The following is a 144,179-nucleotide window of genomic DNA, read 5'->3' as shown; positions in this document are numbered from 1 at the left end:
GACATACATGGCATGGCCGCCGCCTCACTCCTGAATCCAAACAACATATTCCTACATGAACTAGACGTAACGTTAAGAATAACACTGTAAGCTTCACATTTTACTACTTAATGATGATGGCCTGTGTCGAGCCACAAATAAAAACAATCGAATTAATATCTGACCTGAATCCTTATTTCGTTGCTCCAGTCCATAAGATTTCAAAGGTTAATGCACCCTGCGCAATCCCTTAATGCCGTATCACAATTTATTACTCTAAATTGCACGAGCTACAGTCACAATACCTATAACCTGTATATTGACTTACAGGTGACAGTGAAATATTTTATTAATAACTGTAATACTTTGTGTTACTCATAATGCATCGCAAACTACAGTAAAAACTTGTAAAATGTTTAAACAGTAAATTTTACTAGAATATTGTTGTAGCAATTTGTTAAAATATATGAATCCCCATCAAATTGCATTGACATATATTTATGCATGTGAAAGATATTACATATTTAAATACCTTAAATTGAAAGTCAAGTTGTGCTGACCGACATGAAAAAAAGGGGGAAATTCGTGTCCATGAACACGAATGAATAGACTACAGTTTGTGACAATGTCACAGATTCCTTTGAAACTGTAGTTTATTGTTATACACATCAGTTGTAGTATATAGAATTCTCACATAGTCCAGAGCCCTTAAGGCACATTTCTGAATGAGGTGGTCATCGTTCTAAGCCCCTGCCCAGTGAACATTGCTCTACAGCTTTTTGACACTGATTTCAGTATACAGGCTCCAAGCTGTTCTTCAACATCAAATGTCCATCATGCTCTCTTCAACACCCATGTAACTCCAAAGGTAATAAAAAAATTCAATGTTTACAACAGCCTGTCCCACACCAACAGCATCGGTTAACTTTGTTTGTTTGTTTGTTTGATTGCTTCATCTTCATCATTCCCATGTTCATTTTTTTAAGACAAGCAAAACATCTGTAGTGACATGATAAGCTTTTATAAAATAGAAAAGCAAAATAATCAAGGCCCAAGGAAAAGCCTTTGGGAATGATGGTGCACTTGCCTAGTGACATTTCTTTATTTCAGTCTGGACACGGACCTCAAAGACAACTGGTGCATGTCATGAGCCTGCAGGCCAGTTACATCAGAGCCATGATTTGAAGGGGGATAGATCATCCATCAACTTCCACACCACTTCCACCTACAGTACTCATTCAAGGCCACATTATAGAGAAACCCTTTGGAGTTTGTCCATTTTCTGCAGCGCTACCACCATTTTCATATCTCTCTTCTGCTGTGGTTTATTTTTTACCATCTTGTCAGATATCAACAAATCTTTCCTTGATTTCACCCTCACAATAGCATTCCGGCCTTTAGCCTGAAGATTCTTTACATCCTGTGAAACAATGTGGTCAATTTGTAATGTAACTTGTAGAGTTCTTGATATCACACACCCCACCTAGACAGAACCATCTTCACAGCTTACTTAATCTGAATTGAGAAAATGCTATTTTCTCAGCCCTATGTGTCCCCTCTCATCGATATTTCCCATAATCCTATTAGATATTATGGACCAGATTTACTAAACAGTGCAAATTAATGTGAGAGCACCATTTCAAAGCATAAAAACCAACTCACTGCCTTGAGGTTGTAAGGTTGTAAATCAAGAAATAAAATCACATAATTTAAATCAATTGTCACAAAATATGTTTTTACACAATAGAATTGAATCTTATAATTTCAAGGTGACAAATTGTGTGCACACATTTTCACTGCATGTCTTCAGTAAATCTTGAAAGTGGTTATTTTAACACTCAAAGAGGCATTTGCTCAGGTAAACTTCTGTCAATCTGGCCCTTGGACTTCAAGACCAAGACTGTTCAAACTACCAAATTTGTACCCCTTTGTGGATAGTAGCTACAAATTCTTCTTGTTTCTTCAGACGTTAAGCCATAGTTTTTTTCTGTTTTTGACAATAACACCCTGCTTAAACAAGATTAGTCAGACTTCTTGCTGTCGGCCAAAAGATATTAGTTTTACTGCATGTTGGCCTGTAGAGATTTGTGAATCTGCACATGATTTATATCATGGACAGCAGTCATCCGCGGACTGAAAATAAAGGTCTTAAACCCAAACACCATAAATTGAGGTTTCATAGGGCTCAGTGGTAATAAAATTCTAAATGTTCTGTCATGTTACATTCATGACACTGTATTGTGTAGTGTACTGTTCTGTATGTCAGAGACATAGACTAGGTAAGGCAATGTTTCTGGCCTCTAATGCTGCCCATGGCCTGAAAATGTACTACCCTTAACCCATCATTATAGTGTGGCCTTTTGCAAAGTGCCTATTCTTGTTTAGCTCCTCTGCATTGTTCTATATGTAACCCAGTGTTAAATTTCCATTTTGGATATCCTTTTAAAAGAAGTATTTATTTTCGGTATCTGTTTTGTTTTCACATATAAGTGGTTTATTATAGGAGTATTGTTTTTGAGAACATGCAATGTTAGATATATATATAGTTGTTTGTATCTTTAACGTGGCATGTAGCTATTGGGGTAAAGGTGTGATAAGCCCCGCCTTGGGGGGGTAAAAAAAAGAAGAAGGAAGTGATGGCGGAGGAGATCAGAAGTGTGAAGGCAGTTGAGACGAATCCAATTTAGAATTTGTTTCTTTGTTTTTCTGATTCCGCGGTTTAAATGTGTATATGTGTTTAGTGTTGTCAACTCGACTGCATATATAAAGTCATCCCTGCGTAAATTGGACGAACTGTTATACTGCGCGTGAGCGTTACTGTGCAGTATTTAGGTCGTTCGTCCGGGTTGCAGTAGCGAGGTGGACGATATCGACGGGAATTAAATCGATTGCCGTTGACTGTTTGATCGGCCAGTTCGCGTGAGACGGAGCAGGAAAGGGATTTTCTAGCTAGCAAAGCTAGGAAGCTAAAGTCTCTCCGACGGCGGGATAGCGGCTGACTGATCGGCGCCGCACGTGTCTGGTTGCTAGTGGATACGAAAGCCTCTGGAACCGTCAGGATCTGAGGTACTGTTTGTGTATTTCATTTTGTGCTTAAAAGGAAATAAGCGAAGTGGCCAGTTGTGTTTTATTTGGCCTCCACGTACCCGAGCAACGTTCCAGGCCTGCAACGGGGGGAGGGGTTCGTGAACTGAGTGAGAGTGTGTGTGTGAGTGGGCCCACAATCCGTTTGTGTAAGACAAATCATATTGAAAAGCTAAATGTTCACATGCTATGTTGATGTGTAATGGGAAACTGTAGTCTGTGTGCATAACAGTCCGAGTTAGAATACGGACTATTTTTTTTGTTGTTGAACGGTCATACTAAGCGTTAACACGTTTAAGCTAATGTGAAAGCTTCTTTGGCACATTTGTTTGCTTGTTGTAAAAATAAAAGGTGTCCAAAGCTCAGTTAAAGGGGCCTGCACAGAATTTATTTTCCAGGGTGAAATTTGTTATCCCTTCATTGGTACAATCTATTTTCTTGTTTGCTATTTTGTTAATCAATATTGTATTATTTTACCTTTTATAAAACCTGTTTCATATGATTTAGTCGAACAACTCAATTCAAATATTAATGCTTAGTTTCTAAAGTTTCGCAGCACTAAAATATAAAGGTAAGGAGTCATCCTATTCAATTGTAATATAACGTCGAGAGACACCGGGAAAGAACCAGGGATCTTGTCCCTTTTTGTTCTGTAGGTTTGGTACACCTGAGACCAGAGGGGGCGCTACATAAAGTGGGGGCTCGTCCGGGATCGATTCTTTGCTGTTGCACTGTTAAGAAGAGAATATCATCTGTGTTGAAAGCTAAGCTTCAGACAGAACAATGGATGTGGAGGATTCTTTCTTTCAAGCTGAACTCAGCAGCTGGTGCCAAAAAGAAGCAATTGATCCAAAACATGCATTATTACTTGTGGGTGTGTCTACAGATATGGGCGTGGCTCGTATCGAAGAAATCATCCAAACAGTCAAAGTTCTGGGAAGAGTGAGAGTGCGAGATCAAAAGGAAGGGATCGCTCCAGGTTTCCTGTCTGTGTTCTGTGAGTTCAAAGAAGAGGTTAATCCATCTCTCTTACCTGTCGAACATAGACCCGAGGTGAGTGCAAAGCCTTGGAAGATCATTGTAGCCTGTAGTGATGAGGCCCGGCAAACAGGATTTGAAGGGAAACTAGCAGATTTGTTGGTACAAGAAGGAAAGTCTCTCCTTGATCTTCGAGCTATGTTCTCATCGTCTAGCTCAGAGTCAGGGACTCCAGAATCCATAATCCGTGCTGTGAGCGATTTGCTGGAAAAGACCTCTAAACCAGTAAGTGATGGCAGTGCATACCGACGTTTAAGAACCTTTTCAGGAGCTGTTCCTACTCCTGGGGGAGAAGAAGCTTTGGAGAGCTGGATGGATCAAGCCAGGATGATGGTTATGGAGTGCGACTGCTCAGACAGGGAAAAACGCAGACGTATCATTGAAAGTTTCCGGGTCCGCATTGGAGGTAGTGAAGGCTGTTAGGTTCTCCAACGCTGATGCAACTTCCTTAAAGTACTTTGAGGCCTTGGAGGGTGCTTTTGGAACTTCAGAGTCAGCTGAAGATTTGTACTTCGTGTTTAGGTTACTGAGGCAGGATCTTGGGGAAACTCTCTCTGATTTTCTGATGCGACTAGAGAAAGCACTTACCAAAGTGGTGAAGAAAGGCGGGTTATCGTCAAGAGGAAGTGCAGACAAGGCAAGAGTGGAGCAGTTGATCAGAGGAGCTGTAGAATCAGACCTGCTATTGCTTCAGCTGAGACTGAGGGAGAGACGAGAAGATCCACCTGATTTCCTTGCTCTTTTAAATGAAATAAGGGAAGAAGAAGAGACTGAAGCCGCCCGACATAGTTTGGGGGTGACTGCAAAACCTGTCCCCAGGCCACGGCAGAAGATGACTAACATTGCTGTGAGAGAGTTACAGGCTGAGATCCAGGAATTGCGGATGCAAGTAGCTGAAAGCCCTTCAAAAATGCCAGTTGCTGAAAGAGCGTCAAGAGAAGTGATGAGCAAGAGGGAGACTGACCTTTCACCGGAAGTGCTCGCCTTAAAGAAACAGGTTCAGAGGCTAGAGGAGCAGCTAACATCACTAAGTTTCAGACAATCACCCCAAGGCACAAGACACACCCAATAACAAGATCCTCAGGAATCTTATCTGAAACCCAGAGTAGGAAAAGTTAAGGAGGACTACTTCTGTTACAGATGTGGAGAGGATGGACACATCGCACCAAGGTGCAAAGCTCCTGAAAACTATTGTCTAGTAATACAGAAACTTGTGCTGTCACTTTTAAAGGCAAAAGCTGAGAAAACCGATCAGGATGGTTGAAAGCCCGCTGGTGACAGGATCAGTTTCTCCCGAGAAAGTCAGGCAACTGTGCAGGAGAAGAGTAAAATGCCAAGTGGGTTAGTGGGTCCATCTCTGACCATCCCTGTGAAAGTCAATGGACAATCGAGTAAAGCCTTGCTAGATAGTGGATCTCAGGTCACTATAATTTTTGAGTCATGGTATTCCAAAAACCTGTCCTTTGTGCCAATTCAGCCACTTTCAGGTTTATCTTTTTGGGGCCTTAGCCATGGCAGTTACCCTTACACAGGATATGTGCTTATAGACGTGTCTTTTCCTGCTTCGGTGATAGGAATGGAAGAGACTGTGCAAATCCTTGCTTTGGTGTGTCCTGAACCTGAAGGTCCCGAACAAGTGCCTGTGATCATAGCGACCAATGCAAGATTTTTCCAGCGGCTGCTTCAACATTGTATGTCTGGTCATGAGACAGAGATTGCACGCACGTTGAGAATTCAGTCTCACAATCTTGAGTTTGAGATGCCTTGGAAAACTACCGATGGAAAGACCATTGACATACCTAGTGGAGATGTAAAGTGGATGGGTCCAGGTCCGTGCAAAGATTCCATCAAAAGGTGAAATGTGTACGGTCTGTGATGTGGAGTCAGAAACACCACTGGAGAAAGACATCTTTGTTTAAGAAACCGTTACATATGACGTGCTGCCAGTGGGATTGTTAATTCCTCCTGTTGTGTTTCCCTTTTCAGCCATGAATGAGAACAAGTGCAAAGTGCTAATTAAGAATGAAACCGCCAGAGAGATAACCATACCTGCTGGAACAGTTATAGCTCATGTGTTCCCCACAGATATGGTTACAGCAGTGGCTGATCCACACAAAGAACCAAAGAGAATTGACCCAAAGTTTTTTGATTTCACAAAGTCATCTATTCCCTCGGAGTGGGAAGAACGTTTTCGCCAAAAGCTTTCTGAGAGAGGAAATGTGTTCTCCCTTGAAGAATGGGATGTGGGATTAACCAAGGACACGAAGCATCAAATCCGTCTGAGTGACTCTAGACCGTTTTGAGAGAGGTCGCGACGTATTGCTCCCGCAGACATTGATGATGTTCGTCATCACCTTAAAGATCTGCTAGCTGCAGGAATTATTAAGGAGTCTCACAGTCCCTACGCTTCTCCAATTGTGATTGTGCGGAAAAGAAGTGGAGCCGTACGTATGTGCATTGATTATCGTACACTCAACAGTCGAACTTATCCAGACCAGTACACTACCCCTCGTATAGATGATGCTTTGGATTGTTTGGCTGGAAGTAAGTGGTTTTCCGTCCTTGATCTTAGAAGCGGCTACTACCAAATTGCTATGGCTGATGAGGATAAGGAGAAGACTGCGTTCATATGCCCATTGGGGTTTTACGAGTTTGAAAGGATGCCACAAGGAGTCAGTGGAGCACCTGCTACATTCCAAAGGCTCATGGAGCGTGCCATGGGAGACATGCATTTGCTAGAGGTGATCGTGTACCTGGATGATATCATTGTCTTTGGTTCTACACTTGCAGAACATGAACGAAGGCTTTTGAAAGTCCTGGATCGGCTGGAGGAGTATGGATTGAAAGTCTCTGTGGACAAGTGCCAGCTTTGTATGACCCAGGTCAAGTATGTGGGGCATATTGTCTCTGCCGATGGCGTTGCCCCTGATCCTGAGAAGATCAAAGCTGTTACTGAGTGGAAGATGCCTACAGATGTGAAATCCTTAAGATCATTCCTGGGTTTCTGCGGATTCTACAGGAGGTTTGTCAAAAACTACTCTGCAATAGTACGACCTCTGACAGAACTCACTAAAGGGTATCCACCAGCCAGAAGAGATCTAAAGAGTAAACCAGAAAGAGGGTACTTCAAGGTGTCAGAGCCGTTTGGTGAGCGATGGAGTAAGGATTGCACCAACGCTTTCGAGTCTATTATCCAGTGTCTTACTCAAGCCCCTGTTCTTGTGTTCGCAGATCCCAATAAGGCTTATGTTCTACACATTGATACAAGTGGAAATGGTTTGGGAGCGGTCTTGAATCAAGAGTATCCTGAAGGGCTCCGACCAGTAGCATACGCAAGTAGAAGACTGAGCAAAACAGAGGAAAGATACCCTACTCATCAACTTGAATTCTTGGCATTGAAGTGGGCGGTGGTAGATAAATTTCATGACTATCTCTATGGTTTGAAATTCGTCGTGAGAACTGACAACAACCCACTCACCTATGTCCTCACAACAGCCAAGTTAAATGCGACTGGACATCGTTGGTTGGCGGCATTGGCCACTTATGACTTTAGTTTGCAGTACAAGCCAGGACGTCATAATGTAGATGCTGATGTGTTATCTCGTTACCCACTTGATGAGGAGCCTAGGTATGAGTGGACAGAAATACCTCAGCCTGGAGTAAAAGCTATCTGTCAGATGGTAGCGAGTCACCAGACTACAGAAACATCTACAAGATTGATTGATCAGTTAGGCCCTGAGTCAGTAAGTGTTCCACCTGCTTACACTTGTCTTGCACAGCTTGACTTGGGACAATTAAAGCAACTTATACAGGCTGAGCTGAAGACTGCCCAAGATAGGGATCCAGTCGTGGGACCAGTAAAGTTTGCATTGGAACATGGAAAGATGCATATGTTGAGTCACTCTTCCAATACTCAGCTGGGTCTACTGCAAAGACAAGGATCAATGCTGGTCATTCAGAATAAGTTGCTGTACAGGGTATCCAATAGTCCTGGTGGTGAGCAGAAAAAACAACTTGTTTTACCTGAACAGTTCCACCAACAAGTACTGCAGTCTTTACATGATGAAAATGGACACCTGGGCATTGAGCAGACCACAGAGTTGCTGAAGGATAGATTCTACTGGCCTCGGATAACGTCAGTTATTGAAACATATGTGAAAGCCTGTGGTAGATGCATTGCTAGAAAGACATCACCTCAGAAGTGTGCGCCGTTAAACAATATCACTAGTAGTGGACCATTGGAATTGGTGTGCATTGATTTTTTATCGATAGAGCCAGATTCCAGAGGGGTTGCTAATGTCTTGGTTGTCACTGATCATTTCACCCACTATGCTCAAGCCTACGCGACTAAAGATCAAAAAGCTTCAACTGTTGCAAAGGTCCTGTGGGAGAAGTTCTTTGTGTATTATGGATTGCCAGCCAGTATACACTCAGATCAGGGGAGAGACTTCGAGAGCAAGCTGATTAAAGAACTGTTGGGCATGCTTGGGATTGAGAAATCAAGAACGACACCTTACCACCCGCAAGGAGATCCGCAGCCCGAACGTTTCAACCGGACACTGCTCTCCATCCTAGGAACTCTGGAAGCTGCAGGAAAGAACAAGTGGAGTCAGCACATCAGCAGGTTGGTGCATGCGTACAATTGCACTAAAAATGAGGCCACTGGATACTCGCCCTGCTTTCTCTTGTTTGGGAGAGAAGCACGTCTGCCAATCGATGTGTGCTTTGGGACCGTTTCTGGAGGAGAAGAAACTCAGACATACCAAAAATATGTCGAAACCCTGAAAAACGACCTTCAGAATGCCTACCAACTTGCTTCTGAGTCTGCACTGAAGAATCACCAGAGGAACAAACGTCGCTACGACAAGAAGGTAATATGTCAAGGCATAGAGCCGGGAGACCACCGGGTTTTGATTCGAAATCTTGCTTTCTCTGTAAAACACAGGTTAGAAAACAGATGGAATTCGTCCCCATTCATTGTGTTAGAGAAGCTTACTAATCTACCTGTGTACAAGCTCATACCTGAGGATAGGAAAGGAAAAATCAAAACAATGCACCGGGATCATCTCTTGCCGATTGGAGAACTGGTGCGGATGTCTAAACCAGACAAGAGACAAAACGTCCAGCAAAGTCCATTGGCCAACTTTGCAGAGGGCAGAAAGCAAGAGTTGTCAAGAGATCTTAGATTGTGGGATGCCAAGGACACAGCTGAACATTTCTCAAAGAGTGATGAAGAGAGCTATGGAAGTTGTTATTCAAACTGGCCAAAAAGATGGACTCCGTTAATTCCTGATCTCCAAAGCGCATCCGGGGCTGAAAAGAGTGAAGTAGCTGTTCACATGGACAGTGAAACTCAACATGCTGGAGAATATGAAAGGGAATCTTTTGGACAAGAGGATTTTAGAGAGGCGTGGAACCAGAGGGAGGACTTGGCAGAGGTGTCTGAGAGGGAAACGAATAGCTCAAAAAGTGTGTCAGACTCTGAGGTGGAGGCCGAGGAACCTCGTCCTAAGAGGCAGCCAAAACCTGTGTCTAAGCTAAGCTATGATGCGCTTGGTCAGCCCAGTGAAAGACCCATTACTGTGGTGCATAAAGGAATAGTCATCCACCTACCCAACTCCTCAAAGATTGAACTTTGCCCTTCTAGTTCGGATTCCCCTTTTGGTGTCAGGTGTACTAAAATATGTGTAGACTCCGAAAATAGAGTTGTTATCCATATTTAACTTATACTCATGGGGGCATGAGTATTTAAGAAGGGGAAGAATGTAACCCAGTGTTAAATTTCCATTTTGGATATCCTTTTAAAAGAAGTATTTATTTTCGGTATCTGTTTTGTTTTCACATATAAGTGGTTTATTATATGAGTATTGTTTTTGAGAACATGCAATGTTAGATATATATATAGTTGTTTGTATCTTCAACGTGGCATGTAGCTATTGGGGTAAAGGTGTGATAAGCCCCGCCTTTGGGGGAAAAAAAAAAGAAGGAAGTGATGTTGGAGGAGATCAGAAGTGTGAAGGCAGTTGAGACGAATCCAATTTAGAATGCGTTTCTTTGTTTTTCTGATTCCGCGGTTTAAATGTGTATATGTGTTTAGTGTAGTCAACTCGACTGCATATATAAAGTCATCCCTGCGTAAATTGGACGAACTGTTATACTGCGCGTGAGCGTTACTGTGCAGTATTTAGGTCGTTCGACCGGGTTGCAGTAGCGAGGTGGACGATATCGACGGGAATTAAATCGATTGCCGTTGACTGTTTGATCCGCCAGTTCGCGTGAGATGGAGCAGGAAAGGGATTTTCTAGCTAGCAGATCTAGGAAGCTAAAGTCTCTCCGACGGCGGGATAGCGGCTGACTGATCGGCGCCGCACGTGTCTGGTTGCTAGCGGATACGAAAGCCTCTGGAACTGTCAGGATCTGAGGTACTGTTTGTGTATTTCATTATGTGCTTAAAAGGAAATAAGCGAAGTGGCCAGTTGTGTTTTATTTGGCCTCCACGTACCCGAGCAACGTTCCAGGCCTGCAACGGGGGGAGGGGTGTGTGTGTGTGTGTGTGTGTGTGTGTGTGTGTGTGTGTGGGCCCACAATCCGTTTGTGTAAGACAAATCATATTGAAATGCTAAATGTTTACATGCTATGTTGATGTGTAATGGGAAACTGTAGTCCGTGTGCATAACAGTCCGAGTTAGAATATGGACTATTTTTTGTTGTTGAACGGTCATACTAAGCGTTAACACGTTTAAGTTAATGTGAAAGCTTCTTTGACACATTTGTTTGCTTGTTGTAAAAATAAAAGGTGTCCAAAGCTCAGTAAAAGGGGCCTGCACAGAATTTATTTTCCAGGGTGAAATTTGTTTTCCCTTCATTGGTACAATCTATTTTCTTGTTTGCTATTTTGTTAATCAATATTGTATTATTTTACCTTTTATAAAACCTGTTTCATATGATTTAGTCGAACAACTCAATTCAAATATTAATGCTTAGTTTCTAAAGTTTCGCAGCACTAAAATATAAAGGTAAGGAGAAAAGCAGTGTACAGTTAAGGAGTCATCCTATTCAATTGTAATATAACGTCGAGAGACACCTGGAAAGAACCAGGGATCTTGTCCCTTTTTGTTCTGTAGGTTTGGTACACCTGAGACCAGAGGGGCCGCTACATATATATTTAAAACTTTAAACAGTTTTGGCTGTTCTTTTGAGGACCTGAAAACGCAATCTTTTGAAAATGGCTTTTAAGTGTTTGTTTTTCAAAGTGATAATGTTATAATTTCTGTGTAAACCACTAAAAAAGTGAATCTGTGAAAACGCTGATGTTGGCTATTGGCATGAACGGATATATAAAGAAAACAATGGTGGCCTACAGGACTGTGTGTTTGTGCTACTCAACATACTTATTAACGTATACTAACGTTTACAAGCCAGTCTAAAACAAATTGAGGTCAACTCCAATTTTGAGTGATAGGTAACATCTAAATTTTGTTGAGTTGTGGTTTTCACATCAGTCACCTGTGGTCTTTTTTAACATGCATTCGTGAAATGTAAACAACTTTAAGCCAACTGAAAAATGTAGGTGCAATTAAGTCACTAAAATGTCACTAATAAAAAAATAGAAAATATGTTATCTATCTTGTGTTGTGTGTATTTGAAATGTAAAATGACCCCAATAATTACTATAAAATAATAGTGATTTCGGCCCTAATTAAGCTACAGTTTTAGCATTACATCACTTACATGGCTTGTACTGTGGAGAGCTGTATGACCTACCTATAAAACAAATAAACAAAAAAATCTTTTCAGGTTGAGAATGCACCACTGTGTATGATGAATAATTTAACAAAGGTTGAAATGGCCCCTTTAGAGAAAATAAGCAAATCCAATACTTTTTATGACTTTGAAAAAGACATTAATAGAAAGAGTTTACCCTTTCATCATATATCGACGGCTCTCCTTGATATTTTCTCCATTGCGCACAACAGGTATTGATGATCTCCTCAATGTCACAATAAAAATCCATTTCCCTCTGTGTGTTGTTTGAAATGGTGACTGCCTTGTTGTTGTCTCCCCGTGAGTGCTGTTGATGCTGTGTTTCTGTTGTTGAAGCTGGCAGGGGTTCTGTCACTATGAAAAGGCTTCACACTGCCTCTCAGTCTGACCTGCACACAGCACCAGTCCTCTCACAGTCTCAGCCATTGATCTTCTCTGTACCCCTGCTCACCATGACCAGAACTTAGAAACAAAAGACGTTCCCCGTCTGACAGACAGACCTTAGCCACAAAATGACTATGACCTCTAAAGACGTGTGAGACTGACATTAGCCTGGTAAGTGAGATCTTGTTTGTATTTAAATTATATTCAAAATACAAAGCTGATAAAGGTAAAATAAAGGTAAAAAAAGACAACAGTGACAAATATCTACAATTAAAAAATTGAAAGTAATGAAAATTAAATGGTATTTTCTGGAGAATTAACTCAAAGATATAAAAACATTCTTAGCATTATTACATTAATTCTGATGCCAATTAGCCTGCTATCTTAGCACATACAGTACAAAAGTGATTGGTAACACTTTATAATAACTGCACGCTATGAATCATTAGTTAAGCATCAGTACATAGTTAATTAATCGTTTATGAAGCATTAGCCCCATATTAATAGACATTAGTAAGCAGTTTATAAATACAGCTATAAATGCTTTGTTCTTGATTTATAAGCCAGTATATAATATGCTTAACAATCAAATTTTCATACTTTATTAAGGATGAATTCATCATTTCTAAATTAAGGATTACATTACTTACAAACAAGTTAGTTAGGAGTTGTCACTGGTTCATGAGATCATTTAAAAAAGTGTAAGTAAATGATTAATAAACTCTCTGAATGCACATTTATACATCTTATTATTCTGACATATAGTAACAGTTACTTAATGTGTTAATAAATGCTTTTTAACACACATTCCTGCTGTAATTCATGATTAAGATAGTTATAAAACATTTACTAGTTGTCAGTTAACTATTTTTGTGAGCTCATCTAAAGTGAGTACTATGTATGCCTTGTAAAGCATTTACAAATGAGAGTTAAAGGCTGAGTTATCTTCTAAACAGAAATAGGAAAAACACAACACAGAGGGATACAGAACATAGAAATATTTACTTCAAGATGCCAAAGAAATTAAACTGTACAGCTGTACATATTAATGAATATAAGATGATTTAATATAAAATAAAAAATAAACCTCTGCAAAATTAAAATTGTACAACCGAACGTATAAATTAACATTAAATGAATTGATATAAAATGAAAAATAAACTGTGAAGTGATATGCAACTCTCATTTGTAAATGCTTTACAAGGCATACATAGTCCTCACTTTAGATGAGCTCACAAAAATAGTTCTCTAACAACTAGTAAATGTTTTATAACTACCTTAATCAATCATGAATTACATCTGGAATGTGTGTTAAAAAAGATTTATTAACAAATTAAGTAACTGTTACTATATGTCAGAATAATAAGATGTATAAATGTGCATTCAAAGAGTTTATTTATCATTTACTTACACTTTCTAAATGATCTCATGAACCACTGACAACTCCAAACTAACTGGTTTGTAAGTAATGTAATTTTTTATTTAGAAATGATGAATTCATCCTTAATAAAGTATGAAACTTTGATTATTAAGCATATTTTATACATGCTTATAAATCAAGAACAAAGCATTTATAGCTGTGTTTATAAACTGCTTACGAATGTCTATTAATGTGGGGCCAATGCTTCATAAATGATTAATTAACTATGTACTGATGCTTAACTAATGATTCATAGCGTGCAGTTATTATAAAGTGTTACCAAGTGATTTACTAAATGCGCATTCACAGCATTTCTTAAAAAGCGGATTTACTGAAATACTGAAATCTGAGGGTGCAAAAAATCTAAATATTGAGACACTCGCCTTTAAAGTTGTCCATCAGAGGCAGCTGTAGCGGTCCGTTGCTTAGAGGACACAGGTTTATTTTAAGTCATGTTGTGTTCGGGTCATTTTGACCCAAAAGTTTTTTTATTTTACCCAAATATTCTGGATAATATTATTGTACTGGACTGAAACATACTTTTTTGTTGCTCTTTGTGTTTGTTTTCCCACTTCTTCATTTAGGACTAGTTTTGTGTTACTTTTTCAAATGGATTAATCATATTCCCAGTTAATCTGAGTTTAGGCACCTCAGTTTCTGACAGATATTTTTCTTTTTTTAATAATTTTGGCAATTTTGAATAAAATTTGTCAAAAATTTGCATTGCTGAGTAAGCTATGGACTGTGTCAACACCAATCCGGATACATTTGAAAGCCTCTATTTTAATAGTTCAAACTACAATGCAAAAATGATGTCTTCAAATTGATCCACTGTGGAGAGCGTTTTAAAAAAGTTTTGTTTAAAAAAAGCTTTGTTTTCAAAAATGCCTTTTTTGGGCTGCCACAGACATATAGCAAATTATCAAATTACCTTCTAATATGATGATTATCTTTAATGATAACGAATATTTATTGATTAGACTGATATATTATTACAGTTGTGTTCAAAATTATTCAACCCCCACTGAAATTTATTGTTTTGGTCAGTTTGACATTGATTATGATCATTCAGTCATCCTGCTTACAATTAAGTCAAAGAGGCACGTGTAGGTCAGACAGATATAACATAACATTTATAATGAAATAACCACAAATGTCTTTTCTGAGCTCACATCATTATCAGTTTTAATCAACCCCCAAGTGACATTCAATCTTAGTACTTAGTACAACATCCTTTTACAGTTATAACAGCTTTTAAACGTGAAGCATAACTTGACACAAGTGTCTTGCAGTGATCTACGGGTATCTTCGCCCATTCATCATGGGCAAAAGCCTCCAGTTCAGTCACTGCGCACTGCAACAGTTTTCTTTAAGTCCCACCAGAGGTTCTCAATCGGATTTAAGTCTGGTGACTGCGATGGCCACTTCAAAATGTTCCAGCCTTTAATCTGCAACCATGCTCTAGTGGACTTGGAGGTATGCTTGGGATCATTGTCCTGTTGAAAGGTCGAACGTCTTCCAAGCCTCAGGTTTGTGACGGACTGCATCACATTGTCATCCAATATCTCCTGGTACTGAAGAGAATTCATGGTACCTTGCACACGCTGAAGCTTCCCAGTACCTGCAGAAGCAAAACAGCCCCAAAGCATGATTGACCCCCCGCCATGCTTCACAGTAGGCAAGGTGTTCTTTTCTTCATAGGCCTTGTTCTTCCTCCTCCAAACATAGCGTTGATCCATGGGCCCAAACAGTTCTAATTTTGTTTCATCAGTCCACAGAACACTATCCCAAAACTTCTGTGGTTTGTCCACATGACTTTTGGCATACTGCAGTCAACTCTTCTTATTCTTTGGGGACAGCAAGGGGGTGCGCCTGGGAGTTCTGGCATGGAGGCCTTCATTACGCAGGGTGTGCCGTATTGTCTGAGCAGAAACTTCAGTACCCACATCTGACAAATCTTTTCGCAGTTCCTCAGCAGTCACACGGGGACTTTTCTCCACTCTACGCTTCAGGTAGCGCACAGCTGTCGAAGTCAGCATCTTCTTTCTGCCACGACCAGGTAGCGTTTCAACAGTGCCCCTTGCCTTGAATTTGCGAATGATGCTTCCTATGGTGCCTCTTGGTATGTTTAACATCTTTGCAATCTTCTTATAGCCATTGCCCTTCCTGTGAAGTGTAATCACCTGTTCTCTTGTCTTCCTGGACCATTCTCTTGACCTCACCATGTTTGTAACCACACCAGTAAATGTCTAGAAGGAGCTGAGTATCACAGTCATTTTAAAGCTGCCTAATTGGTGCTTATTAGGCTTTATTGCTGCTCCCTAATATCCAAAGGTGTTTTCAATACCTGATTGAAAACACTTCATTGAACCTCTGTTCTTCAGAGTGGTAGTCTTTAAGGGGTTGAATAATTATGTCAATGAAGAATTAACAAAAGAAACATTTACTACTGTATTACAAAACTAATTGATGTCATTTTAGTTGCATATGGTTCTTTAAGAAGTCCTTGTAGGATTTCATTCTGAATACAATTACAAATGTACACTAAATTCCCTAAAACCATTTACAGCATTGGGGGTTGAATAATTTTGAACACAACTGTATATGTATATTTTCTATTGTCACACAAAACCAAATATATAATTGACTTCAGGTAAATCTTGCAATGTGTCCTTCGCTTCTGTAAAGTACGGGATTCTGTTTATACATGAGGATAAGTCAACCAACGTTTAATAGAGTAACACTCAAATATTTATTACTGCGTAAGTTCGAACATAGTGGCCATCTGTGTCACAGCTAGGCTAAACTAAGCTTTTAATTCCCTATGGACTTTTTACTTTTCACTTTTTTGAAAGCCGTAATCCGCAATGTTTGCCACTATATTGAAAAAATAGCAAGCTACTAAGAATTTAACTGACTGAATATAAGCTATTTAGGATAAATGATGTCAATCTGACATTTCCTGTAAAATAGTAGCTAATAAAAAAATCTTTGTCTACTAATGTGAATTGGTGTAAATAAGGGGAACATTAATGCATTATGCACTTATTTTTGTATGTTGAGATAAAGTAACAATTTGCAACTTTAATGTTTAATGCTCAATTTTATTTAGGTCTTTTTGAGGCCACACCCACTATGTCTGTCATCCCTGACACATTGCTCACTGTCAATCATTTTTACTGCTTGCGTCTTCCCATTTTAGAGTTACACTATGTAATGCTACATAAAGTCCATAATCACCATATATGCAGCACCCTCTCTACGAATACACCCCCAGTCAATATATATGGCTGTAGTTTCACACCACAAAACAACTATGTTCAATGGACCCTGGAAACAGGAGCCATTACATACCGATTTTATGTCTTTACTGTGGAAGCTCTTCACAATAGGCCTGGTGTACTGGGATTTTTAGACAGCCCACAGTAATAAAGGTATCTGGTATACCAGGCACTGCTTCTGTTATACGATATAAATTCTAAGAGATAAAGTCCCCAAAGTATTCATGAGTGCTCGTGAAGGAAAACATTTGCAGCTGAAATAGTCTCTCGGTTAGTTTGAGGTACTGATAGTGGAAACAGAAGTTAGTGTAATGAGCGCGGTTTGGTTTACTGAGCGTTTGAAACCTCATGGGAATGTGACAGTGTGGAGGTGATTCTCTTCAGCGTTCGTGAATGCCTGTTTACACGCTCATCTCCAATTGCAAGCCTTCACCTCCCTATGTTATTGTCAAACTCCTCTGTTGTTTGTAAGAATGAATATGACAGACTTGAGATCTTGACTGCGAAGGCGCTTGAATGTGCGCTTGTATGTGCAGTCAGATTTGTCAAAGACATTTTTCTCAGCGCATAAAGATCATTTAATATGCAGTGTTTTGAATCTGTGACTCATGGCTCTCAATACTGCAGCAGAAGGGAGCTCCTCAACCACTTTGCTTATTATCACAGATTGAATCATTTTTTAACAACCGATCTCAAATGCAGTCGGCAAAGGGAGAAATCATTTGCACCATGCATGGGAAATGGCATTCTAAATTTCCTATGTTAATTATTAACCTTTCCCTGTCGGGCGATTTTCACAATCGTTTTCTGTTTGGGTCTCTTTTAAATGAATGCACGTTAGTTGCCGATCTGTTACGCCGTTAAAAAAGAGGATTTTGTAACGTAAGGGAAAAGATTTAAAAAAAAATTCACAGAATATCACAGACAATTTTGCCTGAATCTTCACGAAACATTGTACCCCATCCGTTCAATTTGTCAGGGATGAAAGAGACATTTGAATGCATGAAAATATAGACTGACATTAGCTATAATCTGTAAACATTTAAAAATACATTTGTATAAGCACATTGGATATGGCCTTTTGAAGTCAAGGCTTGTGCATTATCTGGTAGCAATGAACTGAAAAGGAAATGACAACGAAGGAGAATTCGCCCTTGTTGATGTCAGCTCAATCACCTTCCTTTGGAGGGCACTGTTTTGTGGCACAAACATATGCTTGCTATCTCAGCTGACCACATGTCCAGGCCTTAATAATAACTGACAGTAAATATGTAACCTTGCCATCTGCTCGTATAATGGTGCACTGCAAATCCAAAGTGCTAGTGTCTTACACCATTTCAGAATGGCACCCCACAGAAAGGAGCAAAAATTTGCGGAGCCAATGAGTCATAGAGCTAATACATACAAAATAGACACATGGAAAATATTGGCTAAAATGGTACTTTTAAAATAGCCACATTTGTTTTATGTTGATGACCTGTAAGAAATGTACAGTAATGTTAATTGGAAAAGAGACAAATTATGTGGCAAATTATGTGGATATGAATGTGTACAGGATTCCAATTTATGTTCAGATCCCTATAAATGTTGTGTAAAGAGCCCCAAAGCACTAAACAACATGTTGCACATCATAGAAAACAATGTTAGCAACTTAGTTATTACAGTAGAGAAAACTTGTTAATTTCTAGCTATTTTGCGCTATTTTTAAAATCCTCATCTGCCAATGTAAAAGGATGTGACATGGGGATGTACTATGGTACATCGATTATGGGTCGGTGTCTCATTATTCTTGAGAATGTGTTTTCTTGACCAATGAGAAGACATCTCTCCTAATTATTCCTTGTTATTGGAGCGCCCGTCTCCCACGCAGGAACCTTCGCCCTTTTTTAACGGCTCTTCTTCTCACAGGGTTCAGGCCCATTTAAATAGCATTTTTTTTAAATGACAGTGAGGTACAATATAGCTGAAAGGGGAGGTTTCGTAACACTTTAATGGACTGTGCAAACATGGGTAATGCGCCACGTGCTTCGTACCCTTTTTATGTGGTTCAGACCTCGGTTTCTGACTTTAGGTCCCACTCTCGTCCTAGTTGTCGTCGGAAGATGCTAACGACAGACGCTTCCCTCACTGGTTGGGGTGCGGTCTTAGATGGTCGTCTAACTCGAATGGCACATCAATCACCTCGGAATGGTGGCTGTGTTTCAGTCCCTGAAAAACTTCCTCCAGCGGTTAAGATCCAAGATGGCGCCTAGTATGGCTGCTGCGTCGCGAGCTCAAAACTAACTTTGTCGTTTTTTGTTTGTTTTGTCGACCTTCCTTATGCTTTTTATATTTGATACTTTTTGCTTTATTGTCTACTACAGACAAACACTTTTGAACATTGTTTCTGAAGTGGCACATCGAAAACCGGACTTTAAACACTTCGCTGACCCGCTGTTTACAAACACACAAGCGGAGCCCTCTGTCTGGATAGCCCGGAAAAGGGGAAGAAGAGCTGGCGTTCTCATCAGACTCAGACGCAGAGTAAACCGACCCCCGCTACCCAGTATTTCACTGGCAAAGTGCAGTCTCTAAATAACAAACATTACGAACTAAGTGCACAGATCACTTTTCACCCGGGAGACGAGGGACTGCTGTATTATCTGCCTTACTGAAACCTGGCTAACAGTAGGAATTCCAGATTTGGCCATCGAACTCGCAGGGTTCTCCGTGCATCGAGCCGGCCGAGCGAAAGACCTCTTGGGGAAAAGTAGAGGAGGTGGTGAATGTTTTATGATTAACAAATCATGGTGCGATCAAAGGAATGTAAATTAAATACCATCAGCATATCAGTGTCAACACACAAGGGGAACGAGTGCTGGACCATTGCTACTTTCCCTTCCGCAATGGCTACAAATCCCTCCCCCGCACACCATTTGGAAAATCTGACCACTTTTCCGTCCTTCTCCTGGCGGCTTACAGGCAGAAACTAAAACAGGAAGCATCCGCCCTTAAGACGATCCAGTGCTTGTTGGACCAATCAGACTCTATCCTTCAAGTATGTTTTGCTCACGCGGACTGGTAGATGTTCCGGTCCTCCTCTGATGATGACATTGAGGCTTACGCTGACAGTGTCATGTGTTTCATCAGGAAGTGCATAGAGGATGTTGTGCCGACCAAAACAATACAGATTTTCCAGAACCAAAAACCATGGTTAAATGCCGATGTTAGTGCGGCATTTAATTCACGGACCTCTGCTTTTAATTCAGGAAATGCGGATGAGTACAAGCAAACCAGCTATGCCCTCCGCAAAACTATCAAAGCAGCAAAACGCTGGTACAAGAACAAGATGGAGGATCAGTTTAACACCACTGATTTGAGAACACGGTAAGGAGCACGAATGGGGAAAGGAAACGCCACCCAGAAGTGGTCAGTCAATCTGGGAAAGATTTTACGAAGCAGAGTTGGACCTCTTTGCTTCACAGGAGATAGCACAATGTCCCCTCTAGTTCTCTCCGACTCATCCAGCTCCCCTGGGTCTGGATGCGATGGCTCATACGTGGCCCAGACTGCGTCTTTACGCGTATCATCCGATACCGTCAACAGGGGTCTCGACTATTATTGATTGCTCCCCGTCGGCCATCATGTCCGCATGACATGCTCTGATTGGTGGGGTTTCTGTGGGAAAACACCTGTTAATCGCCCGCTTCATTCATTCACATGAGGCAGGTGGTCAAGCTTTGCCTCTAGGAGTTAAGGCTCATTCAACACAGGGGGGTTGCATCCTCTACAGTTTTAGCACGAGGTGCCCCCTTACAGCAAGTGCGTGATGCGGCAGGATGTTCCTCTCCGCACACAGTTGACAAATTCTACAGCCTGGATATACACGGCACTCTGGGCTCACGTGTCCTTGAGTCGACATCCCAGAGTCAGGTCTTAGGCTTCTTTAATGTCTATGCGCACACACTTGGCGTGTCCAGACACTTCCAGTGCGGCGGCATTGGTTTTCTCATTCCCATAGCATTTAGAAACGCAGCATACAGGAAACGTCAACCCTGTTCCCTTAGAATTGTCTGAATTCTCTAGCATGAGTAAAACATTGAAGACCTTGACATTGCTATTGAAAATTTTAACTCCACCTTCAACATTAGACACAGTTGCTCCTCTGCGTTTAAAGAAGATTAAAAATGGCAGCCCAACAGCGTAGTATAATGAACACACTCAGGCTATAAAGAAAGCGACCCGGAAAAGGGAGCGGAACTTTAAGAAAACTAAATTAGAGGTATTTCGTACAGCATGGAAGGATAGTACTCGAAAATACAGGAAAGCCATAAAAACGTCTAGATCAGTCTACTTTTCATCACTAATAGAATGAAACCATCACAACCCTAGGTTTTTATTTAACACAGTGGCTAAATTAACAAAAAATAAGTTGTCAGCAACTTCAGATTCTGATTATCAGCATAACAGTGATGAATTTAAGAACTACTTCACTAGTAAAATCCAAGATGTTAGAGAAAAAATTATAACAATGCAACCAGAAGTGAAACCCGCTGAACAAACTAACCACAGCACCCCTAAGGAGAAATTGCAATTATTTTGTACCGTATAGCACGATGAACTGTCTAAAATCATTAGATTATCAAAATCAACAACATGCATGCTAGACCCTATTCCTACAAAACTACTGAAAGAAATGCTCCCAGAAATTATAGATCCTCTTCTCAGTATTATAAACTGACATTAGGACATGTGCCTGAAGCATTTATGTTGGCTGTTATAAGGCCCCTTGTCAAAATACCCAAACTCGACTGTAGAGAACTAAGGAATTACAAGCCTATATCGAATTTACTTTTTATATCTAAAGTTCTTAAAAAAGTAGTTTCAACTCAATTATGCTCCTTCCTCCAAAGGAATGACATTAATGAAGAATTCCAGTCTGGATTTCGAGCATGTCACAGTACAGAGACTGCTTTAATCAGAGTCACAAATGATCTGCTTTTTGCGTATGACCGTGGATGTATTTCGTTATTGGTGCTGCTAGACCTTTGTGCTGCATTTGACACCATTGACCACAGCATATTCCTGCATAGACTCGAAAATTACGTTGGCATTAACGTAATAGAATTGAAATGGTTTAAGTCTTATTTATCCGACCGTTTTCAATTTGTAGCTATATACAATGAGGTGTCCCCCAAATTGCAAGGCCAGTACGGTGTACCACAGGGCTCAGTCTTGGGGCCTCTGCTCTTCGCATTATATATGCTACCTCTAGGAGATATAATAAAGTGACACGGAATTAGCTTTCACTGTTATGCTGATGATACTCAACTTTATATTTCCTCGAAGCCTCATGAAACACATCAAATAATGGAATGCATAGTCGATTTAAAAAACTGGATGAGTAACAATTTTGTTCTACTGAACTCGGACAAAACAGAAGTTTTACTTACTGGACCGAAAACCGCCATATGTAACAACCAAGAATACTGCTTGACTATTGACAGATACTCCATAAAATCCTCATCTTCAGCTAAGAATCTTGGCGTTGTATTCGATAGTAATCTGTCACTTGAGAGCCATGTTGCCAAACACCTGTAAAATTGCATTTTTCCATTTTAGGAATATATCTAAACTACGTCATATGCTGTCACTGTCAGATGCAGAGAAATTAATTAATTTATCCATGACATCATGACATCAAGATTAGATCACTCTACTGCACTTTTAGGTGGTTGCACTGCAGTCCTATTACAAAAACTCCAACTGGTTCAAAACACGGGAGCTCGAGTTCTTACAATTACAAAAAAGTATGAGCATATAACCCTGGTTCTGTGAACCTTGCACTGGTTACCTATAAAGCATCGCATTAACTTTAAGATCTTGCTTATCACCTTATTGCCGCAGCATTTGAGTGAACTTCTATTGTATTACAGTCCTCCACGTGCATAACGCTCTCAGGCGTCCTGTCAGTTGGTAATACCAAGAATTTCAAAATCAAGTGCAGCTGGTAGATCCTTTTCTTATCTAGCGCCTAAACTTTGGAATATTCTTCCCTGCACTGCCCGGGAGGCACTCTGTCAGTTTAAATCTAGACTTTAGACGCATCTTTTCAATCTCGCATACACTACACTTACATAATATTAATCCTCAGAGGATTTAGGCTGCATGATTTAGATCAACCGGAACCAGGAACACAACCAACCCCCTTTTGCCAGAGGTGAACTGGAATTAGAATTCAGAAGTTTTACATAATTAATATTGCATATAAGAATTTAAAGTCCGTTTAATATTTGACCTGTGGTTCTCTCTCCTTTATCCTAAATGTGTGCTTTCACTGTGCGTGTGTGCGAGTGTATTTGCGTGTGTGCGTCCATGTCGATGTGTGTAAGTATGTATGCATATTGTGTGTGTGGAGCATTTGTATGTCTGTCTTTTGTGTTTTCACCTTTTTCTTGCTTTTACAGGTATATGACTTTAGTTGTTTTACTTGTAGTCAATATGTCTCATATACAGCTGCTTTGTAACAATGAAAATTGTAAAAAGCGCTATATAAATAAAGTTGAGTTGAGTTAAAAAGTTGAAACGAGATGCTGCGCCTCAATGCCGCACTGTGGACGTGCTCGGACGTCCTTTCAGACAAAGTTTGAACCTGAGGATATATGTGTTTCACGCGTATTTATAGACCTCAGGTGTATAAAAATGTCACTCACCAAGGTTATTTAAGCCAAATTTTGGCATGTTTGGCACACATACTGCACAACCGGTCAAACAAATAATGTTCCCATAGTGTTTTGAAACGCAGCATCTCGTTCCCACTTTTTGAGGGTCACTGTATATTCAAATTTAGTTTAATGTTAAATCAATAGAACATTTCTGAAATGAATGTCAAACATTGTGTAGAAAATTAAAAGTTTTTAATGTTACTTACTCTGGATAAACATCATCAAAAATATAACTCTAGTATAAGTAGACACTTTTTTTTTGGAAATTTCTGTTAGTACTGGTTAAATTATGTTTTGTTTAGAGCTTTGTTTTTTTTTTCATGTTTGTGTCATTCTGTGAATTATGCTGATGCTTTCATTTTTTGTTGCAGGAAATGAAAAGCCTGTTTAAAGCCATCCAAATAACAAAGACGATTTCAGACTGACTTCAGGAATAAATACTGAAATATTAAATTATATAATTTATATTTTTAATAACAATTAGACAAAAATAACTTTTGATGAAATAACCCATATAACAACTTTCATGCTCTCGGTCTTTCACATTCCTTTTTTAGTTACTTTATGTCACTCCTGAAGTTTGTTTTTGTTGTAATTCAACAATCACTAATGGGGATAGCCACAATACATGTGGAAATGCTGATTGAAATTTGAGAGATTTTCTCATTTTTCCCTGAACTGTATATCCTCTCCACATCATAACAGACAATCAAACCCTGCACATTTAAAAAAAACATATACCAACAGTCAAAATTTTAATTAAGTTAGATTTACAGTTGTTCCTCCAAACTTACACAACATCCCCTGTGCAAACCATAAGCAAAAACTAAATTTCAGATGTTAAGACCATCAAAGAAATCAGATGTCTTTTCCTTCTTTATGATTACATTAAATGTATTTGCTGACATGATGAGAATAAACAAGTTGTTGACACATAGCAGGTGCAGCAGTAGAACAGCCAAGTGATTCCTTGCCACCCTTAACACAGAAATCATCACATATCGCTATTTGCATTTAGACTCGGTAATGAAGCTCGCAGTAACAAAAGGGATTTCACCAGACTTAGAGACATCATCACAGAGCTGAACCTGAAAGCACTGAAACACAAGAAGTCTGGAGCTCGTCGGGAATCAGCACATAATACAGCATCATTAGCCCCTTAGCGAGTCAGGTGGACCAGATGCTCCTGCATAAGTGCTGAATAATAAGTGGGTGCCGTTTTTTCTTCAATGTTCTCCTCTGTGGAAAGAAATTTTAAAGCAATCCAAACCAAAAGCAACAGACACCTGCAGCAATGAAACACCCTCTGCTCAAACAGGACCACCACCTGTAACTGATGTAGTGTCTTGCCACGCTCTGCTTTTTCATGGAATGGGATGCAAAAATGTCCCTGTTTGACAGCCTTACTGAAATGGCTCTTGTATCAGCCCTAGTGACAGCCCTCGACTGTAAACAACAACACAAATTTGAGTGTGGTCAGATTCCTTAAATCCACTTTTAAAACAAATATTCTATAACATTAGAAGCACACAATACACTAGAGTAACAATATTTGCTGTCCTAAGTCAAACCTGTTCATTAGAATGGGCATTCAAATACTTTTGTGCATAGTGTCTTTCGAGGTTGGTTTTTGGGAAAGAAGCAGTGTGTCCAATTTGGGGAGAATAATTAAATGGCTAACATCGCTTCCATCACTTCAGGTTAAACCCTTGTGTGGTGTTCATATTTTTGTTACTCGGCCAGTGTTGGTGGCTCTAGTGGACCCGCTGCAGTTTTGGGTTTTAATTCAACTCAATCAAAGACTTAATCATAAAATAATTAAAATATGTTTACTTCATCCCACTTTCAAGCAATCTAAACAGCATCTATGGTTACTGTTTGTCTTGTAGCTTTGTAAGATCACATTTATGAATTGAAGTGCTTCACATTTTCTTGCGGGAACGTCAGGGGCAGAAACAGAAAACTCACACTTACACACATTCTCAAACACTCTCTTTCACACAAACGCACACAAACATAATAAAAGAAGGCAGACATGAAGAGGGCACATTGAAGGTACACAGAACCTACAGTTTACACAATTGTATAAGCCCTGGGTCCAGTGGATCCAAACATCCTGTATTTAATATAAATGTGTAGGGGGTTTTACATTGTGCGGTCTTTGAAATGTTGTCCTGATATATGTTCTTGACAGAAAATATGCCAAGGCCAATGAGTTTGAGAAAAAAATAATGAATTGTATCATTATTCTTTTGATAAACTATGAAAAGGTGTCCCACAGACAGACCATTTAAGGGTCAACTGTGGGGCATCTCTGTATATTCCATTAGTGGCATTCCATTAGTACATCAGCTGCCCTGTGTACAGTTGCTGTCTGACTTTACATGCAACCAAATCCACAAATTCTTTGATGAAATATCATGAGATTTGAAAAAACTAACCGGCAGAAATACAGATCGCAGTTTGAGTAAACTCTTTTTAAAATCAATGTGACTTACACAAGTAGGACATATTCCTTGTTAAAAAATTCTGGTTTGTCTGGATCAATGCTCCTGTCAAACCAGTCAAAGCTTTTATATTAACCCTATCCTAGCATTGCCTTTAAAATCAAAGGGAGTGACTGATTGATTGATAGAAATGTTATTTTGAGAGCAAACAAAGATGTTTCCAGGAAAGACTTATTTGTACATGTTAAGCGTATAGAAACACAGCAGACATTGTTAGTCTTGGACACATATCAGTACACTGTATTCTCTGAATTAACTTGATCTGAAGATTTCGGCACACAATTTTCATGTCCCTGTAGACATCTCTTATATGTGCATGCCTGAAATATAATAACAAATCAGAAATAGATCAAAGCAACGCATGGCTTGGAAAGTCAGAAAGACTTTAAATTAAAGTCGCTCTCTGTTTTAGGACCTCTTTCTCTGGGTTGCGAGGAAAGAAAAAAAAGAATCAAGTGCAATTTTTTGAGTGGGTTCTGTTACTTGTTATCTGGCCCTCTTAACTCAGGCTCTTGAGGAAAGTGCAACCTTTATCAGATAGCACAGCAGATGGTGATGTTTAGTGCCTGGGTTTTGGAGATGTCATAGTTTTTTAGCGTGTGTGTGTGGTCCCTACAATCTTCGGCGAGTGGCATTCTCCGAGCCTCTATGAAGATCTTTCCCATGCATTTTCTTGATGAGAGTATTTGCAAAGGGACCTTGCCATACATCCATCCAATCACCCAGAAATGTGAAATCATATGAATCTCTGTTCGGGAAGATTCAACACCTTGGAAAATGTGAGCTGGGAATTGCTCTGTATTTTGCCCGGAGCGTGAGCGGTGTGCAGTGAACAGTGGTTTGGTTTTTATGGTCAGTGAATAGGGAAAGAACTATCTCCAGGGCATGGCAGAGCAGGGCCGACCGGGGTGGAGAAACATGCCGCTTTGAACAGACATTTCCATAATGGAAGCTGTCTGTGTGATCTCGGTAAATCGAATGGGGTGTTGTGCATGTGTTTGTGGGGGGGCGATGACGCTGCAAGGACCCACAAGCCTTGCGTTACGGCAATTGTTATATTAAGATGCATTGAACAATACACTCTAATTCTCATCTCAGCTGATCTGTCTCAAGTGTTGGCTTCTCTTCCATATCCCGCAAGCAAACAATTACAGTACCTACTGAACTGCATTAACGTGGTATAATGTGCCCAATGCAATTACCAATTCTAATAACCTAGCCTATTTAAATAGAGATGGGGAGGAGATTGCAGCATGAAATGGGTAATAGTTTGAAGTTGATCTTCGGTTTTTATTGCTTTAATGAAAATGTAGTGTGCTGATTTGCTATTATAGGTCCATTGGTGTATGACATTCAGGGATGAGAAAAGTAATTTTTAATGACGCAGATGGCGGGCCATTACTCATTTTTCTGGTCATGCCCTTTGGGATCAAGTGCCCCTGCAGTGCGAGAAGGAAATGTGATAGACTTTAAAGTGACTGCTTTCTGGGACATTTTAACTGTAACTGGAGGAATATTTCACACAACACAATATGACCGTCAGCCATGTCTTGATGCAATTAAATCATCTGCAAGAATAACCTCTTTTGAACAAGACTTGGGAAAGGAGGTCAAAACAATTTAGTATTGCCTATCTTCTGGTACACAAGATAATGCCGGTTTATTTAGACTATAATACATACAGATGCTTCTTTGCCAGAATTTTACTGATGACACCATTAGACAACAATAATAGCTTGAATCTTATATTTGAAGCTGGCCTAATCTGATTGTTAGGCCATTAGCTTCCATATGGAGATGGCAGAGATTTGTGAAATTGCTATTAGTTGTAGATCGCCACTATTTGTTAAATGCAAAGTTTAAGATTAAGACTGAATCATTGGAATGGAGAGGGCTGAGAGATGCATTCATGCCTCATCTGCCTCTACAAATGAACATTGATATTGACCTTCGATGTTTCAACAGTAATAAGAACATTTTGAAATTGAAAATAGAGCACAGAGACATCTGCAATATTTTGAACAGATTAACAGTAGAAAGTAACATACAGAGACCATGTCTTTAGATATTTATTACTTAATAATTAAATATGTATTTGAAAGACATTTCTGTTTGATGTGTGATCTCAAAGTTACAGCTTTGAAGACTGCCGGCAAATTGTTCCTGTTCTTTTATTTTGTTCAAGGTCATAATTTATTAGAAAACGTGCGAGTAATACAGAATGAAGCATCACAGGCGAACCGTAACGAGAAAGAGATATTTGATTTGCATCACCTATTCATAGTTAAATGTGACAGGGCCATTCAGTCTGTGTCAGATCTGATTACAGCAGAAATAAAAACCAGTCTGGAAGTATATGAGAAATAAAGGAAGTCTCAGATAGTGGTTTCCATAGCAATTAGGTCATAGTAGTATCAGCAAATCCTAAAAATATTGCCATGTCTGCAGTGCTTCTAAAAGCTGAGATTACTCTGTCACAGGGCAATGGGTCTGAGAATGGCCCAGTGATAATGCTGGATTTACACCGAGAACTCCCCTGTGATTAGGGCTCAACACCTCAGGTGTCATCCTTCAGGTATAATTTGCTGAAGTCTCATTTTATCTACTGTTCCACGGGCAATCTGGAGTGTTACCATTATTGGCAAGAATATGAATGTCAGTAACATCATCATCAACCAAAAACAACTTGAATGGAGATGCAGGAGTCACATGGGACCTGTAGACCAAATGGTTAAGGTGTGACTGCTTAGCATGGGCATCTTTCTCCATAAATGTCCCTTCAAAATGTGCTGTAATGATACTAATAATTATACTACTTGTAGTAGTAGTAGTAGTAGTACTACTTCTACTTCTTCTACTAGTAATAACCAAAAATATTATTATTAATAATAAAAAGCGAACAGGTAAGTGAATCTGAGTCAAATGTCTGTGTTTTGTAAGCAATCGGTGCGTATGTGCATAAGTTAAAGTACACAAACTTATAGTGAATCAACAGTTATGCAGGGATAATGTGATGATGTACTGTGTGCTCTTGCTTTAGTTTCGTCCCCCGTGTACGCCTTCAGGAAGTTTTCTGCTTTTGTAAATAATTATACAGCTGTTTCTGTCTTTTATAAATGTGATCAAACTAAAGACTCAAAGATATGGGTAACACTTTGGAATACTGATCCATTGTTAACGAATAACTACACAGGAAAAAATGTGTAATTAAATATCAAGAATCTAGTATTACTGTTAATCAACAAGAAACTCTGATCAGCAAACTAATAAGTAGCACACAGATAAACGTGGTAGTTCACTAATAACTAATCAATAACTACATTTTTTTTTCATACTTCCCATAGAACTACTGAGAAAGTTTAATAATTTATGCTAAACTAAACAATAACTAATGTTGGACAAATAACTGCCACAATTATGGTAACCCAAAAGTAATGATTAAAATTTTACTAGACTCATCTATAGGAAGTACTAATGAATTAGATCAGTATTTTAAAGTAAACATCATGCTAACCCACTAGTAATGACTTAGTAATGAATAGTAAGTGTTACTACACTCTTCAAAAGATCCAATTCATTAGTAACTCCTTTAGAAGAGTCTAATATCACTTTATTACTGTGGTTTACCATAATTCATATAGTAGATCATGTAAAGTTAACCTGTAATCTGGTGTAGAGTCTTCTAGCCATTCACAAGATATTTACATAGAGACATACAAAAAATATAAATTGACAGGTAGGTTAAGTCATAAAATCAACGTATCTATGGCATTTGGATGGGTGATGACTTGATATGTTCCAGTAGTCTGTCCATGGTAATTCTTAGAAGCGTGGACCTACACAGTCTTCTTTTTATTTAAGTAAGTAGTAATAATGTGCATCATGTGTAAGGCTGTGTGTGACCCTCTGTGTTTTTAGGTGCATAAGATGAACACATTTTTGGCACAATACACGATTTTGGAGTCCATATGATATGCATGTAGTTTAGCCTACATTTAGTTAGTCCCTTTCCATACCAATAATCCTACCCATTTTGTATCATACACATGAAAATATTAAATTACATAGCACTACATATTGAAACAAACTCGTTTATTAACAGTAATTACTAGGTTCTTGACAATTAATTAATCATTTGTTCCTGTGTAGTTATTCGTTAATAAGGGATCAGTATTATAAAGTGTAACCAACATATGTAATACTACTCTGTCATGTATTGTACCGAGAGGAAGAACCCAAGTGCAGACAGGACACAAGGACGAGGTTAAACAGGGTATTTTATGAACAAAGACTGAACAAAAAGGCAAAACAAAATCCACGAGGGGGAAAACAAGACAGGATAACAAGAACGAAAAAAGGACACAAGACTCACTAAACTATAAACTCTTTGTAAAACACTAAACTAAACTTAAGATACACATGGTAACATACAAAAGGAACATAGCTTAAGGGGAAAGTTTACAAGGAAGAATGACAAGATACGGATTAACTCACAGATCAGGAACCACGTACAATGCAAGCGCACAAGACAATGAACATGAAGATGTTTTAAAGGGTAAAAACACAGGATAATTAACAAGGGGCAGGTGTGGGGAATGAAACACTGATGGGAAAGCTAACGAGACAAATGGGCGGAAAACACCGACGAGACACGGAGAGAGAGTGAGATGATTTCTAACGTCCATCCTCTCTCTCCACGAGGAACCTTAGACTATGTCATGGCTCCGCACCAGGACCAAGAATAAACAAGACAAGATGGCGGAACCATGACACTATTCTATGCGTACTCAAGATTAATATGAGGTTGGCAGAAACTTTGTTCGGGATTTAAATTGTAGTATTTTGAGCTTCAATTGATGGTGTTTTAAAATAGCACAGTTGAGCACACTTAGATCTTCTTACGTTTACCTTAAAAAGCACAAATACTTTTTTGTAGATCAAGCTCAAGGTTTTTGTATATTAAGTTCAACATTTATGCGTGACAATAGAGCAGAAGTAGAAATCTCCCAAACCTTTTATTAGAAAACAATAAGATTGAAAAACCCATTACACCATTGTCATAAATAATCATAATTAATTGTTTTAGTTATGAATTGTCAGTCTAAGGTCAGATTTTGTGATGTATATTAATTTTATATTTGCCACAGCAATGCTGAAACGCTAGAATTCAGGCAAGGCTCATTCACCTACTCTGTTTTCTTAAACACAAACTTTAATTTTACATCATTGATTTGTGGATAATTCCACATAATTACTTGTATCTGAGCAGTCCCGATACCAGGGCACTTTGCGACTGGGACTTTTCTCCCTGGGGCGAGCAAGGGGAGGCTCCCTGAATGCTTAATTTTTTTCTACAATTAATTAAATGTAATTAAATACTTAGACTGCTCATGGCAGGAAAGGTTGTTAGATATGCTCACAACACACACTAACTCAGACTCACACCAAATGGTGACTCTCACACTTCGGTCACAGTCAATCAAAATGTATTTCTGCTTAATCTAGCCAACCACTTGTAATGCAGTCATTTATGCTAAACTCTGTTATTAGCCTTCTGAAAGGACAACAAGCGCGTGGAAATCACGGCTTAGCGATTATGATTGCTCTTTCAAATGAAACGTAATGACAGACACAACTCAACGGATCTCCCCAAAGTTGCCATGTCAAAATCGACGCAGAGTTAATTTTCCGTTTATGAATGCGTGATTCGTTTCATTAATGCGTGACAGTATCATTAGAGCAATCAAAACCGCTCGCCAATTGTCATTCCTACAGTTGCTCGTTTGAAATAAAAATACCCTTTAAGCGAGAATCTATCATGGAGCTTTATGTTATTGAGTTGCAACAGGATTTTTATCTCTGCAGCTGTCAGGAGCAATTGGACCAAAATGAAGGCCATTAGCAAGACAAGCGGTGCGGGAAAGACTGAGACATACTGTTGATATTCAAATCTGCACCTGTCACTTCTACCTGTTTCCATCACATATTAAAAACTCAAAACACATCCACAGGCTTATCTGAGACAGTTTAGCTCAAACTGCTTTTCTTGAAAAAGAGCAAGGATTCCATTTAGATTGAGAGTTTAGTGAAGGGCACCCTTAAAGCGTTTGGTTGTCAATGTAAAAATATTTTAAGGCCTGGAACATCTTGACATACTCTAAGCACAATTTTGAAGGACGTCATCATTTAGCCTTTCTTCAATTATATAAACACACACCTGAGTGAAGGAAGGTTCTATTGACCTGTTTAGTGCGACAATGTGTTTTGTTAGAAAATCCGATAAAGTCTATTTGAGTCATTAATACAGAACACCTCATGACAATTGTTCCCCAACAGAACAGCAAGACCCCTGAGTGACCTGTAAATAATCAATACAACCGTTCATTGTAGCATAGCTCCATGGTAAGATTAAAGATATTTTCAGCCAATGCGAATTTCACTCGACATGGTGCTTAAGATTGTCATCATCTTATAAGATGTGATTTACAGGCAACATGAGGCTATTTCCGCTAAAGGACAATAAAGGAAATAGCTGTCAATCCCCAGGAATGTCTCTATTAAGGTCCAATTGGACCTATTAGAGGACATTAAGCGTATTCAGTCTTCAAAGAGTCCGCGTTTATGACACATGCATTCAGCTACTTCCATTCTCGCTGAGCCTGTTTTGCAGGGGAAAGAGATAACAGCCAATCCCCAGTTAATAGCTACCTCTTGCCCTTTCCCTCATCATACAATGGTGAACAACGCTTGATCTTGGTCCACTGAGTGAATATATTAAATCACTGGGAAGCAAGCATTTTTATTTTTTGTGTCTGTATTGCGAGGACAAAGGTTAATTGAATAATGCATTTTTTTAAAGCAGCTGCTCTGTTGTTGGATGAATACTATGGACACATTTGTAAGCTGTGGTATTTGGAAAAAGGAATTGCATGTTATTCTCAGTGGTTCATTTAACACATTCACGTGACCTGCACTTCACCAATGAAGCAATAGTTTATACTCCAGCTGTAGACTAGGAAAGAATGTAAGATAATTATTTCAAGGATAAGGGTTTTAAATTGGCACTGATAACAATTTGCAATTCAGTTCCTCAGATTAAAACAATACAATGTGCACCTGTGTGAAATTGAGTATATACCACATCTAATTGCTTTTATTGATATAAACTTAAACTGAAAGTTGGCGCATACAATTTGTTAATATATTTGCATATCTATCCACGCAATAACAGTATTTGTTATATTCTATAACGGTTGACTTTGCATTAGGGTTCCACGGTGTACTGGTGCTACGGTGGCATCGCCATGCTAAAGCTTCAAAATACCCACGCTTCTCTATTTTTAAAAAAGGTAGTATCGTAGTACCGTAGTTAATGATTCACTTACTCATTGGAAAATTGACTCGACCTACAGGTCGTCTTAGTTCTACATTTAAAGTAAGCCTAATTTCCCTTATGAAGACTGCTGTGTCAATGAAATTTGTCCCACATTTGAATAAGTTCCCACGTGAAAAATGATCTTGTGTACTTTAGTATTTACTACAGTAAACTACCAAAACTCATGGACACTAGTGTTTTTGAGTTTTACCATAGTAACTATTTAAGTATACTACAGTATTTGCAACAATTTATCCAATTACTACTGTTAGTACATCAACTTATTCTAGTGCAGAGTTCAATACAGTTTACTATAGTAAATTCAAAATGTTAAATATAGATTTGAATAATGTACATGGCACAGCATCGTGACACTACTTGGTATAGAGATACTTCAGCTGGTATAGTATCGTAAGACATGTTTATAGTACCGTGACAACCCTACTTTGCATTATGTTATCCATACAGGTCCACATTTGGGCAATTCCATGCAAATCAAGTTTTTAACTAATTTCTTTTTACTGTGGTCAATGTGTGAATATTTGGTGGTTTAAATATACATGTCAACCTTTTAAATCACGGCTTACCTAAGTAAGTGAGTTGTCACATCCATAACGGAACTGTCACATATGTAACTTCCTTATTTTATCACGCCGTAACAATTACATTTGGTTTCTTTTAAAATCAAAAAATCGTTAAAATTTGACTGATATTTTTCTGACATCTGCACTCAACAGTGGTTAATAAAATATAAACAGAACATAGTGATAATAAATACATTATATAAGAAGTTTTGACTGAAAATGTTGCATCTTTAAAGCTAAAATTGCCCAGATACTATTTTGGCTTGATCATAGTTTATTTTACATATCATACAAAACAACAAAGTAGGGTCAAAATTATTATATTTGTGAAGCCCTTAGAATCTACATAATTTCACCCTACAACCCTTGTACACTGTTAAGAGTTGCTGCCATAGCCTGTCAAATGGCACATTTGTTAATAAGGCATATTACTTGGGGCAACACTATTTTAAGGATGCTTGCATTATTTTTCTCACGGTTGAGTATTATTGTGGCATTTAATTAAAGATAGCCTGAAGTACAAAGCCAACTGTGTTCTTAGTTAGTCATAGGTCATTAATGTGAAGAGCTTAAAATATCTTAATAGAGTAAACTGTCATTGTCATCTGAAATTCATGAAGCAAACTGTCATGTGTGTTCTGCTTACACATATGATACGCAAGAATAATTTCATAAGAGTAAGTTAAATTAGTAAACAATTACATCTTACATTTACATTTTAATTAGATGTTACATTTTTAGGGGGAAATTACCCATTAACAGGCTAAGGGGATATGTGAAAAGTAATTTGAATTTAATTACAGAATCAATTACAGTGTGAAACAGAATTTTAAATGAGAATATCATTTTAATGTTTTGAACACAGCTTTCAGCACTGCTAACGTTTGAAGCTCACATCTCAGAGCTAAAAATAGTAAAATACAAGGCATGAAACAGTGTCTAGCACTGAATGGTTTATTCAGCTAAAACAATCAATATTTCAATTCACACAGCTCTCGAACTTTAATATATACCGATTTTCAGATAATCACAGACAATCAAAATGGGGTGGTGAACCTTTTAGCACTCCTATGATATCAAAGTTGTATGCTATTAAAGCCCAATTCAAAACAGATGACTGCTTTTAATGCAAATAATTGCGATAAAACTGAATTTAGAGGAAACCTTTGACTGTAAAGAGCTGTCAACTGCGGGTGTATCTACTGTAATATTATGAAATTCTCAAAACAATAATGAAAGTAACGTTTGACAGTCTTGCTGTACTATGATCAATATTAAACATATCATGGGATACAGACACACAAACTAACTCTAATCTGGACTGAGTTTTGCTTATTGTGTTCTGCTGTCTTTAGTACAACATTTCATACATTTTAACAAATGAATACTATATAATGTAATACATATAGTTACACATATTTGACTAATAATAAAAATTACAAAATATATAACTAAAACAAATCACTTGTACTGTATGGAAGTACCAATGACTGTATTATTGTTATTAGGAGCCAACGCCAATACCTTACAGTACATTGTGGCATCTCTATTGAAAAGCTTAGTGAAATTACTAGCCCCTTACCTCTGTTTTGAAAGAAATCATCTCTATAGCCAGTAGAGTGCATTTAGATCAGTGACAGCGAGATCAATAAGTGATCTAAGGGGACAGTCATTGGGGCCAGTATGAATATAGGCTGTGTCATGAGAGCAATGAGGCAATTCATAGCAGTCACAAACCATTCAGAGTGTTAAGACTCTGTGACCTCCTTTCACCTCACAGGGGACACTGTCCACAGTCTTGTCATGTGACCGAATATACAGTTGAAGACCAAACAATCAACAAAACATGAATATGTGCCTATGCAATATATCATAAAAATCTGACGATATTATAATCTCACATCAGAATGTTACGCTCAGAGTGATAATGGCAGTTTTATGATTATATTTTATCAACTGGTGCTCGTGCAGAATGAAATAATAACATTAATCTCAATTCAATGAACCACGTTCAAAGTCATTGTAAACCATAACACACTGTGACTCACTTAGCTCTGTAGTAATGGTTCAAGTTGCTACAGTATGTTGCATGGCAACCACAAACAGCCTACTGTCATGAACTATATTACTTGGCAGAAGAGCTGTTTATTTTAGCCATTGTTATTGATAAATTGAGCTCTCTGTTGAGCATTGACTAAATAAGTGCATTAAGCTTATTGCTTAATATTAATTTGCCTTGTGATTAATTTCTTGATCTTGTAAATGTTTGTAATGTTTTCTTTATATGTTTTTCATTTTTTAATGTGTGACCCTTATCGGGTCAGTTTAGTAAGGCTATGAAAATATTTGGTCGAGACAAAACTATTTGAAAATCTGAAATATGAGGGTGCAAAAAATAAAAAATGAGAAAAACGCCCTTAAAGTTGTTAATCAAAGACGCTGTAGCAGGCGTTGCTAAGAAGAAACAGGTTTGTTTTAAAGCTCTGTACTGGCTGTAATGATGTTGTGGAATGTAAATGAACCTGAAAGCAGAAATTCTAAGCTTTAGATACCAAACTTGAGTAATTCCCAAAATCCCGGCAGTAGCGAGTGAACTTTGTAGATGTGTTTCTGGCCATTTTTGTTAGCAATTTTTCCGTTTTTGTTTATTTATGGAAATAAACTTACAAATTTAGTATACTGATGATTTTTGGCATTAAAAAATCTATAAGTTTGACCCATGCAATGTTTTGTTAGATATTGCCACAAATATTCTGTGCTACTTAAGACCAGTTTTGTGGTCCAATGTCACTTGTAGATACCTTAACCAATAGAATTTGAAAATTACTAATATCTGTCATATCTGCCTTAATTGAGGATAAGGATTGCGTATTTTATTGCAGGTTCGGAATACAAACAATTTAAGAGCTAAGCAGGTAGAAAAGGTATTGAAAGGCTCAATTGCGGTTTAAATACACATAACAGACAGCGTCAAATATAAATTTAAGTCAGATGTAATAGTGTAGGCTAGTGGCTAATTCAGATGCTCCACACACGCTTTCCTTTCATTTCATAATAATGAGGGTGAAATTATCTAGGAGCACATCTTGGTATAGTAATAAAATCCTGCTCATAGAGAATAGAAGCGTTAATTAAACTTTATTTAACAGCTTGACAGTCCTGCGCGTGTTTGTGTGCTTTGCAGTTCCCTACATCACTCTCTTGTGTATTTCTCTGACCTTGTGGGGAAAATAAAAGACAACAAACACAAAAGGATAACAAGATGACACAAATGAGATGCCTGGATTGTTAATTGTGTGAACCGCATCCCCAATATAGAATCTCTCTTCTGAATGCGCGACTCTGATTGGCAGATATGATGACTGAGATCAGCCCTGATCTTGAAGGAATATGAAAGCACGATTAGACCGGTGCAATACTCAGATTGCAGATAGTGCTTTTGTCTGAAGTTAGCCAAGCATTTGTTTATCCCTGCATTATTCTTGCTGTGAGAGGCAACGCTGTATGTGGGTGTTTGTAAAGAGATGGTCCATAAGTCTCGAGGCAAGATACACGCAGAGAAAACACAAAGTGCCAGCTCGCAAAACCTTGCAATTTACCACTTTTATATAACAAGGCATTTATGCAAATGATACATATCATTTTTATGTATAAAAATGGAGATTAGCTGTTTTGCTCATTTGTCACAGGGACACAGCCCGTCAGCCATCCTAAGGTTGTCCGGCTCCTCTGAGAGACAGCGATTACAGACAGCCCTGTTTCTCTGTGACCGAGTTGAAGTGCGGACAGCAGGAAGACCATGTTTTAGCTCTGTGGGATAGAGGTAGCAAGTGTAGGAATTGCAGACATCCGTTCCAAGGAAACAAAATGGCACACGGCAGTGCTGTGACTGGGCCTATGAGTCACAAACTATGAAGAAATCTGCAGGGTGGTGCTCTGTGTAAAAAAGGTCTGTATACACAAAACGCCTTCGAGAGGTTGCCATTGTAGTGGAGCAGAAAGAAGGTAATGCTGTTTAACAACAGAGGAACCTTGAAGCACTCTGACTCAAGGAGTGGAGCAAAACATCTGAGCTAATCAGTGTGATACAGGATGCCAGAATCATTTTGCATAATGATGTCACTCTCACAGAGAGGTGACAGCGTCACAGGTGCCGGGGGACGTTACGGACTAGAGGCAGCAGAATGCAAATTTCAAAACTAATGTGGAATATTCACATGTTCACAACAATCTACTTTAGCAAGCAATGCCTTGAAGTTGCTTTAAAATGACCATGGCTGTCTTGCTCAATAACTTCTGTATGGCTCGTGTGAGACCTTCAGATGAAATATTCATCAGTTCTTTCTCAAAAGTGAGAAAACTGCTTTAAAAAGCATTCGTGCCCAGTGTGTTTGTGGTGATATACTGTGGACGTCTTTACCTGACTGCGTGGTGAACTTAAAAGCACACATCTTGAATGAACAGACATAAAAAAATCATGTTTCTTTGTTTTATTACATATTACTCCAGCATCATTCAGTTGGCAAAGTGGCGTAAAAAACATAGTTGTTATATCTTATCTAAATAATTCATAAATACAGGGTACCTTGCACAATAAAAACACAAAACATATGTACATGTATTACATATTTCATGATTTATAAATAGTACTGATTTACAGCATATACAGTTTTCAAAGCAAGTTAAATTAAATGCAGGGAGAACAAATATAATATAATTCCCTATGCAGTTTACAAAACTGATCAGTATTAAGGAGGGAATTTGATGGTATTCATCACAAAATGATAAAAGAGATTTAGGATCTTTTTTTCTCTAGCTCAATCACTTTTTGTTTTCTTTCTGTTAAATAAAGAAATTGCATGCCTCAAGGGTATTCAGATAAACCAAAACTGTATTCATGTTTTCATTTAAATATATCTGTAATTGTTGTTTTTGCTAATTTCAAGTCACAAGGTGCAAAATTATTGTGAAGATGTTTCGATTTTTAAGCGAAATTAAATGTAAAAAAAACATGGTTGATCATCAATATAAGAAATAAATTGAGAACTGTCTACTTTCCACATGGCTATTGACACAATTAATAAAGTCAAGTCATAAATTCCAGCAGAACACATCTGAAAAAATTAAAGGATATGTTTTTTCAAACTGACTAGACTTGCTTTTGCATTCGAGTCTGTCAGTAGTTAATACTTTAAATAAGTAAATTAATCCTCCTCTTGAGTTTAGTGTCTTTTATCTGATGCAAGCAAGAGAAATTAAATCCTTTACTAACAGAACTGAACTTCTGGTTTTGGAATTTCTCCATAGCAGGATTTCATAAGAGACGTAATTCAATATCTGTTGCAGTTAAGCATTTTATCACCAAGGCTTGTGATGTTTATTTCCATGTGTAATATCCCAATAAAACAAAAAATGTCAACAAACAGAGAAAGGGAATTGATTCCAGTTTACATAGCACCCCGTTTGGCCATTCTCGTACATATAAATCATTCAGGTTTATGAATAGCATAATGCAAAATAAAATTCCCTAAAAAAAATGTACAGGGCAGGGTACTCTATGTTCTTAAACGTGTACTAATAGAAGAGATCTAGCCTATGTTGTCCTAATCCAAGCAGTTTACATTATGAGGGATACATAAAACAACCATGTGTGGAGTTGCACTTGGCAATTTTTGTGCTTCTTTTCAAAATATTTAGATAACAGCATATAAGATCTACAATTTGAAGTATATATAAATCCACACATAACCCATCCAGTGGTTCTGAATTAGCAAAATAAGAAATGTATTTTGTCCATTTCTGCTCAGCTTTCAACAGTCACATTCAGCATTCCCATAACATGCTATGGGCTTTTCATTTGCATAAAAACTACTCATATAAATAAGCACTATGTATGTGTTTAACACAGTGCTGATGTAGCACAGTGTGTAGCGCTATTCTGCTGCATTCTGTTAGCCTTTGACTGGTTCAGCAGATGTATATTTAAAGAAAATACTATCTTACACTAATACCAGGGTGAATCATTTTAAAAACTGGCACACATGATGAATGTCTGGGTTACATAAATTCTCTGCTGTTCTACTATAGATCTCTGTAAACGTCACATACTGCGACTTACAGTTTTCATATTACTACGGATTGCGAACAATAGCAACCATCATATACACTATTGTCAGTGTAGTTTTAATATTATTTGAACAATTTGATATTGTCTCTAGGAGTATATAGACTACAGCATAAATATTTAAGTATTCGTTGAATTTAATCACTTCTTTCTACTATATGATGTGCACCTAAAATTTGCATTTGAATGTTGTCTGTGATAAAACTATGGTGATGGAAATCTGTTAAATTCTATATAATCAAATCATTGATTTGATCATCAAATCATTTTTTATATAAATTATTATTAGAATAATCAGGTAGGTAAGTTATACACTTCCTAATAAAACTGTTGTTCTCCTCATCAATCTCTACTGACAAAATGGCACACAATGAGCAATATTTGCAAACTTTCAAAAATACTGTTCTTGTTAGCCAGAGACTTTCCCTCTTATCTCAACATTCTAACTGAGGTGGCAATACTGCAGATACAGCAGAGCAAACAAATCTGTCCGAAACTAGAAGAGAGGCTGCAGGGGAATGACGGTTGGATGAGGAGGTAACATGGGAGGAAACACGGCAGGTCGAGGCAGGGTGTGAAACGTCACGGTCATAGGGTGAATTGTTGAAGGTGGTGCCACGACCTGTGAAGTCACAAAGGTAGGAGGAGCAGGGGGACAGATCTCTGGTCCCAGGGGATATCGGGAAACAGGCACTACCTGGGAGAAAAGAGGGGGCTGCTGGGGCAGAAAAGGGGCATGATGCTGCAGGATGGTGTGACGTATTGTGATGGAGCCAGAAGGCACTGAGGATGACAAGTGAACTGGATGGAGAACAGCAGATGACATGGGCAGATGTGGCCTGGGCAGGACAGATTTCAGCTTGGTGGGGAACACCTGCTGGTGTAGCACCTGTCCGTGGCTCTGGATCTGCAGGAGACAGTGTCTGTTCATCCTGTCCGAGGGGGACTGGAAGGATGGAGGGTGTCGAAACAGGTTGCTGGTGGTGTGGAAGCAGTCCCTACTTAACATCTCCTCAGTTTGAACGCCTAGGTGAAATCTCTGCTGTGGGGTTTGAATGCTATGCTGACATGATTTATCATGAGTGGCCTTCTCGGTCCTCTGCAGGGCTAACTCTCTCACATTGACCAGGCAGGCCTGAGCTGCCACTGAATACTTGTTACAATTCTTTACGGCAGTTTGAACTGCTTTAGACTCGCTTCTGTTGATGTTACTGTTCTCCTTTGTTGGCTCCTTTGAGTGCTTTAAATCTATCTCGAGAGATAGACTGCCCTTGGTGCATGACGCATTGATCTGAGAGGAGGTGCTCGACTGCCAGTCACCACGATCCACCACAGTATGACCCAGTGCACAGTTAATGGAAGTAAATGTCAGAGAATCAACCTCACCGCTTTCTCCATCGTCAATACTGCATGAGATGGGGTCTGACCCATTTGAGCTGTCACACTTGCCTTTAAAAACAAGGCAATTCATGCTCGCCGACTGCGTAGTCTTGTCCTGTTCATTCAGAGTACTGTTTTTAAAAATAGCGCATTCATTTGCAAGACATGGCGTTTGATCTTCCACACGTGACCATCTCTGTCTTTTGCTTCTCATTCCGTGTTCACAACAGGTGGGTTCTGTACCTGCAGAGGTATTTTCTTTTAATAAGCATTGATCACAAAACTCAACTGGCTTGGATGCATCTTCATCGCTTTGAGAATCCCTACGTTGTCTTTTCAAACTTTCTTCCACACATGGTTCATTCTGGTCAGTCTCTTGTGGTTGAGACAACTCTTTTTGGTTTACCTGATCTATGTTGGAACTGTGAGATGAATCTTGGCTGTGTGAATAGTGTCCTGTGAGTGTTAGCTCCCCTGCAGTTGGATTGTCAGGCTGTTTCCTGCTGTTCCCAAGCTCCTTTTCACCATCAACGCAGAACTCATCAGAGGGAATGATGCAGCACGCTGAGCCATTTTCGTCGGCTGGTGCCTCCTGCCTCTCGCCTCCCACCCCTCCCTCAACTTCGGGAGCTGTGCTGCTGTCCTCGGCCTGATTTTGATCTGATTGCTTTGACTTCTCTAATCGGTTCACTTGCTGTGAAGTGGTCCCTCTAAATTGGCTATCAAGTCCTTCCAAACATTCCGGTTGTCTGTGGAATTTCGTACCTTTTACCACATTGCTCTTTGTCTCCCAGTGTCGCTCTCTCCTCTTCTTCCGCCGCCGTCTCTTCCTCTTGGCGTGGCTCCTGTAATGACGTCGATCCCTGACTCGAACTTTGCTTGTGTGGATGCGATCTTTAGAGTGTCTACACCTGTCATATGTTTTAAGCCTGACACAACTCTCCATGTCACTTGAATACTGATGACACTTCCTGACCTTGCTTTCAGGTCCTCGGCTGGGACTATTTCTTTGGCTGGCTGTTGATTCCTCAATGTGCTTTTCAGAGTGGCAGGATTTGAAACCTGAGCAGACAGATAATTCCTCATCAGCTTTGGGCTCAGGCCTCTCCTGAGTGTCAACGGACCTTCTAATCCGTGACCTCTTGAAATCAAAGTGGAGCGGGTTGCAACTGAAAGACAGGGACGGCTCTGTCCTTGTGAAGGTCACCATCTCAGAAGGCCATTGGAAAATGGTGTTACCATCCCTGCTTAGGACAGAGAAGAAAGGCTGGCTGGGCTTTGTAAAAGGGCAAGATGTCTTTGTAGTCGCATCCTCCTTTTGCACTTGTGATTGAAGAGAATCATTCTTTGCTGATACATCTGAGAAACTCTTTTCCGAGGGATCACTGGTGATTGAGTGCTCCTCCTCTGTTCTGCTGCTCTCCTCTACTGTCCCCTCCTGTGAGGTCTGGTGTATTTCAGCAATACCACATTTTAGGCTCTCAACAGAGTCCTCAGAGTCGAGAACAATATCAGTGTTTAAACAAAAAGGGGGCGTGGATAACAGTGAGACTGAGGTGCTGGGCACATCTTCTGAATAAACAAGCAACGCACACAAATCTGAGTCAGCTGATGAGGGGTTCTCCGTCCCCACAGATGTATCCGATGACCCCTGACTTCCCACCCTTCCAGTTTTTTGGAAGGGCTGGCCCTGCTGTGTGCCAGTGTGGTAAATTGCCTCCTCACAATTTAGGGAACTGGGAAGGTCAAGCTCGACAGGGGGTGTTTGGAGTCTTTGTCTGTGGCTCCGCTTCATCAATCCCTCCTCTGTGCTCTCACAGAAAACCGCTGCTGATGACTCAAGCTTAACAGATGCCTTCTTTGGAAAGGAAAAAGAGAATGCAATTTTGCTTCTAAAAGTTTGCTTTTTCGCCCTCCCGTTGTATGGCCATGGTGACTGCTTACTAGCTAAACCACAGCCGCTGGAATGGATCTGACCCCCTGTGTCCTGAGCTGCAAAGCTGTGGTTCTCTTCCTGGGAATCATCACAGCAGGACTCCCTGAAAGTACCTTCCACCGCCACCGTGGTAGATTTGAACATTGGGCCACTTCCTGGGGCACTGCGACAAAAAAAGAGAGGAAGAAAATATTCTGTGAGGCTCACAATATGGTGTTTTACTGTTGCTTTCATTTAAAACCAAAACCGGAGAATACATGTTATCGTAAAGGGATACTTCCTCCAAAAATGAAAATTCTGTCATCATTCACTCACATTCGAGTTTTTCCAAATCTGTATACTTTTTTTGTTCTGAAGAACACAGAGAAAGATATTTGGAATAATGCTTGTAACAAAATAGATATTGTGCCCCATTGACCCCCATAAGTAGGAAAAATTACTTTATCATTATTTTGTTCTGTTGAACACAAAAGAAGACATTTTGAAGAATATAGGACAGCAAACATTTCTGGGACACTTTTGACTACCATTGTATTTTTTCCTATGGTAGTCAATGGGGGGCAAAATCCGTCTGGATATAAGTATTCTTCAAAATAACTTTCTCTGTGTTTATCAAAACAAATGAATGTATACAGATTTGGAACAACTTGAAGGTGAGTAAATGATGACAGAATTCTATTTTTCGGTGAAGTATCCCTTTACATGAATGTTCAAAAGAAAAACAAACTGGCCTTCAACATTTTTGAGACGGATAGTGTCTAAAATGTCTTGCTTATGTTTGTTTAGTGACTAAAATATCAAAAAAATTCCATATTCAAGGTCTAAAAACGTAACATTTTCAGTTATTGTATCTTACATCAAAATATATTATTTTAATTTGTTTGTCCAGTTTTCATTTTCTGGAAATAAATGCAAATATTTTTTTATTGGAATTTGAGTGAAATGTTATTAGAACTGTATTTTACAGAACAGAGCACACATTTTACCTAAATACGAACAAAGTAGATTCAGATACACTGAAAATTATTTTGGAGTGCTCTCTTAATTTTTTCAAAGATTATTTATAACAGTTTATAACATAGTACAAAAGGAAATTTAACAAAACTTTCCCTACCATTGCACCTCTCTGCGTTGTTCCGCGAGCTCATGTAAGCGTCTGAGGGCTCTCTTTTGTTTCCTCTCATCCTTCCTAGATTTGGAGGCCACGTTGCGGGCAAACTCTCTCTGCTTCAGCTCTTTTAGCCTCTGTAGGGTGACAAAGAACCTATTATTCATTCACCTATCTCAGTATGTCGATTACGCCAAAGCGACATTTGAATAATAATCCTCTTTGAGATCATGAATCTTTCCCTCTGCTTTAACGACCCTTTATTATGAAGTATCAGCCATTGAGGAATACACACAAAAAAAGATTACAAATTTTTTCAAGAGAAGAGAAAGGTAATTAAGGCGTTCGAACACCAATATTATGTTTCATCAAACCCATTTTCTGTGCAAATGAAAAAGAGCAGAGGATGAGGTTGCTGAACTCCATGAAATTGTCCTATTTATATAAGACAAAACTCTGCGACGCTAATATGTATGTGTATGCTGCTCTGAAAGATGCTTATGCCTTGAATGAAAGATTGATGCAAATCGCCACGAGTGTCTGAGGGTCATAAGTGCATCCCGGGCAGTGAGATGTATTGATTGGGATTACATCTTTATGTATTGTATAGACTAATATTAAATCAGTGAGATAATCTAAACAAACTTTCATTAATAATTCACAAGGATATGATATTTATTGATATTTAAAGACCACACTGCTTTTAAAAGCACCAGATGTCTCAGAGCAACAGCCGGCTTAAGAACAGTTATCACATCCAATTAATCATAAAAGCTTTTATTCATAATCCATTAATACTTGATGCTTAGCTTTAAGACAGATGACAGCGTCTTATAGAAATGCACCTTTATAGTAAGGCAGACCGTGCTTTGCCAAGGTACATACTGAGGTCAATGTGTTTACTTGATAGTAACAGCTGGGTGAAAAACAGCCAGGAAGACTCATCTGCCCCAACATTAAGCATTCCACTCAGGTTACACTGTTATACAGTTCAGTGGTGCTGTAACCTCGCCTATTTGAGAAGGCTTCAGTGATTGCATTTACCGTGGCATGGGTTCATAGTCTGGGGAAAGCAAAGCGGTCACATCAGATATAATTTTGTCATGTTAAGGGCCTCTCGGTGCGGAGTAGGCACACCGGGGTAACTAGTTTGATCCCATCAGGATAGGGTCTCTACACGCACCTGCACCTGGCACAGTGTAAGCGAACCCATCCCTGTTCTACTGTATCGCTTCAATGTCAGTCAGCCTCACAGAAAATAGCTAAAAGGTTCATGTGGAGGAGCTGTTTTCCATTGATTGTTAATGTATTTGGTGAGAGAATCTCAGAAATGAGCCGATGATCCGTGTAGCCTGTATTTCACATGACTGGATGTGGTTACATCATTTACAGGATGGGGATGATGGGAGAGAGATACTCTCCTAATACCCTGAGATATCCTTTCATTTGTGGCGGTGGCAGACGTGAGTGACAGGCCATTTGAGAAGAAATGAAAATTTAAACACACGGTCTCTTTTTTGACTGGACATTTATTCTTAATTAAAAGTAACATTGAGACCGGTCAGAGAGAGAGAGAGTGAAGGCTTGGCAGTGATGATTCACACACTGACAGGAACACAAGGCTTTTTCTGTAGCTCTGGGCTTCCTGTGGGGCCGTAGGCCTTCCATACTCTATTATATTCTCACATGACATGCTCTGCCAGCTCTTGAGGGCTGCTGGGAAATTACGCTCCTCATCTATCAATCCCGTTTGTTGAGAAGCCAAATTGCGGTGTTTGCTCATGCTTCGAGATTGTTTTAAACTACGGTAGACGACGGGGCCAAAACTGTTTCATGGACACCTCTGACTGACGCCCATATCGCGTGAACTAGTGGGAGGGGCTTTTCCCTTCGCAATTCGTTCATTTCGCTCCCATTGTGGTGTTCAATAGCAAGGTCATGGGTGGAGGGTTTGTAGATGGTGTTCAGTCAATAGTTCAGTGAGCCCTGTTATTGACAGCGCAGCAGGCCCCAGAGACTCCATGCATTTAGTTTCTGAGTGAGTCAGAGCACAGAGGTCAGGACCGATATCAAACAGCGGGACAAGTGGTGGAATTAAAGCTTTAACTTGCTATTAAAGGTTACAATTCTATTTTCGGACACCAGGCAGTTCTTAAATCAACATAGTGAATGTGAAACTGCATTGAAGTTTTGACACCTTTGTCTTTTTCTTTTTTTTCCCATGTCTGCAAACACGGATTCTTGTTGCTCTTTAAGGTCTGTTTGCACTGGTACCTTTGTTCGGTTATTAAACATTCCAAGGTTTCCTACATCGCACTGTGTATAATGTTCAAACAGCTCAGCGCATTTTGATACTGGCAGGACCGACTGCACTCAAAGTGAACTATTATTGCCAAAAGGGCTGAACCTAGTATTCGGTAGCCTTTCAGGCATGAATTTATGCATTATGTTTCAATGAATTTGCTGGTTTAAAGAATACCTCTTCTTTGCAACATGCTGGGAAATGTAATGTTATTCAGGTGAGCAAAAAGCAACTGGAACAAGCAATAACAAAGCAGTTGTCCTGTCTGTTTGTGATCGATTCTATAGGGCCCTTTATTAAAACGCTATAAGACCACTAGTTGTCCACTGGCTCTCTTGTGGAGGGCTAAAGCCATGGAGGTGCTATTCAATCTTCTGGCTGTCATCTTCTAAAACAGTCTATAATACCAATGCATTGCGTTCAGGGAAAGTCTCAAGAGGTTGAAAACAGGCCCATTACCTGTTTGTGAGCATGGTCATATGAGTTAATATGGTTGTCAAACTCTTGATGTTTGTAGTACTGCTTGTCACACAGCTGACAGTAGAAGTTTGCCTTGAGGTCCTCCAAGTGTTTGGCCAAGGTTTTTCCCTTCTCACCATAGTCCTGAAACAAAGGAAACAGCATATCCATAAGAATGATTGTCCCCAGCTTGTTTACCGCAAATGTATAAAATTGCATACTTTACATATTTTTTTATTAAAATGTCCTTCAAGCACTTGAGAGATGTGTTTGGTAAAAAGTCATAACATTATGGGTAAACACTAGAGATGTATGATAAAAGATATTTCCACAGATAAAGATTGTTCAGAGTGATATCTGCAGATACAGATTTTTAAGATTAACTCAATATTTAAGCCATATTAATAGAATATACTAATATAAAATAATATATTAATTTATATAATGAATATTAATTTTAAACATCAAACTGGTTATGTTTCTTAACATTTCTATGTAAATAGCACAAATTCATTGCATTTCCTGTCCTATTTTTATCGGCCCTAATAATCTGCTGAAAGTGTGTTAGAAAGATTTAATGAAAAATCTTACACATGACTGAGAAATTTAAATTTAAAATGATTTGGTTGTGCTAAAAACAACTAATCGTTCCTCAGGCCTTGTATGAGAGGGGCTCATATAAGCATTATTATATGCGACAAATCAAAAAACAACTGAAACATGTAAATGCAAATATATATATATATATATATGCAGTAAACATGTTGCTGCATCTAATATATATTATTAATTTGTGAGAGTGTATATATTTGTTGTGGTGTGTGAAAATGATGCTCATAAAGCCGAACTCAGCTCCCAGGATGCCATCATCATTTTCTTCTTCTTTAATACTCTTTATTAAATATTGATTTACAACAAATCTTAAAAGGGAATAGCTTCACCAGGGGCAGATTGCATTTCAGACTTAATTTCTTTATCGCTCAGGACGTATGGAAACTTGCAGATTTAAAAGCAAGAAACGCAAAAACTCTTTTCCCAAAAGGTCTCCAGTCCAAACGACTGCAGGGGAGAGAAAAGCACTTGTATTTTAATTGGAATCAGTTTACCATAAAACACACTGCTGAGTCAAATGTTGGAATGTCACCCAAATGCTTCTGTATAGTGCGCCACATAATGGAAACTCTAGTAAATCAGTCAGGAATGATCGAGTCAACAATCAAATTTGTCAAACTCGACGAGATGGACAGTAAATAACATACGATTGCTATCATCAGTTAAAGCCCACAAACATATTTCTGTGCTACTGACGTGATCCCAATTCGATTACATTGAGAAACAGGGAAGCCCGGCCTATTCGCATGATCTGATGTTTTGTGAAAATCCCGCGTCTCTCACTCATCGTAGGTGAGAATGTGCCACCGTAACGCTGCTAAAAACACGTCTGTGATCTGCAATAATAATAACATCCCTCTCGTTCACCCATACTGTGAGACAGTGGGAAACAATTGCCATGTAATTGTACTTAATAGGTGGATAGCTTGCAGCTAATGAAACCAGTATTGCTTGATTAGCTGGGTGTGCTAGGAAAGTGACCCTGATTTTATTTAACTCAATATAACTGAAAGGTAAAAAACTACTCATATGTTTCATGTGAGTCCTACAGAGGAAGTTGAGTAGCTACAGCTGGATCTCAAGATTACAATGAAGTCAATCCAAGTTGATTTGCAAATACTTGTGCTTTAATATGTTTATGTGCAAAATTAAACAACTGAATTAATATGTGGGGTAAAAACAAAAGCATAAAAAGGAAATGATGTGGTGTGACGCTGTGAACTCATTTACACAGCAGATAGATAAAATCCCTGCATGAGGGAATGCAGGCACTTAACAACAGCTTTGTGTCAAGCTGAGAAGGCCCCTATACATCTCAATATATCAAAATAATATGTGATTGTTCTCAAGGGCACCTGTGTTTCGATTTTGAGGGGAGGGTGTCAGGAATCTCGCAGGGAGATAAGGCAGGAGAACCCAAGTGCAGGCAGGACTCAGACGTGGGGTAAACAAGGATATTTATTAACAAAGAAATACTAACAAACAGGTAAAACAAAGACCCACGATGGGGGAAAACAATACAGGGATAAATATACCAAGATAATAAACAAGGACACTGTCTCAATAAACTAAGAAAACAAACACTAGAGTCAAACACTAAACTGAACTAAACTACACTTACAAGACAGGAACTCGGGAGACAACAAACTTGAAACAGCAAGACTTTGATGGGCACAGCATTCAACTACAGGAACAGACAGGGTACAGCTTACAGGGTATCATATACAGCATATAGCAAACATCAAACAGGAACAGCAAGAAATGCACGAGCAACGAGACAAAGAAACATGAGGACTCTTTATAGGCAAGGTAATTAACAGAAACTAGGAAACAGGAGGGTAGGAATGATCACGCGACTCGGGGAGAGTATGGAAGACCGTCATTGTCAAAAACATCTCTCCCCACACAAAACCATCAGGCAATGCCATGGCTCCACTTGAGACAAGAATAAAACATGACATGATAGTGGAACCATGACAGAGGGTCTCTGATATCACTGACGCTGCTACAACATGTTCATGAAGACAACAGATTGGCTTCATATATAAATTTTAATCTAAGCACAGATATGATGTTAGTGCAGTATCTCTTAAGTATGAGAAAAATCCAGAAATGACAATTATTTCATCATTTCCTCACCCTTCTGTCATTTCAAACCTGTATGACTTTTCTTTTTTCTCTAGAACACAAAATAATCTTTTTTTGTAGAATGTTGGTAATTTAACAATGGCGGTACCCATTCACTTCTATTGTATGGACACAAATGTAATGCAAGTGAAAGCGGACCTCAGTTGTCCGGTTACCAACAGTCTTCAAAATATATTTTTCTGTGTTCTGCAGATGAAAGTAAGGCACACAGGTTTGAAAAGACAAGAGGATGAGCAAATGATGACAGAGTTTTTATTTATGGATGAACTATCCCTTAAAAGATGCATGAGACGTTATAAATCCTTGCTCAGCTGTTGGTTGACCGGATCACTGTACCTCATCTCAAGACTCATTTAATTCTGGAATACCAAATGTGGGCTGCATTTAGAAACATTTTGCAAACTAAACATTTGTCGTTTGTTTAATATTTGTACCAGCAGTCTTCAATCTGGCATTCTATTACAACATCAAAAGCGAGGGTATTTACATACAGTGGATTACTGTCTGACTTAAAACAAATCCTGTGGTGCTTGACACACAGGGGGTGTTAATATAAATAGCACGCTTCTGAAGCATAACAACGCATCTTGAAAATCTGGAACACTACTTAATATGGTTTCCTTTTAACTGAACCTCAAGCAAAAGAGCACAAACAGTTGAAGGTCCTGCGGCTTTTATGCCTTTATGGGACTGCCTAACAAAGTCAAGCACAGGGGTGGGAACCACGCAGCCTTCTCGCTGCAGAAATTTATTGAAACATAAAGACAAAATATGATTGACATGAGGGGACATGAGTGGTGATCAGAGAGGCTGTGATTGCACTTTTTATAGAACACATGGGTTATGAGTGATGTCTTTTGTGTAGTGCCGAAAGGGGCAATTTCTGAAACAGAGCAAAGGGGTTTAGAGAGCGTATTTGGGTGCAAATAGAAAAACCGAAGATGGTCCTTAACAAAATCACATCAAGAGCTTCATGAATTAAACAGTAAATTAAACCCGGTCTCAAACGTTTTTTTTATTAATTTATGCACATCTCCAGAAGCCTTAGAACAATATCTAGTCCTAATCAAAAATGCAATTTCAACGAGGATTATTTCATTTTGACGGATTCTCGCATAATTTATGAGGAAATAGAAAATATTAGTTTTGCATATTGCTCACGGGCACAGCTGTCGTGAGTTGCATTCATATTTTCTGTTTGTTTTAGTGAAAAGTTCCCCTCTTACCTGACTGCTAAGCACAGTGACTTATCTTTATTCACTGACACGCACAAATCACATGAACTATAAAGAAACAGAACTTGTCTAGTGCATAATTGTATGGGTCTGTTTATAATTGGCTATTACAATTCTTGTACGGTGTATTTGATGTATTGTCCTTGTCTTTTACATCTTTTGAAATAATAGCATTTGATGTACGCATACTTACCTCACTTCATCCAGATCAGAGCACTTATGAAAACTAAACTACAAAAACAGTTGTCACAACTATGAGCACATTAACATGCCTAGTTTACATATTTGGTATTAGTATTCAGCTCCTTGGTTCGCTCTGATGATGCGTGAACTGCAATAATACAAGGACTATCGCCAATCAAAACAAAGGTCGTATAAATATATAAAAGTCTTGAACATACAGTATAAAAGTACTTTAATTACAATCACAAATATACATTCTTCTTACTTTTATTCAACAGCCTTTAAAAGTGCTGTTTGTAATTTTGACAGAAATGCAATATAATATACATAACTATGTCTTCAGAGGTGTATAAAGACCTTGTGTAATGAAGCATTATGTTTTTATTACCTTAGAATGAGCTATTTCTATCTACATACAGAGTGGGTCCCGTTGCATGGGATTCGCCTTTTTTTATAGTACTCCTAAGGGACAAACTGCTCTACAGTTTCGGAACTACATCTCCTTGGGGAAAGAAGTTCACAGAAAGGTCAAGATATAGTTCCTTTACATATAATATGCTTCTTTTATAAGCTTCATTCACACCTTTCCCACATACAGTGCCTAAACATTACTTTACACATTGTCAATCATCAAACCAAAAAGATTTTTTGCTGCATCATATTTTCTCATCTTTCTCTCCATTATGACAATGTACACTGTGTAAACTAGCTCCACTTGAAGTAACAGAACACAACGAAAAAAACACAAAATATACCCTGCTGGCTGGCTGGCGGAACCATCTCGCAAATGTATTTTGACATGATCCGCTTGTTTACTCCCACTCAATTAATTTTTTAAAGGAGTGATTTTACTCTTCCGTGAGCAGATCGTTTCTGTTGAAACATTGACTGGAGAACAATTCACACTAACAGTTGTTAAATAATAGCAAACCACTCAAAACTACTGTATAACATCTACAGCTTATAAGACAAATCGTATTCAGGCCTTACTTCAATGTAAAGCCATTTCAAGCAACCACATTTTTTGACTTTTAAACAGTGTAATAACCTACTGGAACTTCTTCCAGTTGTAATAATGATGCAATGGTAGTTTACGTTGGAGACTACTCGAGAGCAAGCCCTCTCCGCACAAATCTCGCCTGTTGTCATTAATTGTATCCCTTCTGGTGGGATTTTGTTGCCTGTTGTGTCTAAATTGCTGACATAAATGGAATTTATCTCCATTATTGGCTGAAGTGTCTCCTCTAGAGGGCATGATGGGAACCCCAGAATTCTCTCTTTTCCGACGACCAACCTGATTAGAGCGCTTAATTGTATAAGGGTTAAGGAAAGGTTTGTGTGAGTCTTGAGAGCAACATGCTTGATACAATTTTCCACTGATGACAGCACAGTACCGCATTACACTTTACAGTGTTCTGTATAACAGGTAACTGTATCTGAAAATACACCTGTAATGAGCATGCTGGTATTGATGATTCTGTCTTGGTGTGGGACAAAATTATTCTTTGTGATTGTAACTCACAGGTCGAGTAATACAGCATTCTATACAATATTTCATTAAATGTGAAATCCTTCCAAAATATCTTAATTCAACTGTAACAGTCTGAGCAATAGTTTAACTAGCAACTCATTTGCCAAAATGCTTATGCATATAAGGTTTTTCACAATGTTGTGCCCAGGTAGCTGTGCTTCTTTTCTCGGGCTTCAATTAACTTTTCTCTGGATCTATTTTAGTTATATAACATCAAAGCCCATTTCTGTCATAAAATTCATCTCTTCATTATGTACAATCCTATCCAATAATTACCGTTTTTTTAACTAATGTAACTGTTTTACACCAATTTCTAACAAACCACAAGCGCACTGTAGTAACAGCAAGTAACCTGGGAGCTATGTAGACGAGACACCAAAGCCCGTGCAAGAGAATAATTTTTTAAAAAGCATAGAAAATGATAAGTTGACTACAACAAGACTACAAAATTCAGCCTTATCCTCTCTGTTCAATACATGAGGGAACTATAAGCGTCTTATGTGACTATAGTACCAAAGTTATCTTCAATGTAAATTCACCTCTATGGGAACAAGCCCATGGCCAACACTGGGAGAAGAAGGGGTTAAATTAATAAAAGAGACAAGGTGAGATTGCTCACACACATGCCTACCGTATGCACAGGGCTGAATTAAAAGCTGGTTTCCATCCATATTTGGGGCAAGGAGTTTAAAGAAGAACTCTCTAGTAAAGACTACTATCAAATGCTCTTGACCCGAGGCTGCACATTCCCTCGGGAAGCTGCAAAGCTCCCATTGAGGCAAAGAAAGATATAAGACAAGGTAAAAAAATATGAAAGAAAGCAAAAAAGAAGGTTGTCAAATTCCACCGACAAGTAGTCATAGGAGATGTGCCTCCATTTGACAGCTGCTTATTTTCCTAAGGTTGCCCTCCTACTGTGAGGGAGGGGGAGATGTGATAATTATCATCTGCAATCAGCTGAGGGTTATGAAGGGAACAGCGTATGTTTTTCTTTGGCTTTTCAGAGACACGACACGGGAGCTATGATAAATCACAGGGAGCATGCAGCAATTAGAGGGACGTTTTTCTGCTTGATGAAGCTGAGCTTGATAAGCCTTTCTCAACCGCTCGAGAAAACACAACTTTAGTCAGGTGCAAGTTAGCTGAGAGGCCGAGTTCTAATGCAACCTGTCAAAAATAGAGTAACACTTTCAGGGACCGATTTCACCCCATTTCCTTCCACGGCTAACCGGTTTCATTCGTATTCTTTCGCTTTTATTGATTTGTTGTGTGCGAATGTTGATTTTTAGCATGGCTGGAAAATCAAAGTCATCACATACATACATATTCAGTTGAAGCATACATTTTCATGTTACGCATACATAATCATAAATAATTTTATGCGGGAGTTGTCATTATTATTGCACATCACTAAAACTGAGATGCAGCATGTAAAAATACATGTACTATTCATTAAATATTTATATGTACATCTTTTTGTAAAATAATCATTTTTTCTTCCTTCTGTGAACTAGCACATTACAACATTACTCACAAATTCGAAATGGAAATATTGTATTTGTAGAAAACAGAAATCTGACAAACTGGTCTAAACAACAAAAAAAGATGTAATGTTTGCTGACCTTGTGTACTGCAAAGAATACAAGTTCATATTCATGTTTAAACAACACAATACTATTGTTTTTACGTAATTGTAGGATCAGTTCAAAAATCAATATATGATAAAATAAGTCTGATATTATATTATTTTCATGCAGTTTCTCCTTTCTTTTCTCCATTGCTTTATGTCATTACTAAGGTTTGTTTCTGTTCAAATTCAACCGACATTGGACTGAAATTCGCACAACACATACATAAATGCAGAAACACAAATGGAAACGACATGTAACACGCATATGCAAAAACCTGTATGATGTAGTTGTTGTACAATCACACAGTGCTGAGTAAATAGGTCTCAGAATAAATCAACATAAAAACATACACGCACAGTGAGTTTGTAGCGCATGCTTTCATTCAGTGGCACACTTGTAAAACCCCAATAGAATGTGAGCTGGAACAAATAAGATTAAAAGCTACCCACGGATGACAGTGACGCTTATTTTGAAAAATGACTAATTTGCTAATTCCTTCATTGGCAGGGTGGGTAGCGTGAGTGTGAATTACAGCACTTACAGTGCGTTGCTGCATCTTTACAGAGTCATGTAAATGAGGCCATTACGGGTGCGTCTTTTCATTTTACGTGTTCCCTACTCCACGGTGTGGAAATCTCACTTAAATGAATGTTCTGAGTTTATTACAAGATAAACTTAAGGAACAGCTACATTGAAGAATGTAATGCGGTCTAGAACTGAAAATTAACTTTTTTTCTTTTCATCAAACAGTGGAACTATATAGAGCTATGCAAACACACTGGATGACACACACTGTTCAAAGTCACATGTCTTTATAGTTATACAGTATTTATTCCTTGTTAACCAATGATGTAATATTCAAGTGAGCATTTCAAAAAGGGAGGTGATGCAAAGATTTTTTTTACATGAAGCTGCAGCAGATACAAACAAAGTCTAGGCCGTTGTCTTGACTCAGCAGAACAATGTAAACTTGACCACTTCTTTACTGTCTAAAATACATGGTGCCTTCATCCACCTAGAACATTAAATTTATTTACAGAAAAATTATGAGGTTAATCTCATAAATATGAACCAAATTTTATTGACTTGTGAAAGAGCTTACTGTAAGTTGTATTCAGCATGAAACCTTTAAACATCCACTATCATGATGTCACGATGATGCAATAACATCTTCCCATGTGTCCAATGCCTATTGGTTGGTTTCAGACACATGACATGAAGGATTCAGGGTACTGTAAATTAGGGTGTGTTTGAGCCAGATGTAAGTAATAATACATTTCCCTTAACTTCAATAAGCTTTTCTATCCTTCAAGCAATGGGATGTCTCCCCTGTGAGCTTTGAGCCTGCTGCGATGGCTGATGGTGACTGAGAGCCCCAAGCTGTTCTGACAGCGTCCGACGGAAGAATCTCTTCTCGCCTTGCATCAGTCAAGGCGCCGTTGTTTAGCGTAGCGTGCGCACATGAATGTGATGCGAGGGGGTTTAATCTCTGGTTGGGCTCCGCAGTCACTCTATAATGAATGGGTAGCTCCACTTGATAGCTGCTAGCGCTGCCTATGCATCAGCGTTCTGCTTCAAATGAGCAGCATCTTCGAAGTCTCATCTCCACCACCTAAATCGATAATAATAAGAGAGACTCTGTCGAAATGAGACGGGCTGTAATTAATCCTCCCAATCGCGCCAGCCGGCCCCTGCCAGCCACTTCTGTCTTAATAATGTCGAAAGGCCTTATGACCCAGCCACTGAAACAACCATTTAATCACAGCATGACACAGAGAAACGGGCCAGGAGACACATATGCCAAACACGTCACATATAGGCCAAGGTGAAAACACAAAGGTCTGAGGGCTTTCAGAAAATGCTTTTAGTATGTTAACTCAGCAGTCAAATGGATTGAGATTTACTTCCTGGAACATTGAGAGTCAAACAACAGTGACTCTTTTTTACATGTATGTGGCTTGGAACGCAGAGATGAACCAGGTCACAACAAGGTATAACAGCATAGTTTTTCGCTAAATTCCTTTTCACTCAAACTGCTAAAGAAGTCAAAAGCACTATCCACAAGTGTGCGGAGGGCGCTACTGAAAAATAAAAACTTCCGGTGAAGCAGCGGAAGTATTGCATTGCACTAATTGCCAGGTTGAATAACTTCTTTTGATGAGAGAAAAATGAGACTGTGATTCATATTTTGGTTTGTAATTGGGTTTCATGTGGGAATCTATTAAAAAATAATTTGGAAACTGATGAGCAACACCCGCACTTAACCAGGCAAAGCATATTTCACATCTTAAAAAGAGCGCATCATACACAGATCTAAAGTTAAACGGACTACTCCTGTGATGTAGAATGTGGATCACTTATCTCAAGCAAATAGATAACGAACATGAAACATCACTTTAAAAATTTCAAAAGAGAGTTTGTATTTTTAAACGCGAGTTAAAAATAAGTTGATGAATATCCATCGTCAGGTATTAAAATCATCATCTCATTCCTCTATAAAGTAGTAGACAGAATGCTGATGAAGTGCTGTTAGTGTGTAAGTTCACATTCTGCTATAAACGAATCACTTGAAATACGGCAGAATTTGTTTACATTGCACCGGAAGTTTCTCCCCTCTTTCGCGCAATGCGTCATGGGGAGAAGAAAACTCCCCAAAATCAATAAATATATATAAAAAACAATTGCAATATGCACATTTACATTATATCCATACTTTACTATTACAGTTACATAAAGCCATTGAAACAAAGTAGCTACTGTCCACACTACTAAACAATTTAATGTTACAGTGACTATAATGCACATTGAAATGAGACTATTGAATCGTTTAGCAAACTAGCTAGCTGGTTCTTTCTCAGAGCACTTGACATTGAGGCCAAGTGCTGGTCATATCCAACCTATAAACAATGGAAACAGGCCCTAATAAACTTCAAGGAACAAAACCATTCCGTTGGCTTTGATTAAATGATACGTGATTACCCTTTGAATATACAGAGGCCCGATTTATGCCCCTCCCATCACCCAAGAACTAGACTAGAGACCAAAAGGAGCAAAAATGAGGGGGAAAATGTAAAATAATTCTAATGACCTACTTCTTCTCTGTTCCCCCAGGGCTGCTTTACAAGGAGCTGTATGCAGGATCATAATAACACAGCTCTAGGTACAGAGGAGTGTAGGACTGGAAAGAAATATGAAAAACAACTTCAAGATCACTGGGCTGAGATCAATGGGATTTCATATTTCTGTTGTCATCATTATCTCAGAATCACATTTAATATCTGGAGAGCGTATGCATGTGTGCAGGCAGTGCTTATTTTGTAATATATGAGGTCAATACAAAGCTGGTGGTGACGGATTGGACAGATTTGTTGATTCAGGTGGGGCAATGCAGAGGTTTTGCATCGTAGCACTTGTAGTTTAAAATGTTTTTCAACTTTGACTGAGCATTGACTGTTGCTACAGTAGGGGTTGATCTCTAATATGGTTGTCACAATATAAGACTTTCACTACATGATTATCAAGAGCAAAAGTATTTAATGTTGTTGCAATATATATTGCAATGATTTCTTTTCAATAAATTGAGTTATCAGTCAAATTTAGATGAGTGGAGAAAGGCAGAAAGAGAGAGAGTTTGTAACCATTGTAGCCCTCAATGCAAGAATTTAAAATGGAGGATAAATTATTTTGGATATTATTATATATGAAGAATAAACACAATATTTATTATTGTGGTTTTTAAAATAACAGTTATTGTCAATAGACAGGTTCATCGGATGCCCAGACCTGGCCAAGCTAACTTCCTGTCTGTGTTTGGTTATAATATAACAAATTATTAAATCTCTTAATTTATTTTATTAATATTTTTTGTATATTAATTGTATTAAATTTAACTAAAACTACTAAACAGTTAGATTTTTTTGCGGAGGACTATAATGTTTGTTTATGTTGTTGCCGCTGAAACCGTCTATACCAGTATATTGTGACACCCTGTTCCTTTAAAAATGTGTTATGTTAACAATAATAACATTTAATATGTAATGGTGTGCCTTGATGCCCGATGACTCCTGAGATAGGCACAGGCTCCCCGTGACCCGAGGTAGTTCGGATAAGCGGTAGAAAATGGAATGGAATGGAATGGAATGGAATGGTGTACAGTATGGCTAATAATTAATCAATTACACAATAGTAGTATAATATATAATGTAATAGTAATAAAATAGTACAGTACATTATATTACTGTCATAAATGATTAACAATTGTAATATACTAGCAATAATAATGCTAATTTGCAAAGTTTTTAACCTTTAGTGAACTAATATAAACCCAAAACAGCTCTCTTGCATGCATGTGTAACGTAACACAGGCAAAACATGACCATAAAAATCTGCTGTTGTGAGTAATCGACAAAATTATTATTGTTATACTTGATTTAAGATAAAACAAATGTACAGGTCAAAGCACACATTTCAATCAAAGATGTACAAGGTGAAGGATCCATTAAAATAGGTGCGGAATCCAATTACAAGGCGTCGGGCACTAAACTGTCTTGATCCGGCACAAATTAAGCCCTGCTCTCAAGTCTGATAAAACAAGGATTCTGAGAGAGTTATTCATTTACTATATTTCCATAGACCAATATTCTGACTTTAATTTCCATAAACCAATACTCAGACATATTTTGCAATCTATGCAGAAAAATCTGTGTTTGATTAATTCATCCCAGTTTTCTGCATAAGTGGTCATTTGTGAAGAATCACTTTGGAACTAGATATGAAATAGATTACGCCATTGGCGCTGCATTACAAGCTGTCAAAGGCGATGGATTCTCCATAAAACAGCTTGATTCATTCTGTGATCCGGTAATGAATGTTTCTCAGATAGCCTCTGCAAACAATTACTGTGACATAGGCTTGACAGGTGTGATTTAACCATGATGGCTTTATATGGTGACTCATAACCTTTACAGGGCCAATAAAGACAGAGCTTTCCTTAATGCGCTGGACGGGAGCACACAGAAAAGTAAATAAAGTATGACCAAATGTAAAACCTCCATACACGGTATTGCTTGCTCAGCAACATCAAGGAAAAGCATGACATGATCTTATCCTTAATTAGCAATGATGATTTTGGGGCTGATACTTAAATAAAGTTAGTCAAAACTGAAAAATAATCTTTGGAAAGTTCTTAGCACTCAAATTTCCTGCCTGTTAACAGTTTTATCTCCTTTCCCTTCCGTGTTTTGCTGTTCCGTATTAAAATTTTGTTCCCATCAATGAGCATGTTCAAAGCTTTGCGTCGTGGGGTAATTGCGGCTGGCGTCCCTTTGAACTGCAAGGCAGGTTCTCTCAAAGGCATCTTCCGACAAGGTTCTGTAAAAGTAAATTACACGTCAAGAGTATCATTAGGCAGGAAATAACTGAAATTCTCCAACCAAAATTCCAATGGGAATTGAAACTCTTATCTCGACCGAATAATGAGAATATACTACGAAGGCCATGGAAGCTACCCTAGCATTCAAAAATAATTAATAAATTGCATAACCATTACATCACAGCTGCTCCATTTGTAATATAATATGCTCCTCTGTTTGGTTCTCTGTGCCTGCCAGGTTACTGCAGATGAACTATAATCAAATCTCAGAGTAGGGCTATGCTTACCTTCCAAAAATAATCACCAAGACGTGGATCATTCTGATTGTCATATGAATCAATTAGCCATGCTGGAAGCCTCATTTTCTTCTCTGCGGCATTCAAGGCCAACTTCAGAATGAACACGTGTGTGACTTCTTTAAGAGAACCTCCTTAAATTTGACAAAAGGACTTGCATTCTTCTTTTAGTATAACTGATTGCAAGCTTTCTCCCTTTGTTTGGAAGTGAGAGGCAATTAAGCAAGTGGGTGCTATTCACTTTTCACAGTATGATGGAAATTGTAAGATGTAATAATTCTTGGTAGATAATAAAATGAGAGTCATAGTTTGGAACAATTGTTACAGGACCCAACTGTCACGAGGCATTTAGATTCGCAGAGAAATGTTATGCTTCTCCATTCATTCTTTTAATTTTCGTTCTCTCTATCACCTGGGGAAGATTTCGCTTCATCAAAACCAGGCTTAATACAAGGAACCATGGAAACAGAAAAGAGAACTCTGTCTTTCCGCACAAGACCTGCGTTCTCGCAAAACAGCAAACACAGCATCTGAAGTGGTTTTATAAGAACTGTGTATAGATCTGAAGACGGTAGACACGTTAACCTGTCTTCTGTACCATCTAAAGCCTTCTGGAGTTCCATGCCGCAAGCCTCAGCAACCAACATGACACGTTGTGCTGATTTTTTATGTATCTCTGGAAATGCAATAAGTAATTGAGAGTAAAAACTATTTTCCCAAAAGGAGTCACCGAAAGCATAATTTTGAATAGTCCACCTATTCTAGCTGTCATAAATTAACAGTTTATCTATAAATAAAATGTATTCACTGTCTTGTCATTTAAAACCCTGATGTCGTGACTCTTTATATTATTATATATTGAAATATTTTGAGGAATGTTTTGGAACGTTCATACAATGGAAGTTAATGTTGTCTGGTTACCAGCATTCTTTCTTAAAAAAAAATATTTTTTTGTGATCTGCAGAAGAAATACATGAAATACAATAATTTTTATTTATGGGTGAACTATCCTTTTTAATTTTTTAATCACTTTTTTTAGTAAAAGGCTACATATGATCAAAAGGGAGTATAGGTCATTTATTCATAACAAATCATTCTATATATCTGTCCAAGCAGAAACAGGAGCATCTTGAGCCAAGCTCACAAATTATGCATCATTAGAAACCATCACAGGAAATTTAAATCAGTCGGACGCCAGCACCACATGACAAGCAGCACCGAGCGAAAAAGTTTTCCATGACACCTGGTCCTTAACAACAACAATGGAACATCTACATATGTCATGAGATGTTCACTTCAGGAATGAATGATGATCACGAAAGCCCACAGCCTAGTTTGCACACAAAGCACCCGGGCTCCCCTTGTTCTCCTATATCGAGATAATGAAATAGAACTGCTTGGGGGAATTAGATTAACGTGGCAGACTTTTAATCATGGACGAATCTGAGATTTTTCAGGGGGGTGATAGCAAGGTCTCTGCGGTACAAAAACAACAACAGAGCGAATAAGAGCCGACTGATCAGTCCCAAGGACAACAGGAGTCAAGTGTCAGGAGCTATAAACATTGCGGCCCGGGCGCAAGCTGCGCACAGTCTGTTGTTTGGGATCCTGTCGCGGATTATTAGCAGCCGTTCGTTGCGCGAGCGCAGGATCAGGCAGCTGTGTGCAGGCGGTCAGGGAAAAAAGATGAGGCATCTGGGCAGGAGATCTCTGGGGATGTGGGGTACATCTGTACATCACTGATATCACATGGTGCTCTACTGACAACAGTGACTCAATCTGCCAACATGAGCAAGGTGTACAGCTTCCACCATTGCAGTCTATGTAAGCAGCATTATATTAATCTTTGGACTTTGACCGTGGCTAACGTGAGCCACAAGGTTAGTAGATCTTTACTATTATATCAGACACTTCTGTAGTACACGCAACTCCGGTGGCTCAGTATTAATTAATATGATGTGACGAGGATACTTTTTTGTGCGCAAACAAAAAAAAAACGTCCTTTTCAAATTTTATTAATGATTAAAAAAAATGTATAACATTAGGGCTTATAGTTATTAGGAAGGAACAAAAAAGCCATCAGATCAAGTCATCACGCACTGTATGTGAGTTCAGGTTAGGTGAAAGTGTTAAGTCCATACGGAGTTACGGCACACAGCTGATGTCCGTGAAATGTCTAAAGTACTATACTCTGCACATAAATGTGTTGGCCCCTTTTGACTGCGGTGGTTCCAGTCTGCGGTTCATTTCGAAATGTCAGCTCTGTTTTCACTGCTACATTCACGGCAACTGATACGGGCATCTACGCCATTCCAAGGGGAAATAAAAGGTGAACGCTCTCAAAATCTCCTTTTAATATGACCTTTACTGACCTCAGAAATGGGTTAAGATGGGAGTGCATGAGATGAACTGTTGGAGATGGTTTAGGGACTGAAACTCGATTTCAAACTGTGAGAGGCTGAAAGAATTGTAAGTGGATTTATATGTGAGGCTGGAGGAAAGCTTGCAGCAAAAGAATACTTTATGCGTAGGAATATTGGCAATAAAATAAAACCACAATGGCAGATGTACTGACATGCACTAGTTCTAATAATGGTTTTATCAAATACGTGTTCGTTTTGTGCTACTTTGACAATATTATTATGTTTTCTAAGTCTTAGTACCAAGTTGATTTCAAATTTCACTTTTTCATGTTATACATAAACAGTAAAGTTGTTTTACCTATGAAAACCATGAAAGGACATCCATTCCTTTTATTTATCAATGCGGCTAATGTTTTTTTTACTGTTATTGTTAAAAGTTTAGTTCACCCCAAAAATGATTTCATCATTTACTCATCTTCATGTCATTCCAAACCTGTATGACTTTCTTTCTCATGCAAAACACAAAAGACAATATTTTGAAGAATGCTGGCAACCAATTGGAGCCCATTGACTTCCACTTTATTAGCACAAAACCATCAAGACATTTCTCAAAATATTTTATTTTGCGTTCCATATAAGAGTACAATCATATGCAATATTTAAATGAACTGAGGGTGAATCAATTCTGACAAATGTATTGTTTTTTGTATTACTTTCTTCTGTAGAACACAAAAAAAGGTATTTTGAAAAATGTTGTTAACTGAACAACAGTGGCACCCTTTGACTTGTATTGGTTTTGTGTCTATACAAAAGAAGGGAATGGGTACAGTCATACAGGTTTGAAAATATAAAAGGGTGAGAAAATTATTACAGAATTTTAATTCTTGGGTGAACAATCACTTTCATGTAGAACACAGGTCTTTTGACAAAACATTTCACGGAATTCAGTAAAAACTGTTCAGATGAGCTTTCATTTTTAATTGCAGTTAAGATTTGTGTAAATTAACTCTTTGATTTGAACTGAACATATGCAGCATTTTATACTGTTTCCATTTTATTCAAGTGACATCAGATCAATTAATGAAAATGTGTCTTTTCATCAGTACATGTGGATAAATTGGCACCGGGTGCTGAAGACACGTTCGTTCCACTTCACGCTGGGCACAATGACAATGAATTTATTCACATGACGCACACGGTCTGACTGAGTGAAAAGGTGCAGTATGTAGCAAGTAATTATACATCTGCTGCTTAAATCTTCCCCAATAAGAGTCTTGACTGACTGAACACCAACTGTCAAAAAGAATGTGTTCATATATATAATCATACAGTATATGCAGTATTGTTCAATATGATTTTCTCATTGGTCCTTTTTCAAATACTGTACATACAACATGAGTTCAGAGTGTCTGTAAACTATAAAGAGGAATCTAGCAAACCGCCCTATTAATACAAATTCTTCTTTGGTTAATGCTTAAATATTAATATGACGTAGGGAAAGATGAAGAATGAATGTAGTTTATAGCTCCCTTTTCTGTGCATGTAGCCAAAGTGATCAAAGGCTGGCGTGTGTTTCTTCATTTTTTTGCAGGCACTTTGATATAGTGTCTCAGGTTGCTTTAAGCCTCAACTGAAGGGCAGTGTTGCAAACCCACGCCAAAGAGCAGAACCACGGGCCACATCCAAAAGGTCAGTTAGTTTTAGAGTCTATTCATTGAATCACACGCAGCAATGGGCGGATACTTTTTATGTCACTGCTGTCAAGAGTTTTAATAGCATTTCTCAACAAAGATATTTGTTTGCGGGGGAGCTAGTGTTATTCCATGAGGTACAGAGGTGGCTTTGAGATGTGAGCGCACAGGAATTCTCCAACTCCCTTGAGTCTAGTGCTATAGGGCACCAACACAACAGTATTCTCTCTCTTAATCTGATCTCATTTTGTTTTATGGATTTTTTTTCTTATCCCCCGATGCGACTGCCGCTGCTTGTGTGAGCTAAGGCCATATCATGATTGGGTTTTTACAAGATGCTCCAAGCCATTTGAATCTGGCTTGTGTAATGGGTTATTTTATGACTATCCTCTCCATCTCAATTTAAAAAAAATCTAATTATATATCAGGTGTGGCCTGGAACAATACTATATCATAGACCAACATACTTAACATTTTGCTAAGGCCACGTTGCATAATGAAACTTGTTGGGTTCAGAACTCAAGTGTCAATCAGGCCGGCACGCTGATTAAAAAGCCATTGGCGCTAAAATTAATCTCTATCATGTTGCGATTCATAAGTAATTGTTTTTAACTATTATACCTTTTACATTACCAGGAGTGCATTGAGAGAGTGATTTTTCACAACTAAAGACACACAGGTTGGTCATTAGACAGTCCCTCAAGGATTTTGCGATTAGCCGCTCTCTGCATTTTTTTGCACCACCTTGCAATTTTCCCTCAATAAAAAGCAACCTCAAAGGAACAGAAACAAATATCATCCAATAAAGGTCCATGAATCCAAGGCAAATGAAATTGATCAACACACGGTTCACGGGATAACATTCCTGCTTTGAAGGTGAGCGTCACTACATTCTAATCTCTCTGGAGGGCACATGTGATTACTCTGCTGAGAGCACAGCGAGGGCATTACTGTCTCATATGTACAGCTACTTCATTCTGAGTTGGATTGTTTTCCTTTAAAAAAAACTTTGATAAGTTATACCTGATAACACCCTCCTTGAAATTCAGATCAGTTCTGTGAAAAGGTTTTCGTTAACATGATACAGTATGTGAACATACGTTCAATGTTCTTTCTAATGTTCTTTCAATGTTTTATTTCGTATGCATTGAATACAGGAACACAAATACGTATTGCCTCATTAGTATTTGCATGCTTACTGCATTTCTAATTATCTTGCTCTCAAATATTCACATGTAAATGTACTCCTACTGTCACTGAAACTAATTACATTATTACATATTGACTATTCGTGGACTTCCATTGCGAAATACTAATCGAATGATAATCTTATTAAAAAACAGGTTCATAATCAGTCATTTTATTCAATGTTTTCATAACTCACATGAGATCATGATGGGACTAAAGCTTTGTTTGCAGTTTAATGTCATGTGTGGAACACTGATGAATGAAGATGGGCAAGCCTCTTGTCATTGGGTTTGATGATAATAGTGTTGGATGACCTAAGGAAAGTACAGTACAGATCTTTGATTCTGTACCCATGTCACTGCTGATATAATAATCTTTTATTATTTAAAATTAAAGCAAAAGCCCCGAGAGGTCTTGCATTCCATAGATTTTACCTACCACGGTTAATAGGTATTGTTAAGGAGGCATGGAGTGAAGGGGTAACAAAACAATAATTTAAGACGCTTTTGTTAAATACAATATACTTATGATAACCAGAATAGATGAGCGTTCTGCAGTAATTATTGTGGGCTGTACAGCTGTAGGCTGTTTATGTTTCGGTATAACATAAAGAGAAAGCAAATAATACAAAGAATTTATAGAGATAGATCACCCAAAAATATAATTAATCATAAAATTGCAAACATGCATGAATAAAGAAAAAACTACAGTTACATGACAATACACTTGTAATATTACCACTCTAAAGCACAGCAATGTTTTTCTACTTTTACACATAAATCATATCAGTAGTCTAATAAAAGCTATTTCGTTGTACATTAATCCAGAATGTTAAGACCACATGACCAGAAGTACTACTCTATTTTAGTACAGCATATTATTTCAATGTATTTTTAAAAATACTCCTGTGTAACATTATTCTTAGCTTTGGTGGGTGGTGTAAGTGTGATTTAGTTGTTCCTCTCAGCTAGTTTCCACACTAACTGATAATGACTTCTGGTCTCCATCCCTGAACGTCTGGATCCATCTCCCTCAATCCCTCTCCTCTCTCTCGCTTCTCAACTGGAACCACATTCTCTCCATTCGCACGCAGTTCTCCAATTAGGGGTCCCTTTCTATCAGACCCACTGGATCAAGACACAAAGAGACATACACATGCCACACCCAGACACAGACTCTCAAACACACTATGCAAAAAAGACCCCCCAAAAATACAAGCAAGCGAGCGCATGCAACAGATATCGCATAGCATAAAAAGGTGGGGAGAAAAGAATCTATTACGAGCTTCAAACAGCATGGAGCACATTCATACAAGTGAGAAAAGATTACATTTTGGAGGACTGAGCACTAAAAATATACTAATGCCTTTGTAACTAACCTACTCCGCTCCGCTACGAGTCAGCGGGGACCGCATTACAAGCACCGTCATTCTAAAAGGGATAGCAATCAAAAGAAGTCTGAATGTGGGGTTGCCATAGCAGAGAGAGGGAGTGTATTTCTGTCTTGTGATGTGGCAGAGATGATCAGAGTGAATATGCTCCAGCTCCGGCATATTAAATATGGTCGTAGTCGCACACCCTGCCTCTATAGACACACTACAAAGATCCAGCAATGTACGGTTGTAAGAGAATCTGAGGTGGAGATAGAGCGAGAGAGCGATAAAGAGATAGGCTGATTGAAAGGGAGAGGAGAGAGTGGCTGTTGTTGGCCCAGATAGCGGCAAAACAACATAGATAATTGGATAAAAGCGAGTTTTGGTAGGGTTACCGTATCTAATCTGTCCAGGACTGCTAGCGTGTGACGGAGGCGTGAGATGTTCCCTAAAGCCCTTTCTGTTAGATAGAGGCACTTTAATTCACTGTACTGTGAACTCTCCACAGCTTGCTCGACATGAACGTGTGACATTTGAAGAGAGAGCGAGAATCAGACGGAAAATAAATGAGTGAAGAGGCAAGCGCTCTCGTAATTGGTACATGCTCTTTGTGCTGCAATGGTACTGATGGGATTGCATCATAGATTCGCTTCAGTTTCCAAAACATTTTAAGGATCCTGACCACATCAATGTTTAAGAAGTTTTGTTTTAATATTATTATTTGCAATTAATTTCACCTCAAAATCTCTGAACGCTCTTTGTGTCTCATTCACAGTTGGGACGCATCCGAAATAGGATGATAAAGCACCATGACCGGGCCACACGCTGAGGGTGTCTCCTGCCTTCTGGAGCTGCACCGTACCGCCTAGGGTGGTAAAGCGTATAGAAATCTGTCATCCCTCTGTTGAGCTGACAGAAGGTCACATTTCACCATTTTCAGTTTTCATTAGTCAAGTAATGAGAACTGAATAAGCAAATGAATGGATGCATCTAGATGCCGCAAAAGCGTCTTGCCCTCCATTCCATTCGTAAGACATGACGCAAATGTGCCAAAAAGGCAACCAACCGTGTAGAAGAACAATGGACAAAAGGTCAAGGAAGGTGATTTTTAATGGAAAGCCAGTGTGCACTGAGAGAATATGCCAATCTGTTTCTAGTTGTGACTAAATGAATTCCCATCACAAAGGAAATCAATACTCATTGTTACCTCTTTCCTTTTACACAGTAATTTGTCTTTTGAACAGAACCCTGTCACATTTCCTAGCTGTCTGCAAAATTTATTCACACTTATTCTGCAGCTTTCAAATTCCCAAGGTGCCGGCATAGGCTCCTTCAACTTCAACCAGTTCTGTTTAATCAGTAAATTGTGTCTGTTCATTCTATAGTACCAAACAGAAGGAAGGTGGTAGTACTGTGACCAGGAAAATCTATCAACTGGAGGTGAATTGCTTTTCCCCCTCACGTATGAGGAGTAATACACATCATTTAGATACAGGACAGTGGATGTGGAATGAAAGGAGTGAATTGATAGGTTGCAGACACGAAGCTGGATCTTGGAAAAGCCATTTCTCTTACACATCAGACCTTCGGCTGACAGTGGCTGAACAACTGCTGCAGATATTGCACTCTGCAATTTTTTTTCGCTAGGTGTCGGATAGAGGGGTTGCCAACAAACAAAAAATTCCCTCAATGAAACAGGCATTTCTGCTGCGGTGTAGATACTTGATTCAGAATAACCGTGGGAGACGGTGGCGCCCAAATATTTAAAGATGCAAACTCTGTCTATTCTTCTCTTTAAAACAAATGTATTTATAAATAAAAAATTAAATATTACATCTGCTGTTTAAATGTGCGGTAAGATGGAGAGCTGTTTTATTTCAAATGTAGGGGGTGGTCTCATGGGGCCGACATAAGATCGCAGGATGAGCCAAACAGTACTCAATTTATCTCTTTAACCCCCCAGCTGAACACTTTTACCCTGGGAATAATTTAATCATGCCTGGCTGCAAATAGCAAATGTTTACAGAGGCATTTGTGAGCATAAAACATTTTTGATGTTGATTCCATGCCACTAGGTGTCAGGTTCTAAGACCACTACCCGATATTTCAAAATCCTTAAATTATAGTTAAGATTTATTGATCATCATAATATGGTGTAAATATTAAACAACAATGGACAGTGTCTGGACAGTGTTTCTGTTTGGTGTTCTGATCTGTTTTTAGTGCATTAATGTAGTAAAAATGAGTATTACTAATTTACAGTGAGGGTTATGAAACCGTGTGATCATAAGGAGTACAATTTACGGTAACAATCTTTCTGAAATTTACATTTATGCAGTTGGCAGACACTTGTATCCAAAGTGACTTACATTGCATTGTCCTATACAATTGTTTATAAGTATGTGCAATCCCCTAGGATCAACCCCACGACGTTGTGATGGTAACGCAATGCTCTTACCACTGAGCTACAGGAAAGCTATGAAAGGTCAATAATTAACTCTATTATGTTTACGTTCATTTTGAAGTGTAGAGAGAGAGCTGGAAGATCCAAAAATATGTGCACATCTCACATAAAAATACATTTGTCAGACCTTAGGAGGCACTGTAATGAGGCTATTTACGTTACATCATAGTTCAAAATAACCACAATACGATCTTTTGACCATACTGTGTAGGCCTAATTGGTGTTGTCTCTTGTTTTTCGCTTACAAACCTAACCAGCGGTGGTTGACTATTTTTAGCAAACTTCTGAGTGTCAGACGGTTGTTATTGAGCAGCTCTCTTAATCAGTCATCAGCTAAGTGTCTTTCCCTCTTAAACGAGCGCACAAATGTCACCAATTTCTGCTGAGAAAAATAAATGCAGTTGCAAATGTCACAAGGCCTAAAATCAACAGTAATAAGTGCTTTGATCAATAATAGATCACGCTGTCAGGTACAAACACGTCCTGCATTAATTAGCTGTGCACGGCGTGGCGGAGGCTGGATTCGCACACTGCACCCCTTGAGTCCGCAGAACACTGGAAACAGATCCGATAGACCGGATCAAATAGAACCGAAGGCTTTGATTAGCCTGTGACATCAGAGAGCAGAAGGACAGCAAGTTGTCTGTCACTGCTGAGGTGTATATCTGTCTGGATCAGCAGAGTCACAGTGACGTCTCCGAGCTGTTGGTCAGCTAGCACAGGGAGTGATCATAAAATAGCAGGAGAAAGACTAACAGAAATGCCACTTGGTGGCAAAAACAAACAAACAAATTTCTTATCACAGGTGAAGGGTAGCCAAGTAAATTTTATGATATGTGATCAAGCATTCAATAGCTTTTTTTCAATTGAGTTGACAATTTTGTAGGTTCACACCTTGCAGTGAAAAGGTTACTTTTATAATAGATTTAAATATGAACATATTAAACAGGGTCTTTAAATAGAGAGATTTCCATCTAAATTTGAAAGATGGGTTTTCTCTAAAGCAGCGTACAGTACTTTACACTGCATATTTATCAGTATGTGAGTTCCTTGGGAAGGAAACCCGTGAGCTTGGTAGTCAAGCTACAAGAATAACTCAGATGACTAATTGTGATTACATGAAAAATAAAAATGATATAATAATTGATTATTTAGATACATAAAAGTATTTTTAAATATTCTGTAGGTTCAAATTATTGTATTCACTAACTGAATATTAACTAATTGTGAAAACAAAATCACCTGAGGTACCTAAATTGAGAAATTGTCAGTTGAAGAAAACAAAAATGTTCACCTTTATGTGAATGCACCGTGTGAACTGTGAGTGAAGATGAAAGACTAAACTTTATGATAATACTTAATTTCCAACAGTTTGGATCCAGGTGTGTAGTGCAAGATTCAGCTGCACACAGTTCCATACCACCCCAACCTGTCCAGCCGGCCCCTTTATTATCCGGGCTCTGTTTTTATTTGTGTGAGTTTTAAGTCACTTCATAGCCTCAATGCCTCTGTTTATTAGTGCTTCTCTTCAAAGATGAATTGCATTAGCGATGATCACATTCAGCCCAATACAATAACCAAGCAGTACCTGGCCCTGTGCCAGCTGCTGGCTGATCTCAGAGCAGCACTAACATTAGCTCCACATCACATATGTCAGAGGCAGCGTGTGATTGGCTCTCCGAGCCTCTGATTAGGGCAATCGAGAGCAGCAAATCAAATCAGCTTTTACAGGGGACGGCTGTAAGTGCTGGAGAAACACTGACCGCACATTAATTATTAAACACAGAGATATCGGGCTTATAAATGTACACTGCAGATACACCTCTTGAGCGGCAAGGAGATGCTATCCGAACCTCCCAAATAGGGCCCTTAAGTGCCCTGAACCTGAGATAAATTTGGCAAATCGAAGAGCATGTACGCATCGCACAGCAAGATACTGAATGATTGCAAGTCTCCATTAAACTGTAACAACTTGTGTTCTGGTTATTTTTGAGGCGAACAATCAAGGTTGGTGAAATGCGTGGCAGTGTGAACGTAGCCCCACTTTACACTTGACAACTGTACTCATTGTTTTATTTAAAGCAAAAACCATGGGAGCAGTGAGTTCTGCCAAACACAGCAATATTTACAAAAGCGTCATACATTATGAGTACCGTGGCCAACATGAAGCTCAACAAAATCCCTGTGGTTCTGAATTATCCTGGACTGTAATAAGAGATTTTTATTACAGAGGTTTACAACAGTTTTGAACTCCCTTCAAAACCATAAAAAAGTCTATAATATTTTCCGTAGTAATATATTTAAATCAACATGTTATTTATTTTTTTCTCCATTATTGCCTTTTATTCTTGAAAGGTCCAATTGTTGACTGAAACAACGCAAAGAATCACACCTCAGGCAGAAATACAGAATCCCAATACATGCTCCTTCTGTCAAGCATTTCAAATCAAAGCTTAATTAGTCTTCCAGCTTTTAAGACGCTCTGGCTAATGAATTTCATTAAAGAAGAAAGTGACCCGATATGTGGGCAGTACTCTGACAGAAGAGAGGAGGGATGTGGGTGGGTGCAGAGGGAGCTGCGTGGGAAGTCCAACAAAGATAGAGCCGCAAGCAAAGACTTTATAAAACACACAAAGCTAAAACACCATTCTCATACTCATTATGTAGACAATGACAGCCGTCATACTTCTGGGAATGCGGATTTTCAAAGAACCAGGCAAGAGCTGCAGACAGTTCTCTTTTAATGAAGAGGGTGTGATAGTGTGGAAGTGTTGCTTGGCAGAAAAAAAAGTAAAAAGGGTCATTACCAGCCTTTAATAGAAGAATTCCTCTATGGGCTGCACTCATATTTCTTTTGTCCGACTGGACACTTCTGCACACTAAAATATTTGCACACTAGAATAATGATCCTGCATCTACCCAATATTTAGGAAATTGTGACCCTGTCTGTGAAAACCCATTTGAAGATTTTTTTAATCGATCGAGATTATGTAGAACATTCTGTGAAAATATAAACTTGATATCTTTAATTTTGAAGTAATATTGAAACTATGAAGGTCAACTTCTATTCTTCTATAATTTTTCTTTTTACAAAGTGTATGATGATAATATAAGTAATTAAATAATAATATTAATAAATAACTAGCAAAATATTTTTATACAATAACGTCAATAAAATCATTATTTTTTAGAAGAATGATTAATATATCAGTATTTAAAAGAATACATTTTATCACTTTTTAGGAAGATCATTATTAATAGAGTTAAAATAAAGTATGTGCTGCGCTCCATCATATACAATATTCCGCTTTGGGCAACCCGAGTCATAGCTTAGGGTAATTTCTGGACTGTTCCCTTCTCTCTCGTACAAAAATGTCATGTCATCCTCTCTAAAATGAAATTAAATAAAATTACATTATACATTATATAACCATCATAATCTTATAGCCAATAACCATTAATTTATGTTTCAACTGTATTGTATCTTTTTTTTAATTATCAAGGGAACATTATGCAGTATCAGTGGGGTGAACGACACCTATCCCTTTAAGTCTGATCTCTAGGTGCCTTGTTTGAACTCTCTGCTTATGCTGTGAGAACATAAGCCAACACCTGGCATCTGCCCAGGCCCTGAACCCAACCCTTCCCCTGGGTCCTAGTAACCCCCTGAGTACTTCACCATCATGTAATCTTAGCTCACTATCCTACAAGCACAGCATGGCCCTGGAACAGATTTTGACTCCCAAACAACACAGATAAACACTGCAGCACAGAGTGAAAATAACTGAACCGATGTATTAAATGTATCCAAATATATTAAAGGGGACATTCTTTTGCAGGTTTTGAAGCTTTGATTATGTTTTTTGGGTGTTTAACAGTGGATGATCATGTTTCTAGTTTCAAATAAACTCTAATATTTCACGTATTTCAAGTCTATTGTTCAGCGCTGTCCTTCTCACTAAACGACTGGATTTTTTCCAGTTTATATAAAGTCCCTCCTTCCGAAACGCTCTGATTGGTAGAGCTGACCCAGTCTGTCGTGATTGGTTCCCCATTAGAGCGTGTGTCTGAAGATGTCCCACCCATACCATATCAGCGAGCTTACGCTTCTCAGGCTGTTGTGATTGGTGAGTCCCCTTCTCAGTGCATGTGAATCTATAATATTTGGCTTTTAGTAATAAACAATAACAATGGCATCAACTTCACTTCATCACATTTACATTTACATTTAGTGATTTGGCAGACGCTTTTATCCAAAGCGACTTACAGTACACTTAATACAGGAACAATCCCCCTGGAGCAACATGGAGTAAAGTGTCTTGCTCAAGGACACACTGGTGGTGACTGCTGGGATCGAACCAGCAACCTTTGATTTACCAGTTCAGTGGTTTAACCCACTAGACCACCTTCTCCATAAGTCAGTTAAAAACATGCGGATTGATCGAAGTGTAACGGAATGGTTATATTAATTAACACAAATAACAGAAGAGTTAGTTTTTCCTTTTTATATTGGACCTAAGTTGGATAATAAAACAAGCAGACTGACTAGGAGATATTTGCAAGCAGGACTTCGAAGGACATTTCATAGAAGTATTTTAGAGTTAAGCGCACACACACACACAATATTTTTCACAGCCGATGTTAAAGTCATGGAAGCTGTTATTTGACCGTTAGTTATCTTAGAATGTGTGTAGCTGATTTTTTATAAGCAGCTGTAGGACTGTGATGAAAGTGTAAGTAATTAATTGCGCAGCTCAGTCAAATGTTTACAATCTCTGATAACCAAACACTACTCCAGCGGCTCTTCCTCTTCTCAAAGGATTGCCTCGCCTCTTTTTTGGTACATTTCTTTGGGCAGGGGTTTTTAAAAAACTCGGAATAGGGATCATTTACCCGGAAAGTAAAGGGCTGTAGTCTGATTCCAGCCGTTCTCTGTAGTCCTTGATAAACAAATTCTGATAAAGACAATATCTCGCTCAGCATTGAACTTTGAGCTTTATCATTTTGCAGATATTGTTTATGCTCTAACAGCAACATTACACACTAACTAAAGTTTGAAATTGGCATCCCAGGGAATGGTCACTTTAAAGCAATCTCAAGGCGGTATACTTAGTTCCACACGGCACAGCATTGAGGCAGCCAGTGAAATCATGCGTGGTATATTGAGAGTATCTGGTAGTCAAGAATACATATGAAATCAGCTTTGAATATGTATTGAGATCAAACAGGCCGTATGGAAACCGGGTCAAATTCTACATCATGTAGAACGTAGTGAAAAGCAAGAAGGCTGGAAAACTACAAAGCAGATAATGCAGAATAAGGAGAATATGTGAAATAACATTTACATCCTGAAACCATCACGGAGCAATCGACACAAATGCACCAGGAGAACACAGACACGCACACACAAAAACGCAGAACCTGCTCCATAAAGCTGTCTCTTTGAGCTGTGCTGCTTTAATTTACACAGCCAGCACAAACTCTATCTCTCTCCACGCTGACCATGCACATTCCCCGGGATCCTTCCACTGCCATTATGGCTGCTGTTGTTTCAAGCTGAGATTAAATGAGAGGCCGGAGGAAGATAAATTCTTAGGATCTGCTGTGCCTGCCAGACAAAAAAATCAATGCTTTTTCTATGGGAGAATTCTAATGAAGGTACAGCAGCCTTACAAATCACTGGCAGGATTAGGGCGTTTGAAGCTATGTGTGTTCTTCAGAACCCTTTGTGTAAAGCTAAAGTGTGAACTAATTGAGGGCGTTTGCTAAAATAAATAAGACTTTCATGCTAATATGTCAGACGGACACTTTTAAGACATCTGTTTGTCAGTCAGATGAGGTATTAGCATTAAGTGAATAGCATATGTTGACACACGACGCAGAATTAATGGTCAGAGCTGAAATATGCGAGGGTTTGCTGCTGTCATCGCTTTCCGCTGGCACGGGAGGCCTCTCGCTCCCAAATGCACCTCTTCAATCTTATTTCTTTTCAGATACATCAATCTTCTGATTTAAAGCCCCGTTCTGACATCAGAATAGGCAGTGTGCTTGATATTGACTATTGTTTCAGCGCTGTCAGCATTGTGTAAAATAAAAATACTCTGAGAGGAAAGGATAGAGTGAGATCGGTGATGTCTGAGAAGAGAGATTTGAGGGGTCATTTAGAGGTTGATTTGGGGACTGTCCTTTCTTGGCAAGAGGGATTATGGGAGAGCGCACACACACTGGTCAGAGGTGAGCAGGGAACCCTCGGAGACTACGAGAGATCATGCACAGAGATCATGCAGTGCTGGCTCTTTAGTGTCCCAAATCAGAGAGACCTTTCAACTGTGCCTGTTGCAATGTGTGTCTCTGTGCTTTTAAATATGCACATCATGAAAACTCTATTGGGATCTGTCCCTCATATCTGTTACTACTAAAACAGAATAATTCACCAGTATTGGAGAATAACTAACTAACTAACTAACTAACATAAGCAACTCTTAATTACTTCACTCAAACCGCCATTTAACTGTCAGCCTTGAGAGTAACCAATGAGTTTATTACTTCCATGAAACAAACTTTTTTTCTCCATACCATGAAAGTAAATATCTGTCAGATGCTAAAATTCTCCCTAACATCTTTGTGTTTTATTTTTGAACACCAGGGTGTGTAAAAGATGACAGTTTCATTTTTGGACGAACCATGTCTTTACATTTATTTCCCAGTAGTGTGTCAGCAACTGTCATCTCAGCTGTCTTCTTAAAAGAAAACCGTTCCAGACACAAGCCACTTTTTCAACGAGTAGTAATGTAGCACCACAAAGCAATACAGTACATCAATATTTTGGTGTGCGTACATCCCAGCAACTTTGAGTAAAGACTGTTAATGCCTTTTTTTACAATGCTCTCTCACAGCATTGAGAAGTTTGATTTATTTACTAAATGAGTCTGTATGTTTAATCTATTGTTTTAGTACCTTTGAGTTTGTAATTTAGTTGTAATTTAGCTGCTTTCCAGGAATCAGAATGCACAGGTTCAGTCCATTAGAAAAAATATTCTAAACTTTCAAAGTCAACAGGTCTCATTTACAAATAAGCAAAATGGGTAATTTTTTTATTAATCAAATACGATTTCAGACAGAAAATGTATTTCCAAAAAAATTAAATTACATGAGGCTAAAATATATTTTCCTTTACCTACCTAAAGTTATGTGTAGCTTATTCCTACACTAACACTGCTATATTTAAGCTCCTTAACTTAAATCCCGAACGCAACTGAGTTTGTCTAAACTGTGTCAGAGCATTTGTTTGTTAAACTTATATCAATGATATAATCAATGACGCGTTTAATTGAATGGACTGATGTTAATGAGAGTGACTAAAAGAAGCTTTTGATTGTTGTTTCTAAAAATGGACAAACTGCTAAACTTGTGTGTTGTGAAAAGAATATTACGTTACGCTTAAACATATTGTTTATTCATTTTGTCATCTGCTTTAAATTCTCTATATTGAGTTAAAGTATTTGATTATGTATGTAATGTACTGCAGTATAAATAAAATATCTGATTGTGATGTACAGTGCTGTGTTGAGTTTTATAATCATTATACTGTGCTATTTAAATATCTGAATAGAGAATTACTCCTATAATGCATAAAATTAAATCTTGAAGGCAAATATTACATCACAAATTAATTGAATCCTCCACGTGAGGGATGATAAGAGTTTAAATAAAAAAATTAAAACAGATTTTAACAACGTGACTGTTTGTTCGTTAGGACATCACGTCCCAGAAACCTTATTTGGTACGTCACTGCGACGAATATGCTATAATCAAGGTATCCCCAGGAGGTAATCACCATGTCCAAACATCGTCCAATGTCATGTCGTCTCGACGAATATCTGAATCAAAAAGTTATGTCGCTGGAATGTTATTACGGCACTCCGTGTTAACGAATATGGTCCAGTCCAGGTACGTCGTCACAATGTAACTTTGTTATCTGAGATTAGATTGAAAGTCGCGCTGGGTGACACGAAAAAAGGTCTAGCTGACTGACATGAAAAAAAGGGGGAAATTCGTATCCATGAACACAAATTAATAGATGAAAGTTTGTGACAATGTCACAAATTCCCGTGATACTGTTGTTGGAAACAAAACAGACTATAAACACAAGACGGGCCACAACAACACTTGAAGCCCAAGGACAGAAAGTCCAGCGTTTTTTCATCAAGCCATCACTTTGTTATGTGCAGGGGTATTTACTACAGCTTTGAAACAGGGATTTAAATGTCAATAATCGCCATGGCTACCACATGAATTGCTGCTGGGTTTCTTTCTGAAGTTTAGATCCTAGCCTTTTAGAGAAAGATTTAATCATAAGGGTGAGATGGTCAGCTATAAAGCCCACAAAAAACATATTGATAAAATGTTATAATGTTATTTTAAGATATGTGTAATAAGTAAGGCTTTGATCATTATTCAATGAAAACATTAGACATTTCTCAATGTGAAAAAAATATTAAAAGGAAAAAACGGATGTACCACAAATTATGTATTAAGCTTCTTAACATCCATATTCTAATTGACTGTCCTCTATTCAGGCATCAAAATACAGAGGTTTTTATCAGTCAATTTGAATAATTACTTTAAAATCCAATGAAGACCTGAAGTTTGCTTCAAAGAAATGGAATATTTTTCTACAGACTTTCTTCTGTCACACTACTCGGATGCAGGAACATACAGGAATTGCAGGAGATCAAATATAACATAAACTTAAATCCAAAAACGTAGAACAAGCATCGAACATAAGTATTATTTGACTGTGACTGAACAGTGAATGAAACTAGGGGACAGGCTTAAATAGGGAACACAATTGAAAGACTAACCAACACAGCTGAAACAAAACTAATAAGTAAGCTGTCCATGACAACTAAGGAGTGGAGAGAAATTGGACAAAAGGAACCAATGAAAATCAGACCAAGTCCAGTCTGCTATGTTTCTTGAAATTTCCTGTGACTTGTTTGAATGTATTGTTATGTCATTTATAATGCAATGGCTTATACATTTTACATTTCATTGGCCTCAAAAAACCTTTGGTCGGCCGTTTTATCTCTCTTTCAGACAGTAACTTCCTTTCTTAAGCGGCTGTTCTTGACCAGAATAAATAAAGCAGGACAGACTTGTTACAAGTCTAACATAATGTTTCATAAACCAAGACGTCTATCAAGCAAATAGATCCGATGAAAATTATCTTCCTCCTGGGCCTCTAAAATGTGAATGCAATAATAGTATTTTAATTATAGTGCATAATTGCACTTAAAGTGTATTTATTTATAGAAATTAAGATAATAATACTTACATTTAACAGTACCTAAAGGCTTAAAGATAAGAAATCCAAAGAAAAATAATCCCTTTTTCTTCCATAGAATGTCTCTAGTGTAAAATACATCTTTATCAAAGCCAAAGAGTAATCTAATATTTTAATAGTGATTAGAATTATGAATACCTTTTCAAACATTCTAAGTTATTTCAACACTGTGTGAAGCCTATTACTAAAAACACTTGGGAAATGCCACAGTATGTGCTCACTTTGTAATATCCAAGGCTGAAATGTCAGGTAGTATGATCTATTTATTCTCTGAAGCCTCACAGTGTGGCTCGCACCTCTCTAAACACACAGCAGACGTGTGTCAATTAGCTTATATCCTAATCATTAGGAAAAGCTACATCTGCAGAGTTGAGACTCCTGGCACACTTAACAAAAGCTAAACTTATCTAAAAAAACAGACTGATGTTCCCACCCCCTCACACACGCACTCTAGAAAAAAACAAGCCACCAACACAAGTACACAAAGTCAGGTTTACATACAGTAAAACTAATGGAAAATGGTAATTAAAGCCTGTGAAATATACTGTTGGTATTGTTGTTTATTGCAGCCCATTCGCATGAATTGCGTATAAATAACACGCGCTGTGCAACATCCAAAAGTTTGATTTTGCGTGTATACAATACGCCTATTTTTGCGTGCATATGATACGCCAATTTAGTGTGTGTGCATATTAAACAGCAATTTGTCTCATTAACCTGTCAGCTAACCCAAACCCTAAACCTAACAGTATTATTTTAATTATTTCTGTGTTTCCTCTTCATGTACATTTAAAAATGGCTGCTCTCCACCCAGGTACAAGCAAACATTGGCGTGTCATATGCACGCAAAATCGAACTTTGGCGTACGTATTAAGCGATAATGCAACAGCGTGTTATTTATACGCAATTTGTTTAGACCAGGTTGTATATTGAGTGTCAATGGTAATTACGTGTTTTGTTAGATCTAGTCATTTACAGTTGTTTTGAACATTTCAACACCAATCAATCCTAAATCCTAACTTCTGACCCTTACTCCGCCTCCTAGATCAAAACTGATTGTGTAGATTAAGAGGTGGTTTGCAGGAGACAGGCGTCACCACCCCATTCTAACTCTGTTTTGCCCCAAGATGAAGGTTACAACACTTCAATAATTAAAAGCAGCAAATAGAGACTTCAAGTACACCTCTTTGGGTTATAGACATAAAAAACCGAGCATCATGTGACGGAATAACCACTCTTAGACCTGGATTCTTTTTAGATGAGGAGTTGAATCCAGTCATGTTTCATTAGGTCAAAAGCAGAATGCATTGTGTGATTGGAAATCTGTTTTATGCCTTTTTACAGTAGACCAGACATTATCTTTCATAAAAAAGCTTCCTAGCAGTAATCTAAGGTTTGCCTCTGCTTATGTCAGTCTGTCCTTTTACTCATACAGTACTTAGACAAAGACTATTGGTGTTAGGTTTAGGGGTGGTATCAGAGGAGGGGGTTAGTCACACTGCACATAGTGTATACATGTTAAATCTATTTAAAGGTCCGAGCCTATACAGTATATCGTCTTGGTTACGTATGTAACCTCAGTTCCCTGATGGAGGGAACGAGACGTTGTGTCGAGAACGACAGATGGGGTTCGCCCTTGAGAACCAATCAACTCTGACTACTATAGAAAAGGCCAATGAAATTTGGCGAATGCAATTTGCATGCCGGGCTCCGCCCCCGGAAATCCGGTATAAAAGGAGGCCGGCGTGCAGCATTCACTTACCTTTGTTCTGAAGAGCCTGAGACCTCTCAAACTGCAGCAGAATACGATACGTGTTCGTGGCATAAGGGACACAACGTCTCGTTCCCTCCATCAGGGAACTGAGGTTACATACGTAACCAAGACGTTCCCTTTCTGTCGGTCTCTCGACGTTGTGTCGAGAACGACAGATGGGGTTGCCTATGGAAAACGCCACAACGCTGTATCGCGTCACAATCTCTAGCGAAGCGACGGTAACAAGCCTGGGCGTGTCATCTCGAAGCTTTCGTGAGACTGTAACCTTCCAGTGTGGTGGTCGGGGGGTTCCAGAGCTTTCTTGGAGAAAGATGGGTACAGCCCTGACCGGTAACTTTCACGGACGGGGCCTTAGCTCTCTATAGGCGAGAGGCCGTCCAGATCAGTTTACACCGGGTAAGCGCGACTCTTAATCAGAGAAGCGCTACAGAGGCCACCTCCTACCCGTGGGGAGGAATATGGTGGATATAGGTATGGTCTCGTCCTTGGAGGAGAACGCATGGAACGTGCGGACTGAGTAGTTAACCGCGAGGTGGAGGCCCACCTGGGGAAGCTCATGGGTTACCAGGAGTGGGAACCATTCTCATGAGGATACATCAGACGGAACAGCCCACGGAGGGGGTGTTACAGACGTCCGGTAGCACTAGGTCCGGTTAGAGCTATCTGTGATAGCTCACATGGTATCCCGGCCTAAGGGGGAAGGCTGCTCTGCCCAGCCAGCCCCCAGGGGGTGCTTGTTTGGTGATGGATGGAATGCCTATTCTTAACCAGTGTCTGGGTAAGAAGGGAGGCTGGTGAGGTACCAGTTTCTTAGCGATGTGTTCGGGTAAGAAGAAAAGGTAAATAGCACACTGACCCAACCTGTTAGAGGGTGGAAAGGTGCTTTCGCAGGCATACGCCCCCCCGGATGCCAGTCCTACATGTCGCCACGCAGGACGTGGGCTGACACCGGGTTTACGCGAAGGTTGTTAACCCTTGCGAAGGTGTTTGGGCATAGCCCAACCCGCAGCTCTACAGATGTCTGCTAGAGAGGCGCTTCTGCCAGTGTCCAGGAGGTGGCTAAACTCCGTGTGGAGTGAGCCCTCACTGCCAATGGGCATGGGAGATTCTGAGATCGGAATGCCGTCGTAACGGCGTCCACGACCCAGTGCGCCAGCCTCTGTTTGGAGACAGCCTTCCCCTTCTGCTGTCCTCCAACAGACACGGAGCTGGTCAGAGCTTCAGAGCTCTGCGTGCGGTCCAGTACGTACTGGACACAACACTAATCGGGTTGGGTCTTTCTCCCCTATGGGGAGCGCCTGCAAGTTCACCACTTGGCCCCGGAGGGAGTAGTGGGAACTTCTTGGGCACGCATCCGGGCCTGGGTCTCAAGATAACGTGAGAGTTTCCAGGGCCGAGTTTAAGGCAATCCAGGGACACGGAGGATGCTCGGTGGTCCCCTACCCTCTTGAAGGAAGTGAGCGCCGTCAGGAGGGCCGTCTTACTCTATGAGGAAGATCGGAACCTCCGAGGGGCTCTTTGGGGGGCCCTGAGGCTCCCCAGGACCACTTAGGGTCCCAAGAGGGTATGGAGCGGAGATGAGGCGGATTCCGCCCTCTCGCTGCTTAGGAACCTGGTGACCAGGTCGTGTTGCCCTAGAAACTTTCCACCGACTGAGTCGTGATGAGTGGCAATAGCGACTACATACACTTTCAGTGTGGAAGGGAGATGTTAGTCTCCAGTCTCGTGAGGAGGGGAACACAATCCTGATCAAGCACCTCAATGGGTCTTTCTCGTTGAGAAAGACACCAGGACGAGAAGAGGCACCGTCTAGAGGCGTGTAACCGCCTAGTAGATGGGGCCCTAGCCTGGGTGATGGTCTCAGCCGTATAGGGGGAGTAGCCATCTTAGGATCTTCTCGTCCCGTCTAGAGACCAGACATGGGTGTTCCAGAGGTCTGATCTGGGATGCCAGAACGTGTCCTTCCCCTGAGAGAGCAGGTCCTCTGTCAGGGGAATGGTTCAGGGGGAGTCGCTGTCCAGAGCATCGGCTCTGAGGCCAAGTGCGGTTAGACCGGTGTGGTGTAACCAATAACACTTGGTGCTCCTGCTCCCTGACCTTGCACAGAGTCTGTACAAGAAGGCTCCTGGGGGGGGAAGGTGTGCTTCCGCCCATCCCGCGGCCAGCTGTGCGCAAGGATATCCGTGCCGAGGGCAGGGACTATCAAGCGGGCAAATGGTGGTGTTACGGGAGGTGAACAGGTTTTACCTGGGCCTACCCGAACAGCCTCCAAATGAGCTGGACTGCACGGGGGTGGAGTCGCCACTCTCCACGAGGCATAAACTGGCGAGAAAGCACGTCGGCTGTCTAGTTCAGTTTGCCCGGGGTGTGTGGCCTGCAGGGAACGAGTCACCTGTTGACTCCACCGGAGGAGGCGTCGAGCAAGTTGTGTTTAGCTGCTGTGTGCGAACGCCACCCTGACGATCTGTATTCGCTACAGCTATAGTGCTGTCCTCGGAACAGCACGTGCATGTCTCGCACGAGAGGCCGTAGCCTGCTCAGTGCAAGTAGCATAGCCCACAACTCTTGGCAATTGATATGCCAGCGCAGGCGGGGGTTCGTCCAACACCCCACCTGCGTGCCCGTTGCACACTACACCGCACCCCTGCAGGGAGACTTCAGTCGTCACCACGACCTGCCTCATAACCTGCTCAGAGGGACCTGAGTCCGTCGAAAAAGTCATAAAGACTAGGGGTTATGGTGCGTCGGCAGCAGGGCGGCATCACCATGCGCCTGCTGCCGGTGTGCCACGCTCTCCTCGGAACTCGATTCTGAAACCAATGTTGGAGCGGTGTCATGTGCATCAACTCGAGGGGTATTAACCCGCGAGGACGCCATGTGTCCCAGGAGCCTCTGAATTGTTTCAGGGGGACCGCTGTCTGCCTAAAATGTTCATTTCAGACAGTTCAACACTGGTTGGGCACAACTGCGGACAGGTGTGCAGACATGGTGACAGAGCTGAGTTCCATACCGAGAAAGAGGATGCTCTGCACTGGGGAGAGCTTGCCCCTCTCTTGGTTGACCTGGAGTCCCAATCGACCTAGGTGCCGGAGCACCAGGTCCCTTTGTGTACATAACAGATCTCGCGAGTGTGCCAAGATAGGCCAGTCGCTGAGATAGTTTAGTACCCGCTCGCCTTCCTCTCAGGGAGAAAGGGCGGTCAGGGACAGACCGAAAGGGAGGACTCTGTACTGATATGCCCGCCTCTCGCACGCGAACCGTGGGAACGGCCGGTGTCGAGGAGGATCGAGACATGAAAGTAAGCGTCCTTCAGGTCGATTGCCACGAACCAATCCTGACACCTCATAGATGTCAGGACGCGCCTCTGTGTGAGCACCCTGAATGGCAGCTTGTGAAGGTGCTCTGTTCAGGGTACGCAGCCTTTGGGAGCAACCCGCCGTCTTTCTTGGGAACGATGAAGTGCGGGTGGTGACCCACTGAACATCTTGGTTTTGAGGGACGAACTCGATGCCTGTTTTGCCAGAAGGGTGGTGACCTCTACCCGAAGTACGGAGGCGTCCCTGCCTCTGACAGAGGGAGAGATGATGCCCCGAAACTTGGGTGAGTCTCTGGCGAACTGGATCGAGTAACCAAGACGGACCGCCCTCATTAGCCAGCGAGACAGTGTGGGCAGCTCTCGAGCTCCCAGGGACTGTGACAGGGTGACCAAGGGGACGGTCTGCTTCATCATTCCCACGGGGGGTGGTTCGTCGGCTGGCGGAGCTAACCATGTCGCGGGGAGTCCCCGGAGGGAAGGTTTTTGCTCCGCCTGCTTACCTGCCTGGCGGGACAACGGCACGCACTGTCGGTTTGAGAGTGGTGACGGCTGTCGTATGTGTACGACCTCACGCCTCGCCAGGGTGTGAGGTCGGTTCGCCGAGCACAGTCCAGTGGAGTGTGCGATCGGCTGCAAGTAAACCCGGGGAGAACAGAAAACTCAGTGAGTAAGTGGGCGCCAAGCCCTAACAAGGGCCCGGCTTTGGTGACGAGGCAGGAGTCGTCCCGTACCGACCGATCAGAGCCGTGGCTGTGAAGGTTCGGGCCCGATGTTGTTCTCCCTGGGGTCTTCCCGTCAGTGTCCCTTCTCGCGAGGAGGTTGCTGACGGGGTGGAGGTTTCCCCCTCGACCTCTGCTTCCGGGTTGCCGCCTGTGGGGGCACAGGAACCGGAGCCGATGTCGAAAGGGTCCTGGGTTGCAGGGAAGCAGACGTCACGTGAGATCTCGGAGGCCTGTAGGCGGCCGAGTCGCGGCGTGAAAAAAAAAAAAAAAGTGGTTAATTGCCACTGTCTGCTTCGCCGTCAAAAAACTGCTGAGCGCAGTCCTCGACGGTGTTACCAACAACCCACCCTGCGAGATGAGTGCATCAAGAAAGCGGACTTCCTTGCTGTCACTCTTCTGCACAAGGTATAGCCGGGGGTGTCTCTCCTGGACCACTACCGTGGACATCGTCCGACCCAGGGCCCGTGCCGCCGCCTTAGTCGCCCGTAGAGCGCTGTCAGCGGTGGCACGGAGATCCTGCATTATACCCGGGTCGGCCTTACCCTCGTGGAGCCCTCTCAACGCCCTGGCCTGGCGGACCTGCAGGATGGCCAAGGCATAGAGAGAGGAGGCAGCCTGGCCCGCAACATCGCAAGCCTTCGACACCAGTGATGCCGAAGTCTTACGTGCTTTGGACGGTAGGAGTGGTCGATCCCCCCCCAGGTGGTAGCCGTCCGCGGCACAGGTGCACCGCAGGCGGACGTTCCACCCGGGGGATCTCGACGCAGTCCTTGGCTGCCTCACCATCGAGGGAAGTAAGGGAGCCGGAGCTGGTTTCACTGGAACGGTCCGTGAGTGGAGCGTTCCAAGTTTTACACAGCTCCTCATGCACCTCCGGGAAAAACATGGCACCCGGGGTGGGCGCGGTTTGCACCGCGCACCGACCTCGGGAACCACGTATCCCCGGGTTAGCACGGATGACATCACTTCTGCTTCCTCCTGAACTCGACCGCTGGGGGTGGAGTTTGGATTCGGCAGAGTCGGATGCCAGTCTCCCTCCGATGCTGCGAGCGACATCTCATCTACGTCACACATCGTTTCCGAGTGTGTGCGTGAGGATCCGGACGGTATGCCACCGCCGGTTGGGGAACGTTCAGAAGAGCGAATCGGGGTGCGATCGGCCCGTGAGCACTTGGCTGGCGGGTTTACGTTCGCAGAGTTCCCCGTATCACTAACGCTGCTAACGTGGGTGGTCATCGGGGCCGTAGCCACAGATGTCACAGCCCGGGTAGCAGACGAAATGGTGGCTGGTTCCCGTAGGAAGACAGCCACCCGTGACCGCAACTTCTGAATGACAATCTGCCCGCAGTGCAGGCAGATGTGTCAACGAACGCTGCTTCAGTGTGCTGGACGCCCAGACACCTAATGCAGCGATCGTGTCCATCCCCCTCCTCGATGAGGGTGCCGCACCCAAGAGAACAGCGGGACATGCCGCGCTGGAGAATGCTCAGTCAGTCCTGAAAAGGACTTTTAGAAAAAATCTCTAACACCTCCGGAACCGCCGAGACGCCCAGGGGAAGGTCGCTGCAGGAAGGGACGATCCGCTGTAACACGTCGTAGCACCAGCGTGTAGTTGTAGAGGATTGAATCCTGAGTTGTACTCATGAGCGATGGCTCTGAAGAACAAAAGGTAAGTGAATGCTGCACGCCGGCCTCCTTTTATACCGGATTTCCGGGGGCGGAGCCCGGCATGCAAATTGCATTCGCCAAATTTCATTGGCCTTTTCTATAGTAGTCAGAGTTGATTGGTTCTCAAGGGCGAACCCCATCTGTCGTTCTCGACACAACGTCGAGAGACCGACAGAAAGGGAAGCATGATTTTACATTCTAAATAGAAATCATATTGTAATCAGTATTCACTGGAGTGAAAGTGTGACAACAAGTCTTAGAGACTATTAAAAGGAAAGCGAAAAAAGAGTGAAAAATACAGATTGATATACAACAGCATACAATGGAGAATGGAAGCCAGAAGATGAGAGCGGCGCAAGTTAATTGACTTCATTCAAAGACGCATCGTCTAGCATTCAACAATCCTGATAATATCATTGCTTGAAGTATCTGAACACTAGAACGTGAACAGCAGAGATGGTGAAAGTTATACATTCAGCAAACACCCACACACTTAGTTGAGCGATCATCAGGAATACTGCGGTCACCTGGAGGGTTCCTCACGGTTCCTCTCTGCACCTCCTTCTCTGCATCTCCATCTGTGCTCAACCGCTAATGCCCCTGCTCCCACCGCCAAAGAAAACGGCTTCAGTAAACAGGAGGGTGGGCTGAAGCGACGTTCTATGAGCTGAGGGCCTGATGCTGCGTTACTCAGTGTTTACAAGCCCGCTTAGCCTACGACACGTTTTTTTTTCTAGAAATGGAGGATAGGAAATGCCTCACTTGTATCAAGCATTCCAATCAAGAGAGATGAGGCAGCTGGGATGCTCTGCATTATTATATCACTCAAAGGAACAGGGAACATTAAAAGGCTCTCAGCCCTCATATTGCGGTGAGTGGTTATGAGCAACGACGGGACTCGTTCAATTACAGGCACAACCGCAGGGCTTTCTTTCCGGCTCTTAACCTGTACTTTTCTCAACCTACTGGCTTTTTACTCTGTTTCTGTATCAGAGATGGGTGATGAGTCAACAACTCATCCAACGAATTGAGGATTAGCTGGTCAATGTAGTCGATTAATTAATGCATTTTGATATTTTCAATGGGTTTTAATGGGTGTGGTAAGTAACTTTAAAGGTGGGGTGCTATAGTGTTTCATGCATTCTGAAATATTTACAATGTTAACATGCTGGCTTCTCATGACATGGTCAACTTGTGTAAAAACGAGTTGGACGTATGATGTAGTAGTACTGTGCTCGATACACTCCTCCAGCGTTCAAATAGATTTGGGAAAGTTTGTTTCGAACATGAAAATCCCTTTTGTAACAACTTTTCTTAGCCCCTTTTTGGACAATTCTCCCTGAAAAGCACGCCCACACGTCAACCCACCAGAGCGAGTAGAAATAGCATGCTAACGCGTCAACCAGGGAGAGCGGGAGAAGGAAAATGCGTACACTTCAACCAGCTGTAGCAGGAGAGAAAGAGCACTGCATTCGCAAAGTTCTGATGTGTGTGTTTGTTCACTGCATTTCAGTGAGCAATGTTATATAAATGGTGGATATAATGCTGGACATGATCCACACATGGTAAGTGAAACTGAGTCATATGTCTATGTTTTGTTGGCAATGGGTGAGTGAACACGTGTGTTGTGTTAAAAACTGAAACAGGAAGTTCATCTGGACCAACATTGTTTAAGTTTTTCAGAGTTGTCTCTACAGACATGGAAGTTCATACCATGGAAGTTCGTATACTCTATATTGCTTTGGTTGTATCTGCTTTATGAATGTCCCATCATGAGTGTACACAAGTAAACACAAAATGCAACACTTCTCATTTATTTGCAATCCGTATCGATCTTTTTGAACAGGAGGCTTTGTCTTTGAACTAAATCGTTCATAGGCCATCCGTTGAAAGAGTTAAACATCATAGTCTTTCAGGGTCAAATCGGATCTGTCGCAGGCTATATGGAATATACGGCATGGCAGGAAAAAAACATCCCTCAGGAATTAGGAACGCTGTAAGCAAGCCTCTCTACATTGCCCTTCAGTTGTACAAGGCCGGGGCTCAGGGCCATAAGGGTATTTTTACTCCACTGCTTACGAGAGCAAAACCCTCTAGACGTGTTGAAAACGCTTGGTAAAGTTCAAGCGATTATATAGAGACAGTTCAGAGCAGGGGATTGTCTCAGAGAGTCAGGCACTCTTTCCGGATTGAAACAGCAGGTCAATTATAGATCGTGTGATTCGCGGCCAGTCCGACTTAAATATTTATGAGGGCAAAAAGACAACAGCAGGTTGGCAACGTTAGATCATGGCAAACATTTCATCTCCAAACATCAGGTGAGTTAGATACAGAAAGGAGAGAGGGTAAAGCTGCCATGCTACTGTGTAATTGTGCTATTATACCTCAGCAGCAAGCCTACAGTGAAACCCTGCTGTGCCTTTGTGCTATCTAAGTACACAGTTTATTCAATAGGGTATTTTCTGTGAATCAGTGTGAAAATGGCTTCACCGTCAGTTGAAAACATGGGATTAGCACTTTTATGAGGCCGCTACAATCAGCCCTGTGCCTCTTTTTGTGCAGAAAGGAGAAAAACACAACGAGGGCAAAATATTTGATTTGTCACAGTGAATACCTTCAAAACTCACACACCCGCAGAAACAAATACTGTGACTGATGGGTTTCGGAGAGAACGATTCCTTTGTTATAAAGTTAACAGCGCTGTGAAATGAAATAGATGCAGTACTAGAAGCAAATCGCCACGTTCAGAGTATTTAAATGAACCTGCCGTTTATGAGAAACAGAAGGCCATGAATGGAGTGAATTTTAATCAGCTGAGTGTGAGCACGTACGCGTGCCAAACATTTATCTCGGATGTGTGTAAAGTTAACTGCATCTGTTTGCGTTCAGCGGTAATGATAAGCATTGGCTTTTCCATGTCTCTAAAATGGGGAAGCTGCTATATCTGAATGCTCAATTCTACCCCACACCTGGATAGGGCAGCGTGGAAATACACGCCGAAAGGTTGCAGAGGCTAATAGCCCGAGCCACTACATTAATTACCTCACTCCAGAGCCGGTGCACGGGGCACCGCATCGGCTAGACCTGGATTTCATCTGTAATTCTCAATTAGAAAAGAATTCAGTGTGGCGCATCCGCATATCGTGCCCCCACAATGCAAATTGTCGAGTGAGCTTTACCAGCAGGAAAAGACAAAGGGTAAAATGAACATAATAACATTTTGCCCTTTTTCTTCTCCTCCTGTGATTCTCACTCTGCGATTAAGCAAGTATGCTGCTGCCTCAGCTCAGCACACCAGCACATAGAGGTGACTGTGATTAGAGCTTTGTGGACAGTGCATGATGAACTATGTGCTTTTGGAAAGTGGCATGGAAATGCCAGGAGTAGTGGAGTCAAATGGGCACATTACAGGGCACAAACAAATGGCACAAAAATGATTCATTCCATGCATATCACGTAACCAACATCCAATCTACACAGTTGTCCAGAACCCCTCCGCAATCAATGCAGGAGCTGAACGTCACACCTGCTCTTACTGCTAGAGCACAAATCTGCCAACAAAGGCATTGTGTCCATATATATATGAATGCATTCAGTGTGAGGACTCTTTCACAGAACACAATAGCGTCTGAAAATGGCATTGCTGAGTGGAAATGGATGCTAACATCACAGCTCAGTGGGGAGATGGGCTGACTTAGCAGTGACTGGGAGGAAATCGATACGAGTGTTGAAATAACCCCATTGATATGCATATTCTTGGAGGCGTATGCAGGGGGAAATTTCCACTCAGGAGCTGGCGCTCACTTTATAAGAGTTCACCAACATGGCCTAGCTTCACACAGGTTTGCAGTAAGTTTATTAAAGCAAGAATGTCTCATTGCATATATTTTCTTAAAAACTGCATTGACAGGTAACTTAAAAATTAGGTTTGTTTAGTAACATAAAACAGGTTTATTGTAATACATTTGATCCAGCCTGCAAAAACCCAGACATAGTAATTTGTTGTGATTTACTGTTTTCAACATAAATCAGTTTTTCACAAATTTAAAATCAGATATTGAACAAAAAACATAATTATTAATAAAGTCAAAATTATTTTTATATTTCTATAAAAATCTATATTTTTATGTAAATTTTCATAATACTTTTAATAAAAAGTAAATATATATCTCTGTTAATACTTCAGTCTTTACATTTATTACTTAGTTTACACTACATGTTCAAAAATGCAACACTTTAATAATTCAATTTGCATAATTATACATCGTTTTAAATTAAAACTTCAGTGAATATTAAAGTTATACAAGAAATTACACACAGTGAAAGGCAGTGGTGCAAGCGACCATAAAACAAAATGTGCGTATTTAGCAAACTACATTAAAATTACAAGTGTCACACACAGTTTTGTGTCATTTGCTGATTTATATTTTAAATTGACATAAAAGATACATTGCTGTAATTCATGATTTACTGAATTTGGCATCCATCTAAACAAGAAAACAGCTTCTTTCAGGGTCATTCAACACAGATTTTTGTTACATTTTAGACTAGTTTTTATTTCTCCTAACATGATCAACAGGTTAACTTCTGCACTTGAAGCAAGCCCTCCCGTGGGTAACAAAGTCGAGACACGTGGCGAGCAAGGGCCTCTAATTACAGAGATAGATTTCGTTGAGTGGTTCTCCGCTTTACAAAGCAGAAGTCCACTGTAGCATGAGAGTGACTATGGGAGCTCTCATGCTCTCTCAGTCATACTGTTATTAGCCTGCTATTATAACAAGCGTCTCTTCTCTGCTTGCCTCCGTGTCTGAGCCACTTTGAACAAATGTTCTACAGCACAAAGCTTTTCTTCTGGACTAAAATATCCCTGCACCAGGAAAGAGAGCCAGATGGCAGTGCACCAGCGCTGGGATAAGCACAGCTTTCTTTCTCTGCCTTCCATACCCGTCCAACTGAGCATGCATGCTCGTGTATGTGCGGTTGTTCGAGATTTACAGCTGCTCTATGCGGCGGGGAGAGTAATGGGTGAAATTTACTGCGTTCCAGAGCTGTGGCAGTGATGCATGCATGCACACAACGCTCCACTGTAATTCTAAAGTCAATGGCAGCAGGTTTTCTCCACCGAAGCCGGTAATTGCGTTGAGATCGAGCCGCCAACGGGCACCGAAAGCTCATACTACTTTCGCTCCATAGCGAAGAAACAATATGTTGTTGCATTCACAATAATGCCACCCAAACGTTCCCTCAGTATTAGCTTTTCAGCTGGAAGCAGGAGGCAGATGAGCAGCATTGGCTCTTGATCGCCAGCCAAAAGCTTCAATATTTAATCTCCAATCATTTTTGATTCTTTTGAGAGGAGAATGCTGTCAAGAAAGCTCTGTTTTCCCAGTTGACAGAGATGACACGAGGAGGCTTGAGAGGAAGGCAGTGAAAGAGAGTATGACATTTCACTTACGCGTTTAAAAGCTTTGAAAGATGCTTCCTTTCATTTAACGGCTTTGAAAGATGCTTCCCTTCTGTAACTGAGTGCTTTAATTAAATTACCCTGTATGGCTGCATCATTCATCGTATTACTTTGTATCTATAATCCTGCTTAATTTGGCAGCATATTGAAAACAATCAGACTGCTCTTAAAGTATTTATAAGAAATAAACTGTAGTTACCCTGGTTTTGTTGTGAAATTCACTTTTGCAGTGCCCTAGATATATTGGCTTTCTCAGAGTTTACGTGAAAGTAGTGGCAGTTTTGTGTTAGCAGAAGGATTATTATTTTGAGGGCAAGGACAAAATTTCCCATGGACTAAATCCCAAACCATGACTGGCTGTGGAGATTAATTTTATCCCTATCCATCTGTTATAAATTTAGTGATGGTCACTGGTTAAGCCACATTTTAAAGCCACATTTTATTTCTCCATCTGCTAATCTTCTCATCTACAGATGTATTCTAAATAAATGTTGTCCTTTGCAACATACTTCATACAGATGACAAAATTATTGATTAGACTTGTTTATGTGTCCGTTACGGTGAGATTATTTTATAAAAGAAACACTTATGTAACTAATGTCTTATTTGTGTAAAATTGCATGATTATTTGATTGCTTTAACTAAAGAACTGTTTCTACATTACAATAATATTGAGTATGTAAAATCCAGAATATGGTTTTTCACAAATGTGTGAAAAGTTTCAACAGAAAAGTTTTTAGAGACCCTTTAAGATCCAACACACTCCATTCTCACCCATTATTACATACACATTCATAAAAGAAATGTGATATTTACCAAATGTTTGTTGCCATTCTTGATGAGAGGACCTCGGAAAACTCCCTTGATGTTTCGAAAGTGTCCATTGCTGAGGTGCGTGGAGCTGATAACAATATAGTAACACGCCATGGGGGACCCGAAGCTTCCATGCACACAGTCCAACCAAAAGAGAGCAAAACAAGTCCAGTCAACAAGCCTTTTGATAGCTTACTCTGTTTTTCTGTTTGAGATGACTGGCATAAAGCTCACTTTCCCTCAGTCAGGAATAGACCGAGCATGTATTTTATCATCTTCAAACATCAGAGTCTCATTTCAGCTCAATCTGTTACAGTCACTTTGAGGGTTTCCTCTTACGTGGTTTTGTTTTCTTCTGGTACCCTCTAGCGATGCGTTTTCCCACTCTCTCGTCTTCTCTACAGCAGTAGCAAAAGTAATATGGTAAGATACATCTGCCTGTTCTCTGCTCTCCCTCAGTCTCGCCTCTCTGCGCTGGGCTGAAGTGTGTCTGGATTGAGTCTCCCGCTCAGCGCGCAAGTCATGTGCGCTAGTGAGAGAGCTCTGCTGGGTCTGGCGAAGGAAAGCATGGTGTTATAGCGCGCCGTGCGTTGCCGGTCCAATGAACGGGGCCAATGGAGAACAAGCCCTTGGTCTGATGTGGAGGACTGGGATGAGAATTGCATCTGTCACACGCTGCTCGTTCAGATCCACTGAGTCAGCCCCTTCCCACCAGCCAACCAGGATTCAGCATCTTTAGCTCTCACACACCCCCTCTCTCTCCCTCATTAGTCTCTCTCACTCTCACTCGCTCTAAAGCATGCATTCTTTCTCAGTAAGGAGCTGAGGCAGCAGTCCAGAGCAGGTAAAAGAAAGGCTGAGACGCACGAAGAGATGCTTCAGTACGTGCCACATTGACTCTCATCCATCTTTCATCAGCTTAATCTGCGTGAGATAAAAATATGTTTGTGTTCTGCAGAAACATGGAAATCAACTATCCCAGGTACAATTGACATGCATGGCTTTTCCTAATGAGAAAATGAAAAGATCTATAAACCCATCCGCTGGAATATTAATTCTAATATTATAGAATTGAAGAGACTAAGTACTTTTTTATCAAGAAAATTACATTATTGATACAAAGAAAGGAAAGATCAAAAGATAATTTTTATCTCATTCTATTTTAATGAATACTACATGCTTCAAAAAAGAAAGTCACTTGGGTATTGGAAATCCTGTGTAAGAGAGCTGTGAATGTATCTCGTGCCTATAAGGACTACACTTACTGCAGCATGAAAAAGAAAGAGAGCGATATAAAAAGAAAGCCAGATACAACCCTACCACCTCTTTCGAAGCATGTGGCTGCACTGAACATGCGAGAGAGAGAGAGAGAGAGAGAGAGAGGGAGAGAGACTTCACTTCCCTTCCCACCCCCCAATTTTAGAAGAGCAATAATGCCTAGTAACTTAGCAACAGTTTCTGAATCAATTCTAAATTGCATACAGTAGAAGAGGCAGATGTAAGGGCAAGAAGAGCTGGTGCACACATGAAAAAATGTGTAGAAATGAGTCTTACAATATGTCAAGATTATTTGTAAGAGATAATAATCGCAAAAAAATATGAAGATATGAAATATGTCATCTGTGCAATATATTAATGAAAACTACGGTTACAAGAAGGCGTCTTGGCATGTTGGAAACTACAGCATAATTGAGCGGAGTGAAAGACAGATACGTTGGAAAGCACTCTGACCAACTGCCAATTATAATGAACCATCAGGGGCTGATTTCTAATGGAGAACAAATGCTGCTATTCTTTTTTGAACTTGCTCTCGAAAATGATTCTTTCATGCAGGGGCAAGTTAAGATGAAATTAAAAACAAACTGATTCCAAAGATTGTGCTAAAGTCAGAGTTGTGTTTGTCAAGAACAACATCATAAAATGAATAAAACAAGAACAGCAGGAGGAGGCATGCTGCATAGAGAAGGTCCCAGATAACTGGCTCTGGCTTAAAAACTAAAATTCAAGATGCTTTTCCCTGTTATGATGTTGTTTTGCTGTGTGTTTTCCTAGCCCGATAAAATTTTTGTTCCAGTTAAACTTTATTTTAAACAGTTTATGAGTCAAAATTGCAGGGAACATATTTTTCACTATTAACCAATATTTTGAATGGTTTTTATAACAAATAAAATATGTTACGATAAAATAAAATGGATACAATACAGATTGTACTAATTATTTTTATTATACCTGTATTACTACTAGAGCCGTCAACATTTTTTATAAGGCTGTCAAACGATGAATCGCATCCTGAATAAGAGTTTGTGTCTGTGTTCTGTGGATATTAATTTTGTATTTATAAAGACATAAACATACATGTATACATATTTGGGAAACTTTTACATTTTAAATATTTATTTATATTTACCAATAATTAAAATTATATATAAATGTTTATACATTTTTAAATTTCAAATGTTTCTTAAATAGGCTATATGCATGTACAGTAAGTGCATGTTTTTATAAATACAAAATTAATTCGCACAGTACACAGACATATATTATGTTAATACAAACTTTTATTCTGTACGCGATTATTTCTTTGACATCCCTATGTATTTATTTTTCAAATTATAAGTCAACAACATCCCTCAGGTAAAATCCTTAAATGGAGCTTATACTCTCTTAAAAATGCTTAATTATTTTCATCCCAGTGTTGGGTCATAAATTTATGTTTGACAAAGGGATAAAAACCCAGCATAGGTTAAAATATACAGCGGTTGGGTTCGTCCCTTTATTTCGTCCCTTTATTTGAAAACCGCCGGCATAGTGCTACTGTAGCTAAAATCTTGCTCAAGGACAGATCTTATGATCACAATCACAGTTTTCTGAGTGGCTTGTTTTTCACTTTTAATTAGTCCATCAGTTTCGAACATTTTGATTTAGTCAGTCTGATTTATTGATAATAAATAAACAGGCCTGTATTTTGCCCATTACACACGCTGCGTCCCAAATCGCATTCTCAGTGAGTAGGTACTCAATTTCAGTAGGTACGGGGTAATCGGGTAGCGACAGTATGTATGCGATCAGCCGTTGTCCGCCATGTCGATGATCTTCTTCTCCTTCTTAATGGCGGGGAGCAAATTACATTTGTGGTGCATATCCGCCACCTACTGTACTGGAGTGTAAACGGGCCAGAGATTAACCATGTGACGTAAAAACAAGCCCAACAATTTAAATTTTGAGAGACAGGTGCATTATTAACATCAGTAATGTAACTTTACCTTTCATGAGTTTTCGCAGCATTTGCAAAATGTTTGTAATGTCTTCACAAAGAAGATTTCGGGCAGCTGCTTGACGATCTCGCCTTAGGAGAGCACTGCTAATTTTATTAACAAGGAATATAAGTATTATTGCTTATATATTAAGTGTACCCTAGAAATGCATTGCTAGCTCAAACCTGCACCTGTGCAAAATATTATTGATAAGTGCTGACCAATACTTATTTAATTTTTTTCCTGAAAATGATATATTGTATTAAAATAGGCCAATAAATGTAATTGTATTGCCATATGCCATCTATTCATTAGTAGACTACAAAAATGTGAATGCATACGTTTTCAGTGAAGCACTGACATAATGCATGAAGTAATGTAATATGTTTTATTTACAGAAAACTAAAGAATAAACATGAATAAACTGATGAGTAAATTTGAGTTGTTTATTCAACTCAAATTTTCCTGAATTCATCAACCGTACTAATGGACAAAGAAAATATATACATTATGCTTAGTTACTTAAGTAAATATGTTTATTTACATTACCTATATGTATCTATGCAAGCAGTTAACAATGCTCTGTACCACATGTTAACAGACGTAAGCTGCATTACTGTGATGTGTATTTCATGTTGTGATGTGCGCATTTGCAATACTTATCGAGAAAATGAGAGGTCAGATGTAACACAGACAATAAAAACCGTCTTTAACTTGCGTATGGTTTTAATATATGTAACGTTAAGTCTACTTCGAAGACGCATGTGTGCGTGGAACGCCCCTTTAAGCTAGACATTAAAACTCTGCAGCAAAATCACAATTTACTCTACTATGTAGCATTTTACACGTTAACTTTACAGCACTTTAACAAATTTTAACATTTGAAAACACTTGCCTCGCAGTTCTCGGCCATGCTCCTCTTTGAACTTAGCAATTCCCCTGGGCTCATGGGATACAGTTAGTATTCCAAGTATCTGGGTGCTTCCGAATGTGGGCGTAACCAGTAAGCCATCTGGGAATTTCTCACCTACTCTTTTATGAATACTGAGGTTTGGGGCATACTATATTGTTTTCACATACTATATAGTATGTACGTCGGTGGTTTTGGATGCCAAAGTAGTATGCACACGTCCAAATCTCGCAAGAAATAGTGCACCACGCGGAAATTTCTCGCCTACTGTTTTATGAATACTGAGGTTTGGGACATAATACTCTTTCGCCTACTGCTTTTTGACTACTGCATGACCGTATGCGGTTTGGGCCGTAGCGACACATTCAGAGATTTTCATACGTAGGCACAAATTTGTGCATGAAACCTGCGTACGAACGCTTTCACGAACAAATCATCTTTCATTTTAGGATAATAGTTATATATTTTAAATTAGATTACGCGTAGATGTATATCTAAAATTATTTCATCATATAAAGTGAAAGGATTATAAAAGATGTGTTAGACTGTAGCTCGAGCTGCGAGGTTTGTCTGCATAGCAGCGCTTTTACAGCTGGCTAACGAGAACTGCGTGTCTGTATAAAAGGTGTTTTATTGTGTTTTATTGTGTATGAACTGACTTTGAGGACTGTGCACTTGGAATTACTTGGGATATCGCGTCTGTTGACAGCGGCATATGGGGTTGCCTGGAGTAACTTGGACGAATGACGACAGTTGGTAAAGGAAAAGTTTTACGGAAAGCCCTAATATGGAGATGGACTCGGTGTGTTCTATGCAAATGACTTAACTCGTGCACACGGCCGCTAATTTAGAACGCTCCAAATTCAATAACATTAGGACGAGGTTAAGAACAAATTCATGTACGTGAAGGCAGGTTCAAATGTACGTATAAATACGAAAAATCTACTTAATTATTAGTTAATGATACCCATTGTTCCTTTTAAAAATAACTGTATTTTATCTTGTGTTTTAAGTTTCCTTTGTAACTGTGGATTTCTTATAATATCGGCTCTCTTACCTCCTCAGATAAAATACCCCTGAAATCGGAAAATGCCTGCGTCTGAAATCAACATAAACGAAAGACTTTCAGATAATTTGCAAAAGAATGATTTTGTTACGGTCTCTAAATCATCCAACAAATCTTCATTCATTATTTATCTAAATGCATTTATTGACCACTAAATCATTAGGTTTGTAATGAGTGTGGTGCGGACCATATCGCTTGTGGATGCACAGAGAAAACATCAAATGCGTTTCCAATAAAGAAGTATCTCTTCCCCTTAACCAGCCGATAACTGCAACCGCAAAGAGACCATTACCTTTAAAGTAATGGAAACAACATTGCTCGAACCGATTTACCTTGCAGTAACAACCAATTCTGTGGAGAGAAATTCCATTAAATAATAACCACAACAATAAGCAAGAGGAAAGAGAGGAAAGAAAGTTTTCCTCTCAACTTCTAGTTTGACCTATCGGCTGTAAGGCATGTTGTGAGATTTCTCAGAAGTGAAAACCCTATGCTGGCTGGTGCTCTCAGTGTGGTGATGCAGCATTTGGCAGAGTTTAGAGATAAAGTTGTGCAGATATGTTAAATTGGAGTCTCGTTTCTATCTGTCTTTCTGTCAGTGCTCTTTCAGTTGCCCACCAACCTCTGCAGTTCAAGACGACGCGAAACCAGTAAAGGTATTAGAAATAACTTATGCGTGGGTGGTTTGATTCTTCTTGCAAAACAATGTTAATATATTCTGCAATCAGCAGTCTTAAGATGACTGTATCCTGTAGGGCAGAAAGTGTCTGTTCATTATCAACAACCTGCAGTAAAAAGTGCTGTTTTATTTTTCACATCCACTATACACATAGACACAACATGTTTTCAAAGTCCCGGCTATGCTGCTAGATATTGTAGCTACAGAGCTGTTTCATAGTCGGACGATAAAGTGCTTTTGTTGGAAAGGACAGGCTTTGTTCTTCGTAATAATGCTATTCAGATATGAACAATGATCTGAGTGCACAAACACAAAATTAGCTTTGACTGATTGCTACCTGTGCGATCGCCTCGGCGCTGCCTCCTACCTAACATGCGTGACATTTCATACACCAGAAAATTACCAAACCCCGTTTTTCTTCTGTAACATGCAGCGATGCATGCAATAACTTTCATATCTCTTGTGTGCTCTCACAAAATGTGAGCATGGCAAATAAACAGATCCATTATCATCTGCCCAGCGTACCGTAAAACTTTAACGTAAATTATGTTGTAAGGAGAGGCTGCAAGATTTTTTTGCTGCAATGTTCACGTTGTAGAGCCGTTGTAATAAATCATTCATTACTATGCAACAACATTTTAATGCTGTTTTAATGTCACAGCATGCAGTGTCCGTTAGGTGTTTGTTGAGGTGTTTGTATTACAGTTTTTTGGAGCTAAAACTGTAATAAATGACTACTATGTAATAAACATTGTAATGTACTCTTGTAGGTCACATCAGGCAGTGTGCTGGGAGTTTGGTGGTGTAAAGTTTAATAAATAATTTATTACTATATATGTAATAACATTGTAATGTGCAGTGTACTGTAGGTCACAACAAGCAGACTTTGTTGAATTCATTCTCTCCCTTGCTTTCTTCATCTGTTATCCCCTTTTCAACATGGCCTTGTAAACTATCAGTACTCTTTTAGCATGTTGACAAACGTCATATGTTCTCCTACTTATTAGTCGCTCTAGATAAAAGCATCTAACAAATAAATAAATGTAATGAAACTCGGTAAAAGGTTAAATATATATTCTTGAAGGTAAATCTATGATTGTAAAAATAATTTATTACATTGTATTGTGCTCATGTAGGTCACACTAAGTAGTGTGCTGGGAGTGTATTGATGTATGCAACTATGCAAAAGCCTAAATATATATTCTTGGAGCTAAATCTGTAATAACTGTAATAAATGATTACTATGTAATAAACATTTTACTGTGCTCTTGTATGTCGCATCAGGAAGTGTGGGAGGGTTTTATTGATGTATGCAACTTTGCAATACTTAAATAAACATTCTTCAAGCTAAATCTGTAAAAGTGTAATAAATAATTTATAACCATATAATAATATTGTAGTGAGCTTTTGTAGGTCAGAGTATGCCATATGCTGGGAGTTGATAAGTGCAACTGTAAAACCCTAAATGTACCTTCTTGGAGCTAAATCTGTAAAAACATGGGTTATTTTCTCCCTCCATATCGCTCAGCAACTATGGCATGTTGTTTCACTATGGTGGCTCGTGTTGGCAAAGGAAAAGAAGTGAATCTAAAAGGATAACACACAGAAAGCTTTGTTAAACAAGGGAACTTTCTGGCAACAACCACACACTCCAACAGATTTAAAGCTTTGAGCTCAAGAGTACATATGGAGCAATGAGCCGTCCGCTGCTCGGGGAAAACTACTCAAACCTCACCCGGTTGACAGCCGAACAGACAATGTCAGAGACTCTGACTAGCTGGAAGATTCTGCCCTGCTTAATCTCAGACATATTTGCAGAAAGTCTCCCGAGGTGCAGAGGTAACGTTCTGAGTGCAAGAGCAACAAAAAAAAAACTTATAGCCACTTTACAGCAGCATGTTCTATTAGTCTATCCAATAACTGCTTAAGAGATGAAAAATATAAAACAGTGCAGAAGATAAGGTATGAAGCTTTCCTATTGGTGTGCCATATGGACATCAGACTGGCATTCTGAACCGTAGCCTGCTTCCAAATTAATTAAGCCTTTAATTTGTAACACAAGGGAACATTTGAAACTCTTGTCACAGTCTGTCGTTTTTAAGATTATTTGAACATGTCTGTCATGATGTTAATGTAATGCCATCACGCCAGTCAGACATAATGGGTCATGACAGTCCATGAAACAACTCTTAACAGCATCATATTGCAGCACGGTTACGGAAGCTTACCTACAGCTTTGAGGAATTCCTGAGCAACACATTTCAAAGATAAACCATATGTCTGTAGCAGTTTTAAGATTTAAAGAAATAACCAACACAAAAGGAAATCCAAAAATCTCCAGGAGAAAGTAATTAGTTTAATTGAAGGGGTCCACATCTGAGGTGAAGGCATTTTGGGAAATTGCCATTTCTAACCCAGTTTTACAGTCAGCACGTAAATGGACTTCTGTGTAGCAGTTGCTGCTAAAATTCAATAACCCCACAGTAATCACTTTACCCTTTAGAAAATTATTGATCTGGACATAGTCGTCTCTGCCTGACTATCAGAGACTGATATTCCTGTGGGTGCTAATCTAGCATCAAACAAGCCGCTTTCGCCTCACTTCTGAACAGAAAAGTTGACAGGGTTTCAGAGACAAGTGGTTTATTAGCACAGCTTCCACGGCAACTACAAAGGTGGATACTAAAAATACTTAGCAGTGGCTGTACGAAGCGCACTTCCCCCTACATGCAAAGAAATCTCTTAATGACACTTTGGGAGAGATTTTTTTCTCAGATGATGCAGTGATTCGGGCATGATGGCATATAGAATGACAAATGGAGGCTTCAAGGATCTCTGACATATAATTACAGACTTTGTGGCAGTTTTTACATTTTTTGTTACTTTCCATTAACCACAGCACATATTGTTTTGGAGTATGTAACATTTTAAACAGAATTATGGTATAATGCGGTCACTCAACCTCATCCTGTTGCATGTTTAGATATTATTTATTTATTTATTTATTTTATAGTTGAATTCTACTTTTGTACAAACATCTTCATTTTTGCCAGTTCAATGGGGTATATGCACACAGGACAATGACGTGCCTCTGCTAAAATCTCAGCCAGCTAGGTCACTTCTGCTCTCATTGTATTGGGATTTTCACCAAGTGATAACAATGTTTTTCGTATTTCAGCAAACCAACAGCACTACGGGTGAGCATTGTTAAGTACCTCTGTGATCATGCCTCGAGTAAGTGCAAAAGTTCACTTTGCTTTTTTCATATTTGTTGACGTACCTTGACACAGATAGCCTGAAGTGCTTCTCCTTTTTGGTTGTCGACGTACGGGGAAGTGTTTGAATAATTAGATTCACGTTGTTGACCAAAAATCTATGTTCATCCTGAAGTGAAACGCCATTGTTCCCTATGGATGCTACGTGCGCCAGATGTAACTGCCTGGCTGAGATTTTAACGGAATTACATCCTCGACCCCTATGCATATACACCATTAAAATAACAAATCAAAAGAAATTGAAATAAGCTGGAAGGTCAAATCTGTATTTCGTTTTAAAAAAAAATGGTTTAATACACACTTTACTAAATGCAGATGGTATCCCAACTATTTTATTCATGGACAAAATTTGCATACTGAGCACATTGCGAATGGTAAGTAGGGATAATTCAATTGTGAACAAATCAAAGCTTTACATATAAATATAATTTAAGGCTACCGTTTCATAGTCCCATGATCAGAGTCATTTCCAGGCCATAATTTAGAACTTGTTTTTTGTGAAGCTTTTTTTTAAGTCAACTGCCTTGTTCTTAATAAGTTTGTTGTGTCGCATTCAATATGAGAACATTTTTTATTAAAGTGGGTTCTAATGGGTTATTTTGTTTCTTTCATGTTGCGTCGTGTCACGTGGGGAAAAGAGGGGGAAATCGCACCATACTTTGGATAAAATGATGACATGACCCTTCCCAATTCTTCGCCATAATATACTCCATATAATTACAGGAAATTATAAATATATATATATATATATATATATAAACAGTATATAATTTATAATATAAAACTCCACTGGGACATTAGATTGACAATCTAGTGTAGCCCCAGGCCACTGCTACTACTAAAAACAGTAATAATAATAATTTTACTTTAGTTAATCGTTTCCGTCACTCACAGTTTACAGCTCTGGTGTGATGTAGCAGCAGTAAGTCAGCCAAATAAAGCAATTTTGTCATTAAAACATTGTAATAATAATGATCAAAGTTGCTCTGTGGCACAAGCAAACATTGTTCTGTTACAAAGCCACATTCTTGTGTTGTTTGTATGAATTTGTTCTGCCATTCCCCTTAGTTTTTTGGCAAGCAGATGACTTGAAAATTTGTCAAGTCAATTGTTCAATGGTGCATACAGTCACATTGCTGAGAGGGGAATGGCTAAATACATTCGCTTCACACATGCAACAAATTTCATAATGTCATATTTATGTGATTTTGGATAAAAATGACATGAAGAATGTCACAAAACAGTGTTTGCTGAAAGAAGTTCAAAAATATTGTGATGTGCATAAGGGAATAGAAACTGAATTCTCGCAGAGTGGAAATCCTCAGTGAGGCCTATTTTGTGTAGCCTTTCTTATATTCAAGTGAAATCATTCTTATCACAGTAGACAAGTCACATTAGCATACATATTGTGCCTTTTCTCAGACTCTCTGTGGGAAGAAAACACGTATGTTAAAAATACATCACCTCATTCTGATGCAGGGAGTTTATGATGCCATGTCAAGGTTTGTGAATCCGGAGAAGTAAAATCAGACTCTAGATTATAACAGCCGTGACACAGAGCAGTTTAGGAGCACTCTGAAAAATAAATGAACGCGGGCCACTTCTGATCATAAATTATAATGAAAAGTGATGCAATTTTGCTAAGGTGGGTAAAAGCGAGTTATAATTTATTTTAAAATATGTCATTTATCACTGGAGGAATGTTCACCTGAGGGGGAAAACAGATATACTGTAATCTATATCAATATTTAAAGTGGCTACGTCAAAGTTGGGAATTAATGTTTGGCTGCTTGAACAAGAAAAAAACTAATAAATTGTGACATTGATAAATTAAGTTGGGAGGGAGACACCAAAAATGAATCAACAATATTGACTGTCTAAAAGCTATTTCTTAACTTTCATAGGAACACACGGTCAGACAGTCCCTCAGGTCAAAATCTCTTCAATCAATATTTTGCTTTAAACAAAAATTACTATTAACTTGAATCACACTATTACACCTCCAGTCTGTAATAAATTGTAAATCTAATCAACATTCTCAACAGTAAGTATTAGAGTATTGCAAGCCTGCCCTCCAAAAAATAACTCCATAGGTTGTTTGTGCCTATTAGCATATTATAATCTATAGTTACGTTTTAAAGTTAAGAACCCTCTAGAATCGTCTTGTGTTGTGTGTGACGTCATGAAATGATGCTTGACTGTCAGGGGTTATCAAAATTCTTGTTTGTTTATAAAAAACATGTGAACTTTATACAAAGCCCTTTACCGAGTTTATAATATTGAATTTGATCAAGCTGCTCTTACATGTGTGTGTCTGACACATGCTTTTGGTATTCTTGGGTCAAACCAAGTCTCGCTCTGCTAACGTAAGTCTCTGCCAACCAAGCTACTGGAACTTCCGATCAACATGCACATTAAACCAAACACCTGCTGCCAGTAGAGGTGGAAATCAAAAAAGCTCCTAAAGATCAAATTTAAAGGAAGAATCACATTATATTATACCGTTGCAGTGGCAGCTGGTGCAAAACATTTTAGGGGGGCAACAGGAACAATAACCAAAAAAATACACCATCAATAATGTATGACTAAATGTAATTGTTAAATAGGCATTTGACAGGTGAAAAACCATTTAACATTACCCCTTAGCTTAAAATTAAACGTTCCACCATCAAACCATGTACTTGTAGCATTAATAAGTGTATTTTTATTTATTGTGGATTAATTGAAGTAATAAACTGCCAGCCAACATCAGAAAATACTGTGGTAGCCTATATTCTATTACTTACTAAAGTAAACTGTAGTATTCTTAGATGCTATAGTGTTGATGTATAGTGTTTTTTAAACTATACCATACCCAGAGAAGAGTGCTGTTATTACTTAAATGCATTGCATTATTTCATGATGGCATCCACTTGAATATTTTTAGTATGATAGTCACATTTATTAGCGAGAACACAGAATATTCAAGCAAATGTCCTATTTCTGGGGGAAGCTTTATAAGCTCAGGACAGGTGAATTGTGGTGTGGATGCTGAACGGTCACTGTTTTGAAATATTTTACATTGAACATTTGCACATTTGGAAGTGAGACCTTTCTTGTGGTATTAACCCACTACCAAATAACCCTATTTATGTCTGTTGTTCGACCATTATCTGTGGACTTGTCATAAATGATTGTTAAAAGGAGTTTTGTGCTGGAAGTTCTTTAATGTATTTCGTGAATAGGCATTACAAGTATACAAAATTCTTACAGTATTATTTAGTTAAACTCAGTTACACCGCAGTATTTTTCATGAAGGTACTCTGACATAGTTAACAGGGAAAATAATAAAACATTTTCCTAACATCACAACACACAGTATTCAACGTGGACATCATCGTTGTATTAGTATGATTATAATGGTTTCATCCATTACCATCCATCCATAAAAAAATCTCTTGTATAGAAGTCAATGGGAGGATTCGGGGCGAACCTCTGGGATAGTGATATCACCCTAAAAAGGGGCGGTACTCTACGGAATGCGCTGTACTTCTTCAGGCAGAAAACACAGTTCAGAATGTTGAGAGCAAGCATATAACTGTGGATGAATGTGAAGGAAAAATACCTTGTTTTCGCACTTTGGTGGTGCGTCGCCCTAATGGACGAACCCCCCCTGTACCGTTGAATGGGTGGAAGCATAGGTTAGGTGCAGAGGTTAGGAAGCATAGGTTAGGTCCCTGGGAGCACAAATACTGATAAGATGCACACTGCACATGAAATAAGTCACTTTGAATAAAAGCATCTGGCAAATACATAAATGTGAATGCATCTCCTAGCTGCCAGACGAATTTGCGTCATGTGTCATGGTGGTAACAGTGAGGACAACCTTAAAAGTTCTTAACCTTGATCGGACAGGAAAACTCTTCAGTCAAGATGTCTTGCATTTTTCATCAATAATTCAAAGTAAACCCATCCCCAGATCCTAGGGCTGTCATGATAAACCAACTATAAATATCATGTGATTTATGCACAGCTTTTGAGTGAAGTACGGAAAATCCTGCTGCATCCAAAAGCCAGAGGGCGGTGTTGTGCGGAAACTCCAAATACACACTGCAGAAGAAAACCATAACACGTTCTAGATGTCATGAAACAGGATGTGAGGCAGAACCCAGGCGGAGCCAGTGGAAGGGTTAACAAACAATGAACTGACACGGGACAAAGGTAGCTGGAACTAGATAAAGTGAACGTTAACAAGGGAAGTTTGAACAGGGATGGTGACGGGCAGGTGACAAGACTCAAACATTAATGGGCACAGGCTGGACAGGTGAACGGGATAAAACACTAATGGGACGCTAATGGATAACAAGGGCTAGGGCTAGAGGACGCGACACCGGAGAGAGTGCATGGCATTTTAAAATCAAAACAATGCCATGCCTTTTTTCCACATAAAACACACGGGTATGTCATGATCCTGCAACAAGACCGTTGAGGCAGGATCATGACACTAGAATCTGGGAAATGCCTATGGACTTCTTGTTATCACTGTTACTCAAGCCTCATCAGGTATTTTTATGATAATAAAATATATTTATAATGATCATGTTTGATGGGTGTTGCTTTTTCAAATGCACATTATAAGCGAGCCATTCCTTCTGATCCAAGAGCCATGCATTCACGGACAAGCTATGCATTCAAAACAATATTGACACATAGCATTTCGCAGCCAGCTCGATTAAAATAGGATTTAATGGTATCGCAATTAATTATCGTGAAGCCTTACCAGATCCTCAGGTTTTTTTTTTCAGTAATTATAGAGCTGGAACTGGTGTGGAAATCATCTCCGTTATATTCAGGATCTGGGTTTTGTTCTCAAAGTATTCGTTTTGTCATTATTTAATGTAATATCCATAAACTTTGAGCAGAGCCATCATAGATTATACGACAACTGACATCTTTCTATGAAAAACCCCAAATCCTGTAATTTCTTGAAATTCATGTTGTACCGAATCATTCATTACATGTGCATGATTCAGTATCCTGGGATGCAAATTTCGAGAGAATGTGATGTAAGATGCAGTAATCCAATACAAAGCTAAAGGATATTTACTGTTTGTGGTCTGTTTACAGAACATTGTCCCATTATTTGTTGGAATGTGTTATAGCACATTTCACAGACGTTTGCCTCCGCTTTCTCCTACAAATATGTTAATTTCTAAAAAAAAGAAAAAGGAACTATTAAATTTTTTTAATTAGAGAGGAACAGTGCTACACTTAACTTCAACTTGAAACAATATTACTCAAGTTTCATCTCGCCAATTAATAACATCTGTGCTTTTAAGTAAACATACTGAGCTGTGCTGAGATTTAACCTGAAGCAGCTCATTGGCTGCTATTCAGCGTTCTTGCCATGATTCCAGAGTTAAACATATTCTCTTCCTTTGAGGCAGTTGGGATTTTTATCGTTTCTGCATCAGTGGGAGCAATATGATAGCATCTACCCCAGAACTTTCTGCTATCTCCGTTCATCTCATCTACCGTACTGAGCTGTAAAAGGAGCAAATCCCCAAGCTGGAGCGTTTGGAGGTGTTCACGCACAGCAGTGTAATGAAATATCTGCACCACCCCAAAACAAACACACTGACCATTGACACGTACATTGCAGACACATCTCCTGGGCAGATCAACAAAAAGCAGACATGTGTGGAGCTTTCAGCAAACACTGGGAGGATTTGGTAGCATCCGTCATTGACAGAGACGCTACTGAGAGATTTTGTTTTCTTTTGTTGTTTTTAATGCCTCTCTTTCACACCGGCTTCAATGACAGATCTATATCAGTTAATTAGAGTTTTATATTACATTTCATGTTTAGAAATGTTTTTAAAAATATCGCGGAGTTCATACAGGAGCAAGGCCCTTGGAGTGTCTTCAAAAATGCATCATGCTGTGTAAGATGTTAATACTTCATGTAGCATACACAATCTTTGTTGGATTTCATCCCTTGGAAACTCTTTGCCAACAAGACTGATTCTGGTCTCCATTTAAAGGATTGGCAGCTGTTTCTGTAAATAATTAATTTGGGACGTTGGTGTTAGATAACACTTGTTTATTGGATAACCTTCCTCAGGTCAAAAAACCTTTGTATGAAAAGGAATCCCTTTGAAGAATGGTGTTGAAATGTGTGAACATCTGGGTTAGATACTCAAATTTAAATACAAGAAAAAAACAATACAAACAGCTATCATCTTATATTTGCAAACACTTAGTATAGTTTGTCCTGAAACTAAAATTTATTTAAATAATTTTCTCACCCTTATGAAATGTCAAACCTTTATGACTTTTTCCTTCTACAGAGCACAAAACAATATATTTTGAAGAATGTTGATAACAAAACAACACTGGTCCCCGTTGACTTTCTGTCAGGATCAGTGAGGGAACAAGGACAGAAAAGCCATGTGTAAGGGTTAACAAGACTTTTAATAAAATACAAAACAAAAACCCATGACAGGGTAACACAATAATACAGGGAAATATAAAAAGACGATTAGACAGGACAAAGGCTTACTACACTAAAACATGACTAAAGATGACATATGACATAAACTACAAATAACTAAACTAGAATTGACAAGGCACAGGAACTCACCACACAAATCGCAATGAAGCAGAACAGGACAGAAAACACAAGGGCATTATAAAGGGATCAAAGAGGATAAGATGCAGGGCTTGAAATCATTAACAAGCTATAATGAGGAAATGAGGAGGTGGGGAGAAAGACATGTCCGGAGAATGTGGAAGGCCGTCAGTGCCAAATTGCCTCTCTCCACACAAAACATGAGGCTCTGTCATGATCCAGAGAAACATGACATGATAGGGCAAAATCATAACACTTCCAATCTATGGACACAAAACATCAATATATTTTTTTGTGTTCAACAGCAGATGGTCAATAAAAGATGACAATTTTGTACTTCTGGGTAAACTTTCCTTTTAACTGGGTTACTACAGAGAGTCTGGTTCCTCTTTAGTCTAATGTAAATAGAACAAGAGTAAAAGCATTGAAACAATAAAACCATTTACCAGGTTTAAATATAACCATTAAACCACGTTTATTAGACTGACATTGCATCACCTCCAAAAATCATGAACTCTTCATATTTCAGAGTACAGACTATGCATGTTACTATGCAAATATTTTTTTTAGTGTGACTGTATCATAGTTATATATCACTTGGCATGTGTAGTTTATTTGTGCTACTAAGGACCCCAAAGAGGATATGACAGAGAGCAATATATCAGGTGACAGGAAGTAAGAAAATATCTATATTAAAGATGACGGAGCTCCGATTGCCTGCCTCTTTAAACTATGTGTCCGTCTGCTCAAAAAGGAAACACCAGGAGCTGTGAATATAGCACATATGTGTGAGTCAATAAAATGAATTGACTGCAGAGTAAAAGCACTTAGGAGAATTCAATATGCAAGATGATCAACTGTGTGCACTATAGTGGCACATATAATTTCACTCCAATTCTAACAACACTTAACATGACCTTTCCCTTTTTCGCTTGATATGAACAAAACAGATATGGTGAGGTTATGCTAAAAGGTGATACACACATTGCAAAAAAATACTTATTCAGTATTTAGTATTTGTTTTCCTATTAAACAAATATGTAAACATCCTTAAAACTATATGCATTTACTTAAGAAACAAATTAAACGAAAACCATGCATTGACTTTGAGCTTTAGAGAAAGATTTAAGAGAAAATATTTAGACGAGTGACATTTAGGCTTAAAACACAATCAGAATAACTCATCTCAATATGTGTCTTATTACAGTATGAAATTTGTCTCAAGAATTTTTTTAGTAAATAGCTATATTTTGTTAGCTTGATTTTTACTGAAAAAGGAAAATCATGCATTCAGTTCACTAGTTTTGAAATACAAAGAAAATGGTGATCATGGAGACCCATGTTAGTACAAATATAGCAACAGTCGCTACACTAAGAGCAAATCATCCCTTTATGAACATCATGTGAGCTGTCACACAGACTATGCCAGGCCAATAATCCGACAATTACCTGACAAACCCAGGAGAGATGGGAAAATACCCACTTGTGAATGGGGCACAATAAATCAATTTCCTAATTGTCATTGCATCGTTTCATATGACAATTACCACTATGTAAATGAAATCATCACTTAAAGATCCCTACACTGATGGGTAACCTGTGGCATATGCCTGGTGGCATATAAAATCTATATTAAAAAACATGCAAAGAACGAAGGAGAAAGGCTGTGTTTCATGTACTAAAGACAGTGCTAGAAGTGGGCCAAAACTCACTGGCATCCTCTCTTCTGATCAAAGTAATTATAAACTTCACTTGTTCACTAGACTATTAGCAATTATTAGTTTAACCACTGAATACTGCACACACTGCCGTTCAAAAATATGAGTAATTTATTTTTTACATTTTAGAATAATAGTCATTTAATTAGCAGTAAAAAATGTACCTAATAGTAAATAGTGTCTTTATGTTGTGATTAGAATAATATTTTTTTCTTCAAAGTAGCCACTGTTTTTTTTTTAGCATTTTTGCAAGCATTTTCTTGAGGTCTCTTTAAATCAATATTGGAAGATTTCCCAGCTTTTTTGAGTTCTTAATCTATTGCTCTCGTCCTCTTATGCTCCCGATTTTCTCTGTGAGATATGTGGGACCGGTGAGCCTACAGATGATTCCAACTATCACTCACGCCACAGGCCCCGCCTCACGGCTCCCATCACACCTTCCTCACCAGAGGATACTAAATAATATATGTATATACAGTAAATATACGGCTGCGGAAAAAAATTAAGATATCATTCCCATGGGCGTAAATCTCATTTATCAGTAGGGGGGGACGATACATATAAAATTTCTCAAGAGCAATTTTTGAAGGGGACACAAATATTACAGTTAAAATTGTACATGCTACGACACTAAGCGACAACAAGCATTGCGTTTATAGGTTTATCATGCAGACTTGCAGTCATATTATTACTGAACTGAAAACAATAAAGCTTTTTTCCATTTATATATATGTTTTGTCTTTGTTGTGAAGACAGGAACTACCCATGATACTACATGTTGACATTGAGTCACTTTTTAAACACTTCTAAAATAGTTTTCCAGATTTATACTGCAACATTGTTTGACAAAGTCACCGTACATCGACATTATTGAGTGGTTGTTATTTTCCCCTGTAGTGCCCAATCTCTGCCAACAAACTTTGTTCATGTTCGTGTACCCAAACAAACTTACATTCTGTGTTTTACTCGTTGATGAATCGCCCGAGATTCAGTAAACTGAATGTTTAGTTTATCCGCCGCGTACATTCTGCACACAATAGATGCTGAGAAAACGATCCTCTCCAACTGAATGAAAGCTGTGCACCTTTTGTGGACGCTAGATATAGTGCCAACATCACAAAACTGTAACCGGTATGTTTGCGGCTGTGTGTGACACGGGACCTGAATGGCGGGATCGGTGGCTAATTGTGGCGGTGAATGTTCACATCATGTCAGGTCGCTTAAAATGTAACAATGAATGCGAAACGGCTTCGGCGTGTTAGTTGCAGTGTGTGACGTCCTATGTAACAAGCTAACGTTTGCTAGCTAAGTAACGTTTTAATCGCTAACATAGCAGATTCATGAAAAAGTACATCGGTAATCAGCATTTTTTTAAACAACTAATTTATTAATGAATCAGCATCAACTACATTACAGAGAATCACTTCATTTAAAGTGAATAAAATATCCTTCTTACTGGAGTTCAACAACCACTGATGAACTGAGCCGCATACCTGACTGAATGTGTTGCGCGCAATGCGCAGGTGAGATGAACGTGGAGAGCAGGCATTGGGCCAAACCATTTTGAGAGGCAGGGGATGGGGAACTCAACAGTTTCTAAATTTAAAACGCATTTTTGCTTTTGTATTTTCTACTAATTACATAATTAGATTAGATTAAAATAAATATATTTATGACAATAGCGAATTTAATTGATCGAGGGGGGGGACAACCCTCGGATAGAGGGGGACATGTCCCCTCCTTCCCCCTAGGGATTTACGCCCATGATCATTCCATATTTTAATGGAATCAGCATTTCTATACGTATTGTGACCAGTCCAGTGTCTGTAGAATTTCAACAAAATCAAACCTCAGGAATGACAAAGTCATCCAACAACAATGTGAAAGACTGTGATAAAAGCAGTCTGTGGTAAAGATCCAGGTCACCACATAAAAAAGACTTTTGAACTTTTCCGAAGTACATGTAGCATTGTATTGCTTAAAAGTGAAAAACAACTTTTTTTCCTTGCAACATCTTTTCAGGTATTTTGACCTGATTCTCCAGTTTTCATTTTCTGAAATAAATGCAAACAGAAACAAAAATTTGATTTGATAATTAACGAAACAATAATTATAATTTAAACCAAACACATATACAATGGTAAATTCAGAAAAACAGAAAATATAAAAATTTATATTTTAAATTTATGCAATTTATGCAATTTATGCAATTTATGCAATTTAAAATAGGATGATAAATTATTTTCATGAAATGTTATTTAAATTTAATCAATGGCATGGTTTAGAAACGCAGGAACCAATTTTCATTAAGTTTAAGCACTGTGTGTAAATCGATGTACAGAAGCGAGTGGTTGTTCCGCGGCTGGAATATGATTTTGCAAAATATCCACTTCAAATGTCATTTCATTAAGTAGCTACACACTCAGCTCTTCTTGTAGTTTTCAACACACCATCTAGCAGATGATTTAAAAAAGCCAGTAACATAAGCAGAGGTCACAGGAGACTGATGGTGCAGTAATGGGAGAGACAGAGATAATAGGAGAGAGAACATCTTCTCTGGTATTGACAGCAGATCAATGTCTGTGGTTGTGTTTAGAGGGTATGTGCAGATAAAAACAATACTGCAAAATGCTGTGGTAAAGGTGATGGTTTGAAGATGACCCTGATCTTGCTAAAAAACATCCTCTTCTGTTGCCCTCAGTGCTCAGAGGGCATGAGATATCGCATTCAAATGCAAAGAGTAGGCGTCAGACAGCAATCCTGCGACAAAATCAAGTGGAGGAGAGGAAAAGAAATCAATGGATGACAACCTGTAAAAAAACAGGAAGCTACTCACTACCTCCCCCTGATGCAACCAATACCTAAAGTGATAGACCACACTTGGGCTGCAGTCCCAGATCCCATACAGACTGATCGATGACTGGTGTCCTGCATTAACTCCAGGATCCCTGTTTCTTCTGCCAGACTGAACATGATATTTTGTGGTGAAAGAATTTCATTTTATTCACCTCCCAATAATGAAATATTGAAAGATTTCATAACCCACTAATTCGTAGTCTACAGTAGACATGGTTTTCTTTCACAGAGAGGATTATTAAGGGGTTTAATGCCGAGTGTTCAATGTTTTGTTGATCTATAGAAATACAAAATAGTTATTCACTTTCAACACACTTAATGTTAGCATAACAATGTACTCTAGTCTAAACTAAGACTAAAACTCTGACACAGAAGTATTTTTTTTTTTTTATTTCCTTATGCGCAAAGTAGTAAAATTTGCAAGATTAGAGCAAGCGACCTATCATCACGTGTCAATAATAAACTCTCTGGTTGTCTGTTAACTCATCTGACGACAAAGTGTAGAATCAGGGGAATAATGGTGTAATTGATATGTCTAGTCTAAGATTATTGTGTAAAGTCTGCAACAGAAGTTTAACTGTAACAGGGTGACAAGCTTCAATCTTGTAGAGTGCTCTTTCTTGGCATGAACTGCAAAGGATACGGCATGTGCAGTGATGTAAGATCATTAGCATATTAACATATGAATACCCACATAACAACCCACATGTACTGGCAGGGAGAAATGAATTTATTTTAGATGCAAAAAGATTGTCCCATCATAACAAAATGCATTTACATACAGGGCCAGGTAGAGAGGGGGGTCATTCCCCACCCAGATTTATTACGGGCCCATCCAAAAGTATCAAGATGACAATTAAAATAATTAAAAACTGACATACTTCTTATTTGTAATATCTATTAAATAATGAGCTGTCAATGTAATCACAGAAAAATAAAATCATGAACTATGATTAAATCTATCCAAACAGAATATATGATTTCCCCCAGTCGAGCCAGCACCGTGTCTGGTTACATATTAATGTCTTAAAGGTTCTTATTTAATTTATTAAGGAGAGAAATGCTGAATAATGGCTTGTTTCAGTACCTTGATAAAAGTCGACTTTCGATCCATGGTTGAGTAGGGACACACCCAACCTTTAAACTGTGAATGAACCAAAAAAGTCTGTTTGAACCAATCATGGGATAGAAAAACGTATGGGGTTTTAAAACAACCCAGCATATTAATTTAAACCTAGTGGTTGGGTTTATCCATATTTTACCCAATCACAGACTGAAAACTACCCAGCATAAGTATATTAAGTATATTTAAAAAAAGACATAAACATTTGTTATTCAAGAAGCACAGACTACAACTGATATATTAGTATGTCATTACTAATTATAGATTCTTGGCAGTATGCCTCAATGTTTCGTATGAAACAAATATTTTTGCTTAGACTGAATATCAAGCAATACTGGCTATTGAACTCCATATACTCTATAGATAGCTCTATTGACTATATCTATACTCTTTACAAAAACACTATCCAAATGAGAAGTAATCGATTCAAAGCATCACATATTATTGCTGTGCCAAAGACACGCCCAGCCCATACAACTATTTGCATGTAAAGCAACCACAAAGCACTGTGGCAGCGACCCATTGCTGGTAATGGTGGAAGAAACAGCCAGCTAGAGTGCATAAGACAGATGGTTCCCCTCCCAGAATACATCTCATTTAATGATCTCATTCTAGTGGGTGTCATGCTCTCCAGCTTTGCTGTTGCTGGCAATTCACAGCCTGAGTGGAATCAACTATGTTTCATATAATTACAACAACCCGCGTCCGGCCTGCGCTGTCACGCTGGATCTCATTGAAGTAAATGGAGCTTTATGACGATAATGCCAGGGTGAGCGTATTCCTCGTCTCCCTTGCCACCGAGCATTAAAATGTTTTGTCCGCAGTTAACCATCGTAAAAATGTAAGAGAAAAGAAGGATATGAGGAAAAAAATAGTTTGATATACACTCCCATCACGAAGTAATTACACACTCCAGTCACCATGCTGTTGCGGTGACAACTGCGGAATGCAGAACAATCTCTATAACACCTATTTACATGTACCTAAAATATCATCATCTGCTATGAACAAAGCAGACTCAACAGTCTTTTTGCTTGATAAATTCTCTCTCGGTTCAATATCTTCCCCTGCTCCAACCACCCCAATGCCTTCCTATCCCCTAGCCCCACCTTTCTCCGCTGGCGAAATACATCAAGCCTTCCTATTTTTCTTGGTAATAGATCTAAGTAAAGCTTTTACTCTTCTCACAAATTACCACTGTAATATACTTTGTTAATCTATCTAGTCAGGCCTCAAATTTAAATAGGGACATTTTGCTGAATGGAGGAATTTTCAATTGCAAGCAGATATTAGATTATTCTCGGCCTAATGGCCTGGCGAGCTCTTTCCTCTTTCCTCATTCTGGTTTTGGTTTAGCAATGGGCTTGTGTGGATATTTTTCATTCACCGCTTTATATGCAGCTGACTGCTGAATAGGCAGGAAATGGATGTGATTTTATGGCAACTGACTGAATCAATAATCTCCATTTGTGGCTGTGCATTGTTGTGGTACGTCTTACTGCAAACGAAACCTTCATGAGCAGATACCTGAATAATAGCTGGTTTCTCCGGCTTCATCTCAAAAGCAGTACAGTAAAGCATCTATTTTTGTACTGTGTGTGCACGGCAAGTTGCCTTAGAGCAGTATATATCTTGCAAACAAATATTGCTACAATGCATTGAAAGAACTTGAAAAAAAAAATGTGTTAACATATTTGTGCTGAGAAGGAAACTGATACATTTTCATTATAACAATACCTGTTCGTTTCTGCCCTAATGCTTTAAATCCATACATAAACAGGATACTTGTAACTCCTAATCCACAATGTACAGTAATCCCAGCAAAACTGAATTATTATTTCCAAAAATGTGGTGGACAAAATTTGTTACATTTACTGGTAAAGTAGTTTGGAGTTAACTGGTACAAAGTTTATAACATTGTTGAAAAATATTTTTTCTGAATTTACTATTTATTGGTATGTGTTTAGGCAAAAAGTATAATTTTTGCCTTATTCTGTGAACTACAAACAATATTTCTACTAAATTTCAGATTAAAATATTGTCTTTGCATTTATCTACAGAACATGAGAACTGGAAAAACTGGTCAAAATAAAAGATGCCATGTATTTTTTTAGACCTCAATAAACCAAGTCCAAATTCAGTGTTAAGAAATACAACACTATATGTATTTAGGAATTGTATTTTATGTGATAACACAGATTTTTATCACAGTTTTCATGCATCTTGTCATAATGTCAGTCTTCCAGGTTACAGTTGGATGACTTAACAGTTTATCAGTCCCAAAGCTTGATTTTGTTTCAATTCAATAGATAATGGACTAGAATGGGAACATCTACAGGCCGATTGGAAATGACTGGAATTTGGTATGGTATCTTATTACAGAATTTCCTCAGCTGTATATAAAATAAGCATGTGGGAGATATCTTAACTCCATCCAGGGTGTATCCTGCCTTGATGCCCGATGACTCCTGAGATAGGCACAGGCTCCCCGTGACCCGAAGTAGTTCGGATAAGCGGTAGAAAATGGAATGGAATGGAATGGAGATATCTTAATCCACTGTATTTTGTCCCACAACAATGAGATTAAATGTACTATATAAAACACACTGAATGGAAGCTAATACTTCTCATCAAATTCATCAAAGATCACATTATCTGAATTATGCTATCCACATTCAGTTTTTGTTTTTATCAATGTCTCGTTTGCATCTGCACTTAATTCCTAAGAACACTTTGGAAGCAACATCTAAAACAATGAAACTTCATAAAACATCACTGAGAATTCAATTAAGTCTGCCATAAAAGAGCCACCAGTGAGCCATAAAATGTTCTTGTTTTATCAAGAAAGAACAAACCAGAAGCAAAGCAAGTGCACTATGAAGCTTTTGCACCACCAACTTCCATCAAGTAGTGTCAGCGTGTTTCAGTGTCATTTCAAAGAGCACACGCCTCAGGAGAATTTCCACTGTCGTGTTAAAAATAAACTTTTAAAAAATCCATATAATCATGTATGCCTATAACTCCATGCACACAGTCAGATACACGGCTCCAGGATGGTGTGTAATTTATTCAGAGCATACTTTATAAGTATTTCTAAGTAAGAGGCAGCTATGGAGCTAAATGGAAAATTATGTTGCAACTGTGAAACATCAGTCGGCTTTCCACCACCCAGAGTGCAGATCCTGCATCTTCTGTGTGGTCGACTGTAGTGATGAGAACAACTTTTGTGCTACAATATGACAGGTAACACTGAGCATGCGCAAAAATGTCAGGAGACAGACGGAGTGACAGAAACAAAGACTAAAAGGCTGTGAAGGAATGTTTCTGTACATCATCAGTGTTTCTCATTTCCAACACTTTAACAGCAAGACGCACAAAGCTGTCAGGAATCTTGACGAATGAGAGCATGTGGCTTCTGAATCAAGATTGGGCCGTCGGGGCCCATGGGTCCTAAGCACAACATGACTGAAAAGGGTGGAGGGGGAGAAAGACAGTTATCAAAGACAGTCAGAGAAAAAGATACATAAAGACGGGATTCTTCGCACAAGATGAAATGTAGTGAGGTAGCTCCTGGTCATGCTTTCAGGCTTCTAAGATGATGTTTTATTCCGTATTGATTTTCAAAGGCTTTACTTGCTGTCTTGTTATCTGTGAGTTCGAAACAATTGCCCGCTTTACCCTGAGACCACCAGAGTTGGATCAGTTAGCGCTTTGGTGCACACTGCACTGGGCCTTATAGATCTTACCGATCTATGCTTTACAACACACGTACAAAGGAGTGTTTTACCTTGAGCTGCAACACCAAACTGTTCTTTTCTAGACATGCAAAGTGAAGCGTTTTGCGGCTTGTGGATAAACATTAAAGCATTCATATTCTTCATTGTATAATAAGCAATAAAATAAAATAAATTTGATTGCAATATAGTTATCAGTCATATCCATAAACTAATAAAAGATGTTTTATTTCTTTCATGGAACGGTTGACCTCATGATGGGGCATTGAGATCATTTTTATCTTTGTAGCCCCACTTTATATTTAAATACAACAAAGTTAACCATCACACAAAAACAGAACACCTAGCATATTCCCAGAGGATCAAGAACCAGATACCCTACTGTTCGATCACAATTAAGATGTCATCCAGACTGCAAAGCAGTCTGATCCGTTACACCTACTCCATATAAAATCATCTGATGAAATACTTGATGCCTGTGCCTCACATTGTCTCCATCTGTTTTTTCACTTTCTTTAGCATTCAATAACCCGATATCAGTGCATCGTCTCTCCAATGACATTTCACCGTGTAACACCTGAAAAACTGTTGAGAAAGCCATTTTTTTTTGTCCATTCACTAGAAGTGAATTGGTACCGCAACAGTCATCAACATTCTTCAAAATGTGTTCTTTTGTGTTCTGCAGATGAAAGAAAGTCATTGATGTTTGAAGGGTGAAAAGATAATGACAAAATTAAAATATTTTGGGCGAACTAGTTCTGTCATGTATAATATCTCAGATATTTCTTCTAAGAAAACAACTTATTAGAAAAGATTTGAACACAAACACGTCACAAACTGAGAAAAAATTTGATACATTTGCAAACAAAAGTCAATATTATTAAGATTTTATACAGTGACATTCTTGAGAATGAGAGCATTCATTTTGACTAATTTGAGATTGTGACATAAATATGAGATTGAATATTATTTGTATGATTTCATAACAGGTGTGGGTTTCGGGAAAATCAATTCAGACCTTGTTATGTTGGTTTATGTATCAAATGCAAAATGTATAAGCTTTTAAATGATGCCATATACTAAATGTCTTGTTATATGCTCCACAAAATCTGCATTTGATAACGTATTTGGCATTTGGGGCATGGAGGACTTTAAAAGATCAATATGAAATATTACATTTCTCATCAATTTAATCTAAATCCAAGCTTTTTTATTCATTGCACACTTCCTTTTATACCAGATACCAACAATGACAGAACTAGCCAAAGTGTTCAAGCACAACAACAGCTTTTCTGTGGCCCCCTTGAACATTGTCACCAGCGGTGGGATAAATGTGCTGTTTGCTGTATTACAGAAAAGCTCTTGCAGCTAATCTACAAGAGAGAGCGATCACAACAGAGCAACAGACAATCCAGTCCATATAAATGCTGCATGAGTATGTGTCTGAGGTGAGGTGAAACAGTTCCGCTTCTGAACTTCCATCTACATGAGCTTGTATTATTTTCAGCCTCTTACACACCGCAACATGACAGACACGGCGCTGCGCTAGGGTTCCGAAAGGCTTTCAAGCGGTTCGAGAAAATTGACTATAGCGTGTTCTCCCTTTCACTTCAGTTGAACTCAGAGGAAGAAGGTGAGGCACTTTGAATTCATGAGAGAGTCTCATGGTGTGTGGTTTAAAATTGCATAACAGCAATTTATCAGGTACCATCTCTTGAAGACAGAAATGAAAGCTGGTCACATGATCCATCAGCAGCTGGTGGATCCACCCCCACAGTCCTGCCGCTGCACACGAAAGCCATCAGTGCCAAATAAATCACCCCGGAGATGCCGGGCCATTTTTCATTTCAAGTAAAGTGGCCGTTTTGTAGTAAACTCGGAGCATGAGCAATTTGCACGCGGAATATGAGTTTGTATCGTCCACACAACAGAGTGATTAAGTGAGAGTGAGAGCGCCCGCCCTCCACTGAGCAGCGTACATCAACGTCCGCTGATCTGCGGGCCCTGGGATGGAAGGTGAAGGGACCGTCCATGAATTTCAGCCGAGGTTAAATGCATTTTAATGGGTCTCATTCATGGGAAGGCCTACACGCTGCACTTTCAAAGAGGGTCATTTCTGAGGAGCAAACATTTGTCTGTGCTAAAGGCGAAGAGCTCAATTTTGTCTGAGTGGCCAAATGATTCCATCTAATTATGTTCATTGCAGCAGAGAGCTTGAGAAAACTCTGTGGGGCTTCTACACACATTACAACACCAGAGACACCTTGAGATTTAGGTGCGAGAAAGACTGCAACAGTCTACACACCAGGGAGCCCATCTATGCAAATTAACATGGTCCTAGCGTGATATACGCTAGCTGCATTCAAACATAGAGTTTAACTTTAAATTTTTAGGTTCATTTTTGCTCGGTTGGGATATCTGCGCATGTCAATCATACCATGCCTAACTGTAACCAATTCAAAAATTGCTACCGAAAAATGTTAGCTGGGAGCGACAGAGCTAATGCTTATGATGTCAGCATAATAGCATTTGCAGACTTAATACGCTCGCTATCCCTTACCTAAAGGCCCCTCAAATCCATTGCTTCAGAAATGGCAATAAATGGTTCATAAGAAAACCTTGAAGAGTCAGATTAGGTGAATGTCAGTAGCAATGTTTTCCATCAGTTTGCAAACCGTGGCGAAACTCCTGCAACGATATCAAACCCGCGAAGCAGTTAATTTTCCTGTGCATGTGCTAATTAATCGGGAGGTGGGCACTCTGAGATACGGCAGACACATCATTAAGTTTTAACAGGACCAAAGGTTATCCTGCCTCCAGCGACTCAGACAGATTGGCAAGGTGTGGACACTTAAAACACATCCATTCCATTTGAGATTAAGTTTACACCGAGTTCCTCCCCCTTCTTCTCGGTAGAGTGCTAATGAAGTCCCTATTTAGTGAGATCATCCATTTCAATGACACCTGCTTAAAGCAGCCTGTCGGTTTTGGAACTTAAAGCAACGGCAGAGAGAGGAAAATTCACGCAATGACCCTTGGAGGGCCAGTTCATATCCCGTTTTAATTAATAAAAGCCATTGATTGATGGTAATGATCAATGGTTAACACACTGCTTTGATTTTATGGTTTCGGCAAATGAAGTGTCGCTGATAAAACTTAACATGATGGATTTTTTAAGGCGGTAGAGCAAGTTTGACTCATCATTCTCAGAAAAACATTTCGATTACATTCAAATGTGAATTGCTCGAATCTCCCATTTTTGTTATGTGTTATTTGCTGCAGCTTGTTATAAGAGGAACTTGTAAAATTCCTAATTAAGCACAAACCTGACCTCTCAAAGATATTTGTAGACTTCCAGTCAAGGAAAAACACAATCTTGAACATTTCACTTTTGCAATGCCCTCTGGTCAGAAAAATATGCTTTTTTGCGAGGAGGACAGCTGGGTCATATCGACTACATAGATGAAGGGAGAATTCATGTATTTGTTTCTAATTATTTAATCAATACACTTCTAAAACAACACTCACTCAACTGTTGCTTTCTGTTTTATCTCCGCTTCCCCCTCTGACACAAAAGAGGATCGAGTCACAGCGTAGGCGGCATAACAACATCAAATCTGTTGCGTTGCCAAGATCTGTTCATACTGGCATGCATGAAAGCAGATTCAGGCACAGAGGCTCAGACCAGAGACTATCCATAAGACTTCAGCATGATCAAAAAACTCTCAAATGCACACATAAAAGCAAGCATTGATTTTTAACACTCTGTTGCACACATGAAGAAAACACTTGTAAAAGAAAATCCATGAAATATAGAAAAAGACACAACAGACTGCACACGACAAAGACCCAGATTGTTTACGCTTCTCTTCAAAGACCAATTTTGGGTTACGCATAATGAAACAAAAACCTAAACAAGAAACGGGAGGAGGCGTGGATGTTACCTAGCTGTCTGATTCCTATCTAGGGCGCACTGCTGAAATGTTGGTCAGTACATGCTTGTGTTGATTTTTCACTATAATGATTCTTTCATGAGCCTTTGAAGCTATTTATGACACAGTCTTTGAAATCCTGCATTCCAATCAAGATCCACAAGTCCTCACTGCATAATGGTCTTCATTAAGAGAGGAATTTGATGACAGTAGAGAAGTTTCCACTGAGCATGCTCAGTGAGAGACCTTTAAATTGCAGACCCACTTTACAAGTATTTCCAATGTTAAGCAAAACAAACCAATTTAATGAATAATAAGCAATGGGCATTCGAATTAAGGACTTCTAACCTATTCTAGACCTAATTCTAAATAGTGCCGTACTGACGGTAAGTTCAAAGCAGTTTGAGATTCCCTGCTGTGGCCACCTTCCAGCTGGACGCTACAGTCTTGCGCAGCCAATCTGTCAGCATTTATATCCCAGGCCGGTTCATATCTCTCTTGCTTTCTCCTTCTCTCTCTTCTTACTTTCCTCATCATTTTCCCCAAGCCCTCTCCCTTCACCTAAAATCTCACCCACTCCCCTTCGAGTTTCCTCGCTCAATCTGTCTTTTTCGCACTGAACGCTTTGCCTTAGTATTGTGCTGCCGCTCTTCCATCTCTGTTCCTCTCACTTCACTTTGCTTTGCGGTGTGAAAAGGCATGACAATTCAGCCAAAAGGGTTTCCACAAACAGCACAAAGAGAGTGATAACCGGTCTGGCTGTGTAGCTGCTCAGGCCCGGCTCTCTGAGTGAGTAATTGCTCAGGCTCTCTGGCCGAATCGTGGCCTCGCACAAGCTGTCTGTTATGTGATGTAGGAGTCAAATGGCATGTCTGCGTGTGTGAGCGAGCGTGAAAAGAAAGAAAGAGAGATTTTATATGTGCTTCTGCAAGTGAGAGAGAAACAGAAAGGCAGAGCGAAATGTGTAGAGAACAAATGGCAAAATGATACATTACATTACGTGCCATGTTGTAACTGCAGGGATTCTGTAGCCGGGCTCACCAAGGACTCAGCCCTCCTCTTCCTCATTAAGACATCAGTGTAATTTGGCAAATGTAGCATGACGACATGCGGCAAGTAATATCCTAATGATCACAGAATGGGCTTCTCACAGCCTGCAGAATCTCATCAATCTCAGCCCACAATGCTGATGACAGATCACTGAAGAAAGGCAAACAATTATATAAAATATCATAGCTAGCAACCAAATGATAATGCAACACAGTGTCGTGTTTCCCGATATGCCTATTCCCAGACGAGAAACACGTTATTATTTCCACAGCACTGAAGCTAAATAGTTTTACATGACTTGTAAGGACATTGATAGGCTGTTTTGCTTTGTCGCAGGGTTGGGGAGAGGAGTAGGAAAGATGTGATGGAAAGTTTGATAGATATGACTGCACTAGTGCAAGATCCATTTCAAGGGTGTGGAAAGAGCAGAGTAAGTCTGAAATTAAGCAGGAACACAGAATGCTGAATTCCCAAAAGCAGTCATGCCGCCTAACATTGTCACTAGTCGACAGACCCCTAGAGTGCATGTGAATTTTGTAAAATCTTCCCACTTTTCCTCAACATCCTTGAAATGCAACACTATGGAAATCAATGCATTCACAGCTCTGTCTGTCGCATCATAAACTCCAGTGTGTAGGCGTCCTAATGCAGCAGGACACACTTAAATATTAATACCTGGAAAACTCAAGTCTCTCTCTCTCGCTTTCTCACCCTCCTTGATTTGTGTTGATCTCGGAATTCATGCTTTATAAATATTTACAGCGGTGGCAGACACCAAGCAAGCTTCCAGCCGGCTCGTCTCAGTTTCTGAATGACTGTAGAACAGAGAGGGGAGAAAGAGAGAGAGAGGTATGTTAGGACATATATCTTGCAATGCCTCACTACCCACTAACAAGTTTAATGCTACCACAAAAACAAAAGTGCTCAGTTACCGTCTGCACTACAGAGGAAAGTCTGAGAAAATGTATCCTAAGGGTAAAAGCAACAGTAAAACAGAAGAGTGGAGGTGAAAAACTATGGATCCAAACAGTCAGTATTCTGTTAAACACAAGACTGTTCTCATGACATGTTTTGCTACCTTTGTTTTAGAATTGTGTTAGTGATGAAGGGGCCATTATTTCTCAAATCTTTGTTGTTGTTGGACTCATATTATCAAAAGCCTCCCACAAAAGGTCTGCATCTTGGACAACCTCCACTTAGAAAAATTCTGTTGACATGTGAAAGAAAAAGCTACCAGCCATAGTTTGTTTTGTTGTTAAGCAGTGGACATTTGACCTTTCACATTACATAAGTGTGTTGTCAATTGGCCATTTTTTCCAATTCCGATGCCAAATATCCCTATTAAGGGTACCGCTTGCCAGTGTGTATATAGACACACAAAGTTAATTGCACATCATTAACATTGCCATAAAGAAAGCAGTGCGTCTTTTCTCAGGGAACCAGTTTTCGGTTGTGTTCTGGCTTTTTCTCTCAGTTTTTCTGTAGAGTTGAAACTAACCCAATCTCCATTTCACACTTCATGATGGTATCTGCTCCCTTTCCATTCTAACATTGGCAAGAGTTTATGATTAATAGTCAATGCAAAAATAAACATTCAGTATTTTCCACAGACAAATAAACCATGCAGCTTGGTACTGGGTTTAAATTGGGATGTCAGGGGCAGGGAATCCATTTATTGCCCTGAACATTTCCATTTAAAAACGACTTGTGTGATGAATGTAAGACTCAGAGCGTGTGCAGATGGGCCTAACATGACAGACTACTAAAATGCACACAGCATTTATCAAACTTTTCTTGGGAAATAATTTTCCTTCTCTCTCCCCGGTGTGCCTTAGACATGCCCCCAAAGCTTTACGCCTTACGGCTGATGTTGTAACTCTGTCTTTAACCTCGTTCCCCAACTGCAGGCGACTGATAAGAGCAGATGAGACCAAGGCTCTGAGGAATTCCTGCCACACCACTGAACTCAGACTGCAGCCCAATGCAAAATGCAGCGTGAGCTCAGCTCAGCCTCACCATCTGCTCCCGTCCTGAGTCTTTCGTCAGGCCTGTGAAAATTCACTGATTGAACACGTTTTCCTCAGAAATATCTGGACTGATATCTACTTCCATATGTTCAGGTATATCCAGAGCATGTTTTGCTTCGTTCAAATACAGAGTTGCTACTTTCAGAAGGAATTCACCAAGAATAAAATCTGATGATATTTGCAAACGCAGTTATAGCACCCCATTCCCCCAAAAAATGTTTGACAGTGCAGTAAACTTTACTGACTAAAGCATAACTCTTTAGTGATGTCACATCTTGACTATATAATCCTGTTGTAATGCTCTCTATCAACAAACATATCTATCATTTGATCGTTATATGATCAAAACAGTAACTTTAATAGCAAAAATGTAAACAAACATTTGTCTTAATAAATAAATATCAACACCTGATTTCCAGAGCAGTAATATACTAATGTTAATTGCACTTCCAAGTTATAATATTTTTAATGCAAATTAGACTTACATTGGTAAAGATAGGGTTTGCACCGAAAATAAATCTAAATATGCATGCAGTACTACTTCAGTGCAATTAGTACCTTCTTGAACTAGGTTTGCAGATTTTTTAAATACTACATCGATGAAGACCGTGTTTCCAAGCTCCATGCGTTGCAGGTCTAGATCATTAAAACAGAGCACAGGCAAGCGTTACAAACCATCTCGAGGTGTGCTTGTATACATGCGCTGATGGCAACGGTGAGGCTTTATCAGAGAAATGAGCAGATGTGAAAGCTGTTTGAGTATTGATCCACTCTACTAAAAGAGTTTTGTGGCTCCTCAAGCCCTCTGTAATAAGAAGGAAGCGTCGCAGAAACACTGTATGTAAGAAAAATGAGAGGTAGAGAGAAAAATGCACAGAGGATAAAGAATAGGAGCATAATATAACAGAGCTCATGCATGCAAGCGTAATATTTACAGTAATGCTCCGCCCGGAGGCGCAGGCCACCCCGCTGCCCAGCACAGCTTGTAGATCAATTAAACACCGTACCGCTCTCATTCATCACCCCGGAAAAGTGACAATAGCAAGCTATTCGCCCAGCCTCTCCTTTTCTAGCCGCAGGGTTCTAAGGGCAGGGAGCAACCCCATAGTTCTGCAAACACTGTTTAATCCTGGACGCCTATCCACAGGATGCCCGGCCTCCCATGTACGGCTATATTCAAAACAGGGCACGACATCTACATCAAAAACAATCAACACACATATGCTAATGCACCCATTTAAGATTACAAGAAAGCATAAGCAATGCATGTAAAGTGTTTGCTTTCATGCAGAGTTGAACTATTAGTCATATTTGTCGAAAAAATGGACCCCACCAAAACAACATGTGTGGGTTTAACTGAACGTGTTTGGCTAATGTTTATATTCATAAAGGGATGCCTCATACTAACTTGATTGAATCACGCAATTTGATGGTTTAAGATTTAAATAAGACAGAGAGTCCTTGAATAGATTTAGGTGTTCAGGAGAAGCTGAAATGACAGGGAAAGATGAATTATCAATGTCAGCTTTGTTTGAGTCTTACTCTTGGTAGTAGAACTCTTGCAAAATCTTTCCCCCAATTACATCTTCATGCTTGTGCAAGTAGAAGAGAATGTGAGTGTTTAAGGAAAACATTATATTGGGTTGTTTTTTTTCCAGCCACAGGCGATTGTAGGTCTCAGGGGTTGATTTTTAATAACACCGATTTCATTTTTCATGTTTTATGAAGATTATATTATAAAGGTTTTGAAAGGTTTTTAATGACTTCATTTACTTTTGATACTTAAATGTGTAGATTTTATTTACGTTACTGAAGTTATTGTTTTTACATTTTGTATTTTTGTTATTGTGTTTTTTATTATAATCTTAACAAAATCTGAAAGGGTTTTTCTCAACAAGTCACATAATTTTTATCACAACCAATTTTGCCAGTCCTTCAGATATAAAACATGCATTTAGTGAATAAAATCATTATTTTAAAGATAAATTTTAGGTGAAAATGTATATTTCCATTTCCAAATTAAAGGATTTTTTTTTTTTTTATTATAAATTTTTAATGCAAAAAATTGTCATGGTATAAAGTAAATATCGTTCCATGTGGAACCTAAAAAAATTACCTACTCAAATTTGGTATCTACGTAAAGGTTGGAATTTCCGATTCCTTGTTCATGGACAACCACAACATCAATACAGCAGTAAGCCAATAAAGAGCATTAAAGGGGTCATATGACACGACTAAAACAAATATTATTGTTTTTGTAGATGCAATGCAATGTGTTTCTCACATACCGTGCATGTTTAAATCTCCTCATTGCCCTGCCTCTCTGAAATGTGCAGATTTTTTCCAAAGGTCATTGCTCTGAAAAGCAAAGTGTGCTATGATTGGCCAGTTAACCAGGGCATAGTGATTGGTCCAATACTGCAAGCGTGTGACAGAAATGTAACGTCATTTTACCATATTTGGAAAATCTGGTTCCAAAGAAATTGTACTGAAAGGTACAACCATCTTACTTGCGTTTACATTTCGACGGTCTAAGTCAAATAATACCACGAACTCTCATAGATTTATGTAGATGTGGTTACATTAGGCGTTTAAGGCAGGTCTGGGTGAGCATTTGCTTTTACATAGAATGCATCTTTTGTTCCCACACTCAAATTTTATTAATTTTATATGCATGGACAACACACCAAAGACACAGAAAAACATGTATTCGCGCCATATGAACCCTTTAAAATAAACCTGTTTTTGAAATATTGTTGCAAATATCATATATCAATGAATAGCTTATTTATTTAACTTTTAGATTATACAGTATATAAATCTCAATTTCCGAAATTTTGTGGTCCAGGATCACCGTTTGAAATTTTTATTCCAAAAATGTTTTAATTCCATTTCCAGAATGAATAAATAAAATAATCATATGAACACAATAATCAGTTTAAGATGTGGTGAAAATTACATGATATAAAAATGGTGGCAGAGTAAATGACGGAATGAAATGACTGAAAATAACACAATTCCTCTATGATACACTGTCAGTTGGCCATTGCTAGCAAACAAATAAAAAAAGACTAATGAGTGTGTGACAAGTGTGCTTTCTAACAGTCCACAGGGACAATAAATGAAAAAACAACCATTCATTCTCACTTAATTTATCAGCTATATTTGAAACAGACATGAGGTAAGGGCCAGAAGGCAATTACTTGACATGCCGGGCAAATGTCATAGTCTTTTTAACCCGGAGAGAAAGGGGGGGAGTGAGTGAGAGAGAGAGAGAAAAAGCGAGCGAGACTACCGTCGCAGATGGTATCCAGCGGCCTGCAAAATGTCAATGGGTTTTAACCTCGTTTGACAAAAGCAGAGCATATTTTCCCTGAGTATGATCCTTCAGTAAATGTCAGGGAGGCATTTCAGCATCTCTCACTGTCCCTAGAGACACAGCGTACAATACACAGCAACAACACGGGCAAACGCAGCGACCGATGCCAACCTCTGTAAACCGCTTTAGTCACAGTCTTCGCATTTAAGTGACGGGGAATTCTGTGAAGATCTGTATCAAGATGTGAAACATTTAGGCTTAGGGTTGGAGATGGGGCATTTTTGCGTTCTCGTATTGCATGTGGCATAAATGAGTGTTTGATGGACTGTGATAATGGGGTCTATAAATAACTGCTCCCATCTGTTCATCCATCATCCTGCCTCAAGGCAACATACATTACACGGCATTTGATAAAAAAAAAATGTTTTGCTTCATGATTCTAGTAACAAAGGTAAACTATTATTCCCATCTGTTTGTAAACACTGCAGCCAGAAACGCGTCAAACGGCCTAAACACTAGAATTTGCAGAGGTACATTTATTTTTGAGCCTGTACTGTCTAGTCTGTGGGATGCCAGATCAACTAGTGAACTATTTGGTGTTAAGAAAAAGCCCTGTTAGTCTCAGGTTTACATTTTGTGTTGCAACTGGTAGATACAGTACAACAAAATCGAATGCAATGGATAATTCCTTTCTCTGAAGAGGAACCTTGTATCCCTGTATTTTGTAATTTTTACTTTTTGTCATAAATCATTGTTATTAGTCACCCCTTTACTTTTGTCACTGGTATTTACAAATATCTGAGCAATAAAAAGTATTCAAAAGTGCCTGTCAACTTTGACAACGGATTATATATCCATTTAAAAAGTACAGTGTTTTTTTCCATTTCCTGAAAAACAGCTGATATGGACATCTCAGTCAAACATACAAACATATAGACGATTGAAATTGCGTTACTCGTAGACCCATGGTGCATACAAATGACACTACACAGAATAAATCTATATATATATAAAATACAGATAAATACAGATTATAAATATATGTCAAATACAACTATTACAAGCAGGGATATATAAAAAAAGAAGATAGGTAATGACAGATAGAGTGCAAACCAGTGAAGTAAACAAAAGTGCAGATGTAAGGTTGTGCAAAGAGTTGTATAGTCTGTTTAAAGTGACAAATAGAGCAGGCTTTGTCCTGTCAGAAGAGCTATAGCTGAAGACGGACAGACAGATACTGAATGAGGTAGTGAGCAGTACAAGGCTGCATAAAGTGACTAAAGTGATTTTTTAGGTTTCAGAAGGACTGCAATGATTTGAATCAAAAGCGAGACATGATGTGATGTTATATAAAGATTTTTGTAGTTGAACTGCTTTATCAAGTGAGATGTATTTAAGAAGTTTGAGAAAACAGCACCTCACCACTGTGACCCATCCTTAACAAATGCATAAGAAAGTGCGAAGGAAGGCAATAGGGCAGACAATATCATGGCCCTGTTGTAATGGATCAGCATGTCAGACATATCAGACTACCGCTCGGTATCAGCAGATTTTAACTTAAGTTGCCTCGACTGCAAATGTCTCTCTCCTTGTGTAAGGACATCGTTCTGTCTGGGACTGCAGTGGGGCTCATGTATACTTTCAGAGTCTTTGGAAAGAGGCAAGACAGGGATCTTTTACATCTTCTGTCTAGCCCTGTGTTGGTTATGTTGAGGCCTTGTTGTTTGGGGTGTAATAGCTAAATCTGGGAGGGTATCAGTTAACACACAAGCACATAGAGCCAAGGATGTTGTGGCCACTGCTGAGATGGCATTGTGTTACAAAGAACGCTGTAAACAGCACTTTTACAGAACAACCAAGAACAGTGTGCATAGGACAACACTGTCCTCAGACAGTATGACAAAGCAATAAGGCTGCTTTATTTATACTGCAGATATATAGAGAAGATGGTCAGCTAACAATACGCAGCCAAACATTAATTCAAAAGTGATCATTTAAAAGCTAATGGTCAGCTGTGCAGATAATACAAGAATCATAAAGCTTTTGTGATATTGGTTACAGAAATAAAAAATGTGCACAATCCAATAGAGAGAATAATATTCATGTCTACTGAATGTTTAATTATTACTTCACATTTATCAATGACATCGACAAATAAAATGAACATCTTGCAGAATAGGATTATTTAACTGTTTAAAGGTGAAGTGTGCAATTGCTGCACCACTAAAATCACAAAACCGATTCTCACCCAGCTGGTTGGGATGTTTAAAAATAGAAGAAAAAAAGGTTACAAAGAGCAAAAGAGCCAAAGTATTTACATGTTTAATAAGTAACAGTGGAATCAGCCTACAAATATCATATATTTTCTTGTAATATTTTTATCAAGATTACAAGAAAAATATATTTTAAAAATGATTTCCGTGCTTACAATTTTTTTTAATTTGTTTTACAGATTTATTATTTATGGACCTATTCATTTATGAATTTTTCAGAAACAAGTAGAGACACAGTCCATAATGGCAGTGGACCTAAAACAAAGACAAACTACTTCATCATGGACCTCTTCAACGATTATATTTACTGTGTGCTGAGCACTAAGCCACTTAGCACTTCTGTTTAAACAGCAAATAACAAAACATGACAGCAGATGATATAGGTACCTAAAGGCATCAAAGGGACTTGGTCAGTGTCTTTGGTTTGGGTATTAGGAGTGGAAAATGAATTATTTTGCTAAATCACTTTACCAAATCAATGAACTGAACTGTACAAAGTGCTAAAGGTTTGAGACAACAATGAAAAATACTTGTGACCTTGATAAAATCAGACACGCGTTGATACTCTTGGTTATGAAAAACAGATAAAGACTAAGAAAATATATTCTTACATCCTGTCGCAGACACATGCTCATTAAAAAACCTAATCAACAAATGTAATAATGCCAATTTCATCAAGGACTCCTAATCCATCTTCACCAGGATGTATTATTCATAACTTCTTAAAACAGAGAAGGAAAGACATGCTTAGAAATGTTAATAATGAACATAGCAGCATAATGTCAAGCACGAAAAAATAATCTGCATGTCTATTGAAAAGTCACAATGCAACATTGTTTTGAACAGTACTGAGTACCTACTTACAATATGATCTACTTTTTTTAACCTCATGATCTTAATGTAAATTAAATAACATTATCTTAAATTGGTATGGTTATTCTGACCTAAAGTATAATTTAGGTCAGAATATAATTTTATATTTTTTCCTCAAAGATCTTGATGGAAAAGTAATTTACTTTGTTTAGTCAATCTATTAAAAAAGCAAATGAATACCCAAATACTTCTGACAAAGAAACTGTGAAATACAAACAACTGCACAAAGTAATATATAACCTGTATATACATAAATATTTATTCCACAAGCTCCATAAATTGTACGTGACTGAAAAAAACATGGATATTTCATTCACCAAATGTCTTGAGTTTTTAAATGCATTCCACTATTGGTTTGTAATCCAGTTAATGAAATTGTGTTGTGTATCTGTCTATTACTCCATCTCATGAATTCTTTCCAGGGGCTATATTCCGGGGGCGACCCTGTAACCACGCAGGACTGATGAAAACATTTATTGCTTTCTGAATCTTAGCTCTCCCTTGCATGTCTCACAAAGCTTATCATATACTACACAAATCCGCCGAGAGATAATTAAAATATCTTCACAAGGACGCAGCAGCCCTCACCTGACCCTGTCAAGAGCTGCATATCAATGCTGTTGACGTCTCCTCTCCCCCGCGTACAGTTGCTGTTCGACTTGGGGGATCTGCACAGTTGTAATAAGAAAAAAGCATCTCAGGAATCATTTACTTACATTTAAGGCTAACAGGTTAAGAGTCAACTGTGTGATTCATGCTTGCAACTAACTTGCTTTAAAATTGCATAACAATGAATTCTATTGAACCTTTTTATTTAAAATATATAAAGTGTAGAAGGAGGACTGAATTTTGAAACTGTGCACAAAAATTGTGTAATATAATAGTGTAATAGTGCAATACAAATGCTAAACACATACATATAAAACCTTGATGTCCAAATTTGTAGTTTTTCAGGAAATTGAAAAAACACTGTACGTTTTAAATGATTAAATACTGTCTTGTCAAAGTTGACAATCACATCTTAATACTTTTTATTGGTTATAAATTTGCAAAACCTAATGACAAACGTAAAGGGTGACCAATAATATTTGTGTTGGCAATACAAGTTTCAGGGGTACAGTTGGATATGCAAATCTGCACACACACACGCAAACATGCACACACACACACACACGCACCACACACACGCGCACACACGCACACACACACACACACACACACACACACACACACTCACACTATTATACTATTATAGTGCTTTCCTATCAGGAAATTTTACTCTTGTAACAAGACAAAATGGCACAATGAATGATGAATAATGGTACCCTGCGTCCATAATAACGTCTTATTATTAACGGTTTCAGGTATGGTGAGACGTGGTGAGAAAGTTGCTAAGTATAAGCCTTCGAGCTCTGCTTGATTAGGCATCGTTCTACTCCGTAATGCCTTTTAATGGAGTTTTTACATGCCTGTTCTGCATGCATATCAGAGGCTGCTATAAGGCCAGAGTTACTTTAATGGCTCATCAGACCCTCTCTGAGACCCACTTGACCCTGGAGAGCTACTGCGTATTAAAAGTAATTTGGTTTAATGATGCAAGAGGAGTTGTATTATTGGATTTCTTTCATCTGTCAAACCTGTGGTTTTGATGAAATTGTATCTCTTTTGTAGAGCTTCAATTAACCCACAAAGTCACCTGGAGTTAGTACTGTGATTTGCTGTCTTCTGTCCTGAAAGACAGGAACGTACTGTTAATAAATAGAGAACACAACGCATCTTTTAAAACAAATATGGGTTTTATAATTGAGATCAATCCGTAGATTTAAGTTTTGGTCAGAAGGACTCTGAATTGCAGTATATTTCATTCATTGCATGTAGCATTTGGATGCAGTAAAACATCTCCGTACCGACTGTAACCTTTGTTCCCTGATGTAGGGAACGAGAAGTTGTTTCAAGTAAGAATGGGGTTTGAACTTGAGAACCTATCATCTCTGATTATACTTTTAAAAGGCCAATAAACTGGACGAATGGCATGGCATGCCACTCTGCCAAAAGTAAAATGGTGCGTCCATTCATTCATCTTTCTGAGGCTAAGGAACCTAAGAACCTCCCTGTCGCTGCAGTGGACCGCATAGCGTTATTGCATGAAGGACACAATGTCTCAATCCCTGCATCAGGGAACAGAGGTTACAGTCGTAACCGATATTATATTACTCTCAATGTTGTGATTATATGAAACGCCATGGCCCTGAGTTGCGTCACTACTTCCAGCAGAGCGACACTGATTGGTCACAAATGAGTGCTACCGCTAATCATAACCCTCCAGTGGTGTAGTAAGGCATCTGTTCGAGTGTGTCAATGACGAGATTACCAACGGCCGTATAGGCGGTGGCCTTCAAACTCTAGAGATGAGCTGGCCGCCCGGCACCGTAAGGAACACTGGGAAGCGCTATACCCTTGCCAGAGGGGGAACGCTACGGAGACCACATCCTGCCGTAGAGAGGTAATGCTTGGAATACAAGCTGACTACAAGACTGCTCGTATCTACATCGCCGGATTTTGAAGAGGATCGTCCCTTCCTGCAGTGACTTTCCCCTGGGCGTCTCGGCAGTTAAAGAAGGGTTCGAGATCTTCCAGAAGAGCATCTTTCACGGACGCCTCGCACCTCACTGGTTTGATCGTTCCAAAAAAGACGGTCCTACTGTCTTGTTCCTCAATCACGTGTTCGGAAACGGCGCGTGATGATGAGATGTCCTTTGCAACATTGGAGGGTGACTGACTGGCAAAAAAAATCTGACCTCAAAAATGCCGGCCATGCTTTCCCATACCGCCATGAGCATGGGGCGGCGGTGGACGCACTACCCCTCCCCCAACGCTCGCTGCTGGATTCGCGGTACCCCTTGTTTTGCATGAGGCTCCAAGCAAACCCATCAGTACCGTGTATACCGGAAGTGCATGAGGAACTCTGTAAGACCCGGAAACAACCCTTCTCGGCGCGTACAAGTCAAACTAGTTCAGTCCCCCTTTCTTCCCCTGTTGGTGGGTCAGCAAGAGGTTATGTCGATTTCCGCCAGAGGGAATATGCCGCTGCGGTCCAACCCGCAGTTGGCTGCCACCTGGGGGCTCGATCTAGACTCCTTTCCAAAGCATGTGGGCTTTCCGGTGTCTCTGATCCCCCAGAGCTGCCCCCCTCTTCACGCCGTTGCCCAGGCTACGGTGGTTAGAGAGTCCCAAAAGAACAAGACCGACCTAGCGCTTATGCAGGAGTTTCATGCTGCCACCAAACCGCTTACGGGCGACTATGTGACCACGCAGGCCCTGGGTCAGACAAAGTCCACACTTGTGGTCCGGTAGAGACACCTCTGGCTTAACCTTAATGCTGGCTTAATGGAGAAGCAGTTTGTTGCAGTTTGAGAATCATCTGAAAGTCTCGTAAGTTTAATTAATTATTGTGAGTGTCTTATCAAATCTAGCGCAGTTTCGTTTCCATTGTGTGCGTCCGGTGAGTCACGCTGAGTCACGTGTTAACAGTCGCGTTTAATTGGCGTGTTATTGGGAGATTTTGGAAGGCGTGTCCAATGCCAGCTAAAGTATTTAAACTGTTGTTTAAGCCCAGTTCGTGGGAGAAGCAGTTTGTTGCAGTTTGAGAATCATCTGAAAGTCTCGTAAGTTTAATTGATTATTGTGAGTGTCTTATCAAATCTAGCGCAGTTTCGTTTCCATTGTGTGCGTCCGGTGAGTCACGCTGAGTCACGTGTTAACAGTCGCGTTTAATTGGCGTGTTATTGGGAGATTTTGGAAGGCGTGTCCTGCTGAATTCAAGTGCTAGACTAAAACGGGTATGTAAGTAAGACTATCCAACGCGTGCAGCGGTCGCGTGCAGCCCTCATCGCGTGAAGACCGAAGAGAGTAAAGACCATCAACTCTACCTGTGCGATCCACCGAGCAACGACACCGACAAGGCACTTGAGTATTACTGTTTGCACTTCGACTATTGCACTTATCTATTATCTTTATTTGTCTTGTACAATCCTGCCTTTTTTTTACTATGTGTTTCCAAATCCACACTGCCATTACATCTCGTACACAAATGGTTACTCGCAGAAGGCCACGCATGGCTAATGCTAGCAACCTGCATACTCTCTCATTATCCAGCACTACCTCTGTTACCTTTCCTATTGGTTTATGGAACTGCCAATCCGCTGTAAACAATTCGGGTCTTTCTCTTTTAGCACTTACTGAAACCTGGATCAAATCCGAGGACACTGCCACACCGGCTGCAATCTCCAATAATTGCACTTTCTCCCACAGCCCACGCATATCAGGGAGGGGCGGAGGAACTGGTCTACTTATTCCTAATGACTGGAAATTCAAACAGCTTGCACCCTCATGCAACAACACCGCCTGTGAGTTTCATGCTGTCACTGTCATCTACCCTGTTAAAACACATGTTGTAGTTATATATCGTCCCCCAGGGCACCTTGGACTCTTCTTGGAGGAATTGGACACACTTCTGTCATCATTCATCGAGGATGGTACTCCTCTGGTGGTACTTGGTGACTTCAACATCCACCTGGAAAAACCACAGGCTGCTGACTTCAACAACCTGACTGCATCGTTTGACCTCAAGCGAGTCCCCACTTCAGCAACCCATAACTCTGGTAATCAACTTGATCTCATCTACACACGCTATTGCTTCACCCATCACTCCCAGGTAACCCCACTGCACACGTCGGATCATTTCCTCATCACTCTTGATCTCGACTTAACTTCTCCAGACACTACAAATGCCTCCCCACTGGTCACATTCCGACGCAACCTACGATCACTCTCTCCCTCCCGCTTATCCTCTGCAGTCTCTGCTACTCTCCCACCCGCTAAACAGTTCTCTCTCCTTGATGCTAACACTGCCACCAACACCCTTTGCTCCACACTAACCTCCTGCTTAGACATCTTATGCCCTCTTAGATCTAGACCATCTCGTGCATCACCTTCTGCCCCCTGGTTATCTGATGTTCTCCGTGAGCATCGCACATCTCTCAGGTCTGCTGAGAGAAAGTGGCGCAAATCAAAAGAACCCACTGACCTCTCTCTCTACCAGTCTATTCTCTCTTCCTTCTCTGCGGATGTCTCCTCTGCGAAAACCCAATACTACCACACTAAAATCAACAACTCCCCTGACCCTCATACTCTCTTTAAAACCTTTTCTGCTCTCCTCTGCCCGCCTTCCCCCTCACCTCCATCAGACTTAACAGCTGACGATTTCGCATCGTTCTTTGTAAAGAAAACGAGCACCATCAGCAATCAATTCTCTGCGCCACCGCCTCTTGACCACAGTCAATCCCCTGACACATGCTTGTTCCCCTCGTTCTCTCTCCTATCTGAAGAGGCAGTTTCCAAGGTAATTTCTTCCAAACACCCGACTACCTGCCCTCTAGATCCTATCCCCACCCATCTCCTCCAGGCCATCTCTCCATCGGTTGTTCCCTCTCTGACTCACATTATCAACTCGTCTCTCACCACTGGCACATTTCCTACACTCTTCAAAGAGGCCCGTTGTAAACGTGTTCGTATAATGGAGGGGAAGAAAGGAGTCGGGGTCGGCGTGGCTGGGAAAACTTGCAAGATTCAGCTTTATTATCAACGTACTTCCGGGTATTCACTTCTGGGTTTCAATATACAAATTTCTATACAATCTTTCTGGATCGTAGATTCCTTCTGGTCAGCCTGTTGGACGCAACGTCTCTCGGCTCCGGCACTCGCACACAGGTTTTCCCAGCCGTTCTCTCTCTCACGCCTCTGGATCTGTGGATCCCATTTATAGCGTCTCCTCGGCAATTACTAGAACGAGAAGCAGGTGTTTTCACTAAACCGTTGATCTGCCTACTCACCGTCTTTCTCGCGACACTCTCTCTTCCCGCAGACCGCGCTGAACCACGCCCACCTCTCCTCTTCACTTGGATAAACCCCTGCTGGCACTGCTCCGTCCACTGGACGGTATCTGGTGCCCCCTTTTTAGTGAGGTCAGTCAGCGGGCTGGTGAGGTCCGAATAATTAGGTACAAACCGCCTGTAATATCCCGCCAGCCCCAGGAACTGCCTCACCTCCTTTTTGGTCTTGGGTCTCGGTGCGGTCGCAATCGCAGCCGTCTTATTAATTTGGGGACGCACCTCCCCGTGACCCAAGTGGAAACCCAGATACCTTACCTCTACCCGCCCAACTGCACACTTCTTCGGGTTGGCCGTTAGCCCCGCACCTCTCAGCAAAGCGAGGACCGCTCTCAGGTGTTGCATATGCCGCTCCCAGTCGCTACTATATATAATGATATCGTCTAGATACGCGGCGGCATATGCTGCATGTGGTCGGAGTAGGCGGTCCATAAGGCGCTGAAAGGTCGCCGGGGCTCCGAACAACCCGAACGGAAGTGTGACAAATTGGTGTAAACCGAACGGCGTGGTAAAAGCTGTCTTTTCTTTGGATAAGGGAGATAGAGGGATCTGCCAATATCCTTTAGTTAGATCCAATGTCGAATAAAAACGAGCCGTACCTAGTCGGTCAAGTAATTCGTCAATTCGTGGCATTGGATAAGCATCGAACTTCGATACAGCATTCACCTTTCTATAGTCCACACAGAACCGGACGGAGCCGTCGGTTTTAGGTACTAAGACTATCGGGCTCGCCCAATCACTGTTGGACTCTTCTATTACGCCCTTGTCCAGCATCGCTTCTAATTCCCTCTGAACCACCATTTTTTTGTGTTCAGGTAGTCTATATGGGCGACTTCGCACTATCGCACCTGGTTTGGTCTCAATGTGGTGCTCTATGAGATTTGTGCGACTGGGTAGGGGCGAAAACACATCCGCAAATTCTGCTTGTAGTCTTACAACATCCGTGACCTGGGAGGACGAGAGATGATCTCCCCCTGGAGCCAGAGCGAGGGATTGCACTTTGGTGTTTACCTCCGGCCCGAGATCATCTTCACTGCTCACTGTCGTCGCCAGCATCACGGTGTTCGCCTCACTCCATTTTTTTAGGAGGTTGAGGTGATAAATTTGATCTGCTCCGCTCCTATCCGATCGAACTACCTCATAATTGAGATCCCCTATTCGTCGTGTGACCTCAAAGGGTCCTTCTCACTTGGCGAGCAATTTGGAGCTGGACGTTGGCAGCAATACAAGTACCTTCTCTCCCGGTGCAAATTTACGCAGTCTGGCGCCCCTGTTATACTGTCGGCTTTGTCTGTCCTGGGCCTGTAACAAATTCTCCATTGAGAGCCGTCCCAGTGTATGGAGCTTTGTTCGCAGGTCCAGGACATACTGAATTTGACTTTTACTCGCGGAAGGCCCGTCCTCCCAAGCCTCTCTTAGGACGTCCAAAACCCCGCGGGGCTGACGACCGTAGAGAAGCTCGAATGGGGAAAACCCTGTGGAGGCTTGAGGGACCTCGCGGACCGCAAACAACAGGGGTTCCAGCCACTTATCCCAATTCTTGGCGTGTTCGTGAACGAATTTCCGGATCATGGTTTTTAATGTGCGATTAAAGCGTTCGACCAGTCCGTCTGTTTAGGGGTGATAGACGCTGGTCCGAATCGTTTTAATCCCCAATAATCCGTACAGTTCGCGGAGTGTCCGTGACATAAACGCCGTGCCTTGGTCGGTGAGAACCTCTTTTGGGATTCCCACCCGGGAGATTAATCGAAACAGCGCGTCCGCAACACTGGTTGCTGAGATATTGCGTAATGCCACTGCTTCAGGGTATCGTGTTGCATAATCGACAATGACTAATGCAAAGCGATGCCCTCGTGCGGATCGTTCTAGCGGCCCGATCAGGTCCATGCCAATTCGTTCGAAGGGGACCTGTATAAGTGGAAGCGGGCATAACGGTGCCCAGGGGGTGGCCGGTGGGTTTACCAACTGGCATTCAGGACAAGACGCGCACCACCTGCGCACGTTCTCATGAATGCCCGGCCAGAAAAATCGGGTCGTTAGACGATTGACAGTTGCAGCCTGACCTAGGTGCCCTGCCATTGGATTACAGTGAGCCGCCTGGAAAAGCATTTCCCGACGGCTCTTTGGTACGACCAACTGGGTTGTATCCTGCTTTGACTGAGTGTCCTGGGTTACTCGATACAACCGGTCTTTTAATATAGCAAAATAGGGGTAGGTTATCGGTTGTCCAGGGTGGAGAGGTTGTCCGTCGATGGAACGGACCTGATCAAATGCATTTTTGAGCGACTCATCCTGAGACTGCTCCAGAGGAAAATCATCACCCTGGGAGAGATTTATTTTCTCCACAGCGCTATTTCCCTCTGAGCCAGTCCTCAGTGGTCCCGGCTCAACCTCTCCCAACTGAGCAACCGCCCCTCCCCCTTGCTTTTGGTTGCGCCCAGAAACATCCGCGCATAACTGACCCAGTAATACTGAAAATAATGGCCAATTTGTTCCCAAAATTAGCGGATGTCGGAGGTGCTCGTTAACAACCACCTCTACACTATGTTTTTGCCCCTTAAATTTGATTGTCAAGGGCACCAAAGGATAGTTCACCACATCCCCGTGTACACACCTAACCTTAACCATACGGCCCGTATCCCTTGCCACAAATTGAGTCAGGCTTCGATGTATTGAGGTTTGGTTAAACCCTGAATCCACCAAAGCCTGATATGTACCCCCCTAATACTCACAGGTATCTGGTACAGCCCGTCTTGACCGAGGGCAGCCTGTGGGTTGTCCGGTACCCGGATCATCATGCCGACCTCCATCATGGGACAGCGGTCGACAAAATGTCCGGGGTCCCCACAACGCCAGCAGGCCGGCCCAGAGGTTCCCGCCGCCCTAGCGGCAGGACGCAGACCCCCGAATTGGCGAGGAGAGGCTGTCGGGGGGAAAGAGCTGTTGGGGCCCTGGCCCTGCAGGTTCCCGGCTCCTTCGAAGGGCTTGGCAGCTCCATGTGGCCCCATCTCTGGAGTCATCCGGGTACGCGGGGCTGGCCGGGGAAAGAAATTCCCCCTTGACCTGGGAAAGGGAACAGGTCTGGGTGAAGGGGAGGGGGTTATAGGAGGAGAGAGAGAAGAAGAGGATGGGGTTACGCCGACCCCGGGGCACGCCACCAACTGATCCTCCGCCAGCTGGATGGCCTGTGCCAGCGACGACGGTCGGTGACACTGGACCCACTGGGCGGTCTTCCTAGGGAGCCGTCCCACGAATTGCTCCAGTGTCACCTTATCGACGATGTGGTCGTTGGTGCTGGCGTCGGCCATCAGCCATTTGCGGCAGGCATCCCGGAGCTGGTGGGCGAAGGCGAAAGGTTGACCGCGATCCCCGAGCTCCAGAGACCGGAACCGCTGCCGGTGTTGTTCAGGACTGAGCCCCACTCGCTCCAGGATCGCCTTCTTGAGGTCCGCATATTGTAGGAGATTCGCCACTGGCAGCTGCTGGGCGGCCATCTGGGCCTCGCCTGTTAGGAGAGGAATCAAACGGGCTGCCCAAGCGTCCTGCTGTCACCCAGACAGCTCCGCGGACCTCTCAAAGTGCTCCAGGAAGGCTTCCGGGTCGTCCTGGGGGCCCATCTTGTGCAGCGGGATGGTGGGGGATGCGGTCGACGATTCACGTCCACTTCTCTCCTGGTCCACCCAGCTCCGGAATGACTCGCGGTCCTCCCGTTGGGTCTGCAGGAGAGCCTGGAACCGTCTCTCCTGATCTTCTCTCAGACCCAACAGGGCCTGGTGGTGTTGTTGGTGGAGACCAGCGAGTGATGTGATAACCTCCGCAAACGGCGATCCTGGCGGACTCTGCATGCTGGCGGCTGCTGCTCCTTTCTCCCGGGTTTCGGCACCAATGTAAACGTGTTCGGATAATGGAGAGGAAGAAAGGAGTCGGGGTCGGCGTGGCTGGGAAAACTTGCAAGATTCAGCTTTATTATCAACGTACTTCCGGGTATTCACTTCCGGGTTTCAATATACAAATTTCTATACAATCTTTCTGGATCGTAGATTCCTTCTGGTCAGCCTGTTGGACGCAACGTCTCTCGGCTCCGGCCCTCGCACACAGGTTTTCCCAGCCGTTCTCTCTCTCACGCCTCTGGATCTGTGGATCCCTTTTATAGCGTCTCCTCGCCAATTACTAGAACGAGAAGCAGGTGTTTTCACTAAACCGTTGATCTGCCTACTCACCGTCTTTCTCGCGACACTCTCTCTTCCCGCAGACCGTGCTGAACCACGCCCATCTCTCCACACCCGTATTACCCCACTACTAAAGAAGCCTACTCTTAATCCTGCACTGTTAGATAACTATAGACCAGTATCCCTACTCCCCTTCGCTGCTAAAACTCTAGAACGTGTTGTTTGTAACCAGCTCTCATCTTTCCTCACCCAGAACAACCTCCTGGACAGCAACCAGTCTGGGTTCAAGAGCGGTCATTCCACTGAGACTGCGCTGCTCTCTGTTATTGAAGCCCTGAGACTGGAAAGAGCCTCCTCTAACTCATCTGTTCTTATCCTACTAGATCTATCTGCCGCCTTTGACACCGTTAACCATCACATCCTCCTGTCCACCCTCAAGGCAATGGGGGTCTCTGGAATGGTGCCACAATGGTTCAGGTCTTACCTCTCGGCTAGGTCCTTTAGAGTATCTTGGAGAGGTGAGGTGTCGGAGTCCCATCATCTCGACACAGGTGTGCCTCAGGGCTCAGTGCTTGGTCCGTTGCTATTCTCTGTATACATGACATCCCTTGGCTCTGTCATTAGGAAACATGGCTTTTCCTATCACTGCTATGCGGATGATACTCAACTCTACATGTCTTTTCGCCCTGACGATCCCACTGTCTCTGCATGTATCTCAGCTTGCCTAGCCGACATCTCGCTCTGGATGAACGCCCATCACCTGCAGCTGAACCTTCCGAAAACAGAACTGCTTGTAATCCCGGCTGACACGAAGACTCATCACAACCTTTCCATTCAACTGGGCTCATCAACCATCACACCTTCCAGAAAAGCAAGAAACCTGGGAGTGGTGATCGATGATCAGCTCAACTTCACGGATCAAGTTGCCAGCACCGCCCCGTCCTGTAGATTCATCCTCTACAATATCAGGAAAATTAGACCCTTCCTATCAGAGCATGCTACACAAATCCTTGTCCAGGCTCTTGTCCTGGCCAGACTGGACTACTGCAATGCACTACTGGGAGGACTTCCAGCTTGCACAACCAAACCTCTACAGATGATCCAGAATGCTGCGGCAAGAGTTATCTTTAATGAACCAAAGAGAGCACACGTCACTCCTCTACTCATTAAGCTACATTGGCTTCCCGTAGACGCTCGCATCAAATTCAAGACTCTGCTCCTGGCCTACAAGACCACTACTGGTTCGGCACCACCTTATCTTAAATCGCTAATGCGGACATATGTACCCGCCAGATCCCTACGCAAACGAACGACGTCTTGTGGTGCCATCCCATAAAGGTAAAAAATCTCTCTCGCGCACCTTCTCCGGATCTGTTCCACCTATGTGGAATGATCTGCCCACTGCTACAAGATCTGCAGATTCTGTAGCCATCTTTAAGAAACGCCTGAAAACACATCTCTTCCGCCAACATCTGACTGATCTGTTCTGACTCTTTTCTTCTCTACTCTTTTCTTCTCTACTCTTTTCTTCTCTACTCTTTTCTTCTCTACTCTAAAAAACAAAAACAAAAAAAAATGTATGAATGAATGGTTCCGTATACTGTGTTAGGCTATATGAGACTAGTCTTCTTTTTGTTGCACTTGTGCTTTTGTTGTACTTATGCTGTCCTAATTGCTTCCATTATCTACCCCACTTGTAAGTCGCTTTGGATAAAAGCGTCTGCTAAATGACTAAATGTAAATGTAACCTTGCATAGATGAGTGACACCGAGAAGGTGCACCTTCTCGACTCACCCATCTCGCAAAGGGGGCTGTTTGGTGATACTGTTGACCTCGACAATAAAAAGCAGACAGAGGATATCAAGCATACCCCCCTGCCGCAACTCGACCCCCCCCCCACAAGCTGTCGAGATTCCGTGCACTGTCTGCTCCCCAGCAGCCTGGTCCTCTTCGATGTTCCCCCGACTGCGGAACCCTCATTTCAGCTGGCCCACCGGAAGAAAACATCAGAGAGGAGACCACCACCCCGTCAGCAGCCGCAGCGGGAGCCAAAGCGACCTGCCCCATCCCATCAGCCCACTTCAAAGGGTTCTCTCTCTCTGGGTGTTTCACAGCCGCGTTCACCCTCTACATGACAGTGTTCGGCAACTCGACATTGCGTCATGGCGAAACACAATGTCGAGGATAAGAGGCAACTCTATGCACTCTCAAAGACATTTGCTACATCATCGCCAGGCAGGCAAGCAGAGCCGATCGCCCCCCGGGGGTCCCCCGACAGTGGGAGAGCTGCTCTACCAGCCATTGAACCCCCTTGTGAGGACGATGAAATAGATTGTACCTGTAGTCCCCGTCCCGGTCCCTGGGAGTCTGACAAGACTTGCCCAAACCGCCACGCGGTGAACCCTGACCGGACGGCCTCTCGCCGATAAAGAGAGATAAGGCACCGTCCATAAACGGGTGGTCGGGGCTTCCCACCTTTCCCCTGAGAAAGGGACACTGGAAGGTTACAATTTCGCGAAAGCTCTCGTGTATGACAAGCCCAGGCCTGTCACTGTCGCTCCGCTAGAGATTGTGACGCGATACACCGTAGTGGCGTGATACACCGTAGTGGCGTTTTCCATGGAAACCCCGACAGAAAGGAAACATCTTGGTTACATCTGTAACCTCAGTTCCCTGATGGAGGGAACGAGATGTTGTGTCCCTTATGTCACAACACGTATCGCCCTCTGCAGCAGTCGTGAGAGAC

General features: G+C 40.1%; 2 protein-coding genes across 2 annotated transcripts; one reads left to right on the top strand and one right to left on the bottom strand.

The window, feature by feature from the left end:
- Window positions 1-3,951: 3,951 nt before the first annotated feature.
- On the top strand, window positions 3,952-5,173 carry LOC130427570 (paraneoplastic antigen Ma2 homolog). The gene is made up of 2 exons (XM_056755112.1): window positions 3,952-4,507; window positions 4,593-5,173. The coding sequence occupies exons 1-2, from the start codon at window positions 3,952-3,954 to the stop codon at window positions 5,171-5,173; spliced, it is 1,137 nt and encodes a 378-aa protein (XP_056611090.1).
- Window positions 5,174-38,602: 33,429 nt separating this feature from the next.
- Window positions 38,603-93,254, bottom strand: znf804a (zinc finger protein 804A). Its single transcript, XM_056755840.1, has 4 exons — window positions 92,621-93,254; window positions 47,430-47,573; window positions 44,675-44,805; window positions 38,603-43,723 (listed from the first exon to the last, which is right to left on the bottom strand). Exons 1-4 carry the CDS (start codon window positions 92,729-92,731, stop codon window positions 40,741-40,743), a joined length of 3,369 nt encoding a protein of 1,122 aa, XP_056611818.1. The 5' UTR covers window positions 92,732-93,254; the 3' UTR covers window positions 38,603-40,740.
- Window positions 93,255-144,179: the final 50,925 nt, after the last annotated feature.

The sequence above is a fragment of the Triplophysa dalaica genome, chromosome 8 (assembly GCF_015846415.1).
Source record: "Triplophysa dalaica isolate WHDGS20190420 chromosome 8, ASM1584641v1, whole genome shotgun sequence".
NCBI classification, from domain to species: domain Eukaryota; kingdom Metazoa; phylum Chordata; class Actinopteri; order Cypriniformes; family Nemacheilidae; genus Triplophysa; species Triplophysa dalaica.
The sequence above is the reverse complement of the archived record's forward strand: the minus strand, read 5'-3'. Positions and strand labels throughout refer to the sequence as shown.

Excerpts from the sequence above, each read along its gene's own strand:
- LOC130427570 (XM_056755112.1), top strand. The coding sequence starts at position 3,952 with ATGGGCGTGGCTCGTATCGAAGAAATCATCCAAACAGTCAAAGTTCTG. Across the intron at positions 4,508-4,592 it reads TTTCCGGGTCCGCATTGGAG|AGTCAGCTGAAGATTTGTAC; the intron begins GTAGTGAAGGCT and ends TTGGAACTTCAG.
- znf804a (XM_056755840.1), bottom strand. The coding sequence starts at position 92,731 with ATGGCGTGTTACTATATTGTTATCAGCTCCACGCACCTCAGCAATGGA. Across the intron at positions 44,806-47,429 it reads ATGACCATGCTCACAAACAG|AGGCTAAAAGAGCTGAAGCA; the intron begins GTAATGGGCCTG and ends GTCACCCTACAG. Across the intron at positions 43,724-44,674 it reads CAACGCAGAGAGGTGCAATG|TGCCCCAGGAAGTGGCCCAA; the intron begins GTAGGGAAAGTT and ends TTTTTGTCGCAG.